The 144179-nt window shown below is 38.2% G+C and overlaps 10 protein-coding genes across 16 annotated transcripts in view; 5 read left to right on the forward strand and 5 right to left on the reverse strand.

The window, feature by feature from the left end:
• The window catches only part of dazap1 (DAZ associated protein 1), a 12819-nt gene extending 8690 nt beyond the window's left edge, over positions 1 to 4129 (forward strand). For 2 of the 4 annotated variants that reach the window (XM_060879205.1, XM_060879188.1), the window contains exons 10-13: positions 57 to 206; positions 694 to 861; positions 2067 to 2156; positions 3086 to 4129. In XM_060879205.1, coding sequence (XP_060735188.1) covers positions 57 to 206; positions 694 to 861; positions 2067 to 2156; positions 3086 to 3258 — 581 coding nt within the window. In that variant the 3' untranslated portion in view covers positions 3259 to 4129. The remainder of the gene's footprint in view (positions 1 to 56; positions 207 to 693; positions 862 to 2066; positions 2157 to 3085) is intronic. The other 2 variants (XM_060879196.1, XM_060879211.1) reach the window with 2 other exon arrangements.
• A 12141-nt stretch (positions 4130 to 16270) lies between these two features.
• Positions 16271 to 18541, forward strand: rps15 (ribosomal protein S15). The gene is made up of 4 exons (XM_060879248.1): positions 16271 to 16328; positions 16828 to 16913; positions 17787 to 18021; positions 18395 to 18541. The coding sequence occupies exons 1-4, from the start codon at positions 16326 to 16328 to the stop codon at positions 18506 to 18508; spliced, it is 438 nt and encodes a 145-aa protein (XP_060735231.1). The 5' UTR covers positions 16271 to 16325; the 3' UTR covers positions 18509 to 18541.
• Positions 18542 to 19390: 849 nt separating this feature from the next.
• On the reverse strand, positions 19391 to 21032 carry abhd8b (abhydrolase domain containing 8b). Its single transcript, XM_060880639.1, has 4 exons — positions 20314 to 21032; positions 20073 to 20243; positions 19749 to 19965; positions 19391 to 19648 (listed from the first exon to the last, which is right to left on the reverse strand). Exons 1-4 carry the CDS (start codon positions 21024 to 21026, stop codon positions 19391 to 19393), a joined length of 1359 nt encoding a protein of 452 aa, XP_060736622.1. The 5' UTR covers positions 21027 to 21032.
• Positions 21033 to 25719: 4687 nt separating this feature from the next.
• dda1 (DET1 and DDB1 associated 1) lies at positions 25720 to 30984 on the reverse strand. The gene is made up of 5 exons (XM_060879261.1): positions 30660 to 30984; positions 29130 to 29210; positions 28963 to 29014; positions 28826 to 28887; positions 25720 to 27097 (listed from the first exon to the last, which is right to left on the reverse strand). The coding sequence occupies exons 1-5, from the start codon at positions 30666 to 30668 to the stop codon at positions 26987 to 26989; spliced, it is 315 nt and encodes a 104-aa protein (XP_060735244.1). The 5' UTR covers positions 30669 to 30984; the 3' UTR covers positions 25720 to 26986.
• An 817-nt stretch (positions 30985 to 31801) lies between these two features.
• Positions 31802 to 61446, reverse strand: ano8b (anoctamin 8b). Its single transcript, XM_060879268.1, has 18 exons — positions 61201 to 61446; positions 58828 to 59175; positions 48184 to 48294; positions 47927 to 48059; positions 44478 to 44616; positions 44157 to 44253; positions 43807 to 43923; positions 43529 to 43656; positions 42818 to 42979; positions 42180 to 42332; positions 41828 to 41954; positions 40404 to 40459; positions 39266 to 39340; positions 37391 to 38116; positions 36464 to 36655; positions 36232 to 36363; positions 36014 to 36124; positions 31802 to 35928 (listed from the first exon to the last, which is right to left on the reverse strand). The coding sequence occupies exons 2-18, from the start codon at positions 58955 to 58957 to the stop codon at positions 35236 to 35238; spliced, it is 3282 nt and encodes a 1093-aa protein (XP_060735251.1). The 5' UTR covers positions 58958 to 59175; positions 61201 to 61446; the 3' UTR covers positions 31802 to 35235.
• Positions 60801 to 75467, forward strand: gtpbp3 (GTP binding protein 3, mitochondrial). 2 transcript variants are annotated; one of them, XM_060879273.1, is made up of 9 exons: positions 60801 to 61055; positions 61188 to 61480; positions 62331 to 62417; positions 64245 to 64447; positions 67230 to 67302; positions 68771 to 68914; positions 71053 to 71218; positions 74183 to 74491; positions 75212 to 75467. In XM_060879273.1, exons 1-9 carry the CDS (start codon positions 61006 to 61008, stop codon positions 75441 to 75443), a joined length of 1557 nt encoding a protein of 518 aa, XP_060735256.1. In that variant the 5' UTR covers positions 60801 to 61005; the 3' UTR covers positions 75444 to 75467. The 2 variants fall into 2 exon arrangements, with proteins under 2 accessions (XP_060735256.1, XP_060735264.1); XM_060879281.1 differs by having other exon boundaries at positions 71089 to 71218.
• Positions 75468 to 79658: 4191 nt separating this feature from the next.
• plvapb (plasmalemma vesicle associated protein b) lies at positions 79659 to 83221 on the reverse strand. The gene is made up of 5 exons (XM_060879293.1): positions 82730 to 83221; positions 82545 to 82617; positions 81797 to 82443; positions 81250 to 81333; positions 79659 to 80922 (listed from the first exon to the last, which is right to left on the reverse strand). The coding sequence occupies exons 1-5, from the start codon at positions 83114 to 83116 to the stop codon at positions 80914 to 80916; spliced, it is 1200 nt and encodes a 399-aa protein (XP_060735276.1). The 5' UTR covers positions 83117 to 83221; the 3' UTR covers positions 79659 to 80913.
• A 4400-nt stretch (positions 83222 to 87621) lies between these two features.
• On the reverse strand, positions 87622 to 93872 carry babam1 (BRISC and BRCA1 A complex member 1). Its single transcript, XM_060879304.1, has 9 exons — positions 93762 to 93872; positions 92522 to 92946; positions 91987 to 92045; positions 91781 to 91901; positions 90726 to 90804; positions 90594 to 90618; positions 90021 to 90150; positions 89844 to 89930; positions 87622 to 88539 (listed from the first exon to the last, which is right to left on the reverse strand). The coding sequence occupies exons 2-9, from the start codon at positions 92927 to 92929 to the stop codon at positions 88339 to 88341; spliced, it is 1110 nt and encodes a 369-aa protein (XP_060735287.1). The 5' UTR covers positions 92930 to 92946; positions 93762 to 93872; the 3' UTR covers positions 87622 to 88338.
• A 2045-nt stretch (positions 93873 to 95917) lies between these two features.
• ushbp1 (Usher syndrome 1C binding protein 1) lies at positions 95918 to 107322 on the forward strand. The gene is made up of 14 exons (XM_060879315.1): positions 95918 to 96238; positions 97758 to 97876; positions 97973 to 98124; positions 99546 to 99715; positions 99945 to 100154; positions 100356 to 100585; positions 100744 to 100884; positions 101056 to 101132; positions 101613 to 101700; positions 101835 to 102063; positions 103657 to 103815; positions 105234 to 105331; positions 105485 to 105607; positions 106923 to 107322. Exons 1-14 carry the CDS (start codon positions 96230 to 96232, stop codon positions 107086 to 107088), a joined length of 1971 nt encoding a protein of 656 aa, XP_060735298.1. The 5' UTR covers positions 95918 to 96229; the 3' UTR covers positions 107089 to 107322.
• Positions 107323 to 113337: 6015 nt separating this feature from the next.
• nr2f6b (nuclear receptor subfamily 2, group F, member 6b) lies at positions 113338 to 121354 on the forward strand. 3 transcript variants are annotated; one of them, XM_060879332.1, is made up of 5 exons: positions 113341 to 113807; positions 114074 to 114924; positions 116409 to 116503; positions 119479 to 120054; positions 120362 to 121354. In XM_060879332.1, the coding sequence occupies exons 2-5, from the start codon at positions 114656 to 114658 to the stop codon at positions 120634 to 120636; spliced, it is 1215 nt and encodes a 404-aa protein (XP_060735315.1). In that variant the 5' UTR covers positions 113341 to 113807; positions 114074 to 114655; the 3' UTR covers positions 120637 to 121354. The 3 variants fall into 3 exon arrangements, with proteins under 3 accessions (XP_060735323.1, XP_060735315.1, XP_060735307.1); XM_060879340.1 differs by having other exon boundaries at positions 113338 to 114924; positions 119482 to 120054; XM_060879324.1 differs by having other exon boundaries at positions 113341 to 114924.
• Positions 121355 to 144179: the final 22825 nt, after the last annotated feature.

Below are 144179 nucleotides of genomic sequence, written 5' to 3' on the forward strand. Positions count from 1 at the left end.
TGTCCAGTTAAATTAGAAAGATGATTAGTAATCTTTGCCTGTCCTTTATGCCTCAGCGGGATATGGTCCACCTTTGCCAGCAGGCCGAGGTGCTGCTCAACCCACCTCACCCTTTAATGCGTTCCTAGTTACGGCACCTCCACCAGGGGGATTTGGGGCACCTCAGGGATATCCACAGCAGGGCTATAGCACACCTCCTCAATTTGGTAAGTCATAAAACATCTCCATCTGTTTGGTTCTTGGGTAGGTATGCATTGAGAACGCTTCATGTCTCTGCTGGTTCTGGTCCACATTTCATTAATCTACAGTAAGTGCTTTAGCATAGTCATGGTACATTGAGTATGAAATAGGCAAGAGGCAGAAATATGGCAGTTCATTGTAGGAAACCATGCACAGACAAACACATTTACAACTAAGGTCCATTTGGATACAGGCATGTTTTTGGGGAGGTGACTAGCTGCTGCACTATTATCTTTTAATCTCTAAAAATTGTTCCATTAAAATTATTGCAAAGAAATGTCTTGTTGATGTTTTGTTATTCCTACATTGTAAGGCACGAGTAGAAAGACTTTATCCTTAATATTTCACACTTTCATATAATGTCTTGTTTTCTTCATTTACATCATCATGTACTTACTTTTGATTCTTTGCAACCCTTTTTAAAAATGTGTTCTCCCCCTCCAAAACTGACAGGGTATAGTTTTGGCACCCCACAAGGTGACCAGTTTGTACCCCAAGGAATGCCTCCTCCTCCTACTACACCCGGAGCTGGGCCTCTGGGCTTTGCCCCTGCTACCACCCCTACTCAGGATATGAGCAAAGCCCCACCAGCACAGCCTGACTTCTCTTATAGCCAGTACGGTGAGTAAAGGGCTCACCTCAGCCTGGCCAGCTGCTCTCCTGTTACTGCTGATTGGATCCATTTTCTTAACCACCGTAGTTCTAGCCCATTACAATGATCCTCACACAAGCAAGAGCTTGCTCTTTATACCACTTGGCTGAACTGGCATGATGGCATCACGCTCAAACAAGCCTGCATACCTGATGATCCTGTAGATGCCACCACAACTATTTATATTATATATATTTATTTTAGTTTGTTGTGTTAGTCTGTGTGAATTATGCTGATGTGGAAGGATAATCAGTTGTATGTATGTATGAATTAGATCATCCTGTGTTGCACTGTTGCTTTTTGGGTAATGTGAGATGCCTCCTTTACTGTAGGCGGAAGCAGGGGTCAATTACTGGCACTTTAATTGACTTGAAGTGTTTAAATGATTTTATCATTTTCTTACTGATATACACAGTAACAACAGAATGACTATCAAAGCTTATATCAAAAGCTATGTATCAGTGAGCACAGGTGATATTTTAAAGAAGCATTATAGAAACTGAATAGGTCACTCCTTTCTCACAAATTTGTAACATTATCTGCACAGCACTTGATGGTTAATTTGACATTGCAGTTTATTAGACTTTTGTAATTCTTTAGATATCTAGAGGTCAGAAAAGCTGTAATGTTGTCACATACACTCATCTGTACACAATTTAATTGTTTTTAAAAACGTACACAACTCAATGCTTTACAGAATTATTCCTGTTTCTCAGAGGTTGACAAGAACATAGCAGAGACTTCACATTGTAGGATATGTAGATGCTCTACATATCACACAATCAAATCAGTGCACTGTGTCTGAGTACCTGTGAAATCCCAGATGTTAAATGTGCACTGGCACTGACCTGTATCTCATTAGCTGGCTGAACCAGAGTTGGTCAGTGCAGCAGTGTTGCCCTCACCTGGCTCAGTGTGTCATGCTTATGCTTTGCTTCCATCCATCATTACCATTACAAGTGCCTGCCTTTAAGAGTTAACAGTTTAAAGGCAGCAAAGGACCAATTCACTCACCTCGATTTAATACTTTTAGATCTTCAAGTGTCAGAGCAGCGTAAATACATTTTTTGTAGAAAAGCAGTTCAATTTGTTTAAGCAGCTCTCCCCCAGAGCTAGTATCAAAGGTAGGCTCTCTCTGGGTTTAGTCAACCTGGTCTCCTCATCTCCCTGCTAGGCTTGGGTAACTATCCTCAGGACCCCTCTGCCTACGGACCAACGCGTCCTTCTCACAGTTATGGTCAGGATGAGCAGGGATATAGTTCAGGTAGGTGGGAGCTACTGCATTTTACAACCACCCAATAAAATAGCAGATAATCAGTATGCAGACTCATGAGATTTTAGTGATAGTTATTTTCTTTTTCTACATGCATTTTACATACGCAAGTTTGTGCACATACTGTATGGCTATGTTGTATGCATATTGTACATACAGTATACATACAGTTCTTTTCTCCATATGGTATAATAAATACAGCTACATGTCATTTCTACAAAAACACTGCACCTTATGTATTTATAAATTGTACTCAATTGGCTACGGATCATACCATGTCAAACTCTTTATTGCATGGCTGATGTTTTGACAGTAGCTGTTGTTTACTATACAAATACAATGTCCTTCAGCTTATTTCTCTTTCTTTGTCTTTGCGTTGCTTTGCTGGCAAAAGGATGATCTAATTATGAACTTGTAAATTTGTATGTTTTTGCATTGTGCGCTACTCTGTTTTCATGCAACATTTGTAGCTGAATTGACAAATGTATTTTAGACAACTGAATGTGTTGGAAGTTGAAAAGAAAATGCTAGCAATTCATAGTTGATTATTTATTTTCCTAATTTATAGCCACAAAACTGTTCCTGTCTGTCTAATCTGTTTTCATGAATGAATCATCATAAAATGTAATAGGAAATGTTGTGAAAAGATCTGCAAGCATTTCTTTTTAACTCTTGTCCCTGAATAGCTTTGCTCTATATATATTTTCATTACTTTCTCTTTCCTCTTCTGTTTTAGTAGTAGTTTAGTGTCTTGCTATAATACAGTCTGGATTTATTTAATTATTTATTATTTTATTTTTATTTTGTTAAAAAGGGCATTTCTTCTGAAGGCCACTCTGTTTAATCTTCACTGACGTCCTTGTTTTGATTTACTTCTATCATGCTATTGATTCATTATTGTATTGTATTTGTTGGAACAGGTTATGGGCAGGATCTGAGTGGCTTTGGACATAGCTTTGCCGACCCTAGCCAGCAGACTGCCTCATATGGTGCCCCTTCTGCACAGCCTGCATCAGCACCGCAGCCCACAGCGAGTACTTTTGGTCGTGGGCAAAACCACAACGTCCAGGGCTTCCATCCTTACCGGCGCTGACCATTCCCTTCTGACTTCCTCAATGCAATACAAACCGTCAGGGAATCGATGTTCTGATCACAAATGCCACTGGATTGTGAACTTGAACATTACAAATGTAACTGGAGGGTGTTTGGGTGTATGTGTGCTTGTGTGTGTGTAAATTATGAACAGGGACTATACTCCTTTATGAGGAGGCCACGTTTGTTGTGTATTTTCTAGTAGGGCAGCGCTATTTAGCAATAGATTTTCTTGATTGGTGAAACATCAGCACAGAACCATGCCAGTCAGCGGAGTGACAGGGTCTCCCATTTCCTCAGCTTTAATTCTATTAGGGCAAAAATATTTTATTTTCAATTTTGTGGATTTTTGTTTACTATCTGAGCCTTCGACCATTTTATTTAAAAATTATTTGAAATAGAACTTACTAATATGTATTATAAACCTGAACTGTGCAATTTTTTAAAAGAATTTTGTACTATTAAATGTGCGCTTTTCTTGTTTTTATTTAATGATGTAGTGGATTCCCTCAGGTGGCTGTTTTAGTGCACTTTGCACTTATGCAAAACAAAGAGAGAAAATTATTTGAAATAAAAGATTTAAAGATACATGTTTCAGAATGTACTTTTATGAAGATATAAAGCAGTAAATATAAATACAGATTCCTTTTGAATTACTGAAACAAGAAGGCCGATTCTGTTTCAAGGCCAGAAAAGCATCACAAAAGAAGGTAACAGTTTGGTCGCTAGCTTGATGCAGTTATTGGGAGCAAATGATATGCCAATATTAAATGTTATATAGCTTAAATATTGGGTGGTCTGTCAGCAAAGATGCCAGGTTTTGAGTTGTTCTAGATGTAAATTATCAGAAAATTAAAGCTGAAGTTCTGATCTGTTGTCTCAGTCATCTTTTGATTTCAATTCCAAATGTTCCAAAACCACAGAATTGGCCTTGCTGTTTCAATACTTTAGGAGGATGCTATACTTCAGAATATTATTATTTCTGCAGGACTTTATTCATGGAATTTGTTTGGTATAGTATTCAGGTAAAGTATTTTCAGTGAATGAAATGCAAAAATAGTCTCTCCATTTGTACATGGTGTTAAATGTGTCAAGTCGAGATTTCATCTTTTTATATATTAATATTGTTGTAATATCTAACAATTATCTTCTGTTAAATTCTAGACTTTACTAGCCACGAGTGAATCAGTCAGAAAATCTGGAGCCAGAATGTGTGGTAGATCTACAGAGCTCAGCTGCATGTATCAATAAATAGTGCATTTTAGAAAAAAATATTAGAATAGGCATTTAAACATAAATTTGAAAAGACAAAATATATAAAAATCTCAGAAGTGAGTACACCCCTCACATTTTTGTAAATATTTTATCTTTTCATGTGACAACAATGAATAAATGACACTGTGCTACAATGTAAAGTAGTGAGTGTACAGCTTGTACAACTGTGTAAATTTGCTGTCCCCTCAAAATAACTCAACACAAAGCCATTAATGTCTGAACCACTGGCCACAAACTTGAGTACACCCCAAGTGAAAATGTCCATATTGGGCCAAAAGTGTCAATATTTTGTGGGGCCACCATTATTTTCCAGCACTGCCTTAACCCTCTTGGGCTTGGAGTTCACCAGAGCATCACAGGTTGCCACTGGAATCCTCTTCCACTCATCACGGAGCTGGTGGATGTTAGAGACCTTGCACTCCTCCACCTTCTGTTTGAGGATGCCCCAGGGATGCTCAATAGGGTTTTAGGTCTGGAGACATGCTTAGCCAGTCCATCACTTTTACCCTCAGCTTCTGTTAGCAAGGTAGTGGTCATCTTGAAGGTGTGTTTGGGGTTATCATGTTGGAATTCTGCCATGGGGCCAGTCTCATAAGGGAGGGGATCATGCTCTGCTTCAATATGTCACTGTACATGTCGGCATACATGGTTCTCTCAATGAACTGTAGCTCCTCAGTGCTGGCATTACTCATGCAGCCTTAGACCATGACACTCCCACCACCATGCTTGACTGTAGGCAACACACACTTGTCTTTGTACCCCTCACCTGGTTGCCACTATACGCGCTTGTTAGGGGACACCTATTGTTATCGTTAGTTTTCTTATTATTATTATTAGGGCCTGAGCACCGAATGGTGCGAAGCCCTATTGTTTTTCCTCGGGAGTATTATTTTTAGGGCCTGAGCACCGAATGGTGCGAAGTGCGAATAAATTATTTATTTATTTATATATATATTTTTTTTTCCCCACACATTGGCCAATTGGGGTCCCTTAACATGCTCGAAAACTCTTGAAATTTCGCGCGACACTAGGATTGGACAAAGGTTGGAATACGGGCGTGGCAGGGGGGCTCTGTAGTGCCCACTGTAATGCAAAAACAAACAGATCGGGCAATTATGTACGCACATGTACGAGAGTTGGTACGCATATAGATCTCATCGACACGAACAACTTTCGCGCTCTAAACTATGAGCTCCGCCCAACAGGAAGTCGGCCATTTTGGATTGTTTTATAATTGCATGCGGTGAACTTTTAAATACTCCTCCTAGGGAATTCATGCGATTGACATCAAACGTTGTGAACATGATGCCGAGACATTGCACTTGCTAAATTGCGAAGGGATTTTTGATATCTCGAACGGTGCTGCCATGGCGAGGCGACTAAGTTATGGCGAATTCAGAGAAACAGGAAATGTCTAATATCTAAAGCAAAAAATGTCTTATTGGGATGACACGCGGTGTGTATGTTCGGCCAAGGATTCCGATCGCATCGATGTGCCTATTGTGAATCTCGGACATAGCGCCACCAACAAGTACCAGGAAGTGTGTCAGTCACAACAGTTGCATGTGGTGAACTTTTAAATACTCCTCCTAGGGAATTCATGCGATTGACACCAAAAGTGGTCAACATGATGCCGAGACATTGCACTTGCTAAATTGCGAAGGGATTTTTGATATATCGAACGGTGCTGCCATGGCGAGGTGACAAAGTTATGGCGAATTCAGAGAAACAGGAAATGTCTAATATCTAAAGCAAAAAATGTCTTATTGTGATGACACGTGGTGTGTATGTTCGGCCAAGGATTCCGATCGCATCGATGTGCCTATTGTGAATCTCGGACATAGCGCCACCAACAGGCACCAGGAAGTGTGTCAGTCACAAAGGTGGATTTTTTCACAGTTGCATGCAATGGACTTTTAAATACTCCTCCTAGAGGATTCATGCGATTGACACCAAAAGTGGTCAACATGATTCTTAGACGTTGTAGATGATAAATTGCGTAGGGATTTTTGATATCTTGAACGCTGTTCTCATGGCAACGCGTCAAACTTTACTTTCTTTTTCAGGCATATTTAAGGCTTTTGGCGTGCTTAGATTAACTTGAAATTTGACACATACATCACATTTGTCGGCTGTTAAGTGTGGACAAAAAGGTCAGACAAAGGTGTGTCTCTTAAGTGGCTCACTAGCGCCCCCATTTGTCTAAAATGTGGGGTTTCATTTACCTACAGTCCCCAAATGGGTCAGTAACAACATAAAATAGTCCACTGATATTTACCCACTTGATGCACTTGCCCACCGTGCATTGTTTTCTGGGAGGCACCGTATAGCGATAAAAAAACGTGCGAAGGCCCGCCATCGCTGGTTTATTTTTTTATTTTTTTTATTTTTTTTCCCCCACACATTGGCCAATTGGGGTCCCTTAACATGCTCGAAAACTCTTGAAATTTGGCACACACGTCAGAGTCGCAAGACACTAGGATTGGACAAAGGTTGGAATACGGGCGTGGCAGGGGGGCTCTGTAGCGCCCCCTGTAATGCAAAAACAAACATTGGTGCACAGATCAGGCAATTATGTACGCACATGTACGAGAGTTGGTACGCATATAGATCTCATCAACCCGAACAACTTTCGCGCTCTAAACTATGAGCTCTGCCCAACAGGAAGTCGGCCATTTTGGATTGTTTTATAAGTGCATGTGGTGAACTTTTAAATACTCCTCCTAGGGAATTCATGCGATTGACATCAAACGTTGTGAACATGATGCCGAGACATTGCACTTGCTAATTTGCGAAGGGATTTTTGATATCTCGAACGGTGCTGCCATGGCGAGGCGACAAAGTTATGGCGAATTCAGAGAAACAGGAAGTGTCTAATATCTAAAGCAAAAAATGTCTTATTGGGATGAAACGCAGAGTGTATGTTCGGCCAAGGATTCCGATCGCATCGATGTGCCTAATGTGAATCTCGGACATAGCGCCACCAACAGGCACCAGGAAGTGTGTCAGTCACAACAGTTGCATGTGGTGAACTTTTATATACTCCTCCTAGGGAATTTATGCGATTGACATCAAACGTGGTGAACATGATGCCGAGACATTGCACTTGCTAAATTGCGAAGGGATTTTTGATATCTTGAACGGTGCTGCCATGGCGAGGCGACAAAGTTATGGCGAATTCAGAGAAATAGAAAGTGTCTAATATCTAAAGCAAAAAATGTCTTATTGTGATGACACGCGGTGTGTATATTCGGCCAAGGATTCCGATCGCATCGATGTGCTTATTGTGAGTCCCGGGTATAGCGCCACCAACAGGCCCTAGGAAGTGTGTCAGTCACAAAGGTGGATTTTTTGTCAGCTGCATGCGGTAAACTTTTAAATACTCCTCCTAGGGGATTCATGCAATTGAGACCAGACTTTGCCACCATGATGCAGAGATATTGCAGATGCGAAATTGCGAACGGATTTTTGATATTATTATTATACTGTTGCCATGGCATCGTGTCAAAGTTTATTTCAGGCATATTTAAGGCTTTTGGCGTGCTTAGATTAACTTGAAATTTGACACATACATCACATTTGTCGGCTGTTCAGTGTGGACAAAAAGGTCAGACAAAGGTGTGTCTCTTAAGTGGCTCACTAGCGCCCCCATTTGTCTAAAATATGGGGTTTCATTTACCTACAGTCCCCAAATGGGTCAGTAACAACATAAAATAGTCCACTGATATTTACCCACTTGATGCACTTGCCCACCGTGCATTGTTTTCTGGAAGGCACCGTATAGCGATGAAAAAACGTGTGAAGGCCCGTCATCGCTGCTTGCAGCTATATTTATTATTATTATTATTATTATTATTATTATTATTATTATTATTATTCCGCCCTAGAAACAATCGTGCAGCCCAAACCATAAGGCCTAGAGAGCTCAAACTTGGTCAGATGGTAGTACTGTTCACAGTTACTCAGGGCCAAAATCTCAGCGGAATCGGACAATCAGCGCCCCAAAACGTGTTTGTCCCCAATAACCCCTAAACCCCTAAAACCCCTATGTCCAAATCTCAAGTGCTTTATATATTGGAATCCTTGGCTCATGACTTAAAAAACGTATATCTCCAATTTCATTTCCACCATTAAATTTTTTCGCTATAGCGCATTTTATCCGAAACCTACTTTTCCTAACTAGTCCTAGGTTTTTCGCCTGATCGAGACCAATCCAGTGCAGTATTCTCTGGAGTCTCAATGACAATAATTTTCGAAAAAAAAGTCGAAATTTTGATTCAGGGTCCTTAAGGGGCCCAAAAACGTTTGGACTGTGAGGAGCCAGTTTTACTAAAATGTCAATAACTCAAGAACTAAATGAGCTATCAACACCAAACTTGGGACACATGTGAAAGAGGTCAAACTGAGGTCACATTTCAAAAACCGTGGCGATTGGCCACTTCGTGGCTCTATAACGGAAAAATCACTAAAAACAGCCATTTTAAAAAAAAAAAAGCCCTCTAGTGCCCCCAACAGTCCAAAAACCCAATTTTGTGCTGACTTGTAAGGCAAAGATTCTGATTCTGGTTCTGACTCGGAAGTAGGCGGGGCTTGTCTTCAAGTGGGCGGGGCTTTAATTACCGGTTAAAAGCTAGCCAATGATGATTTTCATACAATCCGAGCACAAATATTGACTCGTATTACTCATATAATACTCGTACTCGGCAGAAGTGCTTTATCCGTACCGGATACTCGTTTCAGCCGAGTATCCGGCTCATCTCTAATGGATATGACTTTGTTTATTTTAGGGAAAACTGGACAGGTGAGTACTTCACATGACACATGTTGTGGCACCCTCTGTAGCATGACATATGTAGCATGACATGACATATATTGTCATGTCAATCCAAAGGCCTTAAACGCTTGAACCCGGGAAATGCTGCTTGCAGCTTTAATTATTATTATTATTATAAGAACAAGATTTAGAAAGATGCACACACTTTCTGACCAGTCTGATTTTGTGATTTTATAAAAAAAACTAGCCGGTCCAAAAAAATGCAGAGGGCTGTGATTACCCAGAAGTGTATTACTTTTGTTTAACCTCGTGGTCTGAAAGTGTAATCACTCTTGTACTATGGTGATTTGAAAACAATTAAATTTTTTAAAACTTATCAGAAATCATCATTCTTATCATGCATTTTACCTATATAAAGTTTTAATGTTGTGGAACACACGTGAGGAAAGCTAGCTCTTATTATTACTTATGCAGCTATATTAAAAGTCATTTTCTCAACAGCCACATTTTTTTCTCTTTCTCTTTTCTGTTTTCTATTTTCTGTTAATTTCTGTTTAATTATTATTATTCCGCCCTAGAAACGATCGTGCAGCCCAAACCGTAAGGCCTAGAGAGCTCAAACTTGGTCAGATGGTAGTACTGGTCACAGTTACTCAGGGCCAAAATCTCAGCGGAATCGGAAAATTTGGGGCATTCCGCTGGAGTCTCAATGACAATAATTTTCGAAAAAAAGTCTAAATTTTGATTCAGGGTCCTTAAGGGGCCCCAAAACGTTTGGACTGTGAGGAGCCAGTTTTACTAAAATGTCAATAACTCAAGAACTAAATGAGCTATCAACACCAAACTTCGGAGACATGTGAAAGAGGTCAAACTGAGGTCACATTTCAAAAACCATGGCGATTGGCCACTTCGTGGCGCTATAATGGAAAAATCACTAAAAACAGCCATTTTTTAAAAAAAAAAGCCCTCTAGCGCCCCCAACAGTCCAAAAACCCAATTGTGTGCTGACTTGTAAGGCAAAGATTCTGATTCTGGTTCTGACTCGGAGTGGGTGGGGACTAACCCGGAAGTAGGCGGGGCTTGTCTTGAAATGGGCGGGGCTTTAACCGGTAATAATTCATTTGTAATATTTATAACACTAGCTTACTACCTTTATGTTTTTATGAAATACAGCAAAAACGTGTCTCAGACACAGTGTCTGGTTACTGGTTAGAGACAGCTGAAGGTTTAAAAAAGAAAAAAATCTCCGACAGGCAGAGACGCAATGCGAGTCGCATTCTACCAACCAAGCACCACGTCTGAACGAACCCACGTTTACCAGAACTCTACTGGTTAGTAAGTGCGTATTATTAACGTTACAACCCGAAGTAAAAAGCTGAAGAAACCCTAAACGTTAACGGAAAAGACCCGCGAACCCGAGTGACTGAGGGAGAGACAGAGAGCTGTTCTGTGTGTGACTGTGAGTGAGCAGAGCGAGACACAGCAACACAATACATCTGTATGTGTGTAGGGGAGGGGCGCTGTGACTAGCCTATCACTGTAGGGGAGGGGCGCTGTGACTAGCCTATCATTGTAGGGGAGGGGCGCTGTGACTAGCCTATCACTGTAGAGGAGGGGCGCTGTGACTAGCCTATCACTGTAGGGGAGGGGCGCTGTGACTAGCCTATCACTGTAGGGGAGGGGCGCTGTGACTAGCCTATCACTGTGGGGGAGGGGCACTGTGACTAGCCTATCACAGAACGCTGACACAATCAGCTAGCCAATGATGATTTTCATACAATCCGAGCACAGATATTGACTCGTATTACTCGTATAATACTCGTACTCGGCAGAAGTGCCAAGTAGTGCCAAGATACTCGTTTCAGCCAAGTATCCGGCTTATCTCTAATGGATATGACTTTGTTTATTTTAGGGAACACTGGACGGGTGAGTACTTCACATCACATATGTTGTGGCACACTCTGTAGCATGACATATGTAGCATGACATGACATATATTGTCATGTCAATCCAAAGGCCTTAAACGCTTGAACCTGGGAAATGCTGCTTGCAGCTTTAATTATTATTATTATTATTATTATTCCGCCCTAGAAATGGCGTGCAGCCCAACCGCTTCAGCGCCCCAAAACGCGTTTGTCCCCATAACTCCTAAATCCCTAAAACCCCTATGTCCAAATCTCAAGTGCTTTATATCATTGGAATCCTTGGCTCATGACTTAAAAAACGTATATCTCCGATTTCATCTACGCCATTAAATTTTTTTGCTATAGCGCATTTTGTCCGAAACCTACTTTTGCTAACTAGTCCTAGGTTTTCCGCCTGATCGAGACCAATCCAGTGCAGTAATATTCTCTGGAGTCTCAATGTCAATAATTTTCGAAAAAAGTCGAAATTTTGATTCAGGGTCCTTAAGGGGCCCAAAAACGTTTGGACTGTGAGGAGCCAGTTTTACTAAAATGTCAATAACTCAAGAACTAAATGAGCTATCGACACCAAACCTGGGACACATGTGAAAGAGGTCAAACTGAGGTCACAGTTCAAAAACCGCGGCGATTGTTTGTTCTTGTTCTCTCTCTCTCTCTCTTTGCTCCACTATCTATCTTTTCAGATCCCTAGCATTGGACATCTCCTGTCAATCTTCATTATCCTGTGTGACATCACAGTCCGAACACAGTTCTAGAATCAGTGCTCTCAGTGTTCTAGAATTAGTGATCTCCTCCAAGCACATTCAGCTTCAATTAGAGGTCTCTATTGTTGTTCATTCGGTTTTAGTAACTTGTGTAGCTTACTCACACTCGCACACTCACATACTCACACACTCACTCACAAACACCCTCACTGACTCACACACTCACACACACTTACACACTCACTCACACACACTTACACACTCACTCACACACACTTACACACACACATACACACACTTACACACACACACACTTACACAAACACTTACACACACTCACACTTACACACTCACACTTACACACACACACACACTCGCACTTACACACACACTTACACAAACACTCACACCTACACACACTTACACACATTTTGAATTTTCACGTTAAGTTCAGTATTTTACCAAGACAATGCCATATCGCTACGAAACTTGGTATGGTTCATCAGCGACATGTTCTGAGCGCATTTGATTGGCTTGACCCCGGTATCGCTGCTTGCAGCTATATTTTATCTTGGTCTCTTCAGACCACTGGACATAGTTCCAGTAATCCATGTCCTTAGTCTGCTTGTTTTCAGCAAACTGTTTGCGGGCTTTCTTGTACATTACAAGTCACGTCAAGACGCTTTTCTGGTCATTTCAACCATATATATCTGTTGCAGCACACAGTGAAATGAGACAACGTTTCTCCAGGATCAAGGTGCTACATAAAACAAAGACAGCGCTAGGACTTAGTAAGTAGTCCTAGCCACATAAAGTGCAACTGTGCAACCTGGTGCAAACAGTGCAGGACAAGACAGACAAGACAGTGTAGGACAAAATACAGTGCAGACAAAAGGTTACAAGACAATACACAAAATACAAAAAAGACAATACACAAAAGACAGTAAACAAAAAACAGCGCCGACCGACCAGTGTCAATACTATATGCAAGTTCAGACAATATTGCGTGCAGTAATACTAGAATGAACACAGTTTCTTAGCAGCAGGTCCCTGAGATACTGTATAAGATAGCTAAAACAGCATAAGATAAGATATAAAAACAGCAAAACAACAACTGAAATATTGTACAGTATGTGCAAAATGACTGAAATGTTAGACAGTGTGTGCAAAGAGCAAAAAAGTAAAAAAAAGTGTGCAAAACAGCATGTAAACAGTTTGTAAACAGTTTGCAACATGTAAACAAGTTGATAGATGTATATTAGAATTGTGTGTATGTGGTGTAGGGTTAGGGTTAGGGTTAGGGTTAGCCCTAACCTAACCCTAACCCTAACCCTAACCCTGTGCAGTCCATACATATGATGTGCGTGTGTATGTTGTGCTCAGTAAAGTTCAGTTCAGTTTTTAAGGAGTCTGATGGCTTGTGGGAAAAAACTGTTACACAGTCTGGTTGTGAGGGCCCGAATGCTTCGGTACCTTTTTCCAGATGGCAGGAGGGTGAAGAGTGTGTGAGGGGTGTGTGGGGTCATCCACAATGCTGTTAGCTTTGCGGATGCAGCGTGTGGTGTAAGTGTCCATGATAGAGGGAAGAGAGACTCCAATGATCTTCTCTGCTGTCCTCACTATCTGCTACAGGGTCTTGCGATCAGCGATGGTGCAGTTCCCAAACCAGACAGTGATGCAGCTGCTCAGAATGCTCTCAATTGTCCCTCTGTAGAACATGGTCAGGATGGGGGGAGGGAGATGTGCCTTTCTCAGCCTTCGTAGGAAGTAGAGACGCTGCTGGGCTTTCTTGGTGACGGAACTGGTGTTGAGTGACAACCAAGGTGAGGGAACTGGTGGTGAGGTTCTCCGCTAGATGAACACCAAGACATTTGGTGCTCTTGACGATCTCTACCGATGATCCATCGATGTTCAGCGGAGAGTGGTCGCTCTGTGCTTTTCTGAAGTCAACAACCATCTCTTTAGTTTTATCAACATTCAGAGACAGGTTGTTGGTTCTACACCGGGTAGTTAGCTGTTGCACCTCCTCTCTGTATGCTGACTCGTCGTTCTTGCTGATGAGACCCACCACAGTCGTGTCATCGGTGAACTTGATGATATGGTTTGATCTGTGTGTTGCACAGTCGTGAGAGTGAACAGCAGTGGACTGAGCACGCAGCCTTGAGGAGCTCCAGTGTTCAGTGTGGTGGTTTAGGAGATGCAGTTCCCGATCCGGACTGACTGAGGTTTCCCAGTCAGAAAGTCCAGGATCCAGGTGCAGAGGGAGGTGTTTAGTCCCAGCAGGCTCAGCTTCCCAATCGGGTGCTGAGGGATGATTGTGTTGAATGCTGAACTAAAGTCTATGAACAGCATTCGTACGTATGTGTCTTTATTGTCCAGGTGGGTGGGTAACTGGGTCTTGATGTGCCTCATGACGAGCTTCTTGAAGCACTTTATAACTATGGGTGTGAGTGCGACGGGACGATAGTTATTGAGGCAGGACACTGTAGACTTCTTTGGGACGGGGACAATGGTAGTAGTCTTGAGGCACGTAGGAACAACGGCGCTGCTCAGTGAAATGTTGAAGATGTCCGTAAAGGCATCCGCTAGCTGTTTTGCACATTCTCTGAGCACCCTGCCAGGAAGGTCCAGCAGCCTTCCGTGGGTTAACTCTGCATAGAGATCCTCACTTCGGCCGTGGATAGACAGAGCACCTGGTTGTCAGGGGGAGGGATGGTCTTCCTTGCCGTTACGTTGTTCTGTACATCAAACCGAGCGTAGCGGCTTCCTTCTGAGACGACAGCCATGCAGAGCAATTTCATGCAGTGTGTGACGTATGGTCTGAGCACTGACAGGCTGACTCCCTACCCCTTCAACCTCTGCAGCAATGCTGGCAGTATTCATACGTCTATTTCCCAAACACAACCTCTGGATATGACACTGACCACGTGCACTCAACCTCCATGGCAAAACCTGTTCTGAGTGGAACCTGTCCTGTTAAACCACTGTATGGTCTTGGCCACCATGCTGCAGCTTAGTCTTGGGTCTTGGCAATCTTCTTATAGCCTACGCCATCTTTGTGTAGAGCAACAACTATTTTTTCAGATCCTCAGAGAGTTCTTTGCCATGAGGTGCCATATTGAACTTCCAGTGACCAGTATGAGAGAGTGAGAGCGATAACACCAAATTTTACACACCTGCTTCCCATTCACACTTGAGAACTTGTAACACTAACCAGTCACATGACACTGGGGAAAGAAAATGATTAATTGGGTCCAATTTGGACATTTTCACTTAGGGGTGTACTCACTTTTGTGGGCAACGGTTTAGACATTAATGGCTGTGTGTTTAGTTATTTTGAGGGGACAGTAAATTTACACTGTTATACAAGCTGTACACTCACTACTTTACATTGTAGCACAGTGTCATTTATTCATGAAAAGATATAATAAAATATTTACAAAAATGTGAGGGGTGTACTGACTTCTGTGAGATACTTTATACAGTATATATATAAACACAAACTCCTGCTTCAGTGTTTTAATCCAAGGTGTTAAGTCATCTAATTTTCGCTTATATTTTTCACACTGAGATTGAGAAGCTATGGTATCAGCACATTGCATACAATCATGCAGCAGCTTCTGGTAATGTTCACATCAACCATCAGAATTGGGGGAAAATGTAATCTCAGTGATTTTGATCATGCCTATTATTGTATGATGCAGTCATGTCAACCGGGACCAGAGCCTTATAGGAATGTCTCCAACATCGATTAGAACTCCTGCTATGAATAACTGTGGTTGTTAGGAGAATAACGAGAGATCCCAGGGAGGGTACAAGTGTTCCTAGTAAAGTATTTAGCTATAAAATCACAAATTTGAACTTTACAGATACAAGACCTGTAATAGTTTTGGATGTCTTTTGATGTTGAAGATTATTATTGTTATAGACATTATCTTTGTTGTTTGTTTATTAAATAAATAAAAAACTAGTGTCTTTCATGAATGATACAGCACCTCAAGAGGTACAAGAGGATAAAGAGCATATGTTAACTTTAGCTCAAAACGTATTAAAACATGAGCTAGCTGAAGAAACGTCCTACATTAGAACTTATTCAAATCTCAATTAGCTGATATTATCTTTCTTTATATACTGTTTTTAATCAAAAACTATGCACTCTTGTATAGCTCACTTAATAAAATATAAAATTTTCAACAATTTGTGTCAAACATAGACATGAAAAACTTGGTGCTTTTCCATTTCGACCTGTATACTACATGCCATTTGCATGTAGTTTTATCTCCGCACCGCCAGATGGAGACTTAATATCCTATCTCAGATACTATCCAAAAAAAATTTTTTTTAGTGCGAGCCAACGCTAAGTACTTCCTTTTCCGGTCTCTCTCTCAAGATGGTAGGTGTTGTTTTATTTCTGTTTTACTAAAATCTAATAGAATCCACAGAAAATCCGGGCTAATTTGCGGGGCATTTTGTGTTTTTAGATTACATTAACCTCGCTGCGGTGTTTGTTGACGTTATTTTTTTAGCGCCGAACATTTGTTGTTGTTTAATGTGGACATCTTTTGCTAGCGCTTTACAGCCGCTAGTCAGGAGCCCTTAGACTGAGCTCGTCGTTCCTTTAGTGATATTTATATCAATAAATAAACTATTATACCGTTAAGTTGCATCTGTTTCCACACTAAGCTATAAGTTAATGTTATGTTTGAAACGAGAGGTTTGCCGAAATTGACGTTAGTTTGCTTGTCGGGCCTGTGTGGTTTTTTTTTCCTAGCTAGCACCATCAAGCTAACACCGTGTAGCGGCTTCTGTAAATTAGTCTTGTTTAATCAATTGTTTTTAATTAATTAATTAATTAATTAATAAATACACGTGTGGATGTTGTGTGATTACAGGCGGACGCAGAGCAGAAAAAGAAGCGTACTTTCAGGAAGTTCACCTACAGAGGAGTGGACCTGGACCAGCTCCTGGACATGTCCTAGTGAGTAATCTAGGACTTCTGTCATGTTTACAATGCAATACAGGTGTCGCTTTTGCAATTTGTGTGCGCATTTTTAGATTTACAGCTTTACATTCTTGGTGAAAATGCAGGTGGCTCAAGTCGAGTTGCATCTGTTTCCACACTAAGCTATCAGTTAATGTTGTGTACTCGAGCAAGTACGTAGTATATTGTGTTTTAGTTGTATGTTCTAAAAGGATAGAAGCCTTTGGACACTATTAGGCCTCAGTACAAAGACATTTAAACAAAGCAGAAACATCCCCCTTTAGAACATTATTAAACTGACAGCTGAACAATTTTTCATCAGACCTTCTGTCTTTGGTTGTAATCCCAGCAGGATTTATTGTTATAAACTAGTGATTGAAGTTAACCAAACACGGAATATCTGCCGTAAACACTGATTTAAGGTCACTTTTTTTTTCCCACTTTTTTGGTTTGGAAATCAGCTGAACATTTACATTAAAAGATTTATGTGGACCCTCAGATGGGGTTTTTATTTTTTAGGGAATACTGGGTGTTGCTCTTCAATCCTTATAAATATATTGCCTGTGGTTTGTGTCAAGTCATTAAAAATAAAGTGGATTAACCCTAATTCTGTAATTGATTTTATTGTATCTTTAATGTGAGAGTATGATCTATGTATAGCTACCAAACTGACAGGTTTTCACCTAAGGTTCTGTTTTCATCTTTTTGCTAATTTTTTTTGTTATTTACATTTGAAAATACGTAAATGTCATTAATGGTCCAGTTTTCCACAGGCAACTGGGCATGCCACTTTTTTTTTTTTTTTTTAAATTGCCTGCCTCTTTGTCTGTTTGAATTTGCCAGTAATTGCTTGAATGTGTGTTATTTCAGTGAGCAGCTCATGCAGCTGTATGGTGCTCGCCAGAGGAGGAGGTTGAACCGTGGCCTGAGGAGGAAGCAGCAGTCTCTCCTTAAACGCTTGCGCAAGGCCAAGAAGGAGGCACCTCCTATGGAAAAGCCTGAGGTGGTGAAGACCCATCTGCGTGACATGGTCATTCTGCCTGAGATGGTGGGCTCCATGGTCGGCGTGTACAATGGCAAGACCTTCAACCAGGTTGAAATCAAGGTGAGGCAGTGGGAAGGATTGTGTATTCTGAGAAGTATAATGTGAATTGAGTCTACCTAAGAAGTCATGGGGATCTTAATAACTTTGGGTATTTAACATCACTGTGCCATGTTCAGTAGGGTGAGTGGATTTGTAATCCACTGCTGAAATGTGCCTCATTATATGGAAATAACTGGTTTATTTGTGCATCAAAGCTTCAACATTTTATCACTATTATTTGTGCCCTGTACACTTGTAGTTACATTTTAAGTTTGTTATTAGCCTTTTGGGCAGGTTATGGAAGTTTTTTTGGTAAAGGGACACTGTGTTGATCCCAGAGGAAGCGAGCTAGTATAAACAACTGATTTTATTGTCTTGATTTTTCTTCTTGCAGCCTGAGATGATTGGTCACTACCTTGGAGAATTCTCCATTACATACAAGCCTGTTAAGCACGGCCGCCCTGGTATTGGAGCCACCCACTCCTCCCGCTTCATTCCTCTGAAGTAAACCATAATTGATGTAAATAAAAGTGACATCCAACACATGCATACTGTCTTTTTTTTTTTTGTTTTTTGTCTTATAGGTTGACAAAAATAGGTTGATGGATTAATAACTTAAAATAGAAATAATTTCCAGCTGCAAATTTTATTCTTTACCTCACTATGCTGTGTTTTTAGTAAACAAACCTTTGCCCAAACTGTTTGGATATATACAAAATGTGTTCTTTTTATTTGAAAAATTCAGATAAAATTACACAATAGAAAATGGCATAATTTATAGCTCTTTAATGGAAAAAAAGGAAATGAAAACTGGAAAATTCCATAGCTTTATGTGGTTATTTGTTTATTAAGACTGGAAGACGTATTTAATATTTGAATAATTTTTGCCCAGGGTTTTCTAATATCAGAATCAGGTTTATTGGCCAAGTGTGTTGACACAATGAATTTGGTTCCAGCTGTTTGTGACTCAAAAGTACAGACATAACACTATACTATACAAGATGATGCGGATGTGACCAAAAACACAAAGTAAACAAAAAAGTACGGAAGTGAGTTGTGCTGGGGCAGCCATCCGCGGTGCCATCTTGAACATTCTTATATATATTGTTCCAAATGAAACAGGTTTTTGTTCACAATGCATAAAAAGACAGTGAGAGATCTGACTTCTTTATCCTGGTCATGGTTATAACCTAGGAATACACCTTGAATTGGATGCTTTTCCAACATTAAGCACCATCTGGACCTGCATTTTTTTCATTCACTTCTGGAATGAACTATGTATATAGTAGAAAATATGACATCCTTTCCTTTTGCTATTGACAAGTTGTGTGACTTTCCTACTCTGACAAATCTAATAGATTTGTCTAAATAGACACTTTCCATTGTGTACTTATGTGCACACAGTCTTTTGGTGAGTTACTGGCTTTGATTCTTGCTCTAGTATTACATTTGTCAGCTGTGCTGTTTCTCTGGAGGTGCTGATTTTGCTAGTATTTGGAGGAAATGCTGTTTCTTGTTTGGGTTTGGAGGCAGTAGCTGGCTGCCAAAGAAAAAATTCATGCAACAAAGTATTGACAGCATCAGGGCATTCCATCATCACCATGTGACTTCCTTCTTCGATGATTTTCAAAAAGCCCAGCAGCAGTATCTGTCAAGACATTGTGTGTAATTATACTGGTGTGTAATTATACTGTTAAGGACTGTTCATAATACCACATAAGATCACAGATTAACCGGCAAACGTTTACCTCTGCCATGTGCTGATCCTCTTGTATTGGCACAAACCTGTCATACATGCCATGTACCAGGAGGATTGGCACGGTGAGTTCAGCATGGTATACCTCGTCACCCTCTGGCCAGTACTGCCCGTTCATCATTGACCGCAGCACAAAAGACGATACATTGAAGGCATTTTTCTCTTTCAGCAGTTTCTTTTCCTTCTGGCCATGATGAGCAAAACCAGCCCTAGGGAAACACACCGTTAGTCCTGAGAATCCATATACATGACGTGCTAGTGGCTACTACAACAAACAAAATCTGCAGAGGAAAATGGATTATGAAAAAAAGCTCACATGAGGAAGCTCCATGATAGACAGGGTGACAACCAGTGGAGTACACATGATGGCAGATTAAAAACTGAACAGAGACTGGGTTCTAGGGCTGTAGGTCCACCACCATTAATCATCACCACTTTGTGTACTTGATCGGGATACTCATGGGCCAGAAAGGTGCAGAAAGACACACTAAATGGAAAAGGTAAATCAGTAGAAAAACTTTCAATGCCAATGTTAAAAATAAGACCCGAGCACTTACCCATATGAATGCCCAATGAGAATATTCCGTCGTCTTGCATATCTCATGAATATGATTCTTACATCATCAGCAAGGGCATAAAATGTGTAGGCAGCTGTGATTTGAGGTGCAGAGCTGGCTCCATGGCCGGCTAGATCTGGTGCAATCACCTCATAACCGAGCTGAGAGAAATAGTCCAGCTGGCTCTCCCAAATGTCCATAGAGCCTCCTACTCCATGAATGAAGAACAAGGCCACATCCGAGTGTGTCTCTTTGCACTGGGTGATCTTGCGTTCACAGTCAATTATCACAGTACGTTTGGGCTTGCACCATCTGCACTGTGGCTGCTCATGTGTTACTGCCATGCTGGACTCTACAGCCTGTCCTGAGGCTGTGTTGTTACTGTCCACAACATCCACCTCAACAGCACTCTCTCCATTTTGGCAGCGCACCAGTTCAGGGTGAGCTGCTTCATTCAAGTTATCAATGAATAACTGTCCGTTGTCATGCATAGTGATTTTCCTCTTACAGTTCAACGTACCCACCTCACCTGTGTCTGGTTCCTCTATCACAGCTCGCTGAGGGATAATATGACAGATACGTATCACTCTGCCAGGCTTTACCTCCACAAACTCAAAATGGTCTGCAGGCTCAGATGTCTTAATAGGGACCACAATGTTTGAAGACTTCCCAGAAAAACAACAAAGAATTCCATCTATGATACCGGTCAGCATAATGATCACCTGAAGCAAAACACACACTGTCAGATATCGGTTATCCATTTCTTATCTATTACCTTTTTCTGTTTTATTCTTTTTAGAGTGGAATCTAGGTACAGTGTTTAGAGTTTAGATTTTCATTATCGCTTTTCATCATTTGTGGTTGGTCCACTGGGGCCCATGTGTTTACTTCTTACTAAAAGTTAACCATCCTAACTCTGTATATTTTCCTTTTTGTTGAAATACTAATTACTTCTTTTAGTGACCAAGTGTTTAATTAAATAAATTAAATCTATTAATTTGCTCCCGTTTAGATATTGTGCAGTCGTGGGGCAGTTCTTGCACTCGAACGCGGATAAAAAAATAAAAGAAGTGCTATTGGAGGCCCAATAGTGCATTAACCACTCTGTCCCATGCTTGAAGGAGGAGGAGGAGCTGTGGTCTAGTTTAAAAACAAACAAAAAAAAAAACCCTAAACCCAAAAGATCTTGGTTTACAGCAAGGAAACAGAATATTTATATTTGGTTGTCTAGTTTTTTTTAGTTTAGATAGTGTGGTTTCAAGACTTTTGTGTGGATTTTAAACTGTAGTTATCCCGAATCTGGCAACCCTGGTTAATGATATTAACTCAAGTGTGCATGCCTATCCCTGGCAAAGGGAAACACACCTGCAATATCAAACATAGATAAACAGAGGGACATCAACTGCCTTTTATAGGGTTACTTTAAAAATTTACTTCAGCATAAGTCAAGTTAATTTTGTTACTATCATCCCGTGGTCACAAACTGCTGCTGCTCATAATAATTTTATAATTTAATTAACACATGAATTTCAACAACAGGAGAATCTGAGTTCTGTATTACTTAAACATGACACTGAAACAATAATTTATGATCCAGGGGATGTCCATTTTCCAGAGGAATCGGAATACACATTAAAATAACTTATAAACTGCTCACTTGGTTACTAGTACATAGTTGTTGTTTTGAATGACTTAAAGGCTTTCTATGATTTATAATCTCTTTTCCCTCATGATGAAAATAAAATATCTCTTTGGCTTAGTTTCATACCAAGTAAAGATTTAGCTTTAGTGCAAAACTTCATTCATGATGAAATGTTATAAATATATCTCAGTTACCCCAGTTGCTTTATATCTTGAGGCTTTTCAAGTGTAGAATAGATGATTAATGTTGGTTGATATATAATAGAACTCTAGTCATTAGAACCTCTAGTCATTAGCTCTGTGTAAGAATAGAAATGTTTTCATTACAAGACTACATAAAATAAACCAGCAATATACAAGCAGTATACAATATAGATGCTACTTGCGTTATTAAATAAACATTTAATGTGAGCATAAAAACAGTAAATGTCCTTGGATTTTAAAATCGAAACCTTTATGTTATTTGCTAGATTTAGGACCTAGGATTTAGGATTTATATATATATATATATATATATATATATATATATATATATATATATATATATATATATATATATATTTCAGTTAACATACACAAATTAAATAAAACATTCAGAAATCATACTTCAACTGAATATTTTTTTGTTTATCACATTACCTAACTTACCTAATAAATATCTAAAGCGAGGCATAAACAAGTTGTAAGAACTGTTCTTCATCCGGTTAAAGTGTTGTGGAAAAACATTGCTGATAATCTGCTGCAGGTTAATAATCCAACAGTGTAATCCCACCTGGAACTGTGTTCTGTGGCAACTTACAAAACTACAGCTGCTTTTCTTCCCTGTGTGAAACATGAATCATGTCTATGGCGATCTGTTTTTTGCCTTTAGATGAATTCTGTGTATTTCTATTTGGTTTATTGAGTGTAAATCTTCAGATTAAAAAGGGATTACACCTGCAGGCCATCTGCTGCCACAAGAAGTAGTTAAGGCGCTTCTTGCTTTTACTATTCTCCAGTAACAATAGCGCCCTCTGCTGGGTGATTAACACACTGATCAGATTTGCTGTTGAAACTTTATCTTTTAAAGCTTTAAAAGAGAACTGTCATCATTATTCAAGCCACGTTAGCTTATAATATATTCTGATAAAGTGTAATTTTATTTTTTGAAGTGAATTTTCATTTTTTGTTGTCTGTTTTTTTTTTGTTTTAGTTTAGATAGTGTGTCTATTATAAATAGAACCATTTCTATTACAAGGTACATTACAAAGATATATATATATAAAAAAGAGAAGAATGTGTCGCCTTTTTTAGTGTTACTAAATAATGTATAAATAGTATATACTATATATACTGAGAATTTATTAGGCCCATGCTTGCTTTCAAAATATAGATTCCATACAATAGTGGAAACATTCCTGAGATTCTGGTTCATGTTGATATGAGTGCATGAATTGTAGATTTTCAGATTCATTTTCATGCTGTGAATCTCCCATTCTACCACATCCCAAAGTGGGAACACCACTGAAGATCACTGAACTCATTGTCATGTTCATGTTCAACCAGATTGAGGCTTTTTCTTTGGCCACGTTCACACTGCAGGTAAAAGTGGCCCAAATCCGATTTTTTTGGGGTCAAGTGACCAGGTCAGACTTCTTCAGGAGTAGTGTGAACACTCAAATCTGGCCCAGATCTGATTTTTTTCAAATCAATGTGAATACGTCACATTATAGCATTACATGATATGTTTGCTTGCACCAGATGATACAATACTTCCTCCATAACCTCGCCAACTTTTTAGCGCAACGGCGTGCTGCGTGTGACGTCATTGTTATTGTTCGTTTGCGCATGCGGGTCAGTTCGAAAAACAGCAAACAGTTCACACTGGTATCTGATATAGGCCACATTTTAAAAGGTAATGTGAACAGCCAAACAAAAAAAATCAGATCTGAGCAAAATATCCGAATTGAGCATTAAGACTTGCAGTGTGAACGCGGCCATAGTGACAGGGTGCATTGAGACCTCCCATACCACCTACACCACAAGGCCATGAATTCATGATGCTGGTGCCAAATTCTAAGCTTAGCATCTGTGTCCTTCAACAGAAATCAAGATTCATCAGACTACTGCAGTCTCAGTGTCCGGTTCTTGTCTGACAGGACTGGAATCTGGTGTGATCTTCTGCTGTAGCTCATCTGTGTCAAATGTTCAGTGTGTTTGCATTCTAAGATGATTTCATGCTTTAATCAATTATAAAGGTTATTTTAGGTATATTCTATAATCATTCTGGCAGATGATCTACAACAGCACAAGCTAAGTCTTAACCATTTATCAGAGTCAGTTAGATGCTGTACTAAAATATTCTGGCATTTAGTGAGTTTATTGACTCAATTGCATTGTTTGTCTTCACAAGATCACATTTGCCAGCATCCATAAAACTACCAACGATTCATGACAGTCTTTAACAGAGGGTTTATCAGTTTTTTTTCTTCATTGTTTGCATTTCCTATAAACATGAATTTTTCTTCACAAAAATAAATCTTGTGGCCTGATTGGACCACTACACATAAATCCAGCTCCAGGGAGGGAATCTTTCACACAGTGAATTTGTTGCCACATAGGTGACTAACAGAAAAAAACAAAAAACTTTACAACCTCAAGAATAAACTAAACTGTGACACCCCACCCCTAAACTTCCTCAGTTTCCTACATGTGTGTCCATCTAACACACAACTTTATATAATGGCCTCAACTCTAATGATCATGACATCAACCCCTGATCAACAATCTGTTCAAATCTGCATGTAAGAATTCATGTATATCTTTTTCTTCTAGCTTCAGCTTTTCCCGTTAGGGGTCACCACAATTAATCTGTTTCCACCTACTCTAACTGTATCCTCAGCATTCTCTAATCTCACACCAATTAACTTTATGTCCTCATTAAACACATCCATATATCTCCTCTTTGGCCTTCCTTTTGACCTCTTACCTGGCAGCTCCATCTCCAACATCCTTCTACCAATATAACCATCTCCTTCCTCTGTACATGTCCAAACCATCTCAATCTAGCCTCTCTGACCTTGTCCCTGAAACAGCCAACCTGAGCTGTCCCACTGATGTGCTCATTCCTAATCCTGTCCATCCTCAACATCCTCATCCCTGCCTCATGTCTTTTCCTCACTGCTAGTCTCTAACCCATACAGCAGAGCTGCTCTCACTACTGTCTTGTACACATTTCCTTTGATAAGGATTCATGTATATAAGTTTCCTAATTGTCATGTACAGTGTTGAATTTTGAATATGGATTCTTCAAAATCAGATCTCAGGTGTTTAACATCAGAATGACTGGTTTGGTCTTCTCTCAGTTTCCAGCTCCTCTGTGGTGAAAATGCATGTTTTTTAGATGGTCTGAATAAGATTGTTAACCAAATGACAAAATGTATATAAAATGTATATACAAAAATTGGCCATGTTGTGTATTTATATAATAACAGAGATTACGCAAAAAATATTTACCAATACTGCTACCAAATCTGGTTAAAAAAAAAATCTAATTTTATTTCAGTTGATAACTATCTGATATTTTCTTTTACGACTAAGCTTAAAATTTTGTTGAACTGAAGCACTTCAGGTTATAAATACATGTATTAAACTCAATCCCAATAACAGAAGAAAAATATGTCCTAAAACCTTATAATGCTTTAGATTCGATGTTTTCTCTTGCCAAACCCAGGTACACTAGCAATACGAGAATTTATTACACATCGTCTAGCCAACACTATTGGCTTGTTCTGCATTGCAAACCTTTAATAATACAACAAACACACAATAGAACTTTGCAGTAAAGAGGGAAAAGGAACATTTAAAGAAAAACTACTGACACCTTAGCCTTTCCTGACATTCCATTTAGCCAGTGGTCTAAACACCATAAACGGGATATATTCTAATTAAAAACATGAGGGCCACATGCAGAAACCTCCTTTAACAGACGTTACCTCTTGCATTATTACAAACATATTTTTATCTGAATGCATTTTTTTTCCATTCATGTTTATTCAAGCAGGTAAAATGTAGTACTGTAGCTTTGATTAGTGCCTGAAGAACAAGCATAGAACCAAAGCATGGCACTGAACTACAAAGTATAATAAACCATCTTTACTGTTATCTAAATAGAACCATGATGTGCAGGAAAAAAATACCTGATCTGGTTATGCACATAGGGCTTCCTATCCTCATATTTTTAGTTGAACAATGACAAAAAACTCCAACTGCCTGAGAATCTACAAAGGGCCTAACTGGACTGACGGCATTAGATATTTGGCCTCACCACCGTTTACACATTGAGGTATTGACCTTAATTTGGTTGATTTCTTGGCAGGTAATATTATCGTTTCCAAGATATGATCTTGATATGATGTGAAAGATCAAAATCTTAACAGTGCGTTCATGCACAATTAGGCACACTCTAGGCAGATACCACATCACTTACACCAATACTCCTACATCTAAATTTGTCCAAAAAAAAGTTTTATTTTCACATGTCATGAAGTGACTTGCCTGTCAGTACAGGGGAAAAAAATCCACAGCTGAGCTACTGGGAATGATTCTTAAGCTGGACTTAAAATTTGCACAAACACACACACACATCCACGCACAACACTGTGTGATGCAGTCTAAGTTCGCCACACACTGCCAAATTCCTGCATGTTGAAGACTGATGTCTCTTAGTGCCAGCACTCAAGTCTCCCTACCCTACCTGAGCAAATGTCAGTGCACCAGGTCCACAGATTCTGGCAGTGGAAGCTAATAGCGACCCTAAGTGTTTATCACCAGGCTGTAAGGATGCACATTGGGACAGTTTGACAGGAAGCGCTGAATTAAAAACAAAACAAAACCAAAAACAAAACCACACCATAAAACGGTCTCACTTTTCTCTTTCATTTTTAAAGCCAGTCTCATGTGCAGGTGTCTACAAGAAATGTAGACCGTGTGTTATTCTGAAAAGTCTGTCATTTTTGTGCCTGTCCCTGTGCTGTTTTGGTAACAATCCAGTTTAGGAGTCTTCATTCATTTCCTGACTGTCGGTCCGTGCGATTTTGCGTGACGGTGCAGGACTGCCTCCTTCACCTTGCTCTTGCTCCCGTTCCCGCTTCTTGGCTGCGTTCTGCACACAAACACAATTTATCATATATATTATAGAGAAGGTTATTTATAATTCTCATGTAATTGGCATTGCATCATTTGAGGCCACTATACCAAAAATACTGAATCTATCGCACTAAAGGGTTATATATTCTATATAATTCTATATAGTTTGCCTTTCAAAAAAAGCTTCCAAATTTAACCTTGTGCCATCAGGCCAAAGAAAAATAAGAAAACCCTTATTTTCCTGCTAAATTTGCAGAATAACATTGTCACAACAGAGCTATTCAGATATAGAGACGATTCATTGCTTTATTAAAATCTAGTGCAAGAATGTGAAATAAAGAACATAAATGCTATTTTTTCATTAGTGTCAAGCAAAAAATGAGCCAAACTGAAAAACAAAACCTTCATTTCATTACACTTCTAGATCTCTTTTGGGAAAAGATCTTTAATGGATTGCTAAATGCATATCAGAAAAGAACCACAAGTGCATTTTACCAAACGCTACTTTCATCACAAATGCATTTTCATCCAGGAGAGGGAGTTCAAATGAACAGGAAAAGGACCTGACTGTGTCCTGGACCTCAGCCATTATTGTTCAGGGTACTTCACTATTCATATAAAGGGAATGCAAGTGTCTTATAGACTCAATTGTTCTTTGCATCTGTGCATTAAATGCAATCATGAAGCTCTTTAGAATTACTCGTTAAACATGAGAAATGTTCATATGACTAAAACATCAAACATCAGAATGGGGGAAAAAAATGATCTCAGTTATTTTGACAGTGATATAATTGTTGGTGCCAGACAGGTTTGAGTATTTCAATAATTGCTGATCTTCTGGGATTTTCACCCACACTAGAGTTTACTCAGAATAGTGCAATAAAGAAAAACATCCAGTGAGCAACAATTCTCTGACAGAAATGACAGAGATCACACACACACACACATATATATATATATAGAGTGTGTATATATAGAGTGATATATAGAGTGTGTATATATATATATAGAGAGAGTACACACTGTATATATATATGCTTTTCCTTTGTGGTTTTCTGCATGGCACTAATAAAATGTAATACCATCTGAGGAATGCATTTCACATTTTTGCAGCATGATGATTACGTTTATTCAGATGCGAACCTTTTTTTTATTACTTAGTTATAAATAGGCATATTTGTGGAGTCACACTGCTGGCTGCAAACAAAAAAATCCTGAAATGGGCTTTTACACATTTATCTTGCTGAATTTCATTACAATAGTGCTGTGCATTAATGCTTACAATTAATTTCTCAAATTGAACGAGGTGACAAATATCAGACGGCTAATTACTCTGAGGGGCGCAATAATGTGTTGCATAACATCATGCTAAAGTAAAAACATTTTGCTTGTTTCATAACAAAATAACAGTTACACCTACAACTACTGCTGATAGAGTGAATATTAAAAGCAGAGCTTGAGAACTGTGTGGGAAAGAGGACTGCTAACATATCATAATAAACAAGCAATTCTTATTCCGCTCCACATTATCTTCATTCAGCACAACATTCGAAGGGATGGCTGAGGAGCTCAACAGTTTCTTGTTCATACTCAGTGGTTGGTGAATATCTGACATTGTCACGGATCGAGAGCATCTGTTTGTTGTGTGATCGAGGATCGGCTTGTAATCATGGAGAATTATATACCAATGTTCATTGTTAAAGTAAATTTCAGTACGTAACCAAACACATTAAGATGCACATACCTTTTTGTCCCACTGTTGATGGAGGTAGCGCAAAAGAATGTTTGTTTTCTCTGTGACAATAACTGTGGAGAGAGGAGACAGTTATCAATGCTTGTTTTTCCTCCATATATGCCACAGCTGATCTTATGAACACTTACTCTGCTCTGATGGATATTCTCGTGTTGGCAGATATACTGATGGTCTTCTATTCTGTAACAGATAATAAACCTTTGTTCAATGCAACACACATCTACTGCTCACAGAGATGACTGAACCACACAGTGTTCACTGGCATTTCACATTTCAAAGCAGTTAAAATGATTACCGATGCTTTGCAAACAGAGTCTGCGTGAAATCTACTGAAGTTGGTCTTGTTGTAGACAGGGAGACCTTTCAGGAAATCCGCCTGGGAATAACAGAATTGTTAAAATAGAATTTCTTTTTTACAATTCAGAGATTCAATATGTAAGAACTGTAGAAAAATTATATATATTTTTCTTAGTCTCACTTGAGAGGAAGAAAGCACTGTATTAACGGGATTGTCTGATTTACACAACAGCCAACATCATTCAAGATATACAACACCCACCTCTGATTCTAAACAAATTTAAGAACAGATTTTAAAAAAAACGAGGGGAATTCTCACTGCCACCTTCACATACACCTGTCAACTTTAATGAGGATGATATTGTGGTTGAGGAGATGGCACATGTTTTAATAGTTATGCCATACATGTTTGAGCTGTGTCTGACCTTCAACAATGGAGACAGTGACAAGGTCATTACAACGAGACTTCGGAATAGTAGGATTATATCTAAATGGTTAGACACAGTTAAATATAACCAAGAGATTGTTGCAAAAGGTTATATACTGTGTGAAGATAGACTAGCAAAAAACAACCTGACAAATTGTGTTTGTTCCTAATAAGCTGCTTCAGTACAACAATACGTCCTAGAGGGAATTTAATTAGACAAACAAAAAACTAGTACAGGGAGAATCATCAAAACAATGGATGTTTTCCTGGATGTAAAGATAATTTCCAAAACTATTTTTGTCTTTTCTTTATCCCCAACTCCCATCAGTCTGATGTCTGTAAAAGCAACAGATTCAAAAAGCTCTGAAACACCAATTTTGATTTCATGGCCATTTTTCCGTCGGAGGATAATTACTGTGATTGTATCTATTACTATTTACAATAAATAAAAGAGAACTCAGATTTCCCTACTGTCCATTTACGAAATGGAAATGCAAAGATGAGCAAGACACCAAGTAACATCTAATGTAAACTGCAGTGTTTTTAAAATACAATCCCTCTGGTTCTGACTCCTCGTTTTTTCCAGTCAAGGCTGGTGACAAAAGCTGGTTTGCCTGTTTTAGGAGCAGCCTGGGCGTTTCCAATCCAAATATTGACCTGATCACAACTGATAACTATCGCTGATATGTGATATCTAGTGTCACCTTATAAAGAAACCTTGTTAAGAATTACAGAAATGTTAAGGAGCGCATTATCTTCTTGCTGACCAGCTAGATATAAACACCAGGGAGTGAAGCAGAATGAGTCGACTTGACAGAAAGGTAGCAGCTGACTTAGATACTAGGTTAATAGTTACACTGTTAATGTAAACAACCTGCGATTTAAGTGTCGATTACTGTCAGAATTATTTACCATATCCATATGAACTGTTCTAGGTCATGTTTTGTAGCTAATCAAAACATGGAACACCAAAATGGCTAACCCTAGTAGCATTAGCTAGTTAGCGATATTACGCAGCTCTACAATACAGTTCTAGATCAGGCAGCGAATACATGTCATGTTTAAACAATTACAACACTAAACAATAGGCTATTCACTTACTTTGTCCATCGTGATATTATAATTTAGATCCAAGAGTGCTGCCTTGGAAACCCACACTACTAGCCGTTATGCTAGCAAAGCAGGATTACACGGCTAGCTTAGGTAGCTAGCTCAAATAACCACAGGGCCAAACTAATTTTATGCCGATAAATGACCAACCGGCTAGCATTCAGACAGGCGAGTCTTTCTGCCCTGTCTATTAAACTCACAGTGAAGTAACAATACAAAATCCACGCTTTGAGAATACAGCAGTCTAACAAAGATTAAATGTACGTGTGACTAGCCGATGGACTGCGCCTCACGGAGGGTGTTGGGTTGCCAGGTTTACAAAATATACCCAGATGTGTCTGCTCTTTTTAGAGAAAAGTACCAAAATCGATAAAAGTCGCCAAATGACTTGTACACATGCATTAATTCATGATCATTAAACTGCACGTTTAAAAAAAATCTATTTATTATTAGTCTTATATTATCTACAAGCTTTGGAACCATGACGATGTGTATGAACTATTATAAAAACATATTATAACAAGTACATTTATATGAACCTAGTGGTCATGTTCCTGCCGGAACTACTTTCCGAGTTATGTAAGGATTGTATTTCACTGTATAACAGTGTGCTATATCACTTATAGTGCAGCAATGTGCAATTACAAGGTTTCATTTATTCATGAGAAACACATTTGAATAGTTTACAGTTACAGGATAAATGTTGTGAAACATCCAAGAAAGAAGTTTCTGATAAACAGTCATTCTCTCAAAAGTCTCTCAGCTATTATAACATTTTTATTTTTATTTATTTATTATTAGTCTTATTATGTGAATTATGTGGAACTTCTGCCATATAATTACCTTTGAATAAGTGGTTAATATAGACATAATTAGGCGCATTAGAACAAGCACATTTCTATAAAGCTTATTATTTATGTTATAGTTGGAACTACTGCTAGTGCCATGCCGTCTCATTATATATGTTTGTATCTCCTCTGCTATATGACATTTAAATGTACAAGACCATCATGTTAATGCTTTTGTAACTTCCTTTGGAAAAGATTTTTTAAGGTGTGACACCAGTATTGTGAATCATGTCTGTCACCAGTAATATCACTGTTAAAACAACTCAGAACCATACTGGCAAACTGTAAATTTAAAACTGTTTATTATTCCATTTCAGGTCTTACAAAAATATGACAAAAATAAATGAACAGAAATAAATAAAACCATTTTCTATGAACATTTTTTTTTTTGAAAATGAAAGAAACTTTACAGTGGTGTATTGGAAGTGCATGTTAATTTGTGAGGTTGCCTTCAGAGAAGGAATTCTACACACTTGAGTACTACTAGGCTCTTGTTTTTTTTTTCACTGTCTGTAACCGCACATATCTGCTTCTGAGTGGCAATTTCTTAAAAGTATAAATCAAAAATAAATAGCCCATTAATTATTCACAGTAGGGTTGAACATAAACCACGGTCACATATAAGGTTTTTTTTTTTTATAGATTAGTAAAAAATAAATGTCTGATCTTATTAAATAACTTTAACTGATGATTAACTGGTGATGACATTAACTGCTGGACAGATATGACAGAGACCTTGCAGCATCCATGTTTCTCTTCAGTTAAACTAAGACATAAAACTCATTGTCTTTGCTATAAATACACAGTAACACTCAAGATAATAGGGTATGAATTATTATTTCATATTTGTAGAACACAGACATCGTGCCTTAGTGTAAGCCACATCAGACAGGGTTTCATTTCTCTTTACACAGAGTAAATTCTTTCTGCACAATGGAGTAAGAGTCTTTTTCTGTCAAGGAAATATTGTTATTAATAAGTAATGAAACTGAAATGAAAATCTATTTATACCACAGTTATATCTACCTGGTCCAGAAATATTACATGTGTTGCTCTAATACTCCAGAGGTTTCTTTATTCTAAGATCCAAATTCGCACATTTTCCACATGATAAATTTGAGAATTACAATAAGCAATGCAAACACTTTTTATTTAAATAGTTTAAAATATGCAGTTGATTATGAAATGTCATTTTGTATAATTTTTAATGTGTCATTTTATTTCTTAAACACTTCTTCTAGCATTAAATACTGCCAAATTAATGTCAATATTAAATCTAAATAGCTATATATATACAAAGCTATTCTCTATTAACTGTCTTATATATGTAGTATAAGATAATAAAACTATAGTCTTATTATCTTATACTACATATATAAGATTGTTAATAGGGAATAGCATTGTCATTAATAGGTGACTAACATGTAACTTTTATTATACTAGAACACAGATGCAATATTTAGAAAAACTCCAACTGTAATTTTTTGAATTGTGCAGAATTTAGGGGGATGATTATTATTCATAACACAACAAATCTAAAAAAATGTACATTTTCTATTTAAGACCCAATGGAAGCACAGAGCTAATTCAAAAGGTTTGGATAGGGCTAATAGTTGGGTTGTATGAACATTAAACATAAAAGTTAACATCGCATTTCACCAGTTACAATGTCTTGTTAAAATCCTACTTTTGACGTTACTCGACATTCAGGACGTAAAACTTCAGTTCTGGATGAGTAAGGATTATTGTTCAGTCTGACATATTATTGCAACAGTTATTTGAGCCAACTCTGTCAACAAAATGAGGAAATAAGTGCATAGTTCCTGTTACCTATCACATTACTATAATACTATGTAATCAAATCACAAGTACTTCACTGATATTAAACAGAATTGCTTTAGTTCAAATCCACTGTTGGGCATTTCATGACAATTGTTTAATTATTAGCTTATCATTCCTCTCACATTGTCTGTTGTTCATCTTGTATTCTGGGTAATGCTAAGAAAAAATAGACAAAACAAAAACAAACAAACAAAAAAAAAATACTGTGCAAATTGCTTGCCTTTCCATTTTAGGATCATCTTCATTTCACTTATTTTAATTCATTTGCAGTTAAGCCAGTGAGCAGACTGCTAAAATCCAACTACAGGTTACATTTTAAAGCTAATTCAGTTAATGTGATTAATAAAAGGAATTTATACTGAATTAATGGATCAGTATTTCACCTTCTGTGCCCAGTCTCCATTTCCACTTCCTGTGTCCAGCAATGAAACAATGTAGAAATTATGTATTCTTCCATATTCCTTCAAATGGTCATCAGAGCTGCTAGGATATTTTTGCAAACTAAATGTATTTTCTGGTAAAATATTCCAAGCAGTTATGGCTTTACAAAGAAACTGTATCAATGCACAAAAGTGTTTCTGCTAGTTGCTTTGGCAAGTAATGAAGTCAGAATTATAAAAATAAACAAGATAGGAATGAATAGGCAAATAAACACGTTAGACCAAGTTAGATAAAGCACCGAGATGTTCAGAAACCAGATGGGTTAATAATGCTTCTGTAGTGCATTGCAATGAAAACAATAATTAAGCATTTGCATACATTATGAGGCAAGCTGGTGTTCTCCTATTCTTAGCAAAGTCTTTCCCTCCCACCAGCAGTAGGATTTAGTGCAAAATGTTCTCTGAGGCTGAAACTAGTATGAACTGTGGAAATGGAAATGCTACGCATTACTACACTTCCTCACAGAATCCCCTTTGCCTGGATTTTTATGATGGTCCAGCAGGCTTTTGAGTAGCAAATCAAGGGAATGTCTTCTCCACAATTCAAAACTCTCTCCACTAAACCAGTGTAAGAACTGAAAAAAGTGAATGTTGAGGTCAAATGCTACCCTCTAGGTTAATTATATAAAAGATGCACAGGAGGACACAATTTTTTTTTTAATTTAGTACCATGATAGTCTTATTCGCCAGCCTGTCCAAGCGGCTATCTGTACTTCAGCAATAAGAGGCTGTATTTTGAAAAAGCCACCACACTTCCATCCACACACTATACTCTCACGTTCACAATTTGTTCTTGCCACACTTGTCTCAAGTTTTCAGGCAGTCCTACAACCATTCATAATGACTCCAGACTCCTGTTCTTCACAAACCTGTGTATCTGTCATTCTAAACAGAGATATTGCATTTTCTTCAATTTGAATCTACATGTTCTAGTGATGCAGGAATTTCTATAACTTGCAGGTTTACAGCACCTCCTTATTCATGAAATACTGTTGCAATTGCTAATCTAAACCAGCTGCTTTAAGTACAAAAATTTTCAGGGATAGAAACACTCACAGTTCAAACTGAATGTTCAGATTATCAAGCTGTGGTGTTATTTTTTGAAGGTCTCAGTGTATGATATAAAACTGATGGTAAAATATTTTTAAATGAAGGGTGCTTAAAATGCTTACAATTCTTAGACCATGATAACTTGATAAACTGTACTATTCTTTTTGGGAATACCATTTTCAAAACATATTAGAAATGCTTCTCATGCATTCCTGTATGTATTGTAGACAAAAGGCATTGTGTGTGTACGTAGGGGGAGTCATCTTTGAAAAGCCTATGTTCCTCAGAAAAAAAGGCTCAGTCCTTCACTGTGCATAAGGACACTGAGAGGACCGTCTGTATCCATTTGTTAGACATTTTTCTACAGTAGGTGTTTTTTTATTGGATTTAGATTTTAGGAACTGAGGAATCTGAGTCTAATGAGTGTCCATTCTCCTGTTCCTCTTCCCCTGTTGTTGGGATTTCGTCTGACACATCATTGAGATCAGACTTTGTTAGCGGTTTCTCCATTGGCTGCACCCCCTCCCCTGGTTTTGTGACTTGAGCCCCATTTATACATGCCCCACCATCCGATTTGCCAAAATTAAACAGTTTCCCAGGATTAAAGGACTTGCTGGGGGACTGTGATCTCTCCTGTCCAAGTGCAGCCATGCCAGTAGCGGCTGAAGCTGAAGCGGCTGCCGCCGCTTCCTTTTTGTTTTCTGGAGACTTGAGGAACTTGAAGCTAAGGAAGCCCGGGAGCTTTGGTTCACTCCCTGTTGGTGACTGTGGTGAACGGGCTGTGCCAGATGAAAACTTGCTTTGCAGCGGGATGATCTGTTTGAGTTTCATTACGTTATTGTTGGCCAGCAGTGAGCTGGGTCTCTTCGGTTTGTCGCTTACAGTTCCTCCACCTCCTCCTCCCGATCTGGATTTGCCTCCTTGGCTCTTTTCATGATGGTGGTCGCTTCCAGATGCGTCAGGCCGCCCATCGTCCCGCTCACGCCGGGCCTGGTACTCAGCTTGCCGTTGTCGTTCTTCCTCTTCTCTTTTTCTCCTCTGCTGTTGCTGGAAGTGCTGCTGTGCTTGGCGCTCATGCTTCTGGCAGGGTTCAAAAACACATGCATTACACACCAGCAGGAGAAAGGAAAAATACTTTTGAAGCCTGCTAATTAATGAGATCTACCTTGAATGCCTCTCTGCGCTGAAACTCCAGTTTGGCCATTTCTTCTCTTACCCAACTGGGGGTGTCAGGAATTGCCACATGTATTACATATTTCAGTAGGACAGCAAAGTGCTGCAAAGTGAAGAAAATATTTAATTAAGCATAGCATAGACTATTGGAAAATACAAGAAATCACCATGGAACAGTTCAGCATGTGAATGTGTGGTGAGTGTGTGTACCTCTAAAATCACGATTGAGATAATGGCCATCTCAGGGCTCAGCCAAGGGAAAAGCCTCTGTAGCTGCCCACATTGACCAATCAAGTAACAGTTCACAATGATTGCTATCAAGCCCATTGCCTCCATCAGTGTCTGTGTGACAAAAGATACAATCATGCCATCATCTATCAACATTCTTTAAAAGAAAATTTATAGAGCTCATATATTTGGATGATGGTGATGTCATTCTAACCTGCCAGTGTCCAATGCTTTCCACTCTCATGCCAAATGGCCTTTGGAGGCTTGTGCAGAGCTTGAAGGCATCACTGCGGATCTCAATGATATTGTTAATGAGGGCACACATGGCTGCCAGTGGGAAGGCAGAGGAAAAGAGCACCACGTAGCCAAACTGAATAAACATTTCCTGGTAATCCTGAAATGTGTCCTGGAAGTACAAAGAGTTTATTTGATCATACTATTTTACTTGAATACACACCAAAGACATGGCTGCTAACTGAGATGTTATATGCAGATCAGTATTTTATATGTAAATGTGCACATGGCTTTGATACGGTATGTATATTAAAACAATTCTTCACAATATAGAGAAACACAGTATGTACAAACATAGTATGTAACACTAGCTGTTCTATTACACGTTATGTTCTAATTCTTAAGCCATAACTATTACACTGTCGCCTAATCACTTTTATTTGTTAAAGGGATTATTAGGACTGATTGCAATTTCTCATTTGATTCCAGAATCATGTTTTCATATAAATATATGTATTCTCAATTAGGTTCTCTCTATTGTATAAAATTCTACATTGTAATGTATATTAATTATGTTTCTAAGACTTATGAAGTATAAAGAAATATGAAGACTTGAAATTAAATATTTTAAATATTTCTAATATTTCTATTTCTATGGAATAATATTTCCTTTAGAATATTTGCCAGATTTAATACATTAGCACAGAATTGTACATTATCATAGTCTGTCATGGTTCATTGTTTACTATCCAGTAGCCTATGTTGTAAAATGTTGTGCTATGCATTTTTACTGTTTAGTTATGCATGGGTGTGCGTTATTACACTACTGGTATAATTAAATCTGTGACAAGCCAACACACAAAATAATTTGCTAATCCTTGTCTTTATGTGGGCATATGTGTATTACCACATATGTTTGCATGCAGCTCTCGATTTCAGCTTGGGTGAGTGTTGTGGTCTCTTGTTCCTCTGGGGGATCCATCCATGACTCTCTCCGGCTCTTACTGTCAGCCCTCTCTAGACTCCGGCCTCTCTTCCACAGCTTTGGTGGCACGCTGCTCTCAGACCCAGCTGACTCTGCGACTTGTTCCTTTGTCTCTGAGATGTCGTCATCATCATCGCACATCTCAAAGACCAAAGCTGGGTCCATGCCTTTCTCCACCATGGTGGGGCTCCCCTCCTCTAGGAAGCTGTCCTCTATGGGACTGACACAACCAATAGACTTGCGATCCACCTTCTCAATAAAGCTGACTTTGCGCAGTTTGAGGCCACAATCGATGGCATTCTCCTCTTCTGTCTCCTCTGCACTGTTTCTGGCTCCAGCTTCATCCTCAAGTTCCTCATCTGGGACACCACAGCCTCCGTTCAAGCACTTGCGCTCATGGCGCTCTTGCTGGCCTGGAATGCCTTGTTGGTTTCCCTGCAGGCCTTGCCCAGGGATGCTGGATTTGCTGGGGGACATGTGTGCCCTTCCAACTGCCAGACGTCCATACTTTATTAATGCTGATACTAGAAGGTCCCACACAGCACGCAAAGTCAGCTCTCCCAGGCGGTGGCGCTCGTACAAGTACGGCTGTAGCACTTCCTTCAAATTCTGCATGAACTGGCGGATTATCAGCAGTGTTGCCAGCATCTATAAGTCATGCATAAAATAGATTACATAATATTGCCACAGAAATAATTTCTCTTGCCTGTGAAGTGTTATTAATTGCTACATGAGTCCTGATGACTTGTACTTTATCTTATAGCAAAATAACAACATATATGCACCAGTAAGTGTTACTTCAAATTGACAATCAACATACAAATCTAAATCATTCTGGCTGAGGTATTTCTGACCAGGTGCATTCGAAAATGCACGAGTGAATTACAAGGTGAGAGAAAACAATACAATGAGTCATCATATTACATTTTACAGTCTGAGGTGTGGGTCAACCTGGCAAAGAATAAGAGATTATAATGCCTGTATTATTTTTCACATGGCTCATATGACTTTACATTACAGCAACAATTAATGGGGAGTGGAAACTAAGTGGTTAGAACACTGGCCTTTGGATTGGATGGTTGAGTGCTCAAATCCCACCACTGCCAAGCTGCTCCTTGAGCAAAGCCCTAACTGCTTGTTGTATAAAATAGGACATATATAAATTGCTCTGGTGTGTGACAAATGCTGTCAATGTAACAATTAAAAGGGTTGTCTGACTATTTTTTATTTAACCTCACAGACATACACACCTTAAAAGTACAAAGCATTATAATCCTTACTCCGCATAAATACCCAATTACTCAAGCGTTTGTGACAAATCAAATTTGAAGCACTGATGATTTCATATTCTCTCTGTTGCCAGCATAAGTGTGGAACATGATGATATCTCTACTCGTTCATCATGTCTACCATTGCTACTCAAGTTCAGACTTTTTTTTTGAGACAAGTAGAGGAAACATTATCCCACTACCGTACACTTCTATTAGGAGACATGTCATACTGTTCCTGAGTTACAGCACCAGAGTAAGAAGAACTCCAGAAAACAGTTTGGAGGAACTGAAAGACAGATGGCAACATAGCGAGTGAGACAGATGTACCGAGAAGGAAAGCTGTGGGAAGATGCATGATGGAGGATTTCCCAACAAGAGACGCATATCACCCTGAGCAATAGCAATCCAAATGCTGTAAGCAGTCATAAAATGCACATCTATCCATATGACTGGGGTAGCATCTTTACAGTAATCTTTTATATCTGCCTGGGAACTGAATTGCTTATACCTTAGACTGATACCTTACCTCCTTTAGACGCTCCATGTCTTTGAGGTAGAATCCAATGTAGAAAAGGCTGAGATATGAATTTACAAACTGAAACTGCAAGAAAGAGGTTAAAATATACTAAACATAGAGCATCTTAACAGATGGTATATATTTTTCTTCAGTATATATATTTCTTCATTATCATAATTTGTGAGGAATCTGGTGCCCTGGAGCAGCATTAAGGCCTGCAAACAGCAGCTGGTATTTTACCTCTTTATCTAATCATCAATAGGTGCTTAACTGCTGAGGTATCGTTGTCATCACAGCTGCATTATACACTCTTCATTTACATGACTAGGAATAGCTGTACACCTGCACATTTATGCAGTTATTTAATCAGCAATTCTTGACAGCAGAGCAATGCATAAATCCATGCAGATACAGTGACAAGAGCTTCAGTTAATGCTTACTTCAAACATCAAATAAAGAAAAAGTGTGGCTTCTGTGACTTCAGCTGTGGCATGTTTGCTGGTGCAAGGTAAGACTGATTAGTTTCAGAAACTGCTAATCTCCTGGGAGTTTCACCATACAGGACAATTGAAGACTGGATGTTTTTTTTTCCATAATCTTCAGCTGTTTGTTATCAGTAAGCTTGTTCCCATGGTAGCCTCAGATTCTTGTTCTTGTCTGACAGAAGTGGAACCTGATGTGGTCTACATAGTTTCAAGGTTTCATGTTTTTTTTTGCATGCTGAGATGCTTATCTTTTCTAGTCCAAAAGAGTGACTATATAAGTTAAACTGTCCTTCCTGGCAGGCTGCTTTCCTCTGACCCCAGCACAGTGTTCCCAACTAAAGAATTGTGGCTCACTCAGTGTTTTTTTTGCTTTTTTACATGATACTGTACAAACTTTGGAGACTGTTGTGTGTGAAATTCCCAGGAAATCAGCAGTTTCTGAAAAGCTTAAACCAGCCCATCTAACAATGATCTGAAACTCATTAACAGACTTTTGACCTGTATCTGCATGATTTTTGCATTTGTGTTGGCTGATTAAATAACTGTGTATATATACAGTATATTGAATTTTTGACATGACAGTAGCGACATAGTAGCTACTGAAACACATTTGAATATGGTATATCAGTTATCAGTTTAATTACTTAAAAGAGAGTACTTACAAGAACCATTTTGATGATGAGATTTTTCTCATAGGCACTCTGGAGTCTGTAGTTCTCTGTTGTAAATACAGACATTTGCATTTGTAAGAAAATAAAAGAATGACGGCGAAGATCTTAATGAAGAAGTTTATACCAGCATAGCAGTGATAAAATACATGAAGTACTTTCAGTTCATTGGAGTCAAGAAGAACACAGGACAAATCCTGCTCAAACATTTTATACCGCTTTTCCTCTTTAAAGTTTACATGGGCTTTTTGCTTTTTTTCTCTGTGTTTCCCAAACGGCTGGGTGATACTACCATCTGGCCGGATGTTTTTAAATGTTAATCATAGTCACGTACACCTTGGCTTGGTATTGTTATAGGTGTAAGTAAAATAGTCAAATGCTCAAAACGGTCGCTTTAAATGGTAATCACGGTCCTTGATGTCCTGCTGCCGCTCTTATGCTAACAATTAATCATTATTCATTTAGATTAATTGCCTTATGATACTTAAGCATTTTTGGGTATGAGCGCTTTCTGACATTTCTCTAAGAGTGGAATCTGGGTGCATACAATCTGTAATTTCTTACACATTCAACATTTACAACACATACAGTCATACAGCAAAGACCCCAGAGTGACATGAATTCTTAAAAGGATAATTTGTGTAACTACTGTAAAATTGTTTATGTAAATCAAACGCCGTGTTCACCACTGGGACAACGAGTGGTTATAAGGATCAGCTAAATGCAGGATTTTCCAAATCATGCTGAGTTCACGGTAGACTCTTGCATTAACTTGCATGTCTTAAACGAACAATCTATCGTGCTGATTACGGAGGGACATTGATTTTACATTTTCATAAACAAAATGAACTGTGACTGGTTGCTTTACATTCTGCTGTCAGTCTGAAGACTGTGGGAATAATTTTCCTATAATATGACAAATAGGTTTTTCCCTCTTTTTTGTTTTATTCCAGAGCAATTTGTAATTATAATTAAATTTTGATTAGAATTATTTTCATTAATTATAAAATAACAGCATATTTCTTATTCATTTACAGTTTAAGCCTTATCTTCTTCTCACTCATGTTATAATGGCTATAAACAGTTGTTTAAGCCTTGTAAACTTGCTGGAAACCTTAGCCTTATATCTGACATCTATATCTTTTACAAAGTATGGATATTGTAGACTCCTTATAAAATGTTCAATGAATGTCTTCTCACAGAAAAAAAAATCACCATATAAACAATTAAACAATTAAGTTTATTTTAATCTATTCACGTGATGCATCCACAAAACCTAAACTGAATGTGTTTTTTCCTATAGAAATGATGAGAAGATATTAGAATAAGTGCAACATGCAGTTCAATAGCACAATAGCAATAGCAGCATATCAGGAAAAAAATCACTGCAGAGAATAAAACATTATTCTAAGACTCACCCATGTCATTAAGCCAACAGGCTATCTTTCTGTACACCTCGTCACATGCAGTCACAGTGATGGCCAGTATGATTTCAGGGATAAACCTCACCACCCGTGGCAGCTCTTTAATCCCCATCACAAATTCCTGCCAACCGGAATTCAGACATCATCTTATTTGTCATGCTTTATTTGATGTCTTTACCTGATACACAGTTTTACTACACAGCATACCATTTAAATGATGCAATTACAATATACTATTTATGAAATATGCATTGCACATCTGCTAACACCAATCTCTTAGTGACAGACTTTATACAACCTTTATGAGCATGAGAATAATATAAGAAGTTAATATGATGGCACTAACCTGAAGCTCAAAGCAGATGAGCATGGCCAGGAAGACAAAGCAAAGGCAGCAAATACAGACAGGAAAGCTAACCAACCATCTGAACACCCTCCTTCTCCAAGGTGGGTAATAAAACTCCTCACAGCCCGTCACTGGACTGCACCGCTTCACACCCTGGGTGAGAAAATGACAGATACAGAAAGAGGACAGAAAGACGTATTAAGAAGGGCTTAAACGACAGCCGCTATATCCTGGAATAAAGTATTGCCTAATTTACATAGTTCAATGAAAAGGGTCACTGTTAGGGGTAAAGCAGTGGTTAGACATTACATTATGATAAGAAATTTGTAAATAATTAGAAATTTTATGTTACTATGAAACAAAAAGTAATTAGCAATTTAATAGTTAATAAAGACCATACCTTCCAAGTATAAAACAAAGGCTAAGAGGAATCCTAAAAATTAACATATAATTTATAAACAGAAACGTCTGAAAATATTCAAATAATTCAATACTGACACTTCAGATAGCACTGCAGAGTTAAAGACAAATACTGATTCTGAACACATTTGGTGAACAAAATCAAAATCATGACATTTTTATTTATTTATTTATTTTTAAATATAATCCCACCAATTGCCAGATTACTGATGAATTACCCTAAACTGTGGCCGTGGCTCTTCAAGTGATTCAGCTGGTGTGTCCAATGTGCCCCATTTGTAAGCCAGTTCTGCTCCTCTTCGTTTCCACCTCTCCAGAAACAATGTGGCCCACACCACATTAAAGAGGGCAAATACTACACAGCATATATCTCTGCTGGTCTGTGTAAGAAACAGAATTGCATTATCAATTAAACAAACATGCAAGAATGAAAAACGGAGAGAAGATTTACACTCATCTTCCACTTTTTTTTTTACACCTGCTCATTTATGGAAAAATCACACGGCAGCAGAATTCATAAAATAATTCTGATACAGGTCAAAAGCTTCAACTGCCAAGTTTTCATCAACAATGAACTTCTGCTTTCGGAACCTATTCAGCATGAAAAACCCAGGAGATCTGAGTTTTCAAAAATAGTCAAACCAGCCCATCTGAACCCAACAACCATGCCTCAGTCAAAGTCACCACAATCACATCATTTCCCCATTCAAATGTTTAATGTGAACACTAACTGAAGCTCTTGGCCTGTATCTGTGTGACTTTTCATTGTGCTGCTTGCACATGACTGGCTAATTAGAAAATTCTATGAATGTGCAGATGTACCCAATAAAGTAGATGATGAATGTATATAAGTACACACAGAAGCAGATGAGGTTTCAAATGGGCAATTAGTCAGATCATTATTTACCATTTTAAACCTGAATTGTTACCTGATCAGTTTCAGTCAGCATCCACAGTACAAATCCTATCACAGCAGGATACAGCATAGACGTTGTGTAAAAACCCAGCCAGGCAAAGTACATGGCAATCTTCACTCCAAAATAATCACATATATCATCTAACAGAGGCACAGATAGAAATAAAGACAGAGAATATTTATGGGAATAATAGAATATTTATGGGAATAATATAATTGGGTACTACACCATGATCAACAGCTTCGATGAGTGTGAATATCACTAGACATGTGTAGCAGAAAATGACAAACCTAAGGGCTGCTTTTCACACACAGCTTGCACCCATGATTTCATTAGCTGGCCCAGAATTCTCTGCTCATGGAGGGGGAAGACTTGTTGGATCACACCTCGTGCCTTTAGCTCTGGGACTGTAATAAACACAGTTTAGAATCACACACACACACATACACACACACACAAACACACACACCTCAGGAACAGCATGCAGCATTTTAGACTACAGTACAATTGTTCTATTTCTTTCTTGACTGATGAAGGATTTTATTGCAACAGAAATGATATGCATAGATAAAACTATAAATTGCATTGTGGCTCTATTACAGGCAACACAAACACATCAAAGCACAGAATGAACACTCACTTATGGGCTGCCCTTCAAGAAAGTGGATGTTGTGAAGAACCTCCCCTGGTTTGGCTCTGAGATTATCCAGCCAGTATTTGATTATGTTCTGACGTTCCTGTGATGGTCCAAAGAGAGAAATCGTTTATAGAGTATTCTGTAACGGTATACACTTTTAAGCTCATGGTTATGATAATGATAACATTATCCTGCTACAATAATCTGATATTCAAGAATGTCTTGTATTACTTACAGTATGTTAAAGATGATTCAATACCAGAATTCCATACAACAATAAAGAACAGAGAGAAAGCTGGAAGGATTTGTTTATTTTTAAATTACCTGTGATGTGAAAAAGCACAATTCACTCTCAATGTTCTCATAAATGTAGTCCTCCTCACAAGAGAAGCTGCGAGAGCCACCTCCGAATTCTGGTTTCACTGCTTTCCGCAGACCCATCTCCTCTGCTCCTCGCAAAAGACTAAAGTAAATACATGTATTAAGCAGTGCACAGAAAACACTGATACTCTATCCAATCCATAGCAGAGATACTGTTCTATTTGAGCAACCTGGATTCAACTAATATAATAAAGAAAGGTTTACACCCTGGAATTCATCTGATATAAGAAATAACATGATTCCACACACATTTCTCATTAATCTCAGAATATAGGTTTGAAGAGTACCAAATCTAAAATATCATGAGTTACCAATTGGAGCAGGAATCGATCCGTACTAGCTGAACACTAGGTAAAGGAAGAAGACCATGCTTTGTGATGAACATAAAGTGCCTCTGCTTTAGTGTACAGCTTTATTTGGTAAGGCACTGCAGCATAGCTGATGTTCTATGAAGAATTTATTCTGTACCACAGCATCATCAATCTGCTCAGCCATCATCTTGCCACCGGCATTGCACAGAAATAATGCGTGTGTGACTGCCACAACTTGTATTATAACTGCCTCAGTTCCCGTATGGGTTGCATGAAGATGGTGTAAATGGCTTGCAGAGTGTTTGGCTGCTTAACAGATTTGTATATATTCTGGATGAAAGAAACAATCCCTGCAACTGACGACAATCTCTCGTATTTTTTGCATCTGGGCTATGGGGTGGTATAACTAGGCGGAAACCCTGAAAAAAAAAAAACTTTCAAGTCTGCTTAAATGACCACAAACCATGTGCTAAAACTGTCTGATGAGACAAATAGATTTTTTTTCATAAATAAGCATAATTCTAAAAGACATGTTTCGTGCAAAAACAAGACAGCTTATCACACATGCAACACCACACCTACAGTGAAGCATGGCGGGTGAAGCACCATGTCAAGCAGCTGCTTTTCTTTAGCTGGGACAGGGCTCCGTTAAAGACAGAGGGAATCAAGGATCTCTCCAAATGTCATTTTAGTTTGTCAAAAAAACCTGTAGGCCTCTGTTAGATAGCTCAAGACGAATATAGAGTGCACCTTTCCTACACAATATCGAACTGCACATATCTAAGGCAACAAAGGAATGGCTTTAGAAGAAGAAGAAGATCAAGGTTTTGGAACGACTCAGTCAGAAGCCAGATCTGATCCTTTTGAAAACCTGTGAAATGATTTGAAGTGGGCTATGCAAAGGAGATACCCTTGCAAAATGATAGATCAGGAGCAATGAAGTGTTAAGTGCCAATTCAAGATGTGCTAAATTGGTAGACTCTTACCCACTCTCCCCTGACTTTTTCACTTGATGTTTGCTGGCTTATAGATCACATTAAAGGTGGAAAAAGACATGATTAGTCTTACTTACATTTTTCCATCACAAAAACCTGCAATTTTAACATGGATGTGTAGGCTTTTCATTTATACTGTAAATGCAAACAAGTGCCAAATTATAGTAAAATAATACAGTCTGCCCCTGTTGTACTTATAGTGGCATTGTTTTCAGACATGATTTGGCTCTCCTTAATCCTTTAAAAAGATCAGTCAATGCAAATCAATTCTAACTTATTCTGGTCAATCAGTTTAATCCTATAATGAAACACTTCTGTCCTAATAGAATGGTCACCCAGAGAGTTCTGGCCCTGTTCTTAGTTCCTGAAACATAAGGACACCATTCCAGGTTTAGAATATGTCCTTACAAGATCTTGAGAAACTTAATCATGTATATTTAATCAAATAAGTTCTCTCACATGACCCCCACTATTGAGGTTATTACATTTCGTCGCTGTCGGGGCGGAAACCTCGTATGTCCAAATTTGGTAAATTTCATATTTTTTCACATATTGATGCTATTGGTCAGTCCCCATGTGGGTCTGTTATTTTTACAAGTTATTAACCAATCTAAAGTCTTGAAAATAGCTTGAGCGCAAACGTCATAACTCCATTGGACACTTCAACTGTCCACCTCTTCCTCACTCCGTGGGAGAGCTTCGCGGCATATTTCTCCTCAAGAAGAGTCACAACGACTCAACACGTCTTCTGAGGTAAATGTCTTCAAAACACTGGGCTCAAATAAAAAAAAAATCTTGACTCCCGCTAGTTCTGGTGCTCGTCTGAGGACAGGAATTTAGCGCAAGACAATCCACTGCAACGCGGACTAAACCCTGTGCACTGCAGATAAGGTATGGCGTTTTTTTATTTCCTGAAAAATAACGGTTTTGGATATATGAGGATTCCGCCGGGGGGCACGGTGGCTTAGTGGTTAGCACGTTCGCCTCACACCTCCAGGGTTGGGGGTTCGATTCCCGCCTCCGCCTTGTGTGTGTGGAGTTTGCATGTTCTCCCTGTGCCTCGGGGGTTTCCTCCGGGTACTCCGGTTTCCTCCCCGGTCCAAAGACATGCATGGTAGGTTGATTGGCATCTCTGGAAAATTGTCCGTAGTGTGTGATTGCGTGAGTGAATGAGAGTGTGTGTGTGCCCTGCGATGGGTTGGCACTCCGTCCAGGCTCCCTGTGACCCGAGGTAGTTCGGATAAGCGGTAGAAAATGAGTGAGTGAGAGAGAGGATTCCGCCTGACAGCGACGATTTGCTTCCTTTTACAGAAAGAATCAAATTCAAGATCCTTGTGTTGAACACTGTACCACATTATCCATACCCATGCATGCCAACTCTCATCTTTACCTTCACGTAATTGTTATGTTCACATAATTGTTATTCTTCTCTAAATAATGTTCATAATACAAAATCCCTGTTAAAAATGTCAGATTTTGCTGATGTAAAAGGAAAAAAGAAAACAAACATAAATCATGCCACAACTTTTTCCACTCTTAATGTAAAATTATGACATAAAAAACTAAGTAAAAAGCAATCTGAAATCTTTTTAGGGAAAAATAAGAAAAATACACAGGCCCTAGCTGTCATAATGTACTACTTTTGTCAGTTTAACTGTTGACCTGATATAACACACAAGTCAACTGAGAGATTTTTGTTTACAAAAGGTTGGCCTGTCTTAAGTTAGAACATCATGAAAACTGACTTTGCAGCTCTGAGTGATTCTGATATGTGAGAGTAACATACATCAAAGTCACACAGAAGAAGAAAGACATAATGGTGTAAAGGAATTGTTACTTAAAATATAAAATTAAATTTAATTATAATTATGCTCCATATAAACACCAGCATGGTGCTCACAGAACTGATACAACTGGATAGTACAGTATGTAGATGTAGTGGTACAGTTCAAATAAGGAAATAATTAGTTTCTCGGTGATGCCCAAGTGTCAAGTCATAAAAAACAGAATACTGATATAACTCTGCCCTGCTGAATTCCTGTAGGGAAGATTGCCATTAAACAACACACACACAAGTAAACCTTACTTTTCATATGTTGCTGTAACGAAGAACGCATAGACTTGTGTGTGTTTGTGGTGACGTATCTGGATGATAAGTTCTGGGATGCCAAGGCGTACATGATTCAGAAGCCACAGTAATGTGTGGTCATCTGTGGTGTCTGTCGGTAGGAAGGAAACATATATATAACCCAGGATTACTATTTATTACAATACTCTTTATCATGCAGATTCACTAAATCTGTAGGGAGGGAAGGGAGAAAGTGGTAGTGAGAGAAGGAGGACCTGCAAAAGTCATGAGGACATCACAGTTCTCTGTGGGCACTGTCTTCATCCAGGATTTATGGGACATGATGTATCTTCCAGCCTGCAGCAGCCTCTTTCCAAACAGTTTATCTATGGGCCAGAGAGAAAGAGAGAGAGAGTGAGAGAGAGAGCGAGAGAGAGAGAGAATGTCAGTGACCTTGCTATGTTGCCATGGTCAGACACACACACTGTAAGGCTCATACTCTCTCTCCAGTTTCTCTTTGTCAAGTTTAAATGCCATTCATGTTTCCCCTGCAACATGAGAAGACTAGTCATGGCTTTACTTTTCTGGATTTGTATAAGACCGGATTTGTGAGAGACAGAAAATCTATTTGCACTTGGTATTTGGGACATTATTATTATATCATATATAGGCCATTTTAGCACTTATGTCACAGTGTTAACACTGAAATGTGGTAGGTAGATGAGTAAACTGTTACAGATTAGCACGTAGCAGAGAAGTGTGAAAAGCACCTTTTGCATTGAGTGACTCCAAGTTGAAAAAAAAAAGTTGAGCAGCGTGGGAGAAATCTGAATTGGAACAGATTTATTTCAGAAATACACTCACTGGTCACGTTATTAGGAATAGCTATACACCTAGCTAGTTCATGCAACTATCCCATCAAGATCAAAAATTTGCGAGTTTAAACATTGCAAGTTTAAATCTTCATGATGCCACAAGCCGTCTGGAGCAATACTGGCCATGGTCTCTGAAAGGGACTGATGGCATACATTCTCTTTCAGTCTGAGGGTGATGTAGAAAGTTAATTGGAAGTTACCTGGATCTGTACTATGCTTTTGACTTGGTGTTCACCAAAGACCTTTTACATAATTCTGCCAGCTGACTGCATTACATAATACTGTGTCAGTTAAAAACAAATGAAGAAGTCATTTAATGTTTAATGTTTTCAAAAGCACAGATACTTTGGAAAACTAGTGGTGTTTTTGTAAACTATACAGACCAGGAATTTTAAGCACATCAGAAGGAACTCAGAGGTTTTGCTTGTTCATGACTAAACATATTTCATATACAATGCATGCGTTAAGCATCTGGCAGAGAATAGTAAATGCAGATAAATTGCAAAAAAGGATCTGCTTTATTGCTTGGATTCCCAAAATTGCTGTGTAGCACAGCATCACAATATCAAACAATAGGTAAAACAGCAGGGAAAGAAAAGGGCTTTGTCCAAGCTTAGTGCACTGTGACTCTAATATAACTACCTGCAGGACTGCAGTGGCTTTATGCTCCCTTGCTTAGGCACAATCTCCTACAGATTCTCATCCTCCCGCTACAGAGACCATCACATTTCATAAACAGCCATCTGGTGCAAAATGATCTGTTTTTATTTAATTCCCAAAAGTAAGCCCAAAAGCTTGATTCATAATCATCACACAGGTTTCATAACACCATTCATAGCATTAGAGTAGAAATATCATCTTATAACCATTATGTAATGCAAAGGATATCAACATTTCCAACAAATTAGCAGAAAGATTGACTAATTTGCTAGGCAAGAACTTTGACATTTTCTTCTTGAGGCATTTGGAGACTGAGCTAATAAAGGAATCAGCTCTGGTGAGTTCTGTGGATGTGAATGTTTCTAATATTAAACCATTCTTTGTGAAAGGGAAACCCTTTATTGTAGGGTTTTAGACAGAGGCATTAGGGGTTTTAGCAGATGGACAAATCAAAAGACCATTTAGGGACAGACGTTTTCTGAAACCTTGGCATAACACAGAATATATCTGGCCACCTGTCTTAGGTAAGGACAAAATAACACTGCTGTTGCAGACAAGCCAAATAATATCATCTCCCCATTACTCTGCTATAGGTATCTTCTGTCAAATTAAACTGTCATCACTTAGTTCTCTTTAGGTTTGTTTCTTGGGAGATACTAGTATTAGATGTACATTACATTCTATTTATAAACCGAGGGTAACATTTGGTGCTGCAGGGGTGATGTATTATTATGCCTCTGACTATCTAATACAACTTACAGCCCTCGGTAATGTTTGCTAACCAGATGCTTTCCCCCCACCCAAAAAATTGCACATTGCTATTGTTTCTTCCCTAGAGCTATAACCCTGCTTTCACTGCGAGATACAGTATGTCTACCATTTCTGCCAGTGAATGCTGACTCATCACCACAACAGTTCATTAGTTTTCTCAGCAAATTTGACTATTTTCTTCACCCCCATTGTTTTGAATTGGTTGGATAAGAAAGACGGATTTACAATAGCAACCTCTTATTATTTGATACCGTTTGGATCTTTCCAATTACGATGTGTCCTGAAACATCTCCACTCACATACATAGATTAGCATAATTAAAATAACTATAACTAAACGTATATTTTGATACTAAATATTGTACATGTACAATGACTTCAAGGCGCACAGTACTAGCAAGGGAGCTTTCCAGCTAACATATACAGTATGAATATATGGCTGTTATGTCCTGACGTGACATACGGCTAAGTATGGTGACCCATACTCAGAATTCGTTCTCTGCATTTAACCCATCCAAAGTGCACACACACAGCACACACACACCGTGAACACACACCCGGAGGCTAGTTCTTTTACTTCTAGAGAAACAGGGTTCATAGGCATGTGCATAACAGGGCATCCTGTTGTCCTAATGTCCAAATGCCAAGGTACATCACCTACCCAAAAAAGACACGGAATTGTAAACTATAAACTTTTCCCTGCATGTTAAAAATCAGAAGTTAATGAGTTTAAGCCTGTTCAGGCTGTTAAGTCTCTTAGGATGGTGTCTGTAATCAAAAGTCTTGAGCGAGCGAGCAAGCGAGCATCCATTAGATTTCCTTCCTCTCTGTATTTCATGGTTGGGTCACCAGACAATATTATCACCTCACTGGGTGGTGGAAGTATTTCCAGGAAACAATGATGCTAAATGATATTATGGCATATGTGGCTGTAAAGTGAGTGGCTCATTTTTAACCTCATTACTCAATTAATCCGGCAGGATCTCATATGTTACTTCCATTTTCGACTAATGGATTCCCAGTAAAGATCCAGTGTAGGTGATGTAAACCACAGCAACTCATTTAAAAAAAAAAAAAACACTAAAACATCAATCATTCTGTGATTGCTAGAATTGTGGATTAAAAAGTTAAAGTGAATCCCTTCAGTCCACTACATACTGCTTAAAACCAATGTTTTCTTGATTTAAAAATTATTTCTCTTTTCCCCAGAGTATTTTTCAAAAAAAGAAAAAAAAAAGAAAACTACTTTAAAGTTTTCAGGACAGAGGACTTTGCGCTTTGCAGTTTCTTATTTTCAAGCTGCATATTGTCATATTTCCTTTGAGAGAGCAAAAAGAAGAGGCAGGTGCTATTATAACAAAAGTATTGACAAGAACTAACTCATAGCAGTTCTACAGATTGTATGTAATGTAACTATAAACAGACAAGCAATAATAATGTATTGTTTTCTAATAAATATTTTTTGCCATTGGTAAATTGCTGTGGTAAAAAAGGAAAAAAACTCTTTTGGTCTATTATAGAAGTCCTATAAAACAATCAGTTTGTATAATAAATCTGTATGATGTGAACCTGATTTTGCTATCATGGCATGCCCGCATAGTGTATTATTGCTATTTTGATATAGTATAAGTGACTTAGGAAATAAGTAGCATTCATTCAAGTAAAACATGAGACTTTTTAGTTGACATTAGTTTAGTTGACATTAGTTTAGTTTACATTATATGAAGATAGACATTTATGCAAACGCCCATAAACAGCACCCTTCGATATTTACAACTATATGGACACACAGTTATAAACCTCAACAGTCAAGGGCCAGAAGACAACTTCAGAGGCAGTATGCAAATCCAGTATTCTGCATAGCTTCAGTGTCACGAGTGGGTGGATGCTACTGTGCATATGATACTACAACACTGGAACAATATGAAAAAAGAAGAAATAATGAGATGAAAAACTGTTATAAAACTGTTGTAAAAATATTCATCCTCATTATGAGACACCCCGGATCAAAATACTGGCGTCATATATAGATACAGTGGCAAGACTAGACTTCTCTCTCAGCAGTTCTCATTTTTGCCAGATAGTGGAGATTCTGAATCTAAGCACCAGAAGTAATGCAGCCAGTTACTTTTCCAGCAACATAGACTACCATAAATGCATTCTCAATCAAAGCATTACCAGAATCTCCACAGTTTCCATTCTAGACCAGCACAAGTATCTGGTTATCTTTATTTATTTAGTTTGTTCATTAAGAAAACTCTCCATGTTGCTATAGAAAACCTCTTCAGCCTGGAAATTCGATTATTTGCCTACTAATACTAACTTTCACAAGTTATTAGTAAACAAAGACAAATAATGCTGCATCTGTCACAAAGTAAAAGTGCTGAAATATTAACAGAGCCTTTTACTATCTAGCAAAGTTGACCACAAGCACATCAATTTGGTTTCAACATACAAACATGCTGTAACTAGCTGGAAAAAAAAAACAGAAGTGTTCTCGGGTTTTTAGCACATTTGCAGTTTTCAACACTATGTATGTTTAACGGCCACTTTATTAGCCACAACAGCCTTGATGGTCCATGTTTAAGGGATATAGTTAGAAACTGTTTAAATGCCATTTATTTAAACGGCAGGTCATTTTCCTCTAGCTTTTTATCAGTGTGAATTTTGTTTTCAAAGAAGAATTTAAAGAATACTCTCAACACAGAAGTGACACTCAGGTGGTACCAAAATGGTACCATGGTACCAACCTGACACTCATTAACATCTCGGTGTCACCAATGAGAATTTAATACTGCTTAATTCATTTTTGGTCAGCTGTGGTGGTCCCTGATTTATTGATAGAAAAGAGCAGGCAAACTGCATGTAGCAACAGATGGACTACATTAAGTAATTACAGTATACCTACAAATCACATTTCCGGTGAGTGTTCCTGTCAAAATGGCCAGTGAGTATTTTAAAATCCAATGTGTACAGGAATAGTACATAATAAAAAAAAATTATAAAAACCTTTTCATGTTTCACTATGCAGCTGCTAAATTTCTTTAGAGTTTTCTTACCCCCCACTCCGACATGTCATAAGCAGCTGCCACAAGAAATCAACAAGAAGAAAATCGGCCTCGCACCGCTCGAGTGTTCGGGATAGCTGAGTCCCTCTCTGTCTGCCTATTCAATGTGATTTGTCAGTGTTACTATACTGAACTGAATCTATTTGCAGCAATGTATGAGTTGTACCTTGAAGAGATATGGTGCTTCGCCACTGAAGATTTCAAGACAAGACTTAGGATAATTCTAATGCTACTAATAAAAACAATAATAACAGCAACAACTACAATACGTTTTATAAAAACTGAAGGCTACTGCATCAGGGAGACACAATACAAAGAAGTAAATAACACATGACATACTGGAAATTGCAACCTACAGCATATGCTGTGAGATAGATTGATGATATCTAGAAATGCTATGATTTTTACCTCTGTTTGGATAGCCTTCGTACTGAGATAATGAATTCCAATGATGTAATTATTGGATAATGAATTCCGTCTTTTTGCTGTTGCACTATGCATTTCTGTTGAATTCAAGTATTTGTTTAATTCAATTTCAACAGAAACAAATTTAACCAAATAAATAAATAAATAAATAAATAAATAAACAAACCTAGATTTCAAATCTAGAGCAGTCATGACTTCAGGCACTACATGGTCAACTCATTTAAACCCATGTGCCACTTATGGAGGGCCTTCTGCCAGTGTATTTGTTTTCTACCTGCTTTTGCCTACTGTATTTGAGCCACACAGTCACTTTAAAGGTGTTTTGGAACAAAGCCAAGTGTTTAGACTGTCTAAACATAAACCACTTTATGTTTAACTTTACCAGTTAAAATCTTAAAACAAATGCAACTAACCCATGTTAAGAGTTGCTCTTTTATGTTTGGTTAAAAAAGAACCGACATGACAGGTGAGCATGATGAGCTAACGCTCCAAGAACAGCTTGCAGTAAAAGGATGCATTATGTTGCCAGCAGCCGGAGTGGCTCGGTCGTTTGGTCAGCTGGAGTTGGATATTTCTTAAAAAGCAGAAAGGTAAGAGTTTATTCAACACTCACCAAATTACCTTTTTAGAGAGACTTCATCTTTTAAAGTAAAGGATAAAAACCTGCCCACCCTCTACCAGTTCCTCTGATTTCTGTATGCCAATTATACTGAGGCCAAAACATCTAAACACACAGCAAGTAGAAATGTCCCACAAAAAATTAGGCTACAGTGGTTAGTAAAAAATAAAAGAATCCTTTGGTAAGCACATCATTATTCAAATATATGGAAGAGCAAAGCAACATACTCCAAACAGACTCCAAATATATCATGTAACAACTATGTTTAGTCATTGTTGCCTTAACTGGTTTGCAATATACTGTGTAGACAAGCTAAATTGATCCCCATCGGTAACATTGCTAACCCATTTCTGAAACATATACAAGGTACTATACACACTACACAACCACAAATTATTCTTGTTACCATCATTAAACATAAATATGACTTTCTCTGAATTGCATGTTCCTCAGTACCTAGGAGTATACAGAATACAGCTTTGTGATTTTGCATTTAAATTATAATATTAAAATATTAAAATCTATGAACGTTTTAATATGAATGCCATGGGAAAATATAAAAAAAGATGAGGAATTATCAGAAACAGAATATACTCAAGAAGTGAGAGTAGGTTTTATTTGATCAATGACCATTTGGTCAGTGACATTCTAACACTTCAGTTCTTTGCTTTTCATTAACAAGAAGAAAAATGTTTGAACCATATTATTATGTAAGACAGGAACTTTTCTTATATTTATGTGAATAAGATGTTATTTACCTACTAATAAATACTTGTCTCCAGTTTTACAATAAAATTGCAATTTAAATTTCAAATTACATTTAGAAGTCAAAAAACTGTATGTGATTTGATATTATTATGAGTCAAAACTTCATGGCTTAGAAATATATGCCCTAAATACCAAAATTGCCAGCTTAAACCGCACAATTCAACGGTCTCCCCAAATTGGTCACAAACCAGCTCTCTTCTAAAGCAAGGTTTACACATACAACAATTTGATTGCTGTAAGACTTCAGTTGCTTAACTATGAAATTGCCAGTTGTCTTGCTAAAATGAAACATTCTGGATGGGCATTTGGGGTATGTCTATAAAATAAATCTGTGTATATACTGTACAGTATATGCATCATATCATGATGTGCATGCTGTTGTCTTCATTCCCATTACTAGTCACTGAACAAACTTTTCTTAACTTTGTTGCTTTGCTGAGCACGTTGAACACACTCATATCATCTGAAGTTGGCAGCTCAAGTTGAAAATAAATGATCGCTCCGGTTGCTTTTTCACTGGCAGTAACTAATTGTATGAACATAACATTACATCTTGCAGGGTGAAGGCAAATACACGCTTTATCTGAGACCCATAAAACCTCATGCTGCATCATATGTCACTGCAACCCATTCAGAGTAAAGTGCTCTCTGCCCACTACCCACATGAATGAGTTCGCAGAGGCTTATGATTGGCCATTGTCACTACCATTGACAGAGAAGAGAGACTATATCATCCTTCTCACCTAGAGACCATGGCCACATATGTTCCATGTTGATTCCCAACATGTATTATACTGCAACAAATGGACTTCCTTCTAAAACTGAGTGGTTAAATACGAATTGTTATATGCCCGTATTCCTGAAGGTGCTTTAAAGAATGACATTTTCGTTTGTAATAGTTACCAGAAAAAGGGATAGATGTGTATTTGAAATCTGCTTTTGTTTTGGAAAATGGCAAGTAAGGCAGATAATTTAATCATTCCATACCATTTTGGAGAGGGCAGAAAGCTTATTGGTTCCTGTACCTTTAACATTTTAACATTGTGGCAGTGTCCTCTCACTTAGTGCTATCTAAATGGTGTCAAATACTAAAAGCTGGTGTAATTGTTCTTCATATATGACCTTGAGCATAGTACCAAGAGAGATGAGGATAGAAAGTGTGTTTTAGCACACTTTCTCTAAATTCTTGACATATATCTAGCTAGATAACTATAATATAGGAAGAGAAATGATTAACAGAAAAGTGCATATATTTATAAGAGCTTATAAAAATGTCATCTTTGCATCTATGATTTTTATTCTGCTCCTGAAGGTCTAGACATTTAGCTCGTTCTTTAATTTCTAGGAACATATCTCAGCATACGGGTTGTAAAAGAGCCATTTGGCAGAAGATAAATTCTGCCTTTTTCAAGACCAAAAAAGCTTTGTAACTCTTTGCCAACTCAGCCATGGTTATATTTAAATCAAGAGAATACTGAAAATAAATATTGTACAGAAAGTAAATAATGTAAAGTTTTGTTACTATGACTGCATTTAAAGTGTTTACACAAGTTTTCCAGGCACAAGCTCCTTGACTAAACTGTTGTAGAGTTTCTACTGAAATCCTTTTCAGTACTATGTTTTTGAAAACTGGGCTATATAAATAGCAGGTGATGAATAGGAATGACAGAAGGTAAACTGGAAAGGGACACACTGTCTCATAAACAAAGCAAATATGTAAAACAGACAGAATAATCTAGTTGGATCCAAGCTAATTTGATAATAACACAACACAACACATCTATCACAACATGCTGAATTATTGAGTTATACAGAAATCCTAAATGGAAAGTGGAAGAACAGGAAATATGATGTAATGATTTCACAATGCTGAGACAAAGAAAAATGAGATTCAATGAGTGAAGGCACATTTATTTTCTGCACCTACAAACTGGAACAATAGATTTACATCAGCACAGACAGGCAAGATGAGAAAAAGAAAAGTATTAAAAAAGAAGTTTATAAAGAAAAGTAATATGGCATATACAATGGTATATTCAATGCTTTCTCTAAGATGGAAAGTTGCTTTTCTAAATACCATTTTAGTTATTATTGGTAATGGTCATTTTAAAAAACTGTCCACTGCTCTTTACTAACTTCATGGACGCATGACTCTAAAGCAATCCTGCATATATTCAATGTTAGGTTTTTGTACCAGGTCCTAATTCAACACAGACCCATGGACCAAATTCCTGGTTGTATGTTATGTTACATGTTATTAATTAATTAATTCTTCTTATTAAAAGTTGTGTGCAAAACTTTTCATTATTACTTAAATAAAACATAAAGGCTCTTCACATAAAGGCCGTAAATAAAACACAGCATAAAATTTAAACGTGGCTTTTTTTTTTTTTTTTTTGCCAAATAAGCCATAGAAGATCTTAAATCCAGATAACATTGTGCATATATTTATGACGAGAGTTTACAGAAAAAACAAAGGTGTGATTAAGTACCTAACTCAAGCTATTTCAGTGAATTTATAGAAATGAATTGTTTGGTGAATGAATAAAAAAAGTAATAAAATAAACATTTTTACATCATCAGCAAATTTGGCTTGTAGATCAGAAGGATGAAATGATCTCAGAGAGCTAACTGATATTTCTTTCTAAATGTTTTAAGGTATGGGTGTGTATGAAAACGTTTTAAATACCAGATCTGTATTGCTGTAATGCCTGGGAAGCTATTGCGTAATTTGACAGTCTAGGTAATATCACTTATTGTCATACGCCACACCACTGTTGTATCAATAGCCGAACTTAACTCTAACTGTAGCAGTGATGGTCATACCATAAGGAGAATCCAGTGATTACATCAAACGCAGCCAGAGTTGCTTACGGACCCTTTAATGTGGTGGTCTGTCAGTTCTGTCCATGGTGTAAACAGAAAAGGATAAAAACCAACACGAGGTCACACTGCTGACTGCATAATACTGTGCTGCATACAAGATATAAAGCATAAAAAGCCGAATATACACAATTTCTGTCTTAAAGCTGACTGCATCGCACTGCGCCGCATTGGAAGAAGTGCAGCATGCGGCCCGAACAGGGGATAAACAAAACCGCTGAAGTAACGCGTTTGTTTCAAAGACACAAATGTTGCTGTAGTTTGTTCAGCATACTCTAATGATAGGACGGTCAGACCTTTCATAAACACGAATGGTGATGAAGGCTGAAAAACAGGCTCGAGCGTGACATCACCAGGTAGCTTTTGCTTCAGACACATCAAGCAAACTAGAGTAGCTTCATGCACGAGCCAACATCCTGCATGTGGCTGAATCGTTTCAGGATAGTAAATACACAAACCTGGGGAACCGAGACAGCACAAAGGCTAAGAGAAAACCAGTGAAATCGCTCAGCACATAATGTTGGCTGTATCTCGTGGGCCGCTGGACGGAGCGCTGCCTCTTTTCATCCCTGTCATAACGCTGAATTTAGCGTAATGTTGACATACAATACAGCGTATGACCTTCCAGGCCCGAGCCGCCTGCAGTCTTTCAGTCTCGCGCGGATCTCTTGCACTTCAAACACAGAAGACGGAAGCAAAGCGCATTGTTCCGGGCGGCTCATTACGTCCCCCCGTCACAACACATCCACCTGTCCCGGGCGCTCGCCTTTCGACTCCATTTGCGCTGTCGCTTCAAGTTTGCTCGTCTCCTACGTGCAAAACAAACATACACACAAACAAAAAAACTCACCCAGAACACCAGATGATGTTGGCTGGCACGAGGCGCTTTGCTCCGTCTTTTCGGCTTCTGTGTGCGCGCGGTGGCGGTAGCGCGAGCCGTCGGGATCGGCACCGTTACTGGCGGAGGCAGCGTCGGGCATGCTGCTTAAGCGGAGACTGACTGTTAGGGCTTTTATTCCAGAGGAAAGGGGAGGGGATGCAGCAGTTTTCTAGTCTGTAGAAGCATGCAGTGAGTGCTGGTTCGGACCGGTTAACGGGGGTTAAATTAATAAGAGCATGAAGGGACGGTTGTGGGTCATCCTGCTTTGTTGGGGTTTAGGAGTGCAGATCCACCGCTTTCTGATGAGCACAGGCTTTACTATGGAGGAGGGACAAAGGAGAGAAGTGACACATCGTCTCTCTCTCTCTCTCTCTCTCTCTCTCTCTCGCACACGCACACACACACACACGTTTGTCTTCCTATCCTTTTGAGGACCTTCCATTCACAAAATGATTACTGCAGCTAATCGGTTTTATGTCTACACTTAAATCAAACTCAACTCACCAACCAAATGGACAAACAGATACACGCACAAATAAAAAACAGCAGCAGCAACAACAATAACAACAATTTCAAAAGCAATTTTTTTGTATAAGCATAAATAATAATAATAATTGTATAATGTCTACATAATGCCAAAGCATCCGTGTGGCGAACATTTGGTCCCCACTAAGATGTAGGAGCGCGCGCGTGCGCACACACACACACACACACACACACATATACATACACATACACACACACAGAGCAAATGAGCTAAAACCAAGTTTCCCTTTACTTACTCCCTCACAGGAGCAAAACATTTATGCAGTTCGATTTTTATTTGATATAGACTACATATGCGAAGCCGATCCTTTCATCACTCCCTGTGGTCACTAAACAATGAATTTATTCGTATTTTTCTCGCCCGCATTTATGTCGTTTAATGAAACGCATCACTGGCATCATTGCAGAGCTAAATATTAAAACTTGCGTGACTCATTCCACAGCAGGTGCGTTCAGTAAAACGGTGGCGCTAATGAGAGGCGGACTGTGACATGATAAAGAGCTGTATATGTCATATTATATCATAAAGTAGTAGAGTTTCATGATCAGTCACAGAAGCACTATGGCACGTGCAGTGATATTAACCTGCTGTATAAAAGCACTATGGCACGTGCAGTGATATTAACCTGCCGTATAAAAGCACTATGGCGCGTGCAGTGTGATGCTACTGGGGCTTTATTTGGCAGTCATTCAGTGGACTGGGATATCTAAAATGCTCACTACAGAGAGGACCATACATATTTCTGTTCCTATACCTAGTAGATACAAACCCTCCCCTTACTGATGAGAGGAAGTCAAGCCATGTAATTTCTGCTTACTCACTATCCTCATGCCACACCACCTCTGCAGAGAGGTGCACCATGCTGAATGAGCTCTGGGATGTTGCTATACTCAGTTTATTGCTCATGCGCTTTTGGTAGAGTCTTATCATTTACTGCTGGCAGTTTATTATATTTTATTTTTGGCAATAAGTTCTCATAATATTCACCTGAGTAAACCCATGAGATGATAAACATTATTATGATAAACGTTATTGTTTAAATATATAAGCAATTACAATATATTATTAATAAAAAAAAGAACCTTAATCACAAATGCCATTAGATATTAGTCACTACTGAATTGTTAAAACAAACAGAGACCAGATGCCCAAGTCAATTGAACTCAGCAATATTAAGAAGAGACATTGCATGCAGGGGCGTAAATGCTTGTCCTTTTTTTTTTTTTTAAAGAACCGGATCTGTCCATGTTTACATTTGCAGTGTCAATACGGAAGCTTTATGATGAGGCACAGAGGCAGGGTTAAATTTAATTGACAGCATCAACAACGAATTACAGTCGTTTATTAGATTACGTAATGTCGACGCGCACCAATGATCTTCACGGAAAACAAAACAACAGCAACCTCATTGGATTTTAAACGGGAAGCTTGGCTTTCACGTGTACGTGTTGGAGGATTTTTTTTTGTAGTTTCTACTCCATGTATGCAGTCTAAAAAGTGACACGATGTTAAATGTAACTGCAAATGGTGTAACTGGAATAATATTTTCATATCTCAATATAAATCAATGAGTATCCTTAGTGAGAAAGCAGAAATCTACCATGACGCTTGCCGGCTGCTGGAGGATTGTCCTCTTTAAAAATGTCATAAGGTTTGTGAGATCCGTTTGTGCGGATTTATAGAATGTATCTGATAAAATCCAACCATTATGACATTTAAAATCCCCGGATGCCGACAGCGTTCATAACCCTTATGCAGAATGTTCATGTGTAATGTTCCCCAGGCCAAGAGCGTACCTCAGGTGTCCTGTCGTCTTTGGTCAGCTTTGCAGTGTTAGATTTCTGTGCAGCAGTCCTGTCCCTTTTGGCTCTGAGGACACGATCTTCGCGTTGTCTTCTGGAAGAGGTCGGTGTGGAGTAGCCGTGGTGCGTGTGAGCGGACCAGATGCATCCGGAGCTCTGCGCGCTCTGACCGGCCTGAAGCGCACGCTGACCCCCCGCACTGCGCACCTCCGCAGCATTACACACCCCAAATCTAACGAGCTGCTGGACCGCGGCCTTATCCTGTGGTTCCCAGGTGCGTGATCATGGATCGCGATTTGTGCGGATAAGATTTCATCATTTGGGGGACCTACACAGCATTTTTTTCTGTATGGCTGCAAATATGTTGTACCATTATAAAATCTGACAGCTTGAAATCAGTAATGGAGGATGTGTGTGCAAAAATATCCTCAATATCAAGTTAGCTCTCAGTGAGGATGTCTTGATCCTGATTAGGGTCACTGTTAATCTATACCAGTACCAGGCATACACACACATACATACCCACACACACACCCACATTCACACCTATGGTATTTCTGAGTGAGACACCATTTCTCCTACTGTCATATTTTTATGAAGTATTAGTTGTTTTGTGTAAAATCCCACACAGATAAGGATTGAATCAGGATTCCTGGAGCTGTGATGTGGCAGTGCTCACAAGTTAAGGCTAGTTGCCCAAAACATTTAGTAACCAGAAGGACCAGATATGGCTGCAGAGGCATTTTACGCTGCACTGCTGGCTTCCAGTAATACTTTTCGCTTCATATTATAATCACATTAAATGTCCTGGCTTCATAATTTTGGAGTAAGGGTATGCAGACTTAATTGTATGAATGAATGTATAAGAACCAGTCTTAATTGATTTCTAACTCTTGACTTAACATTCATAATAAAAATCATAATCTTAATCATGCAATTAAAATATGCTCTACACCGCATTTAATACACTGAAGAATGTTTGCGGTTGGTTGATGTGGTTTAATATTTGTATTTTATTGGGCAAAAATGATTTGCTGCATTATGTGAATGTTAGAAAAACCTTCACTTATCTGTGCCAATGTACCAATTCTCTAAGCACTGTGTACGTTTTGTGTTTCCATCAGGCCCTCACAGTTTCACTGGAGAGGACAGTGCTGAATTTCACGTACATGGAGGACCTGCTGTCATTAGTGGTGTTTTACAAGCCCTGGGTATGAATTGTAATGCTATGTGATTACTGAATAGGTAGCATAACTCATGTGTTTTATTTTTATTTATTTATTTATTTTTTTGTGGACTGGGTGCTGTGTACATTTCTAACCACAAGATGGCAATAACAAGTTATCCCAGTATTCTTTTGTATATATGAATCCAGATACTGCAAGTCTCAAATACACTTTGATCTTTAAACTTATTATTATTATTATTATTATTATTATTATATACAGAGGGTAAAATAAGTATTGAACACTTCACCATTTTTCTCAGTAATTTTATTTCTAAAGGTTTATTGACATGAAATTTTCACCAGATGTTTGTAACAACCCATTCAATCCACACATGCAAAGAAATCAAACCATAGATGTCCGTAAATTATGTTTAATAATGTTAAATTACACAGGGAAAAAGTATTGAACACATGAAGAAAGGGAGGTGCAAAAAGGCATGGAAAGCCAAGACAATCAGTAATTAGAAAGAAAAACTTAACGGGCCCCTTGTCAATGCAAATTAATATCAGCTGGTTCTGTCCAAACTGATGGCCTATAAAAAGGTCTCGTTACCAAGGTATCACACAAGAAACATCTCATGATGGGTAAAAGCAAAGAACTCCCTCAAGACCTTTGCACCTTATTGTTGCAAAACATTCTGATGGTATTGGTTACGGAAGGTTTTCAAAACTTCTGAATGTTCCAGTGAGCACTTTTGGGGCCATAATCCGTAAGTGGAAAGAACATCATTTCACCATAAACAGGCCACGACCAGGTGCTGCTCGCAAGATTTCTGACAGAGGAGTGAAAAGAATTATCATAAGTGTTGTCCAAGAGCCAAGGATCACTTGTGGACAGCTTCAGAAAGACCTGGAATCAGCAGGTACAGTTGTTTCAAAGAAAACAATAAGTAATGCACTCAACCGCCATGGCCTGTACGCACGCTCACCACGCAAGAATCCACTGCTGAAGAAAAGACATGCTGAAGCTCGTTTAAAGTTTGCTGCACAACATTTGGACAAGCCTGTGAAATACTGGGAGAACATAGTCTGGTCAGATGAGACCAAAATTGAACTCTTTGGATGCCATAATACACACCATGTTTGGAGGAGAAATGGCACTGCACATCACCCTAAAAACACCATACCAACAGTAAAGTTTGGAGGTGGGAACATCATGGTGTGGGGCTGTTTTTCAGCATACAATACTGGCAAACTTCATATAATTGAAGGAAGGATGAATGGGAAAATGTACAGAGACATTCTTCATAAAAATCTGCTGCCATCTACAAGCAAGACAATGATCCCAAACACACAGCCAAGGAAACTCTAAATTGGTTTTAGAGAAAGAAAATAAAGCTGCAAGAATGGCCCAGCCAATCACTTGACTTGAATCCAATTGAAAATCTATGGAAAGAACTAAAGATCAGAGTTCATAGAAGAGGCCCATGGAACCTTCAAAATTTGGAGACTGTTTGTGTGGAAGAATGGGCCAAAATCACACCTCAGCAATGCATGCAACTCGTTTCTCCATACAGGAGGCGTCTTGAAGCTGTCATTACCAACAACGGCTTTTGTACAAAGTATTAAATATGTTTCAGTAAGCGTGTTCAATACTTTTCCCTGTCATTTAACATTTTTAAACATAACTTAATTTACGGACATCTGTGGTTTGATTTCTTTGCATGTGTGGATTGAATGGGTTGTTACCAACATCTGGTGAAAATTTCATGTCAATAGCACCTTTAGAAATAAATTTACTGAGAAAAATGGTGACGTGTTCAATACGTATTTTACCCGCTGTATTTTTTTTTTTACAATTGCACTTTAGGTAGTCTGCCTGGACTGCGACCTGCCGAGGCGGGTGAGTTTACTCGGCGTGCGTTCCATGCTGGAAAGTTGGATTTGACAGAAGTGGAGGGGCTTGGGGATTTGATCCACGCAGAGACAGAAGCTCAGAGGAGACAAGCTCTTCGGCAGATGTCAGGGCACCTCGGTCGCCTTTACAATGAATGGAGTCAGCAGCTCAAGCATGTATGTAATGTTTATAAAGTCAGTACAGCACAGTCAGGTAAAATACTAGGTCTGTATCCTTGTTTAAACATACAAACAGTAATAATTCTATGTTAAGGATATTTCCGTTAGTATGTCTGTGGTTAAGAATAATATTTTTCTACACTTTGATTCTTGGAATTCTTTTTGAACCATCAGTTTTGTACATTGCAAAACAAACTGTATTTTTCTAAAATCAGAAAGCATGGGGATTAAAAATTTTCACTTTTGTATCACCTCAGTGTCCGTAAAGTCTCAGTCTCCCAGTCGTAATACTGCGAAAAGTACTGGTACACTTTTTACAGCAACCTTAAACAGCCCTCTTTGCTTTGTTAGCGCCTCTCATACATCAGATTGCACAGGAAATGTCTGCACTAATCACTTAAAATATAAAAATTATAACAGCAAAGGTTTGACAGGAGGACCAGATGGTATACACCCTTCAGGTTCTAATTTAATCACATTCACCAAATTATGGTGTTTCTCTTGGAAACAGAAACACCAATTGAAACTATTTCATGGTTTCTATGGATGAAAACTGCATATGAAATTTTTTCATGTCGTCATGAGCAACAAGATGCTTTTAGTGCAGTGATTTATATTAAGTTAAGTATTTTATTAAGTACAGCAGAATGCCAGAAACTACCTTACCTACGAGAACGGCAGGAAAAATAATATTAAATCCAATTTAAGATTTACTAATTTGATTTATTATTAATAATGAACATTTTGTCCTCCTTGCAATGTACAGTACTTTATTAAGAGCAAACTTTGGTTGCTAAGCAACATAACTGGCAAGGACAGAACAGTGGCCCTAGTGTTTAAAACCTTATGCATTTACGCAGTATTCAGTTACTGTAATGTGTTCACGAGTGTGCATATAGTGAGGACTTTACAACAGCTTTCGATGCAGAGCAGCCAATCAGATTTTTGAAACAGAAGTATATGTTCCGAGGGTCTCAATACACAGAGGAAGTAGACAGGTTTTCTTTTCTTTTTTTTAAACTTGTTTTCTTTAGGTCTTTGATAAAATAATTTTGTCTTTGATAAAATAATAATTCATAATTGAGCCAATAGCTTACTAAACCAATAGGTGGCAACGTTTTACTAAAACTCTAAGGGGCGTCCTAAAAACGTATCACTTGCATTAAGAATGCAAGTGTGTTCATGTTTGTAGGTGCACACATTAACATGTTTTTGTGTGTATATAAGCTGAAGAGACGTGATATGCCATTTGTAGAATTCCAGGGTATTTTCCAAAAAGTGTGTGCATATGCATGGGGTGTATGTATGATGTGTGTGTATGTCCCTGCTTGTCTGTGTACTGCCTGTTTGTGTTTGTGTTTGGATCTTATCCATAACTGTTCAGTAGGTGAGGCGCATAGCTCAGGAGGCAGGAAATCCTGTCATGGCTATAAGCCAGACTCTCTTGCGTTCCTGAGTGACTTGAGTGGCAGCGTGGCTCACTGGTCTCATACTGAAGAATACTTACACAGACTTCAAAACACGTTTTGAGTGGTCCAGCGGAAAGCCGGCAGGAGCTTTACTGATTGATACTTGATTAGTGACTTTGCAGATTAGAAATGGCCTGGGGAATAATACCACATATGCTGTTCTTTAAGTCTTTCAGATGTGGCTCAAATTTGAACGCTATTTGACTGCTGAATATTTTTACTATTTTTAAATGAAATCAGAATATTTTACTAAATCAGGTTGTATTTTTGATATTGGTTTTATTTAAACTGTTAATCATGAGACCAATATTATTATATGATCCTTGAGGAGTAGCTTTACCAATCAAAAATCACCTAAAGGGCTTTTATTTCAGCAGCAGTTTGCAGCTTAAGTACATTATTGTACACTTTTGAACAGTTTGGTTCCTCTTTTCACTCCCCAGATCAGGCAGTAATGTAGGAGTGAGGAGGTCAGGGGTGTTGGAGTTGGAGTATTCCAGTTTATTTCAAAGGCGTTCAGTGGGGTTGAGTTTAGGGCTCTGTGCAGAACATTTGAGTTCTTCACACACCAACCTTCACAAACAATGTTTTCTTGGGGCTTGCTTTATGCATTGGACCAGGTTTGAACCTCTTCGTTCCAGTGAAGGAAAATTTTAACACAACAGCATCTGATTTTAACTTTGTGGTAACAGTGTGGAGAAGAACCAAATGGCCATGTACTGTAATATATTTCTTAACACCTTAGTTATCTCATTTAAATATTGTTTTGCTGTTATTCAGATTGAGAACTTTTACAAAACCAAACATAATCATCAGTGTTGATTTTTCAGTTATTTTGGTTTTAGTGTGTTAAAAATAAAATGGTATTCCAGAAGTAGGTGTGAGGCTGCCATGATAAGTACTGTAGCAGCAGTAACAGTGCTGTTGCTGGCAACGGTTGTGTTTTGGGGTTGTGTAATGTTTTTTTTCTGTTTCCCGACCTTTCCTGGGAGGTCTGCAAAAACATCCCACCATTAGCTTGTGTTGATTAAAGCCAGTTTGTCAGTTTTCTCTGCTCTCACAAGGGCCAAGGCCTAGAAAAAAAGAAGCTGTTGTGTAAATGACATCACAAGTGAAGTACAAGTGAAATTTAGACAAGAAAAGTAAAATCTTTTAATTTCGATTCATTTCCAGTCTTAAAGTATTTCAGGAATGGGTGGAATGTTGAAATTTGAGTTTTCAGAGAACTGGCAAAATTTGTAAATAAGGAAATCTCATGCATCTTTTTATATTGAACGATAATCAAACGTGTTTTTTGTTTTTAATTCCAGTGTTTAGCGCACATGGAAGCTTTCATTGACTTCAGTGAGGGTGAGCTCATAGAGGATGGAGTCTTAAATCAAGGTGCGTCTCCATATCATTGTGCAAAAAACACTTTAAGGCATATTTTCCCAGTACAAATTGGAAAACTTCCTGTTTGCATCACAGAGTCTGGTTCACAACCACTGTATGGAAATATTATTGGAGTCCAAGTGCTGAAATGTCAGTTTCCTTTTGGAGACAAATGAATGTCTCAAAGCAGCTTTGTAATACAGAATAACTTGTGCTCAGTATACCTGTTATCATTTCCCCTGCATTTGTATTCCCCTGAATTTGTATTGTTTTTGTGTTGTGATGTGTTTCTCAAGAGAATTTTGGGATTTTGTACTGCGTCAAGGAACAAAGCTGTCACAGACCATCTCCTTCCTCTGAGTGACATCAGCTTGGCTGGCAGTGGCTAGAAGCTATAATGTCAACGGAAACTGGCTTTGAATTGAAGTTTAAGAGTTTTTTCTTCACATCGCATTATAAATAAGAATTGGCAGGATAGTCTATTTGTTAATGTACTCTATTATTATTTAATTTGCATTACCATCTAAAATGTTTTAGCACTAAGAATGATAATTGGCTAAAATTTTAATTCACATTCAATACAAAAAAATTAAAACAATAATATTAATAATATAAACCACCCCAAAAAAAATCATATTTTGAAGCTTTTTTAAAAAAAATATTTTATTAATATTCCCGTTGCGGCCGAAGGTTTGTAGACACCTGACCATCACACCCATATGTGGTTCTTGGAAGCATTCAGTTGTATAGGATATGTTACAGTGTCCCTTTACTCACTCTAAGAGGCTTAATCCTGGTCTGGCATGACAACGCTCCCATGCACTGTAAAAGAACTGACCTTAGCGCCACTCTGAACACCTTTAGGATGAACTGAAGTTAAAATTTTGTTTCTGGATTTTTATAAATCTGCTTTGTGAAAAGATTCCTGTTTTTTGTTGCTGTCTTGTGCATTATAAGATGCTTTTCCTCTCACCACAGTTGTAAAGAGTGATTATTTGAGTTAATCTATAGTACCAGCAAACATGGCACGAATATTCGTTCGAAATGAACATTACCTGAACCTCTTGACTTGCATAATTTTTATAAATTGTGCTGCTGCTACACGAATGCCTGATTTAGATAACTGCATGAATATGCACGGGTGCTCCTAATAAAGTGGGCAGTGAGTGCAGGTATGCCAGTTGTGTTTGAATGAGTTAGAATGACAACGGAATTTGCCAGTTTGTATTGCTGAACACAAGTGCAGTGTATCAGAGTAGTGAGCATAACTAAAATGCCATGTCACCTAGTCATGTCTGAACATTTCAGAATAGAATGCAATCAGAAAAATTAGCGCACACACAATCTAATCTGTTTGATTTTTCTAATATTAAATTGGAAAATTTGAACTTGGACTCCATGTTGTATCCCTAGTAATAATTCTCATTAAAACTGTGATGTTTAATCTTCTCATGCACTGCATTTATGTGTATCCATGTAGTGGACATGGCAGTCTCCAAGCTCCAAGCGGAAATAAAGGAGCATCTTTGTGATGAACGGCGGGGTGAGCGACTGCGCAGTGGTGTACATGTGGTCATAGCAGGATCCACCAATGCTGGCAAGAGCAGCCTTTTCAATCTACTGTGTAAGAAACATCCCATGGCATTGTTGTCCTACCTCTCTATCTATCTATTTCACTGTTTCTCCATATATCTTGTTCTGGAAATTATAGATGTGTATGAAAGTATCAGTTGTGCATCTTTTAAGCAAAGCTTAGTTTGCAACTGTACGAAACAAGGAACAAGGAATCTTTCTTTCTTTCTTTCTTTCTTTCTTTCTTTCTTTCTTTCTTTCTTTCTTTCTTTCTTTCTTTAATAACAGAATTACTATTAAACATTTATTATTTATTTATAATTCTATCTATCTATCTCTGTCTGTCTGTCTGTCTGTCTGTCCTAAAACTGCACATTAACTTTCAAACATCACTTTACCCATCTATTTGCAATTCAACTGAATTCATAAGCATTCAAAATGTATGCATATGAATCTCCAATATGAAGCTCCATCTATCCAGCTACCAGACGTTTGCTAACATCGGCTGGCTGTGTTAATAAATGTGGCCTGTTGTCTTTCCTAATGCTAGGTTAGACTAGCATTTCCTGTAGCTACCTTGACTAGCTAGAGAACGTCAGATTCTAGTGTGATCTGTATATCTAAGTAATTAAAAGTTGGTTATTTATGAGATATTTTACTTTTTGATTGTTAATTAGAAAACCGAAATAACAGTAGTCATGCATATGTTTATGGTAAACAGTCTACTTTGTTTATAATGGAACTGGTCTTCTCACAGTTTTATAATAATTAATAAAGGTTTTTTTCCTCATGAAATCATGACATCAGCATTATTTAAAACATTTAGTACCATTTTTGTTGTTCTTCCTACTTCATTGGATCAAAGTCATTAATATGACTTTGAACCTTGTTAAAATATCTTTGTTTCTATCAGCTAACAGCAAAACCTGACAGTTATCCCTTATGTTTGATAACACAGTTTTTATTTCTTTTATTAAACACCATTGTAGCTAGCAATTCTCCACCCCACAGGAATGTCGAAAATGTGCCAATTAGTCATTGGCAGAGCTATCACAAGGTACAGTGTGGAGTATATTGAGTCACAGTCTGTACTTGAGTCGAATGTCCTGTTGTGACGTGTTGGAGAAATGTTCAGCATCATCTGTTTGCAAACGTGTTTCCTTATACATCAGGCAAACGATTCTCAGACTAGAGGTGAAATCCTGTAATTGTTTTATTAAGTAGGGTTAAGTTCCCTTTTCAGGATTTATTAGGATAAATTGGTGTCTAAAATATCACTAGTCATAACAATGTTAGGCAGTAATTTCTCAGGGCACGTCTCCTTCCTCTGCCTCTGTAACATTGTAAATGAGCAGGAGGAGATGATCATGGAGTGCATCAGAGTTCAGGAAACTGCAAAGGCAGCTCAGAAAGAGCTTATCCATGCAAAATGTAAAGGATGCTGCACTCTGCATTTCTAGCCCTGTGCTCATATTTTATTATAGATGTATACGGATGCTCTGAATTATTTAATATATTCTAATATTGTCAGGTTTTTACCTTTTGTTAAATTTGCTGTCTGTAAAAAAATATGGGGTTACTGGAAGTAAAATGACTAATAAATTAAAAAAATAAATGAGACTGCTCAAGTTTTTTTTAGCAGTACTCGAAAACGTTGAAGGAAATTAATAAATGATAAGAATACAGAGATGTGAAGCTTATCTATTCGCTCTAGATAACGCTGGAAGTGTTTTCCATCTTTGGCACACAGGGCAGTAATGACGGTAGCGAGGGTTCAGAACATGGTGTGTGGATATCGCTGGGTTTCCTGCCCTGAGTGACCTCCCTTCATTAGTTCTCATTTTTTATTCCTGTTATTGTTTCCAGCTCAGACATGTAGAGCTTGTTCTTTTTTGTTTTTGTCATTTAGACTGGGACAAAGTGTTTAAAAAATAGGACCTAACTGTTATTCTGTGTTCTGTTCAAAATAAGGGGAGTTGTGCTTCTTTTCCTTTTTGAACTCTGTATAGTAGAATGTATATAGTAATATTTTTTTATTATAAAGTTTACAGAAACAAACAAACCTAAAAATATTGAAGATATATATGTACGTATATACATCTAAAATCACACACACATGCATATACTGTGTACTATAAGAACAATTGTGTGCGCGTGCGCGTGCATGTATGTGTTTTTTTTTTTGCACAGGCCAACGTCCTGCAGCTATTGTGTCTCCTATACCAGGGACCACCAGAGACGTTGTGGAGACGCCTCTGGACATCGGAGGATTTCCGGTCCTGTTGAGTGACACTGCAGGTTTGAGAGAGACTGATGACAACGTGGAGCGAGAGGGTGTCCAGCGTGCCCTTAAAAGGTAAAAACACAATGTGGGAAAATGGTGAATAATACAATACTGATTCTAATTTGAACCTAGTGCTATTTTATAAATGTAAACATTTTTCAAATGCAGAGTGGAAGATAACAAACTCTCTGCCTTTTCCTTAGTGTTTGTGGAAACAATGACTTAAGTTTCATCTTGGTTATATTTCCTGTGCTCTGCCTTGGTAGATCGGATGAATGTGCTCTAGGCTATGCAGTGATCTACTATTGGCTATGCAGTAATGATGTAATAGAGATCCAACTTTAATGATTATCAGATGAGATCACAGATACAATTTATTTGTATAGCGCTTTTAACAATTGACATTGTAACAGAATAAATGAAACAGAATAAATATAATTTTTAAGTTTAAAATTAGGTCACTATTTGTCTCTAACATGTATCCTTAATGATCAAGCCTGAGGTGACGGGTAAATATATTCATACACAGACACAGACAGCTGGCTCCACTGTTTATATTTTGTAGCATTGATGAAGAGGAATTGCACAAAATGTTTCATACAGTGGGGATTAGTGTGAGACACAGTAATTAGAGGTTAGAGATCATAGCTTTATTTGTCCGTAATGTAAGAAAATCACATTTATGCAGTATGTGTATCTGCAGTACGATGCAGAAATTTTTTGACTAGCTACTAAAATCAGATCCCACACAGTTAGTGATATTAATCTAGTACTAGTGTCACTAAGGCCACGTTCACACTGCAGGTAAAATGGCCCAAATCCGATTTTTTTGGGGTCAAGTGACCAGGTCAGACTTCTTCAGGAGTAGTGTGAACACTCAAATCTGGCCCAGATCTGATTTTTTCAAATCAGATCTGGGCCACTTCCATATGTGGTCCTGAATCAGACCCAAATCTGATCTTTTCCAATGTGGCCGCAGTGTGAACAGCCAAGGCGGATTTGATGCGACTTTTACGTCAGTCTACATCGACATTCGTCACAATTATGTGCCGGCGAAAACTTTTATTTTTTTTTTTTCTTTTTGCGCCGCCGAAACCTTTTTTTTTGCGCCGGTGAAAACGTGACACAAACGTTACTGGTAACATGTGTGTTAAGAGTGTTATATAAAGTGGTTACGTGAACCAGCTCATAATGCTTGCATTGAATACGTCACATTATAGAATTACATGATATGTTTGCTTGCACCAGATGATACAATACTTCCTCCATAATCTCGCCAACTTTTTAGCGCAACGGCGTGCTGCGTGTGACGTCATTGTTATTGTTCGTTTGCGCATGCGGGTCAGTTCGAAACAGCAAACAGTTCACACTGGTATCTGATATAGGCCACATTTTAAAAGGCAATGTGAACAGCCAAACAAAAAAAATCAGGTCTGAGCAAAATATCCGAATTGAGCATTAAGACTTGCAGTGTGAACGCGGCCTAACACTAGTTAATGTGACATTCTGAAGTACACAAACTGAGGCGTATAAAAACATATTTGAAAATTGAATTCAAACTACAAACCTGAAGGAAAATGAAAAAAGTATAAATGATTACATAAATTATTAATTAAATGATAATCGCCAAGATTTATTTTCTAACCATAGTGAAAATGAATTGTCCTTTTTTTAAAATTTTGTATAGGGTATAATATCTAAAAAGTCTTCTGGAATGAGCAATGTGCCGCTACAATCTGAAATTGTATATCAAGTTGAATTTGTAGTTATAATTGAATTACATTCAACAAATGTAAATCCATCCAAATGTGCAAAGATGCAAATTTCGTTTTATTATAGTCAAGTGTAGATATCTCAGATTCAGTTTTGGAAACATAATCCATTTTCAATTCACTGAAAAAACTGAAAATTAATGATTTTTTTTGCCTCTTTCATCGACATGCACATTCTCATTTTGGTTAATGCATTTCTGCAATACCTAAAATGCCATTCAGTTACACAGTGATGAAGGCAGCAGTGGGAATTAACCCTCATTTCTCTACCTGAAAAATGTTGCAGCATCTCTTTAGTCTTTTAGTCAGTTCTTACACCTTCTCATCTATACACGCTGCTCAAATCAATCAACTTCCAGTGTTCCAACTTATACGATAATCCCATTCTGCAATGAAGCCGTGGTGATCATCATCTGGAAGGTAAATTTTTAACTAGCTGAGCTGGTTGCCGTCCACGTTCCCAATTCACAGTGCAACTGTGTCGTATAACTATGTTGCATATTAGAATATTGAGTCCAATTTTTATCTTTTCTTCTTCTTCACTGGATTTCTCATTAATATGATTTTGATCATTGCTGAAACATCTTTGTTTATAGGTTCTAACAGCAAAACCTGACCGTTATCTATTATGTTTGATATTATTGATTTATTTTTCTTTTAATAAACACTGGTCTACACAGCTTTGCTAGCAAATTCCCCCTCACGAAAATAATGGAAATGTACCATCCTCCGAAAAATTATTAGCAGAACCTCAAAACACATCACAGATGTTTTATTATAAACACATTTAATGTTGTTCCAGGGTGGAGTTTTCCCTTAAGCTCTGCTTGGACAGTGTACACAAGATGTGCTTACGGTCCGGAAGAATAACGTTTCACTTAGTCATTTGTACTTCCGACCTTGAGCCTAAGTATTTTGTTGTGCAGTGTCCATTTCAGCGAGGAGCAGCATGGCATACAGTGCACTGATTAACTATTTGTTGTTACAATTTTAAACTTGAATGAATGTTTAAAGCAGTATAAATACACATAAGAATTATGGAATGTAATATGAAAAAAAGATCAGTAAATTAAATTGGTCCATGCATCTGTATAAGCTTTGTGTTATAAGATGTTTAATTATAACAGTAGACGACTGTGTAATGATCCGGATCTACAATCTTTAATATCTTTAAACTGGTGACGGATTGGTGATAAAGTTGTCACACTGGTCAGGTCAGAGCAAAAGCCTTTCAGAAAGAAAAAAGTTTTTATGTTGTCTATAGGGTGGAAATGGCAGATCTGACACTGGTGGTTGTCGACTCAACCCAGCTTCCTCAGGAGCCTCAGATGGTGCCAGGTTTCCTGAATGACTACCTCAACAATGTGCTGCCAAAAAAGCTGGAGAAGGATCACGTGCCTCAGTGTCTCCTGATTCTCAACAAAAGTGACCTACTGCCTAAAGAAAACATTAGCATCATCCAGAGGGCCCTTAGTGACCTATTCATTGAGGCTTCAGTCTGTATTCTGTCATGCAGTACCAGAGAAGGACTGTCTGATTTCTTGAAACTCCTGCAGGAGAAAGTTAAGACAATGTAAGTGGAACAATGTGAGGTTATTTCCCTGTGTTTTTATGCAAATTTGGATTTGCACATAAGCTAACCGAAATGGAAATATCAAGTTAACCTTGGTTATGGTGGAACCGTCAATATATTCATAATCACATCATGTAGTGAAGGGTTATGAAAACTTATTCAAATATATAATTATGTAGCACACTTTCCTTACTGTTTTGGCTCTGCTGTTTGCATTTTGGAAATTCACTTAATGTTGCACTTTATTGTGCTCCTGAGATTACAAATGTAAATTATTCTGCCTTTATTAGAATTTGTAATCGAAGTTGTAGTTGAGTTAAATTTGAATTGAAATTGAATTCTGTGGCTTGAATTCTTGTGCAAAGTGAAATTAAATTGACAGTTTTAAGGTAATCAGGTGTAGAACATTCTAATTAGTTTTTGGCAGCAGAATCCAATTCAGATTCATGTTTTGAAACTCTAAACACATTTAATCTTCACCATTTTTGTATGGATGTAATGATTCATGTAAGAATGTAGAGATTTTGAAAGATAAATCTGAATTTGAAGAGCAGAATTTAAAATCGACTGTGCGGCAAAAAGCTGAAGTTTTCTCTACCGGAATATTGAAAAATGCTTAAAACTACATTCCATCTATGGTACCAAATTTCAGTTTAAACTACAGTAACTACAAACCTTAACTTACAGATAATACTCTACCGTTTCTCCTTCGCTTCCAAGGTGTGCAGATCCGCTGGTCGGCAGCCCAAGTCTAACTCAAACTCGCCATCGGACTAACCTGCAAAAGAGCATTGAGGCCTTGAGTCAGTATTATAAGTACAGAGACATGGACCTGGCGCTGGCAGCAGAGGGACTGCGCTTGGGTCTTAGCTGCTTGGGTAGAATCACTGGCAAGGTCGACACTGAAGAGATCCTGGATGTGATTTTTAGAGATTTTTGCATTGGGAAATAAACTTCAGTCCTTATGTTTAATGAATGTTTAAACCACTTCAATGAAACCACTTTAAACACAGCAAATGCTGTTATGTGATTCGACATCTTTAAAGCAGGTGTTATGTGGAAATTGTGTGTAATTTTTTGTAGATTCTTTAAAGAAGATGATTCTAGCCTTTTTTGTAAGATTTCACTGGTAAAAGAAAGCAAATGAAATCATTTTAAAATAATCAGTTAGTTTGGTGAGATCAAAGAGAACTTTTGTATTTTGTATTAACTAGAGAATGTAAAATTCTTATACGCTGCTCAAGCGGTCAGTAATGTCAAGAAATGCTGTTGCTAAGCAACTGAGAAATGCTGATGCTAAACTAATGATTTAGGTACCTAGCACATGTTTCATACAATATCAATATGAAATGTCACTGTACATTAGATAAAAACATATCAACACCTCAAATGAGCTGGAAAAATTACTAAAAAAAAGACTGTATATGACTTTACTGTAATTGCTCTTGGCATTAAATCCAACTTTGATGGGTGTTTTGATGCCATATTCACTGTCTCAACTCATGAATTAGAAGTTATTAAAAATGGGAATGTCATCAGTGCAGTCCATAATAATACGTTGATAAATATTTGACATATGTTGATCAGCCATAATATTAAAACCACTGACAGGTGAACTGAATAACATTATTTTGTTACAGTGGCACCTGTCAAATTGTGAAATATATTAGGGCTCAATTGAACATCCAGTTCTTGGAGTTGAAGTGTTGGAAACAATAGGCATGTGTAAGGATCTGAGTGACTTTGACGAATTTTAATGGCTAGACGACTGAGTCAGAGCATCTCCATAATGGCAGTCGTGTGGTGGTGTTGGTATGCAGCGAAGGCAAGCCGGCAGAGGTAGTGTGATGCTCTGGATCCTGCCGTGCCTTGAGTCCTGGCATTCATGTGGCTGTTACTTTGACATGTACCACCTACCTAAACCTTTTTGCAGACCAAGTACACACCATGGCAACGGTATTCCCTAATAGCATGATAATGTTCTCTGCCACACTGCAAAAAATGGTTCAGGAATAGTTTAAGAAACATGACACAGAGTTTAAGGTGTTCACTTGGTGTCCTAATTCCTAAATGATCATGCATCTGTGGGATGCACTGGACAAACAAATTTGATCCGTGGAGGAGGATTTATCTTACAATTTACAAGGATCTCCTGTTAACCTCTTGGTATCAGAAACCACAGCACACCCTCATAGACATTGTAGAGTCCAAGCCTCGAGGGGTCAGAGGCTGATGGGTGTATGTAGGGTCAAACCCAATATATGCAAAATTGGCTTCATATTTAGCATATAGTTAGACCCAAGACTTTATGTAAACTTTATGTAGTTTATGTAAATTATGGCAATGGGGAATTTAAAAGTGCATAATATTCATGTCTGATTTACAGTGAACATAATACAGTGGATTATATACAAATGCTAAAGTGTTACTCAATAGCTGTTGTTTTTTCACCTTAGGTTAGAAAATGTTTATTTTTTGGCATTTTAGGGGTTAAATTAAAATGCTAGATGTGCCTTTTTGATCCAAGCAAATGTTGTGGATGATCTTTTAACTGTAGAGGAAGCAAACAGCCTAATGGAGGCTCCCACAGGTCTTTGTTCTCCTGTCAATCCGACCTTCATTTGAATATTTATGCTTCTTTGTTGAACTCTTCACCCCTCTGATGCCATTGCCTTGTGCACGTTAGAAAGGCGCTAAAGGCAGCACGTTGTACCCTCACCTTTTCCTACTATTCATCCCAATGACGTCATGCTGTGTTCAGCCCTCTGCAGGACTTTACAGAGGTTATAAGGTCTTGCAAATCACACCACACTGTTTCTGCAAGCAAAGTATGTACTGTACTTCAATTCATAAAACAGATGTTCCTTAGAATAGCAGCGAGACCCAAGTGTTAGCATAAAGAATGAGATGTCCTTTGACATTCCCTTCCTTAAGAATGTTTAAGGTAATATAAATATAGTTACAAACAACAAACATATATAGAAAAGTTGAGGGTAACAGTTGTGTATATGAGTAATAGTTTCCTATAGGGTATAGGGCATTTTGGGTGGTGTCCGTCTTTAGCTGAGTAAAAATGCAAAAAGTAATATAGACAAATTCTTTTTAATCTCAAAACTTTGACTTATTCATGACTCATAATTCATGATATTTAGGTACAGTGACCCAAACAAGTGTTCACCCCTAGTGACTATTTCACTTGCCCTTGTACTTTCTTGTTCTTTTATATACAGTATATATATATATATATATATATATATATATATATATATATATATATATATATATATATATATATATATATATATATGTGTTAGTGTGTGTGTGTGTGTGTGTGTGTGTGTGTGTGTGTGTGTGTCTGTGTATAACCCCCCTGGCAATACATGGTTGTCAGACTGTGTATTTATAATCACACCCTCCAGTGTCACCAAAATGAGGATGAGGTTCCCTTTTGAGTCTGGTTCCTATCAAGGTTTCTTTCATCTAAGGGAGTTTTTCCTTGTGACAGTCACCTCAGTCACCTCAGGCTTGTTCATTGGGGATAAATACAAACATATTTAAATATAAATTTAAATATATTATTTAAATATATATTTAATGTTTAAATATAAATCTAATATTAATCTTGAATTTTTTATTATTCTTTGTATAATATTAAATGTTTTGTATTTTTGTTGGGACACTGTACAAATTGTGAATAAAAAGGAATGCAATAATTTACAAATCTCATAAACTTATATTTTATTCACAATAGAATATAGATAACATATCAAATGTTGAAAGTGAGACATTTTGAAATTTCATGCCAAATATTGGCTCACTTTGGATTTCATGAGAGCTACACATTCCAAAAAGGTTGGGACAGGTAGCAATAATATGCCGGAAAAGTTAAATGTACATATAAGGAACAGCTGGAGGACCAATTTGCAAATTATTAGGTCAATTGGCAACATGATTGGAGCCTCTCAGCGTGGCATTGTGTCTCTCAGAAGTCAAGATGGGCAGAGGATCACCAATTCCCCCAATGCTACGGCGAAAAATAGTGGAGCAATATCAGAAAGGAGTTTCTCAGAGAAAAATTGCAAAAAATTTGAAGTTATCATCATCAACAGTGCATAATATCATATATCCAGAGAATCTGGAACAATCTCTGTGCGTAAGGGTCAATGCCGTAAAACCATACTGGATGCCTGTGATCTTAAGGCCCTTAGACGGCACTGCATCACATACAGGAATGCTACTCTAATGGAAATCACAGCATGGGCTCAGGAATATTTCCAGAAAATATTGTCGGTGAACACAATCCACCGTGCCATTCGCTGTTGCCGGCTAAAACTCTATAGGTCAAAAAAGAAGCCATATCTAAACACGATCCAGAAGCGCAGCCATTTTCTCTGGGCCAAGGCTCATTTAAAATGGACTATGGCAAAGTAGAAAACCTTTCTGTGATCAGATGAATCAAAATTTGAAGTTCTTTTTGGAAAACTGGGACACCATGTCATCCGGACTAAAGAGGACAAGGACAACCCAAGTTGTTATCAGCGCTCAGTTCAGAAGCCTGCGACTCTGATGGTATGGGGTTGCATGACTGCGTGTGGCATGGGCAGCTTACACATCTGTAAAGGCATCATCAATGCTGAAAAGTATATCCAAGTTCTAGAACAACATATGCTCCCATTCAGATGTCGTCTCTTTCAGGGAAGACCTTGCATTTTCCAACATGACAATGCCAGACCACATACTGCATCAATTACAACATCATGGCTGCGTAGAAGAAGGATCCGGGTACTGAAATAGCCATCCTGCAGTCCATATCTTTAACCCATAGAAAACATTTGGCGCATCATAAAGAGGAAGATGCGACAAAGAAGACCTAAGACAGTTGAGCAACTAGAAGCCTGTATTAGACAAGAATGGGACAACATTCCTATTCCTAAACTTGAGCAACTTGTCTCCTCAGTCTCAGACATTTGCAGACTGTTATAAAAAGAAGAGGAGATGCCACACAGTGGTAAACATGGCCTTGTCCCAACTTTTTTAAAATGTGTTGATGCCATGGAATTTAAAATCAACTTATTTTTCCCTTAAAATAATACATTTTCTCAGTTTAAACATTTGACATGTCATCTATGTTGTATTCTGAATAAAATATTGAAATTTGAAACTTCCACATTATTGCATTCTGTTTTTATTCACATTTTGTACAGTGTCCCAACTTTTTGAGATTGGGAAATGGAAGAAAATGAGATCATCAAAATGTGCAAAGCTCATAGAGGCTTAGAGAGAGAAACTCCAAACTGTAAACGCTCTAAAAGGACAATGAACTAAATATATGTAAGTGGGTTGTGAATATCATTTAGCAGTAAAGCTAGTGCTTACAGTTTTTAAATCATTCAAGTTTAAAAAAAAAGCTGTTCTAAAATGTTTACACTGAAACACAGCATAAAGGGAAATAATCACTTTCTGTATTCTCATATAATTGCCTTATAGAATTTTGGACGTGTATGATTGTATTTTCTGGTGAGACATGAGACACGGTTGCAACCATGCACTGTATTGTGATTTCTGGTTGTAAAATAAAAATTGTTTTAGATCAAATAAAAATCCTCTTTTTTCAGTCGTGCAATGAACTGAAGTGATTATATGGAAAGTAAAACAAGAACAGAGACAATTCTATAATATTTTATCTACTTACTGCTCATTGACAAACCAAAATTAAACAAAGTGATTATTTAAAATGATTCTGTCATAAAATAATTGTGATAATTTTATCAACTGTATTTAATAGTATTTACAAAGCACATTGTTTAGAAAATAAACAAGAAGGACTGAAGATGAACATACAGTGTATACTGTATACATATATATATATATATGCTTTAAACAAATAAACAAAACACACATTAAATATTTTAATATCAAGAAATTATGTACAGTTCATCATGTATTATTGGCTCTTGTTCAGATTGTTTTTACCCCTTAGCCTTTGCAGGACATGTAAGGCTATAAAGTATTCTTGCATTGTTAACAATATTATAACTTAACTGAGAAAAAAATTGCTATTAATTAACATTCATTTATAAAGTTCACAGTGAAGTTTATTCGGCCTGATTTACAAAGTAGCCATGGCTATTTTCACACTTCCCTGACAGACTTTTTTTTTTACATTATTATTAATTTGATTTTTTTCCCACACAAAATAGTTACCATCATGTTTAGCATACAGTTGTTTGCTGACAATGTTCATGTACATCCTAGTATATACAACTAATTAATACTGGCACGGTATTATTAATGCCTATGCTTTAAATACTTTTACACTTCACCTTAAACTCATGAAAGTTAGAACCTCAAAAGCACAAATTTTGAGCTGTTCCTCTAAGGCTGGACTGGAGACAAACCGTGTGCCTCTCGCTCCTCACTCTTTAACTGGCCTGTGTGAGAGATAAAAAGAACAAATTACACATACATTTTGATTATTCTGTACTCTTTAAACCCTTAAATCTCAGTTTACTGCCTTATACTGTACATATACAGTATGGAATATGTGTAAGGCATAGATTTAGTTATTGCATGGGTTAAAGCCAGATGTTTTCATTATCAACAAGTTCATTATGAGTGAGAGAGATGACTGTGTGTTTACAAGGAAATCACAATCACGTAGAGGAGATTTTGTAAATAAATTTTTCATTTCTTTTATGAGGAGACTTTTGGGACTTCTTGTAGATAACACCAAGAAGAAAACTGGTAGCCATGTGTACCTTTGGTTGACTGCTCCCTGTTTTGTATGGACCTGCATATCCAGGTAACATCATATCCATTCCGTTCGGTTTTGGCATTGGGGGCTGTGGAACAAATGTAAATTTTTCTGTTTTTGATCAACGTCATGCTATCTCACTGAAAAAATGACATGCTTGAGAAGGTTTAGTTTAATAAATCCAACTGATTTCAAAAGTCTAATAAAGTTATGATAGTTGGATCTATGGAGTAGTTTTCACTCTGTTTCTTAAGTGTATTACAGCTAAACGCTAAACTTACAAAATATGCTATCAAACTGATATTTTAGATCAGGTTTGTCCAATCTTATCTAGAAAGGGCAAGACTGGGTGCACATATTCATTCCAACCATGTAGAAGCCACATCTCATAGTATTTTCAAAGCCAAAGTCAACTGATTAATTGTGTGGATTCATGTGTAGCTCCTGCTTGATTGAAAGGCTTGGATTGGAAACCTTCACCCACACCAGCCCTTTGCGGTTAAGATTGGAAACCCCTGTTATAGATTCTTTAGTACTTAAAGTTTTCTTACCCTTGGGACACATGAAGATTGCAGCATTTGCTTTTCCTGCAATAGTTGTTTCTGGGTTTGCAGTAGTGGCTCCACCAGTCTGTCCTGCACTTGCTGAGCCTCCTGAAGAAGCTTTGTGCACTGCTCAGCTTCTTGAGCACGATCCTGGATGCACTTCTTATTTTCAGAAGTTAGCCTATTGTTTTCAACTTCAATTCGGCTGCTCTGCGCTTGAAGGGTTGAAACTTTATCGCCAACTGAGTTCAAGTAGTTCTGGAACTTGTCTTCTACTTGCCGGGAAAGGTTTGTGCAATTTGCGTGGATCTTCTGCATTTGTTCCTGTTGCTTTGAACAAGTAAGGTGGAAGGTAAAGGTGTCAGGGAAGAGGTTGTCAATCTTGGTTAGGAAAGCAGTCGTGACATCCTGGATGCCCTGCAGCGACTTCACAAAGTCCTCCTTGCACTTCTTTTTGTAAAGCTCAAGCTCAGAAGTCAGATCTTCTTTCTCATTTTTCAGTTTCAGCATGGCCATGTCATGCTTACTTTTATCTTTTAGTGCACTGTCCAAGTCGAACTTGAGGTTTTGAACCGTTTGACTGAAGTTAGTTTGGAGGATTGTATACAGAGACCTCTGCTGTTCCAAGAGAGTCTGTAAGGTTCTCATGTGCTCTGGAGAATGTATGGTTAGAATTTTAGATACAGTGCTAACTCAAGGTTAGACCACAATATATTCTTAATGCAGTAATTGGTGATCAGCAGTCATAACTTACCACTTGTACCACCGCTCTGTGAACATGGGACTACACTCCGAACTAGAGGTGTCTTAGATGCTTGACAACTAGCCTTTGGTTTAAAAAAAAAAGGACAGACACAAAATTTAATGGCCATTTTATCCTACTGCTTCTGCAGTGGTAATAAAAAGACTTTATATAAACCAAAATGAATGCAGACTTACTATCATTTGGAAAAGCTTTGTGTTGTTTGCTTTGGCAGCATCCAACTCTGCTGTAAGTTTCACCACTTTTTTAACCTCTGCATCCTTCTCCGTCGTCTTGGTCTTAAGCTGGGCAGTGAGGTCGGCTTTATCCTTCCTTAGCTTGGCGTTGTCTGACGAGAGCTTGTTGGTACTCTGCTGCAGCTCATCCACTCTCTTCTCATCAGCGCTCTTCTCTGGCTGACCGTACACTAAGAAGAGCACCAGGCTCACGATGATCAAAGACTGTATCAGTGAAGAGAAGAAGAAGATGATGCGGAGATAATACCCACAGCCTTTTCCCTTCGATCTGCGAATGTCCTGAGCCTTCAGTGCCACTTTGGGCCGGGTGTAACTGTTATTGTACATCACTGCAAAAACAGTTTCTCAACCAAGAAGTCTCTAAAATTATGAACAGCAAGCTTCTTAACAATTACATTAGTTCCATGTAAACACTACTACCAGGTTTTGATTCTCTCCTGTGCTTATATATATGTACTTGTGTCCACATCCTGTAGGGCAGCTCTTTCCTGACCCTCCTCCAAGTGGTTATCTGTGCTGTTGAGATACACAGTTATTCCTAACAAGCAAGCCTGAGGCAACTGTTTCCCATAGGAAGAAACCTTGAGAGAAACCATATCTGAAAAGGAACCTCGTCCTCATTTTGTGACACTTGAGGGTGTGATTATAAATTATTATAAACACAGGAGAGTGTAATTATGCATAATATACAGTCATATACAGTCAGTTGGTGCTGAATAACCAGCAACTCATAAATTAGCTCAAAAACTGAGATCATTAAATATTCAACATCCATGCCAAAGCCTTCAAATGCTCCATGATGGAGATATAGTATATGTACAGTACCTTGTATAGTATGTATCATGTACAATGATATTTTGTATAATAATTAACCGGTTGTTGTCCTCAAAGACCAAATGTAGTTGGCATCTTCTCTTTGAATGTCTGAAATCTTCATGAAGCTGAATCCAACTGGAGCTGATACTTCTTATTATTCTTATGCATTCTTATTTATTTATTTGCAACTTCCTGTTCTTTATAGTGCCACTGTATTATATTGCACCATATTATGATGCGTTTATGATGTAATATGATTTATAGCACAGTGTGGTTGAATTCTCAATGCTGATTGGTCGGAATTTAACTTTCGATAACAGCATGATTGAGACAGCAGTTCCAACTGTAAGACAGTTAATAATACTGCACTTGCTCTGTTATTACATTCTATTATCGTTTCTATAGTAACCAGTAACACAGGAACTTGGCTGGACAGGAAGGAGTCTCCAGTGACAGTATTTTGTAACAACTTTACATTTATGCCATAAAGGGGTCTTTAGTTTCTGCTTAACACAAAGAGCTGAATTTTCAAGAGACAAAAATCAGAGATATGAGGAAATGGACTGATTATATCTGTTCTAATGTGCCTTTCAAAACTTACATCAAGATTCAAGTGTTACATAAATGAAAATTTAAGAATTCTTTCTATCTATCTATCTATCTATCTATCTATCTATCTATCTATCTATCTATCTATCTATCTATCTATCTATCTATCTATCTATCTATCTATCTAGCTAGCTAGCTAGCTAGCTAGCTACACCAACATTTAATAATAAGCTGTTCATCATTAAGCATTAAAGAAATCATTGTTTACTCCACTATGTATATAACATGTGTGTGTGTTTGTGTGTAGGTGGGCACTGTTTTAACGTATTCTTCCGATTTATTTCCATCTCCTGGCCTTTTCCTCCTGAAGCGTAAACTTTGACCAGTCAAGGCATTATATCGCACAGGAAAAGCATCTAGCAAGTAAATGACAGCACCCAAGCGTCTATCTCTTCCTTGATCTAAAGCCACACATAAACACCAGCGTTCAAAATAAGCCATCGAAAATTTTGCTTCCTGTCCTGCTGCTGCAACTGCTGGTGGGACAAGAAGGACAACAATAGTGACCTGTCAGCTTTTTTTGATTGAAGGAATAACAAATATTCCCAGCCATGCTAGAGTTAGTAGTGGACGTGTTTGATCCTCAGCGTTCTTATTTGCAGCAATGACGTTCAGAGCCTAATCTCCTGTCCAGGACGGGTGTGAAAGGGGAAAATAACGAAAGCCAGGGGTTTTCCTGCAGTCTATTGTCTCAACTCCAATGTGTCCTCAGAGGAAAGCATAATTTATGGAGAACCTTTTTAAAAAGGGCAGAGAGTAATAAAGGGTCCTGACAGATAACAGATCAATTTTAAGACATAAACAGGAAGATTGCCCCAGGAAACCTTTATAAGTTGTTAATTTCTTTTTTGGTTTTCTATTTTGGCTTCTAAGGTGCATCTGCGTGATAACTGTAATTTTTTTCTTTTCAAATTCAAAAATTGTTATAAACATCAAGTTTCCTTATATACCATTTAAATGTTATTTTTATATATATTTAATGAAATAAAGGTAAATACTTTCAAACCCATACTAAACAAATACTAAAAGGTATAATAGAGTGCAAGCATGTTTGAGGTATAACAAAAATAAAACACACCCAGCCCGAGTGTATAGTTACATGAAACACAATGCATACGGACACAACAATGACTAATGATAAAAAAAAAATAAAAATAAACTAATGATAATAAACACAAAATATAGACATCTTGATAGACAAAACCTTAGTGAGAAAGAGAACAAATGTAATAAACAGAAACTAAACAATGCAAACGTGTATGTCAGGAGCATTTTTCATGACTGATAGGTTTATAGGTTTCCAGAATATTTCACCTTATTGAATCATGCAGAGAATTATAGCTCAAAATTTTGTGTGAAGGAAGCCAGTGTCGTGCTATCAAGAGGTGAGGAAAAACTCCCTGAGATATGAGGAAGAAATCTTGAAAAGGAATCAGACTCAAAAGGGAAAACAACCTCATCTGGGTGACAAGCCAGCAAACCAAAACACTCTCTGCTGTATTAAGTCGAGCTTGAAATCATTTAACAAAAGCATTATGGGATCCAAAGGATAATTATGCATAATAATTATAATAATAATAGAATAATTATCGTCTTTTGTTTCAAATTCAAACGACACTTTATTTTCATATTGTTTTACCAGAATTTCATACATTTTCATTTCTATTAATAGAAAATTTCACAAAACTGACATTCACAAAAAATTATTTTCATTAATGAAATAACAAGGTACAGTAATAGGTACAACAGCTGGGTTAAATAGCTTTGTTGACTTGTTAACATTGTTTCACTGTTACAATACAAACACACCATTGTGTACTAAGCGTTGGTGGGGAGAGGTCAAATTAGATTGCACACAATCATAGTAGGGCAAATGCGCAGATCCATTTCTGGGAATGTATGCAAAAGCCGGGAGTTGAATTTGGGCCGGTGTACAGCGTTTCTGAGAAATGAGGAGGTTACAGATGTTTGAGGCTCCTAATTTTTGGCTTTAAAGAAAGGAAATTATAGCGCGGGATTAAGGCAACCGTTAAAACTCTTCCGACAATTATTTTGTGAACTGTGCACATGTCAGGTTTAAATGGCAGGATACAACTTCAAAGCTGAATTGACGTTTAGATGCAAGTCATCTTAGAAAGTTCAAACGATTTGTTTGAAACAAACGCAGCAAACAACATGAGAGAGTTAAATTACTGACAGAAATCAACTCCTTGTGTGGGTTTGTGTGTTGGGTGGGTCAGCGTTTATTTTATTGATTCTTTGATTGAAGTGCAATAAGTTTTGAAGGCTTATTGTATAAATAGTTTATAGATCATAAGAACTGATCGAAGAAACTGAAGATTGAAGTAAGAACCATGCAACAGTTATAGAGCTTCAATTAACGTTCACCCGCTTGTGGAAAAACACAATCTTAGTGTCTTTGACGGTGGCATGGTTGTAGCTGATTTCCTGGGATTTTCACAAAGAACAATCTTTAAAGCTGAATTGTGTGATAAAACAAACAAACAAAGAAGTCTGAACAGAATAACCAGACTAGTCTGAGCTGGCGGGATGTTGAAAGTAACTCAAATAAACACTCTTTGCAACCATGGTGAGCAGGAAAGCATTTCAAAATGTATAGCTTGGCAAATCTTAATGGGGATGAGCTACAACAGCAGAAGACCACATCAGGATCAACTCCTGTCTCCTAAGAACAGAAATCTGAGACTACATTTACTACGGACTCACCCAGACTGGAAAAGTGAAGCCTGGAACAGCTTTGTGTGGGCTTTTTCTATTCTTCGTGCGTGCTTCGATGACGGCATTTTTGTTTGTGTGACACTGGTAAAGATGCAAGCACATATTGTCATTTTAAGTTAACAATCTTTCAGATTGTTTGTTCCTAATATCCTACTACCCCTCTCATGTATACTGTACATATCCAGGTCAGTGTCATTATCATGTATAAACAAAAGTAATGCTGAACAGTGTGTCAGATAGAAAGTAATCCAGATTAATGTCTCTTCATATCTTCAACCCAAAGCAAAGAATTCAGCTCATCTGAGAGAAATACATCACTATACAGTATGTGACGACTGTTGAAAAAAGATCTGACTAAAAGCGATGATGTGTATTATCATAAATCTGTATATTTATAATCACACCCTCCAGTGTCACCCAGATGAGGATGATTTTCCCCTTTGAGTCCGGTTCCTCTCAAGGTTTCTTCCTTTACCATTCAATTGAGTTTTTCCTCGCCACAGTCACCTGAGTCACACTCATTGGGGATAAAAACAAACATTTAAATATATCTAATATTAATCGTGATTTTTTTATTCTATTAATCTTTATATTATTCTTTATAATAACCTTTTGTTCTTTGTGTATGTTCTGTAAAGCTGCTTTGAAACAATGTTAATTGTAAAAAATCACTATACAAATAAATTTTAATTGAATTGAAATACACTAACCAAGCTCATTTCAATGCACAACTTTCTTTCTTTCTTTACTTTCTATTATTTATTTAACCACATCCTTACTCGACAGAACGTCTTTACACATTTGAGTAATCACAATGTTTCATTTCAATGAATTTTCGAACATAATATTTAAAAATAAGGCCAGGTCTTGTACTTCAAATTCATCACCAGTCACAAATCTAGCCTAAAGGCTTGTGTGTTTGTTATTTAAAATGAAACAGACAATATTAAGACAAAAAATTATATATGTATAGTGGCTACATTAGAAGGCAAAGAGAGTAGAGGCCAAAAAAAAAAAAAGATGAGTAGAACCAGGGAAAAAAAGGCAATCGCCCTGCCCTTAAACATCTCAAAGCTAATAAAAATCCATAGCAGTCCTTATGTAAAGACATTTCACTTTCTTGTTATTTCCCCCAGTATATAGAAAGCATCCATCCTCAGGAGACAGTCTTAGAAGAGGACACTTTGTCAACTAGTCCTTCATTAATCCTGTTCATGGAGATCTACTTGCACCTTCTTACAGTACACATGACGTTCAAACCCAAATCCAACAAGGCTGATCTGGCGCATCATGAACACTGATTATACAGATACAGCAGTGTTACATCAGAGTTAGAACAGAGCTCTACGGTGTGATTTCCAGGAGCAGGGTTAGTGATCGATGCTCTACACCGTGGCTTCGATCTCTGGTGGCTCGTCGCCCTCTAGCAGGCTGTAGGAGGCATGACTCTGGAAGGGTCTCTGCAACGGGTGACACAGAAGCTTAGCCATGCAGTTATGCAGCTCGATGGCTGGGCCACACAGCGACACTTCAAAACGGTAGCACGTCCCCTTCGAGTCCAACTTGGAGAAAGATTCATACGTGTCCTGCAGAGATGAGAGGTGGGTGGAAAATCGTAAGGGAAGCTACTGTCACAGGATGCTTTGCAAAGATAATCGGTCAAACATAAACAAGCAGCTCAAGACAAAGGGCACTAAAGCACACAGGAAAAAATGCAGCTATATTCGAATGTGAAAGTATACATACCAGTTGCGTTGACATTTTTATTATTAGAAGCTACAAAAATAGTCCTATCAATCGCAAATCGCTATCAGTGCTGTATAAAAGTAAAAAAAAATATAAAGTATATATAAAAGACTATTTCAATAACACAATCACAGCAAAAAGTGTTTCAGACCTCTTATACCAAATCAATATTCATGTGGGAAGCATAAATGCTATGGACTGGCCATGAGATGAGTACCTTTCTGTTAGCACACTTATAATATGTAATAGGAGCTTGAAACAGCTGCTTGGTTCCTCTTAAAAAAAAAAAATACATTCATAAAATGCAGCGTGTCATCGAGAAACTGCAAAGCCCTTCATCTTTCCTGTGGTGGAAAACTTCATGTTACAGCTTTACTGCAATGGTACTCCTTCTAAACAAAATACTCCTCATGGAAAACTTCATATCACCAATTACACGGTTTTAAAAAATACACAAATCTGTATGTTTAAATTATATTTGAATGATTTGGCCTGTCCCTGTAGCTGGTGCTACTGTCCACTGTGCTGTCAGAGGAATTCAGCAGCATTGTGGTATAACTCTACTATAATAACTTGTATAACTTGTGTTGTAGTCTTATGGCTAAAACTGAGTCTCAGGAGGAGCTTCATCCCTCAGGCCATTAGACCCCTCAATACAGACCATCATGTCCACAATACAGATCCCTTAGGGCTCCTTAAACCCTCTGCACTCCACTGACACATCCACACGCTGCACTCAATGTTACTGTTACACACTTAACACAACTGCACATGTTCTACATCACTTTTTGCACCTTCCGAACTGATATTCTGTATCTTCTTCTTAGTATTATTCTATGCACAATCTAATTAGAAGCAGGCTAGTTTTTATTTCACTGCAAGACATCTTTCCTTTTCTTTTCTCATTTCGTGTTAATTTTCCCTGATGTGTTCGATTGTGTTGTCACAGGATACACTCGTTTCATTTGAAATGCGACATTACAGAATTTAGTGTTTGCAGGTAAAATTGTAAAATAAACATCATATTATCTTATTTTCCATAATAAGTGCTAGCTGGTGCACACTTTTACAATTAACTCTAACAAGATTTGGTTTATTTTTAATTTCAGCCTTTATAACAGAAGGATGTTGAAAATAAAATTACCCTCCAGCTGCTGTCATCCATCTGCTCGTCAGCACCATTATGAAGGTAAATGACATCGAAGAAGAAGTACGGAGAGCGTAGCATTTTCTGTAAGGCAACATTTCAAGATTTCATTTGAGAAACAAATGAACTGAGCAAACTGACATGCGTTCTTCAAACAGAAATGCGTTCACTTACACTGACAGCATCAGACGGGTTAAACTGCAGCTGACCTGCCTGCCGACTGTAAATGAGGAGAGTACGAACCACGAACGGTGGTGGGATCGTCTGAACGTTTTCCATCAGCGGAAGTTCAATCTTTTGGAGACTATACGGAAAAAAGATATTTTATAGCATGGAATTACACTATTAATGCAATATGAGTGCACATGAATAAATAAATGAATGAATGCTGATCTGTCATTACTTAAACCATGCAACATAACAGTAGTAGATTTGTAATTTGAGCCAATCTGCATATAACTTCTGTAACCAGCCAAATTTCTTGTTTCACTTTCTGCATTCTTTGCATATATTCTTGGAATAACCAACTGTCTCCTTGGAAATAATGAACAACCATTCAGTTCAGACTCTTACTGTGTGTAAGAGTAAGAGCAACTATGTTGCTTCTATGACATAAAACGCATAAATACAGGAAAATACAGAAAACAGAAAAAAAAAAAAATAGAGCTGAGAAAAAAAAAAAATGTACGCACACCTAAAGCTAAAGACAGTCTCAGCTTTTCACATAGATTGCATCATCACACTTACATTACGTTGAGAAGATCCTCCAGGTCTACATTAAAGTGTTAAGAAATAATCATTTTACAGTAATCCTGTTTTACTATCTGGTAATGTGGCACCTAATCAGTAATCGATTATTAAGGATGTCAAAAAGGATACTGAACGATTCGCAGACATTAGTTTCGAGATCATACAAACAGCTACACAGCTCCCGTGGGTCAGAGGTGAAGCCTGATAACTAGGGAAGGGAAAGAAGACAAGAACAAATGCTTTTTAATTCCTTGATTAATATTTACAACTGGCACTTTGTGGTATTTGATCAACTCTTTTTCTTTTTAATACAATACATTAAACAAATATTCTAACATGTATACGTGTACATTTATACCACAGAACAGATGAATTCTCAGTGCTGATTGGTCAAGAAAAGTTGATTCATTTGCTTGAACATCGTAGCTCATAGTTCCTCCAGAATTTCACAGAAATAGGAGCAAAATCAAGCAAACTACATCAGGCAATTTTTTCAAAAGGAACGCAGATTTGGGCTGAGATGAGTCATGTGACATCACCATGTGTAGTCAGCCAAAGCCTCTTCGATTCAAGTGTATCAACCATGAATACAGCTATTAAATGTAGTAAGTACATATATGTCTTCACTGGAGGGAGTTTTAAAAGAAGAGTCCTGTGTTTGGAATTTAACCATTTCAAGTAGTTTTCCATAATAAGTCAGAAATCTCTGCATTAGACATTTTGGGGAAGGAAAATAAATAAATAAATAAATAAAAAGAATTAAGTATTTTTGGTCACAATAACAAAACAAGAACAAACAACCATCTAAAATCCTGGAGACACTGAGAAATAGTTCATTTATAATTCAAATGCTTGAGCATCTCCTTTAGGATCAAACCTTTAGGACTGGCAAACTGCTGTATCATAAGATGAATAAAATACATGTGAGTGCCAAGAACTTGCCAAGAATCAGTCCAGTTTAATCTAGAGAATGCACCTGATAGATTACTGACCACTACGTGCTTTATACTCATAAGCTGTAAATAACTTTTAAGGATGTCATGCTGTTTTTCAAATCTCCCTCCAGAAATCCCAGTGTATCACAGTGTTTGTAAACCAACATTTGGATATCCAATCAGATAAAGGGTTGTGAAGCTCGTGGGTCAGATGAAGATCTTATTAACGGTTAATCGTTTACTACTCACCCACAAGGCATCATCATTGACCACCACCAAGGCAAACTCGTGTCTCTTGTCTATTTTGTGCTTTGTTCTCACAAACATCTCAATCATCTTCTGGGAGATATTGAGGGCGTTCGTCTTGGATCTGAAGAAGAGAACTCATTTCAAACGTACAGCTTTCTATGATATTGTACATGTAGTTCAATTTAACGTTGAGTGAAGAATATTACCCATTGAAGGACTCCAGCTTTTGCAGGCACATCTCTTCTGACAAATCCAAACAGATGATCTATTTCGTAAACATAATACATGCCATCACCACAATGACTTAACATTCATTCATTCATTCATTTTGTACCGCTTATCCGAACTACCTCGGGTCACGGGGAGCCTGTGCCTATCTCAGGCGTCATCGGGCATCAAGGCAGGATACACCCTGGACGGAGTGCCAACCCATCGCAGGGCACACACACACACTCTCATTCACTCACGCAATCACACACTAGGGACAATTTTCCAGAGATGCCAATCAACCTACCATGCATGTCTTTGGACCGGGGAGGAAACCGGAGTACCCGGACGAAACCCCCGAGTCACGGGGAGAACATGTAAACTACACACACACAAGGCGGAGGCGGGAATCGAACCCCCAACCCTGGAGGTGTGAGGCGAACGTGCTAACCACTAAGCCACCGTGCCCCCCAATGACTTAACAATGAAGTACAATTTAGATAGTTGTTTATCAATAAGAATTTAGAGACTCACCACTTTCTCAGGGCAGTTGACTCTTGGTGCTCGTAACTGGAGTTCTGCTGCTGGAGGGATCTGTGATGCCAGTGAGGTCTGGATTGGTTTGGGTCTTTCTTTGGCAGCGGCCAGTGAAGCAGGCACTGAATTGGACATGCTGCTTGTTGTGGTTGTAGCTGCAGCAGCGATGGGGTTGGGAATAGCAGTCGTGATGGTGGATGTTGAAGCTGGAGGACTATCAGTGCTGGCTGCTTCTCCTTCTCCCTCCACTCGGCTTCCCACAGTAGGCTGTGAGGGTGGAGGACTGTTTAGACCACCGTTACTGCTCCGTCTGTCCTCCGCTCCCTCCGGATTGGAGCGTGTCCTCGGACGTAGTTCTGTCATTCGCTCTTCTCCATCAGCTGGGCCAGGATCTGCGCTCTCCATCACACCTGCTTATGATTCTGTGTAAAAAAATATTATGACATGTTACACTGCATTCAGAAGAATGTTTAATTCAAATGACAACCTTATTTTGACATTCATATTCTAGATTATATATACATATATGTATACAATATATATATATATATATTTATATATATATATATATATATATATATATATATATATATATATATATATATATATATATATATATATATATATATACACACACACACACACACTGTATATGTATATATAGAGAGACAGACAGAAAGAGACAGTGAGAGTTAGACAGAGAAGAAGAAGAAAAGAGAGAGAGAGAGAGAGAGAGAGTTGCATCTCACTGGGATTCACTGATAAAATAACGCAACCCTTACATTAACTTTTGCAGCATTTGTTTCTGATTTTGCCAGAAAAATTTAAATCATTAAACAAGTCTTTGGTCATTTGCTACAGACGCTGCAATTTATGGGGATGTTTCTCGTAAATGTTATTAAGCAAAATTCACTTACACTGATCTGATCACGGATGGTGGACTTTGGGACACTTACATTAATGCTGAACAACATCCTTATCCGTGATCACGTCAGTGTTACTCACCTTCTCCACAACATACATTACTGTATCTGCCATTACACAAAGCTTCAGGACAAAAACTCAACCCGAGAAACGTCTTTTCAAGCAAAGAATAAAGCCACACAATCCTACAAATGATAAACAACTCAGACTCGAATTCAAACAGCACCGAGATGTCCTTCATTACACAAGCAACAATCCGTCAGCACCGATGCAAAAATGTCTAACGTTTATGTGTTACTAAAAGTTTACTTACAGAATCGTAATCTGAAGGAGTTTATACGGCTTACTAAAATCTGTCAAAATGTAGCGACAGGTACGTGAAAGAAATATCAACACTTCCTCATTTGGTTCTACTTCGTCGACAGAGGCTGAAGGAGAGACGAGCGTTTAGAGCATCACCGCCACCGAGTGGTCAAGTCAAGTCAAGTCAAGTCAAGTCAAGTCAAGTCAAGTCAAGTCAAGTCAAGTCAAGTCAAGTCAAGTCAAGTCAAGAAGCTTTTATAGTCATTTCAACCATACTGTATATAGCTGCTGCAGTACACAGTGAAATGAGACGTTTCTCCAGGACCATGGTGCTACATAAAACAAAGACAGAGCTAAGGACTTAGTAAGTTATTCCTAGCTACAAAAAAGTGCATCTGTGCAACCTGGTGCAAACAGTGCAGGACAAGACAAAAAGACATAAAGACAGTGCAGGACAAATGACTGCAAACAAACAATACAAGACATCACACAAAAGACAGTGCTCAAAAGCAGCATGGATCAGTGTATATACTGTATGTTTAATCACCATTGCGTGTTCAGAAATACTGGAAAGAACACATTAGTATTATATTAACAGCAGTTACATGAGGTATTGTAAATTATTGTGCGAAACAGCAATTGACTGGAATGTGGGACAGCATGTGCTAAGAGCAAAAGCAGTGTGCAAAACAGCATGTAAACAGTTTAATATGATGGTGCTGTAGACATGGATGTAAATTGGAAGAGTGTGTATTTGTTGTGGGTCATTGCAGTCCATACGGTTGATTGTGTGTATGTGTGTGTGTGTGTGTGTGTGTGTGTGTGTGTGTGTGTGTATTGTGTTGAGTACAGTTCAGTTCAGTTAATAAGGAGTCTGATTGCTTGTGGAAAGAAACTGTTACAAGTCTGGTTGTGAGGGCCCGATTGCTTCGATACCTTTTCCAGATGGCAGGAGGGTGAAGAGTGTGTGTCACGGGTGTGTGGGGTCATCCACAATGCTGTTAGCTTTGCGGATGCAGCGTGTGGTGTAAGTGTCCATGATAGAGGGTTAGAAAGACTCCAATGATCTTCTCAGCTGTCCTCACTATCCGCTACAGGGTCTTGCGATCAGAGATGGTGCAGTTCCCAAACCAGACAGTGATGCAGCTGCTCAGAATGCTCTCCATGGTCTCTCTGTAGAAAGTATTTGTCTTTCTCAGCCTTTGTAAGAAGTAGAGATGCTGCTGGACTTTCTTGGTGATGGAGCTGGTGTTGAGTGACCAGGTGAAGTTCTCCGCTAGATGAACACCAAGAAATTTGGTGCTCTTGACAATCTCTACAGATGATCCATCGATGATCAGTGGAGAGTGGTCGCTCTGTGCTCTTCTGAAGTCAACAACCATCTCTTTAGTGTAAACTATCTCTGTAAAGTAAAGATTTTGCTTTACATCAAATAATCAAGTCTTCTAAAATTTTGAACCAGCATTATAATTACAGACAAGAAAAAAGATAACAAAAATAAAATTTGGCGAGAGAAGAATTTGACTAGACTTTGAGGAATCATGGAGACAACAGTCTGTTGTTCACTTATTATTTTTGCAGTGTCACTGAGTGGGAGTGTACAACTGTAGCGACTGTACGACTTTTCTTGTACACAGAGGCTTAAAGCACTTTTTATGCACATGATAGTAAACCTGAAATTCCTTTAGTGTTTTAAATTCTCATTCTAACTTAGTGAGTCTTTTTCCACATATTAAATCAAAAAGAGTTTGGTTAATCACTTTACTTTACTTTTTACTATACTGACAAGTTGACGAGCCAAAGCTTCATATGCAAACAATGAAATTCCTTCCAAAACCCATTTATCAAGTAGGTGATGGATGTACCTTTTACGTAAGCAGCCGCCATTCATTTTAACCGTTAAACATACCACAGGTTTACTAGGCTGAGCCTGAAAATGGAAGAAATATGGAAATTAAGGAAGAGGAAGCTTACTTTGGTAAAATGCCAGAATAACTCAAATTTTTTTGCATACCTTTACTGAGTAAAGTACTGTATGTGTAATGATATTACACCTTTTCTCATACTGTCTCATACTTTCCCACAACATACACTTTTGCTCTGGTTTTCAACATAGGCAAACGAGTCTAAACGAAAACAGGAAAAGATCACGCAAGGGCATGGGTGGGGGCTGTAATCATGGCTTCCATTAGTTACCAGATGTCTTTATCACAATGTAGAGGAGAAAATGTAGCTCTTTGAATAGAGTCAGAGCAACCATTAGCTAGCAAAGAGGTGGGGATGGAAAAAAATAAACAACTCTTCCTGATCCGACAGTGCTGCATGCCACGAGACTGGCACTGTGTGGATCTACTCAAGCCTATAATCACACCCCAAGCAGCAGGACACCAATCCTATCCAGAAGCCTGCCGCTCTGCTGTGTACTTTTTGTGTTCTTAAGCAAAGGGACAGAGGAAAAAGTGTAGCAAGGGAACCAGAATGACAGAGGTGAGTACCTTTCCTTATACCTTGACTTGTGGCTGTGTAACATGACTCCTTTTATTGCCTGGTTGCATGTTTTCAGTAGACTAAGGCCTCTGTGTAGGGAAAGCAATTCATGGACTAGACAAAATTCATATAATGAATATTAACATTAGGATGTTTGCTGTTTTGTAAATAAACTGTATGAGTAATCCATTTGTGTTTAACTTTACAACTAACGGAGAAAAAAGGTAATTACTTTTTTCAGCAGAAACCTCATATATCTGACCCATGTTTACACACTAATAAAGACAAGAAGAACTAAGAATTAAGTATTTTTTCAAGAATTTGAGTTTGGCAAGTACAGAAGCCGGAAGTGTGCTTTCAGGATGTGTGTTTCCTCTGTTTCCTTTGTTTAAAACAGAAGGCTGTACACTAACAGTAACATTTTCATCCACAAATATTTTTTTTTCGCACACAGAAAAACAACAAAGACATTTAGTGTGTTTCGTTTCGTTGATGTTCCTGAAATCTGAAAGGTCAAATAACCTAACCTGAAAATCTTAGCAGTTTTAAACTTTGCATCTCCTTTACAAGTATTTTCCATCTTCACTTCTTAAGCTTAACCTTTAGTCCTTCATATCATCGGTAAATGCTCAGGTTGAAAAACACAGAAAAACACTGGCATCCTTTTTAATGGATACTCCTTAAATAAATTTTCCTTCAATTTTACCTTTTGGGCTGAATTGTTTACTTGTTGTCTTGTTTGCAGATACATATCAGTTTACATTTTGTAGATAAACAATAAAATAAACGTAACCGTTTCACCTGGAAATAATACTGGGGCAATATATACTCTGATCAGCCATAACACTGAAACCACCCCCTGAATATTGTTTCACAAGCCATGGACTCCACTAGACCTCTAAATATGTGCTGTGGTATCTAACACCAACAAGTTAGCAGCAGATCCTTTAAGTCCTGCAAGTTCTGAGTTTCGTTGGTTCTGATACTAATGTGCCTATTGTATGAACTAACAGAGGTGTACAGGTGTCACCATGGACATGCTGTCTCATCTGCAGCTACACAGCTCCAGACACAGCAATCTCTGCTGCACTATGTTCCGACATACTTTCTATCATAGCCAGGATGAACTGTGTGATCAGACCAAGCTGGCTAGCCTTCATACTGTACCTCATGCACATCAGTGAGCTTTGGATGCCCATGATCCTGTTAACTGGTTGTCCTTCCTTGGACCAGAAACACACCACACAAGATGCTGTTCTGGAGATGCTCTGTACCAGTCATCTAGACATCACATTTTGTACCGTCACAGTCACTTGGATCTTTACACTTGCCCAATTTTCCTGTTTCCATCATCTCAACTTTGAGAACTCACTGTTCACTTACTGTTTAATTTCATCCCAATTTTTGACATGTGTCAATAAACTGTTACCAAGTTCTTTAAACAAAATCTAACATACTGTGTTCTTTTTTAATTTAAAGGAAGTGATGTATTAATTTCACTAAGAAATGTGTCTTGTAGAAGACAGACAGTCTGGCGTGTGCTGAGTCAGAGCTGGCGCAGTGCGAGGCCGAGGTTGGGACTTTACTCCAAATCATATCTGAGCTTAATGTGAAGATGAGTGCTCTGAAAATACCACGGTAAATGCACATTCCCACCTGTGTTTGTAAGAAAATGTTTGCATTGTGTACACACCTAAAACTTTATTTCAAATTTTTTAATATATATTTTTTCAGGGATCCAAGAGACTATGAGACACAGACTCAAGCCTGTAAGCCAGTTTCAGAGCTGAAGCCCAGTCCCCTGGTACCACAGAACAGCCCAGTGGCTCATAGAGGAACAGCATCTGTGAAGTCATTCACCAAACAATACTCAGAGAAATATGAAGGCAGGTTTTATTTCCACAACACCCCACCAACACTAAATTGGGTGCTTCCTTCCCAACAATAAAAAGGGTGCTACTTTAAATCAGTCAGTGTATTTCACATGCGCCCATACTCTAGATTTGTCTCTTGAGGGAGAGTTTAAATTTTTCTTTCAAGGTTACTACATTCAGTGAATACACCTCTGTTGAATTCTCCAATTCTCCATCAGACAATAACAGTTGGTAATTGTTCCAGCTGTAATTCATATAACAGATTTATAATGATTCAAGGAAGTCAAGGTTTTCTATAGGAGATGTGTATTTTACAATTTTATTTAGAGGAGTCCTTTAGTGTTATTTCATTTTAGACATAAAGCCTTTTCTTTAATTGATATCTTCATGGGATCATGGGCTTTGCACGTCCTTGTTGACATGACAGGTTGACGTCTTTACCTCATGAACTTCAAGAGACCAGTGAGGAAATGGCTATTTATAGCCGCCATAACAAGCAATAACAGGAACTTGTTTCATGGATGTCCTGCAGCACAATGTGTTGCTCTGTAATTTAAAAAAATGCTGGCTTGCTGTGTCCTGATATTTTCCCTGCAGAACAGCACACTAGAAATATCTAAAGTTTATTGTGTATTACATCTAGGTGAAAGCCATACATCATTCTTTCTGTTCACACCGAGAGACCCTGAATATTATTTGTATTTTTGTCACCATTCTGGATTATCCTTAATCTATCCCCAAGGTTTCTGTGAGAGAGAAAAGTAGGGAAAAAACTCATCTCCATTTATAATTTATCTACAAAAGTTATATAATAAGATATTAAAAGACATTTCGGACAGTGAGAGAAAATTGGAGATGATTTATAATCACTCTCCGGTGTAACCAGATGAGAATGGGCTACCTTTTATCTCTAGTTCTCAGGGAGTTTTTCCTCACCACCGTTACCACTGGCTTGTTCGTTTAAATTATAAATATATAATCATTTATATTTGAAAAGTTAGCATGTTAGATAGCAAGCTGCTTTGTGACAATGTGCTTTGTTGCTACACAAATAAAATGCAATTGAAACGTGGAATGAAAATGAAAGAGGCAGAAACAGCAGAAAAAATAGTTTTTATCCTTTAAAAAAAATTTACACATAAAAAACCAACAGTTGAGGTTTGGAGGCTGATAGGTTAATTAGAGAATGTTTAGAAAGGAAAATGCACACACTATTCCTCATTTTTTAATAGTTTTTTTTTTAATGACAAACAGACATTTCTGAAACACGTTTCTAGCAAGTAAATAATTCATTTTGCCCTAACGTGTATATACATTTGTTGCAGTGAAACTGTAGGCATATAAATATGTACAGCATGAGGTGAAGATCACAGTAATCTTTAATGAACATTATCTATATTCCATAATCTTCATATTGCATTTATCATGTTTAGCCACAGGGTGCAGTGCAGAGCTATGGACAAAGCTCCAGGAGGTTTTGTCCACTCTGGAGTCATCTGCAGTCAGAGGGAGAAAGCTGGTCACTCCCCATGTTCACGATGATAAAAAAGCTCAGGAGGAGCACATTTCTGCCGCACGTAATACATGGGTTCATGCCACACAAGTAAGGTTCTACCTTTCTTGATTCTCACACCAAGCTCTAGTTTAAGAAATGGTTCACTCTAAAAATTTACTAATGTTACTTATGCTTTGAATCCCTGCCACATTAGTGCAGGTTACTTGTATAATGTTACTAATTACAAATCACATTCTATTTGGTCCCTAATTGCTTTTTGTGCTTAAGAACAGGATATCCTTTTTAATTAAACGCTTTAATTTAACTGCTGTTTCAGGTATTAGTAGAAATGGAGAGGGAGCTTGGAATCTCGTACCCATCTGCTTTACCTACTAAAGAGCGTCAAAAGTATCAAAAAGAGGTTCTGTCACTGAGTAAACTCAACCGGAAACTGAGCAGCAGCCTGCAGAAATATCAAGAAGAACAGAAGAAAATGGAAGAATCCATTTTGGAGATAGAGGAAGAGAAGAAAAGACTTCGAGAGAAGGTTATGCACTATGTTATAATCAATCAATCCAAATATTCATTTGCTTTGTTCCCCCTCATAACCCAAATATAGTAAACTAGCTTGTACTTGTTTTCTGTGCAACATTTAATTGATTAGTTTTGAGCTGGAACAACAAAACATATCTTGTTGAGCAATATTACAAATGTCTAACAGCCTTTTAAATGCTCCTCTTGGCAATAGTTGGACGAGCTGAAAAACAAATGGCTGATTACAGCTAGTTGTTCCCCTCCCAGAAGTCCATCCTTGTCCTTTAGTAGGACCCCAAGCCCTCATTGGGCATCTCCTCCATTCCCAGCGTCTCCTCTTATCTCGCGTAGAATGCCCATCTCACCCCTTGGCTCTCCGTCCAGGCCACCAAGACCCAGTTCTGGCAACTCAGTTCTGGAAACTGAGACGGAGCATCTCCAGAGGTGAGGCGTGTATTTGGCATATTTCCACACAAACTGTTCCAAACTGTTTTTTTTATACAATTTCAGAACTGATATGGGAACAGGACTCCCTCCTGGTTGATTCTGTTGCATAGAAATCTATCATTATTAATATATATACTATATGGCTTGGTGTGAAGGTCCTTGGAGAGACTGAAATCAAGAAACGAGCGTCTAACAGCAGCTCTAGAGAGACGAAAAAGCGAGTCAGAACAGATCAGCATGGCTCTAAGCCGCCACGAGGCTGACTACTCGGCACTGCACATGGCCCTCACATACTGGTCAGTGTGACCTCTGCTTCGACACTGCATGCTGCAGCAAACACTGATTTTACAAATGGTGTGTTGATGTAAGAAAATTCTCAATAAAGCTTCTTGGCATAACTTTATGTGACTAACAAATGTTTATTAGTATTTGTATGCGAGAGTAACAAACAGATTTTTGATTGACAGTGAAGAATGTGAAGAGGCTTACAGTGAGCTGATGTGCTTGCATGAAGCCAGGAAAGGACAGAATGCTGCGTTAGCAGGTATCTTACACACATTATGTGTCGTGTCTCTCTCACACACATTTATATACTGTGTGTGTGTATATATATATATATATATACATATATATATATATATATATATATATATATATAAGGTAGCAAGAACCCTAGCTAAAAAACCCTAGCTAAAAAATCACTGGATGTGGAAACTTCTGAAAACATCTTAAATTTTCAGTGACGTATTTGGAAGTTACAGTGCTATTCATGAAATGTTCAATAAAAGAAAGTGCTGATGTAATAAAGTTTTGTTGCTGAATGGGATTTTTTGGGTCATCATTTCACATGATATTACACAAACCTACAGATGCAGAACAGACACATTTTTAAGTAATAATAATAATAATAATAATAATAATAATAATAATAATTTCCTTACATTGCTGAATAGTGCTCCACAGAACATTAGAAACACTTCTTACTTTTCTTTCTTTCTATATTCCTTCCGATTTCTTTTTACAGAGCAAGAACAAACTGCCCCAGAACAAACTGCCAATTTGAATACTGCTAATGAGGAGTCATCCTGTACAACAGTGAGCACCCAGAACAGGTCAAAGCCTTTCATTCTTCATTATTCACTATATATATGCAGTACAGTTTATTATGCAGCCAATGGTCAATTTAGAGTCAAAATGTCTGACTCTTTCACCTCTACTAAAACCAAATGTTTTTCTTTGTTCTTAGTTTGTCCTCAGAGGAATTTGAAGAAAAGACTAGAGTCATTCAGCAGAGGATTGGCCGTCTGAAGCAGGACAGGGCAGCAGTGTGTATTCCTCAGGAGACCAGGAGAGGAGAAGGGAAGCTCAGCCCTGATACAGGCACACTGGCTGGAGCAAGAAGGCTAAGCTATCTGTCCTCAAACAACCCCAAAGAAGAGAAAACAGCCCTACTGCATGAACTAGTCAATGCCAGGGTGAGCTAACATTTACATTTACATTTACATTTACAGCATTTGGCAGACGCCCTTATCCAGAGCGACGTACATAAGTGCTTAAATCTCTGACATTGAATCATTAATGCTGGCTCACTAGGTTACATACTTAAGATACCATGAGTTTAAACATTTCTTCAGACATCATAATGTGTACTGTAAATGAAATATGGCTTAGATCCCAACAATAAGTGGAGTGCATGTTGTAAGACTGCATTTATATTTATGGCATTTGGCATATACCCTTATATAGAGAGACATACATTTTTTATCCCATTTAATACAGCTGAGCAATTGAGGGTTAAGGGCCTTTCTCAGGGGCCCAGCAGTAGCAGCTTGGTGTACTTGTGGTTTGAACTCACAACCTTTCGATCTGTAGTCCAACGCCTTAGCCACTGAGCATCCCCCATCCACTCATTTCTACCGCTTATCCGAACTACCTCGGGTCACGGGGAGCCTGTGCCTATCTCAGGCGTCATCGGGCATCAAGGCAGGATACACCCTGGACGGAGTGCCAACCCATCACAGGGCACACACACACTCTCATTCACTCACACAATCACACACTACGGACAATTTTCCAGAGATGCCAATCAACCTACCATGCATGTCTTTGGACCGGGGGAGGAAACCGGAGTACCCGGAGGAAACCCCCGAGGCACGGGGAGAACATGCAAACTCCACACACACAAGGTGGAGGCGGGAATCGAACCCCGACCCTGGAGGTGTGAGGCGAACGTGCTAACCACTAAGCCACCGTGCCCCCCCATCCCCCATCCAGATTGGTGGAAAATATTTTTATTCTCACACCTTCTCTTATGTTAATTACATTTTATTAAGCAAACCCATTCAAAGCACTCATGTGGCAGGGATTCTGAGCATAAGATCATGCAGATAGAGGTCAAGTGCTTCAGGTAATGTTAATGTAAGATGTGATCTTGTCTTTTATTTAGTTTGAGAATGAGCGTAAGCTCTATTGTGAACCCATTCCCAATGTGTAACACTACACACAGAAAGACAGATCAAGCTAGCTGGTTAATTCTAGATAACTAGCTAAAACACAAGCCCTTTTTGACAGAAAAAGGGGTTTCATGGTTGTGATCTCTCGGCTAAATCTTAAACAGAGTTTGCTTTCTGCATCGGTCTTGTGTAACTCTGATGATGCTTTGAACAATTTTGAGGTAATGAGCTAATGGGGTAAGATTAGCTAGCAAGCTAGTTAAAAGACTGTATGGAGAACAAACCACACACCTGGTCACTTTAAGTGTGTGTATTTTGTTTTGGAATATGATTTATATTTTCTAGAGTTTTCGCTACACTGGCTGCACTGATTTATGTGATTGTTTGTTCTAAGCATGGACATATTCATGATGTAAGACATGTGTCTGGAAACCTCGTCCAAATCAGACAAGCAACTAAAAATTAAATTACCAGACAATTACAATTACAATTTCTTTTTTTTGAGTACCAACAACTCACACAATAGCAATAAATACCTGAACTTAACAGCCATATATTGTATTTTAATATAAAAGTCACAAATCATAGTGTTGTTTTTTTATGCCTTATTTGTAGGAGGAGATGTCTGAGTTGCGGGAACTCATCAGGCTGAAGGAAAAGGAGCGGTGCTCTTTAGAGCTTTCTTTTGTGGCCCATAGGTGTCATGGTTCAGCTGGGGCTGCCTTGGCACAGAGCCTGCGAGAGGAGCTGGAGGAAAGGAGTGCAGATCAACAGGTGCTTTTTTTTCCTGTCATGTGGCCTAGTTAGCATTAGGGCATGACCTGATAATGCTCAAAACCTTCTCAAATACTCACTTTTGTATGCTTTTAAGTCTGTGATGTTGTGATAGATGCAGAATCAATTCACACACCCCGGTGTAAATGTTAACCTAACTGGAATGATGACATTATAAGTGAGAGTCATGCACAGTGATTAAATGCCAGGTTCTTTTCCACCATACGGTAGAAGTAAAGAATCCCCTTTCAGAAGGGTCACAAAATTTGTGCAAACAAAGCCAAGAATGCTCCAGTACTTTTGTGAAGCCAAATGGTTTTTGGCATCTGTACACTTTGATGGATTGACTTGAAAAGATAGGAACCAGGTGTGGAAACACTTCTACTGCTCACTTGAAGTTTTTGTACCATTCTCTCATTGGCTGATTAGTTAATTGCATGAATGAGCAAGAAATGTACATTGGAGTTTGGATTAGAGATTTCAAAGCTGTTCTGATTTGGAAGACTTGTAAATTTTTTCAGAGTTCCAAAAATAGCATGTTTATTTTTCAGAAGTAGTTTGGAGAAAACTGTTTCAAAATGCTTTCTTAAAATAAAATTTCTTTCCTAAATATGCCCATAAATAAGGTTTTGAAGTTGCAGTAGTTATATAGTATAGAAGAAAGATTCTGCAACGATTCTAGTATTGTAAGAAAGATTCTGCAACACAATGCAGAAGTAGAAGGGTGATCTCGGGTCAAGTTGTGAAACTGAATTTAACTCTTTTTACCAAAAGCCAAAAAACGGAATCTGTAGCTGTTTTGATTGTGTCCATTTTAGTACTGAATTTCTTTTCATCTCACACTCAATAGGGGTGGATAATGTAGACACTTTCATAAGTATTACTGTTTTACCTAGTCTGCTGAGGGCAAATGTTTCTGAGAACAATTCCAAAGAAACTAAAATGTCTTCAAACATATGTTTCAAACTAAATGATGATATCAAACCCATTTCTGCTCTCTGAGATGTCCCAAGTTTTTGTTTGCCACTAAAATTCAGTATATGGTTATCAACAGAGGGAAAAACACTGAAAGCCAACAGAGTCCTGACTCATTTTATATCAGACTTGCTGCAATAAAATAATTCATTTGTTTGTACTGATTAAAAATATCTGATAAGTCAATTTCCATTCTGCCGGTGGAACAGAACACCAGTGTACTGGTTAAAAGGGTTTCTATTTGCTTCATGATAATATCAGGCTTGAAGAATGTGTTGGACTTCTGCTAGGCCCTCATCAGCATAATACAAAGTCCTGCACTATTTTACCAAGAAGTTTGTTTTATAGTCATAATCATAGAAAAAATATTGAGAACAAAAAGGCATTTTCAAATGGATGTGCTGGACACTGCAATTTAACATGAAGACTTCCGTTTCCTTCAGAGGATAGAGGAGTATCGGGCCAAGCTGGAGTGTGGAGAGTTAAATCCTGGGCCAAGGAGTCATGCCATCATGACAGAACTTCAGGCAGTGATTCAAAGGTGCAAAGCTTTTTGTGACCCTGAATTAACAGTGAAATCAGTGAATAAATTTTTTTACTGAAATACAGCATACAGTAGTATAGCTATCGATGTAATATTGCTATAAACATGAAGAGTAAATGTGAGTGAAAGTTTATCTGTTATCTTCTGCAGGGAGCAGACCCTGAAGAGAAGAGTGACATCTTTACGAGAGTTGTTGGACACAGAGATGTTAGAATGCACCACACAAAGGAGAGTTAACAAGGAGGAAGTCACCCGCCTCTTGTTCTTTCACAAGTACGGCACCATTATTTATTTCACTTTTTATTTTGTTTCAACTGTTTTTTTTTCTGGTGAACTCAAATGGTCTGGCAGTCAGTGAAGAATCAGGGCTACTTTTTTAGGACTAAGCTTATGATTAGAGGACAGAGCATCAGGGGTAATGCTTAATGCTTCACAGAAATAGATGTAATCTGATTAAAGTTTCAGTTTTCGAGAAAGCTGTATGTTATTCGCTGCAGCAGATGTTGTTAAGCTACAGAATATATGAAAGAGATGAAAATGTAGTACGGTGCTCTAAATATATTTTTATATTTGAACCGAACAAATGAGAATCATTAAATAGCAATAATACGTAGCTTCTATGTTGCAGATGATTTACATACTGTAATGTAAGCTGGTACTTAGAGGTATAATAAGATTAAAAGGCAGGTTTGATGTAACCTGTTTTAACTTTTTTAATCATATGCCAGTGAATAATATGCAGCGTAGTTGACTTTTTTGTTTGTTTTTCATATACTGATGTAACACGTTTTTATATCAAGCTGACATGAAACAGATTTTTCAGAATATACAGTAATTACACACACACACAGATAAAGCATTGTATTGAAACTCCAAGTGATAAATGTTATGAGTCATGAACTGAAAAGTCTGGACTGCACAATGACAGAAGATTATGATTCTGAAAGGATTCTGAAAAGAGTTTCTGAAAGGAATAATTTTTGTAATGTGTGTGTCATATGATGTTAAAGGCATTTAAAGGAATTTCAAGGTTCTCTGCGCTGCATTCAGGAAAACAAAGAAATCTGTTAACTTAAAAATCTAATGAAATAAAAAAAAAAACTGAGCTTCTGAAGGACTTCAGTGTTCATTGGTTGTGTGTTAAACTATTTTACAAGCATTTTATTTTAAGGCAAAAGTAGTAGTCTTTCAAAAGGAGGATTTATATAAATAGAATTTATTTATTATTTCTTATTTGTTTCTCATTTTTCCAATAAAACTATAGCAGGCCACCACCTGGGCTATAAAACTATACCTTAGACTAAGCCAAAACTAACTAAGCGAAGACTAGCTAAGCTATTTATCACTATCTAGTCTGGGAATTGTTTATTTTTGTCATTTAGTTACGAACAAAGCCACATTTTAGCTGGTCCCTGACAATGCATCAATTGATGATGCAGTATTAGTTTGATATTATTCATGTGTAGTGGATAATGTTAGCATTTATAATAAAAGGAACCATTTTGATTTTCCATCAAAACTATTGCTTTAAACCCTATAAAGGCTGATTGCAAACAAATGAATTTATCTGAGGCTTTCTTTTTCACAGTAAAGCCATGAGTGCATGCAGGAACGCTCGCAAAAAACACCACGAGCAGCTGTGGAGGATCGAGCGACAAATGACAGCTATGCAGGAACGTCACGAGTCTCAACTGACTGAACTTAAGACCACGCTGGAGGCACTGAAGTGGAAGAAAGAGGAGACAGTGCTCTAAAAAAACATTTTATGAACTGGAATGTAACTGCAATAAAAAAAATAATTGGGCTTAATATTGTATGTAACTTAAGTTCCAGGAGGCACCTTAGATCAGTGGAGTTTATTACATTGTTTAGGTCGCAGTGAAAAGTTTCATTTAGGCATCTCAATGAAAGGAACATTGCCAAATTATTTGCAAAGCAATGCCTTAAGTGTCCTTTAAACCTTTCAGTATAAACCACACTAGAGATAATGAGTGGCCTTTTATTATTTTATTTATTTATTTTTTTTTTACAAAACATGCTGTTATTATTCAAATCATATAAGCTTGCTCATTTAAAGGTGCCTTTGTGGAACACTGTGATGAACAGATCACGAGAAAATGGGAGCAGTGTTTACCAAAGGTCATGTATTTTTCTGCATGCAAAAAAACACGCTCCCTGCAACGATCTGGCCCTTCACTCCGGTCAAACAAAAGATAAAAGACAAAAGAGGCTAAACCTAGAGGATCTCGGCTCTGCCATTTGTCTCCTCTTTTTACTAAGTCCACCTTTCTCAAGACCGCACGCTCCCAACCCCCAGCCTCGGGGCAGTCGGCCACAGCTGCGAATGCCAGTCAGAAGGTTGAGGCAAAGGTTGAGTGTCACACCCCCTGGGGTCAAAGGGCGGCCTGTACCGTTGTTGAAGCCTGTGAATGTAGGGGTTATGAGGCCATGCTTAACTGAGACTCTAGCCTGAACTAGAGATAAAGAAGATCAGAGGGATGGATGAGCGAGTCTGCTGCATGTGCTGCACTGATCAGCGTAATGATAATGAATCCTGAGTTCAGGATTATTCTCAATCTTATACGAGGATTTATGGGGCTATAGATTATATAGTATCAATACAATAGCACTTTTATATGATCTTTTAATGTAATAAAAAAACATAATAATAGATACAAACTGTAAGCAGCTGAGTGGATTTTTCCATTTTGGTGTTCAGATTTTTGTAGACTTTATGAAAAGACCTTTTCAGTTTCCTTTAATGCTACACTTTTTGTCTTAAGGTTTCCTAAAAACCTGGCAATCCTTTCATGAGAATCGTGATATATTTTTTATCATATTGTCCTATAGTGATATGCCAAAATAGGAAAAATTTATATCAGATGTGATCTCACAATCTGATCTATCTGATCTAAAGAGCAACCATGCAAACATGAGTTGAGTTTTCTTAACTCAAGTGCCAATGTATCAGGTCCCCCCCAAACTAACATATGTTTTGTGCTTCACGCTACAGACTATTTTGCTAAGGAATGAGCCTGCCATAAATAGCAAACAAGTGAGTGAAATGAAAACCAGTGGTGGGAAAACAAGGTGCCATAAAGCTCCAGCATCTGTTGACTGTGATGACGATGGTGACGCTCTGATGCCTGGGAAAAATACTCTGTGTCGGAGAACAGTGACAGAGCCTGTCAATCACAGGCTGCAGAATGGATTAATATGGCTCCACCCTTCTTCTAAAGCGTACTTTCATTCTATCTCACTCACTCACACACACTCAAACACACAGAGGGCACTGACCCACAGGGTGAAGGTCAACTAATTTACTCCAAACATCCGCTTCTCATTTGAATACTTTGTCCCCATGAGTGGTATAAAGAGATCATGGGCTGGCCCTTCTTTTTTTTCTCACAGGCATCAATAGAGCTTTTTCTCTGCTCGTTTTCTCTTATCTCTCCTCTCCCTCCCTTTATTTTCTTCTACACTCACACTCTACATTCACCTCTGCACTGTTCACCATGTCATTGAGGATGAAAATGCTGCTACTCTAGAAAAAAAGAAGTTTGACCTCAATCAAGCGACCAAACATGCATTGTCATCTTGAATACACACACACACACACACACACACACACACACACACAGACACACACACATGCAGGCACCTAGTTTTTAAACCTACTTGCCAATGCAACAGTCTAAAACACAACATGAGAAACCCAATCCTTGTTTGTGTCCCCAATTAACCCAAGTCTTAATGCAGGTAACCTCACACAAGCTTTGCTACGTCACTGAGGGAGATTAGCAGACTGAAGGCTTTAAAAGTAAAGGACAAGAGAGGGTCAGGTTTCTGTATTGGAAACAGATTTCTAATCCATTTATCCAATGAGATGTCTTCATTGAACCTATTAGAGGGCAATTCAAAAACTTAGTTGACCCGTGAAAAGGTCTCGCAAAATGTCACAGCTTCTGGTCTGCATCCTGCACATGATGTTCTGCCCCTGAAATTATTTTATTGCTTTAAAGAAAACAAAACCTTGTCATTGTAAGTTATATGTCCACACTTATCAGTTGATAATCAAACTTATCTTAACTTATCCAAGCTGACTGAAAGAAAATTATATTTGGAATTGTTGACGCTACAACAATTATATATCTGTATGCTTTATGCACATGGAAAGCAGCGTAATGTGTAAAATATTCATATTCTGAATTAAAAATAGATATCATTGACCAGCTAATTTAGATAACCACCACTTGAGCGTGGCTTTCCCTCCAGTTCCCAAACAAGTTAAAAGGTGATATAGATTGCCTTGCCCTCTTGTGTTTTGGTGTCTCACTAGCAGATGTTTGGCTTCACTCTGTTGTTTATTTTCTGCTCCTCGTCTATTCTTTTAAGGTCAGAGGCCTCCCAGGCTCAAGAGAATGGCTTTTCATGTGTTTGAAAAGAGCAGGGTGGATGATGCATAGGCGGTTGTGGTGCAGGTTGCTTGCAGCAAATTGCTTTTAGCCCTCTTGAAATGGTTAAAATTTAAACACGCTGAGTGCATTCTTCCACACCTGAAGCAGGAGTGATGTTACTGGTATTGCGCTCTGTTAACTTTTATTGTGTGCAGCTTCCTCTCCAGGGAAAAAAGCTGATTGTGGAGAGGATCAACACTTTTTTTTTTTGAATTTCAGATTCATAAAATGTTATATTTCTCATATTATAGAAAATATCTTGTTATGATTCAGAGGAATATGTTATGAATGAAGTATAAATCATATAAATAATACACAATGATATTAGAGTTGTTGTTCCATACAACATGCTGAGCACACTAAGAGGTTTTAGGCAGAGGTGGGAGTGTGTCACACATGTGCAAATCACAAGTAAGTCTCAAGTCTTAACCTTCAAGTCTCAAGCAAGTCCGAGTCATTTTTTGTGAGAGTCAAGTCAAGTCAAGTCAAGTCACTGCTTTATGTCAAGCAAGTCAAGTCGTAGCTTGAGTCAAGCAAGTCACTGGCAAGTCATACATATGTTTGATGATTTAACTAAATGTATATATTAAACAAAGTTAAATCTACAGTATTTATGGACTGTGAGAGTTTTATTTGCAACAAAAATGATTATATGCATTTATTTTTAAAAGGTGTCCACATACAGGTGAGTTGTAAATACAATAAAAATCTAAAAATGAATAAAAATCAAAACTACAAAGAATAAGATGTAAATGTAACTGAAATAAGGCCAACATAAAAGCATGAAAAGTTTCAATATGCCTCAAACATGGCAGAAGACCATGGAAAAGTAGATATAAAAAAAGTACAATGGTTTCTTTGCAACCAAATGGCATTTTTTGAACAGGCATTCCCTTTTAATGGCATTTCAGGCATTTCCTTTTTAACAACAGAATAACAACAACAAACAATCACGTCAACCAAAAAACGTAAATTATTGAATCCCACAAACCTTGAAGTGAAGTAACTATTTGGGGGGGGGGGGGGAGAGATATGATTGGAGTGAGTGTAATTTATTAATTAAAGGGATAGTTCACCTAAAAATGAAAATACTGTTATCTTTTTCTCATCCTCATTATGTTACAAACCTGTATAAATTTCTTTGTTTTGATGAACACACATGTAGATATTTTGAGGACTGTTTGTAACCAAACCATTCACGAGCTTCATTCACTTCCATAGTGGGAAAAAAGAATACTATGGAAGTGAATGGGGCTCATGAATGGTTTAGTTATAAACATTCCTTAAAATATCTTCCTCCGTGTTCATCAGAACAAAGAAATTTATACAGGTTTGTATGAGGGTGAGAAAATTATGAAATAATTTTTTTATTTTTGGGTGAACTATCCCTTTAAATTGAATGTCTGTGTGTGTGCGTGTGCGTGTGCATGCTAGACAAGAATATGACTGAAGTTTTTTTATATTTATATTTAAGTTTTTTATATATAATGTGCATCCCCATAAACGATCCATACGCTTTTCACCCAAAGCCTAACACTGAAGACCAATTATAAGTGCTATTGCAAAAAAGCTGACATTTCCACAAGAATAGTGACCAACCATTTACACTACATTGCGCTTGCAAAAAAAATAATATGATAGAACTTTGTCATTCAATTGTGAGCGATGTGGTCGCATACTGCTGTTCTTCTCTTCTCATCTTGCACAAAATCCCGGTACCTGAACTTAATTATTTTTGGTGTGGCGCCTTCCATGTTTCGTCACCACTGTTAAGGTTTATTAGTTAGTGCGCGCGCCCTCTGCTTGCCTGCTGTCACGTGGTTAGATTACGCTCTTGCGTGCGTTTAAAAACAGATTTAAAAACAAATAGACAAAAATGATAAAACAAAAAACAAGTTATTTCGAGTCATTTAACTCAAGTCCGAGTCAAGTCTCAAGTCATGAATGTCAAGTCAAAGTCAAGTCGAGTCTTTTTTTAATATTTGTCAAGCAAGTCTCAAGTCTCAAACTTGCGACTTAAGTCCGACTCGAGTCAAGTCATATGACTCGAGTCCCCCATCTCTGGTTTTAGGTGTATTGTACCAAGACATATATCGGGGTGCGTGTGTGTGCACGCGTGTGTGAGTGTGTTAAGTCCTTTACCAGTAATGTTCTACTCACTGTGCAAGAATGCGCAAATCCAAACTTACCAGACTCCAGCAGAGCACAGCTGCATTCCTGCTCTGCAGTTCAAAGACTAGAAGCCCAAGAACACACGAACACACACACACACACACACACACACACACACACACACACACACACACACACACACACACACACAGAGAAACCAAAAACAAAGAAAATGGAAAAGCCTGAAACTATAGAAGGAACAAAGCTAGGTACCATCCATCTATCTATCTATCTATCTATCTATCTATCTATCTATCTATCTATCTATCTATCTATCTATCAAATAAATATATACATTTTGCTATGGGAAAAAACTTACATTTATCCGGTGTAATATGTATTTCAATTAAATTAAAGCTTTAAGCTAGGAAAATATAAACAAATAAACAAATAAATAAATAAACGAACGAACGAACGAATGAATGAACAGATTGATTTTTTTTGTGTTGTGTTTTGTTCACAATGTTGAACAAAAAATAGAATTGGCTTAATTTGAATTTCTGGGATCAGCTCAGTATCAGAACTAGATCCAGCACTCTGAGCTTTTTTCTTCCCCTCCTCCACACATACTTAAGTCAAAGAGCTGTAATTCAGATTAACACTACAGACTGAAGGTCCACTGATAACCTTCCTACACACAAAACACACCACACACTATGAGGCTTACCACACAATGAGGCTTAGCTGTTCAGCAGTTTTAGCTCTTGTATGATGTAATCTGTCATGCCTTTCAGCATACCTGTGAATGCAGCAGTTAGACGTGATTAGAAAAGAGCTATTCCACACAATTCGCTTAAGAGAAATGAAAGAATGACATTGATAAGAAAACAATGATAAAATGGAAAGTTTTGCACTTCATAAGGTTTTGAGACTTTCAGAATGAGTGTTTGACAATAGTGGAATCAGAAAGAGGAATATGATTGTTTTTTTGTGACACCTTTGGGTTTAACTAGCCATTATATGTGTGTGTGTGAGAGAGAGAGAGAGAGAGAGAGAGAGAGAGAGAGAGAGAGAGAGAGCATGCAGTATATAGATACAGTAGATACAGAGTACTTATTATCCATGGTTCTGCTGAGCTTTGGTTGAGCAAGGGTGTGTGTGCGTTTGAGAAGGAGAGAGACACACACACATACACAGAGAGGGGGAGGCAGGTTCGGGGGTCAGCAGCCAGCAGCAGCAGCACATTCCTCTCTGGCTGTGTTGGAGCCCTCGGCAGCCCACTCGCTGCTCTTTGACTCCTCTGGCCATATAAGGCAGGCGTCACCATGGCAACCATGGGGCTTGAATAGCAGTGTCAAATCCCTGAGCACACACACACACACACACACACACACTCCTGCACTCAGAGAGAGAGAGAGAGAGAGAGAGAGAGAGAGAGAGAGAGAGAGAGAGCGAGAAGGGTGGGGGGAAGTGAGAAAGAAAGAGAAGAAGGGAGGGAGAAACAGAGCAGGGTCTGTTGACCACAGAGGCTGGTTGATCTTTCCTCTGTCCTTCATCCATGGCCAAACGGTGCTGACTTCCTCCATTCGCTCTTACCAAAGGGACAGAAAGACGGAAGGAGAAAGAAGAAAGCGGAAACGGTTTCACAGTAGCTTCCGGGAACGCAGGGGCAAGCTGCAGCCCTGGAGCTATTACTGCTGGATGGGCAAGTGCTGACAAAACAAGGCGAGGGAGGGACACTTGAGAGACACGGACGCCTGCAGATCTAAGATTCCTCCTTTTTTTAACAGAGACCTTGCCTTCTTGATCGACGGTTGAATCCCATGTTCTTCTTCGAAACTGACGTAAGAGAGTACGTGGAAGCGAGAAGATCCGAGCCTGGGTTTCCCAACAGGAAAGAAAGGGTGTGTGTGCATGTGTGTTTGTATGTGTGTGAGAGAGAGAGATAGAGGGGACTTCCTTGAACTTTGATCCTTCATAGGGAGGGCTGAAAGAGAACTCTGTTTATGATTAGCAGGCTTTGTCTCTTTCCTTTCTTGGTATTGCTTTGAATGTGAACGGGTAGTATTTCTGGACATGTGTGCTTTATTTTGTGAGATTTTACTGAAGCCACTGATGAGCAAAAACTAATTTTTGGGGTTTTGTTCTGTGTTTTTTTTTTTTTAAATAGCGGGAAGAGAGTTTGCTAGATCTGCAAACACACAACAAGAACTGGTTTGACTTGTTAGTGACCTGTGGGCAGGGCAACTGTCTCATGCACAAGCAGCACGAGGTTGTTAATGCTCCCTGGCTGAGATGAGACATTTCAGTTCTTCTTAAGCGGCGCTTTACTTTTGCCCCAGTTTTGGCGTGGGGCTGTACATGTTTATGTGTAAATTATAGTTTCCTGTAAAAGGTGCAGGCTGTACATTACTCACTCTTTACTGAACTCTGAAACGCTTCTTAAAGCAAACGTTCTTGGAGAGCCCTGGAGGATTACTTTTAAGTTACACCGAGTGACTTTTAAGATCACCAGGACTACAGAAAACAGAAGCTGATCAACTGTCTCTGCTTTTTGAAAAGAGCCCTCAGATCAGGCTGTGCCAACATTTGGAGAGCAAGCGTCACTGTTTACTTTTTACCTACCACACTCAGGAAGCTTGAGGTAAATGTCTGCAGTGTGAACTCTCACACACAGTCAGAGGCAAGTCTGAATACTCACTGTTGGAAGAGGATTTTGTGAAAAAAAAAAGCCCTGGTGGTGCACACAGCGATGGCCATGGTGGGTGGGGGATGGGGCAACCCTAATGGGAGCACCAATGGCCTAGGGGAGAAGGGCTACCTGCGGGGGGAGGAGGACGAGAGCTCTCCCCAGGCAGGGAACAGCGATGCTGAAGGCGGAGAGGATGACAAGGCCTGCGTGGTGGACTGTGTGGTGTGTGGCGACAAGTCCAGTGGGAAGCACTACGGCGTCTTCACCTGCGAGGGCTGCAAGAGCTTCTTCAAGAGGAGCATCCGTCGCAACCTCAGCTACACATGCAGGTAAGAGATTGTTGGAAGACTTGCTGTGATTCAGTGCAAAGCTAAAATGAAATATAATCTTGGGTGTGCTAGCTGCCAGCACATGGACAGTAATAAGCCTTGTTCATGATGGATGTGAATTACGTCACCGATTACAGCCTCAGCGATTGGTGATTAAATGTCACACAAGGGCCATCTAAAGACAGATCAGCCTTAATGTTAGTGGGCTTGCGGTGAGTCAAATTGTACTTTACAAACATTGAGCCAGATTATTCATTACATCTGTGCACTTTGCACATTTCTGTAAATCAAACAAAAGTAATGCAAACTTCACTGACCTTTCAATGAACTCTGGATAACCTGATGTTGGGGTGTGTATTGATGCCTTTCATATGGAAATACACGACTAAACTTATTGCAGGTAAGTTTTTAAATGGTCTTAACTGTTAAGAAAAAAAAACAATAATAAAGATCAACACTAGTAAGTATAGTTTACTAGTATATTTAAGTATAGTTAAACTGCTGTAAAGTACAACCTGAAGGAGCCAACAATCTTTTACAATGCAATATTATTAGCACTTGAGTTGCTGTAGGGACATTTACCCAGAATTCTTTGTTTACTAAAGTGTTTTTACATTCTACTAATTTGTCTGTGTCCAGTGTTTCACAGACCATATGTGGACCATATTTCCCATGTTTAATTCCCATGCAATTTGTTTAAATGCTTATATTAATACAAAGCAAAAATAACTGAAACCATATTATTGCAAATTATCTTCAAAATACATTTGATGTCCTTTCTGTGCATCTGCAATTGATATCGATCATTATCTAGCTTAATTTCCAATAACTACAAAGACACACATCGCCCTCTCTCTCTCTCTCTCTCTCTCTCTCTCTCTCTCTCTCTCTCTCTCTCTCCCTCACACACACACTCTGTGTATGTGTATGTGTGTGTGTTGAACCAAAAGAATGAAGCCTGCTGGCTGTTACAGAAATGTGCAAATTGAACTGCGTTCTTTCAATTGTGTCTAGGTTGTGTGGGCTGATGATTTACCAAGGCCATTTTTTTTTTTGATAAGGCTTCAAGCATGGTGCACAAACCAAGGCCAGCCATCTCTGGCATCAATTTACTGGGGCACTCTGTTTAAAGAATGAGAGCCAATGTTAAATATTCATTCTTCAACTGCCTTTCTCACAGTTTCTTTGACTGCATTTATTTTTTTGGCAGTCATAGCAACTTTACAGATATTGGCACGGATGTTCCAACTATAGAATCTGTTGTTAACATTCAGCAGCTTTTGCTGGCAGATTTCCTATTTAAACAGCACTCATGCCTTACAGATTTTTCATTGTTGCCAAACAATATCAGATATGAAACTACATAAAGCTTGAATCAACCTGAAGTTTAATGAGAACCGCCATAATAAAATTTTACATATCTTGTAATGGAAAGTCTTGCAGGAAACAATCGCACTAAATTGTGCCTTTGTTGTGTTTTTCAGATCAAATCGAGAATGTCAGATTGATCAACATCATCGTAACCAGTGTCAATACTGCCGTCTGAAGAAATGCTTTCGTGTGGGCATGAGAAAAGAAGGTAAGTGTTCCAGCTTTCACTGAGCTTACACATGATGACAGATGTTTAACTGTCTTTTTTTTTATTCAAACATATATTGACTGTTTGTCTCATATCCCATATGAACATATTTTTCCCTCAAATTCAAAAGAATCCAAAAAGAGTTAGACATGAGAGACAAAGGTGCAGGCTTTTATGCTATATAAACTATAAGAGCAATTCGGATGTATTCATAGTAAGACAGCCTTAAAAAATGCAAAGGTTAATTGTATTGCATATATAATTCAGATATATCCAGTTCCATTGTATGTTTGCAGTAATCATTTAAAAATGATTAATAGAGCAATCAAAGCTATTTAATTACTAGTATAATTAATATCTAATTGTGAGTTCAATCTGGCATTCGACCAAAAGTCCAAAGCCTGCAGTGCTGATGTCCCTATGTGACCTTGGCAGGCAGAGAGCCAGAGGCAGTTTTGCTCTACAAGCTGTGCTGCTCAACAGCAAGCTGCCAACTATAAATCCACACGACACAAGAATAATGCCTTGGTGAAAGCCTGCAAGAATAACAAAATTGCCACCTTTTTGTCTGGAGGTTACAGTATTCCTTTTACCGAGCTATTGAAAACAATAAGGCTGTTGATAACATTCTATGACAAGACAAGGCCTGCGTTCCAGTTACTGTTTTACATACAAATTTCCCCTTGCCCTTTACCCACAGACAAGTATGTGCTGTTGATTTTAAGAGCCTTTTGTGTAGCTCAGGTATGTACATAGGGATTGTATTTCTCAGTCACGATGCAGCAACATGAAACCCCTTAGTGCTGGTAAGTGTGGCTTTATGGGCAAGGATAGTGCGCCGTGGTACACCCATGGACTCTGATAGATGCATCCCAGAAGCTAATGGTGTCTTGTGCGAATCTATAGTGCTGTGTGCCAACCAGCTCTCAGGAGAACGCTGATTGGTTTAGGCATACATCCGGCGATATATAGAGGGAATAAATGTATGATGAGAAAATAATATTTTGAATACAAATGTACATGAAATGTAATGTAAACATAAAATAAATAGAAATAATAAAGTTTACACAAACAAAAAAAATCCCTCACATTTTGTAGTTTCTGTCTTTTTGTAGGCTGGAGTTGTGTTCCCTCAACCACTCCTTAAAAATCCATACATACAACAAAACCTGATGAATAACGCTTTACGAAATATGAGTTAAGCCCTGTGAATGCTGTTCACAACAAAACACCACAATATCAGATAACAACAAACACTGGCGATCCCTGCACTTGAGAAGTCACTTGTACTTGCTTGTAGTATGTTCTTCAGGCATGTGGTGACTGATACTCGGTGTATGTACTGCCCTATGGATTAGCAGCTTAGCAAAGCAAGAGAATTATTCTGGCTATATACACTCAGTAGCTTCAAAAATGATCTCTGCAACTTCCTTTCAAGGTTTATTTGAATTATTTATGCCTCTGTCCTCAAGCAGAAGAGGCATCATGTTTTTCGCGTGGTGTCCATCTGTGAGTTTGTCCAAGATTTCTTAAGATCGAGTGCTTCAGTATTTCTAATATGTGTATTAAATTATAACTTTAACTAGCAAATTAAATAATTCGATTTTGGAATTCATTCAAAACAGGATAAGGTCACAGCATAGTCAAATGTGTCTGAAATAGTTTTTCTTCAATAACTTCCGTGCTGTTATAGATTAAAAGGGTGTATGGGGCATACAAATTAGTAACAAGATGCACTAGATATGTTGGCACTGAAGGCATTATGTGGCTGGTGTCAAGTTCTGCTTACTCTATAGACAATGTCTTTTAGACATGTAAAATGTCAAATATAAGACAGGATAATGAAACCATGGTTCCTAACTAGAAAGGTAGGAAATAAAGTGGACTGGTTGGTTCAAGGTTTGCCATTTTACAATGTCATAGTTGCTTTGCATGGAATTAAGAAAATCACCAATTTACATAGAGATGTTATGCATTGAAAATTTACCTAGAATTAAGAAAATATCTAGAGTCACCTACCGTCACCTAAACCTCATTCGTTTCTATCTAAGAGATTGCTCATCTTTGCTTTTTTACTTTTCCATTTTATCTTATATACAGTATATATTCAAGTTTGGGTCATGCGACACTGCCCCCTAGTGTTCATGATCTCATTACTGTAGATTCAAGTATGAAGGCAGACGTCTGTACCACCCTCTATGTACAAAGGCCTCATATGCTTGCTTATATGCAGTAATGAATCATTCAGAAGGAACCACGGAATACACAGATTTTGAAATTAATGAATGAAGCTTCATGCTTCATTCCAAAATGCTTCATATTTGTAATGTTTAGTGTCTTAAATTCACAGGATCCTTGAGAAGGTTTAGGCTCTCTTTTTTCACTACTGTAATTACATAAATTTTAATTAGTTTAGCTAAAATTTATGAAAATTTAATAGTAATTATTGAATGAAAAACCGAGTGATGGATAACAGAATAATACACTAACTTTAATTAATTAGGAGTTAATTAGTTTTTTTAGGAGGTAAGCATTCTGTCTGTACATAATTTGTTGCAAGATTTAATTCTGCTACCTAGTAAGCTGATATGATTCAGATTTAAAAGAAAAATAAACAAACATATTTCTGAGGTAAATAATTTCCGTCGTATTATTCTTGCTGCAAATCCTCATGTGATGTGTGATAGGACTGAAATGAACTTCAGAGTTATAACGAGAAAGAAAAACAAGATTGTTTAAACTGTATTAGAATGCAGGAAAGGTTTTTTTAATCCATTCTATCGCCTTCATTTGTTAAGATTATTTAGATTATCTGAATATACCACCAGATTATCTGCCTTTCTCAGCAAATCTATTATATTATTGATACTATAGGAACAGTAGAAGAATAATTCTTGCATATTATTAAGCATATTATGCATACTGTTTACTTCCTTTTCTACATGATGACATGAAAATCTTTTTTTATTCTGTAGCAGTCCAGCGTGGACGCATTCCACCAACACACTCAGGGATCAGTCCAACCTCAATGGTGTCGGGTGGTGGAGGTGGCCCAGGAGGACCAGGCATGGCAGGCGAGTTTTTCAACGGTCAGCCAGCACCTGAGCTTATCTCGCAGCTTCTGCGAGCTGAACCTTACCCCAGCAGCCGTTACGGAGCTCAGTGTGGTCAACAGCTGTCTGGAGGTCACGGCTCAGTCATGGGCATCGACAGTATTTGTGAGTTGGCTGCCAGACTCCTGTTCAGCACCATCGAGTGGGCCCGGAACATTCCCTTCTTCCCTGACTTACCTGTCTCGGAGCAGGTGGCCCTGCTGCGCCTCAGCTGGAGTGAACTGTTCATCCTGAATGCAGCACAATCAGCCCTGCCACTACACATGGCCCCCCTGCTGGCTGCCGCAGGCTTTCATGCATCACCCATGTCTGCTGAGCGTGTGGTCTCCTTCATGGACCAGGTCAGAGTCTTCCAGGACCAAGTGGATAAGTTAACGCGACTACAGGTTGACTCTGCTGAATATAGTTGCCTCAAAGCCATAGCTCTCTTCTCGCCAGGTAAGTGATGCAGTTTCATGTCTAAGTTAACCATACAACATCTTGAGAAAAAAAATTAATCTCACCAACAATGACACCTTGTTCTTTAATTACTTTCAAAATGGCCACTTATTTATTTTGAAGAACTTTGTGAAATGCACAATCTACATATTTTTCTGAAGCTTAACTCACCTTGATTTTGCAGTGAATTTATAAAGCAACCTCTTAACATGAACATGTCATTAATGAAGGTTGAATGTTCTTTATCCAAGACACATTATTCTTCTGAGGAAAGTTGGCACTGTTGCTTACTTTGTGTCTCTAATAGATGCAAGTGGACTGACAGACCCAGCCCATGTGGAGAGTCTGCAGGAGAAGGCTCAGGTGGCTCTGACTGAATATGAACGCATGCAGTATCCCACTCAACCACAGCGCTTCGGTCGCCTCCTTCTCCGCCTGCCCTCACTGAGAGCTGTCCCTGCAAACCTCATATCTCAGCTCTTCTTCATGAGACTGGTGGGCAAGACGCCCATCGAGACACTCATTCGAGACATGCAGCTCTCTGGCAGCTCCATCAGCTGGCCTTATGTGCCTGGACAGTAGCTGGGTCATGAAAACCCTGGGAGCATACAACAGTCAGCCACTCAAACATTTGACTTTCATGTTCTGTGTGGGCTTATAGGATTGTGATGTGTAATTTCCTTTTAGTTGCCACCAGAATATTCATGTTGTGTTATCAAGATTCATGTAATCTTATTTCTCTTTAGTGTACATGGAGAAGGATGGCCAATATGCTGTCACATGTCCTTGGGCAGATGAATAGCGTCACTTGATTTTGGGATACCTCAGGTTTTTTACGGAAATAGCAGAACTTATAGAGGTGACTCTATTGTGCATAAGCACAGTGACAGATAATTGACAAGAAACTATGAATAGTTTAGGAAAATACAATACTCATGCAATTGTTTTCAGAATTGAATATCTTAACGCTGTGATTACATGACTGATCCAGGTCCAGCTTTAACCAGAAATGTTCCTGCCGTACCTAAGAATAATTACTGCTTCAATTATAACAATTGATTATGTAGTTTAGACAAATTAACCTACTCATGAAGGTATTGCCATGGACTGCAGTGCTATGTACGTGAGAAATCAGTGGTGAATATGTATTGTAAAATGTGACAGTCACATTGTTTAAAAAAGCTCTGTGTACTCTTACTTAATTGGGTCCAATTTTTTTTTTTCATATCTTCGGCGATGAAAAATATTTTTGCATACGAATAATTAAAAACCATTCATCCAAACACATTTTGTGCTGAAATTTTGACAAGACTGGATTTTTTCTTTGATCTCAGTATTTCAGAAAAATTTCAGGTTTTTATTTTAAGATACTTACCAGTTACTTAATTTGACATTCATTCATCTTCTACCGCTTATCCGAACTACCTCGGGTCACGGGGAGCCTGTGCCTATCTCAGGCGTCTTCGGGCATCAAGGCAGGATACACCCTGGATGGAGTGCCAACCCATCGCAGGGCGCACACACACGCACGCACATGCATGCACACACTAGGGCCAATTTTCCAGAGGTGCCAATGACCTACCATGCATGTCTTTGGACCAGGGGAGGAAACCGGAGTACCCGGAGGAAACGGGGAGAGCATGCAAACTCCACACACACACAAGGCGGAGGCAGGAATTGAACCCCGACCCTGGGGTGTGAGGCGAACGTGCTAACCACTAAGCCACCGTGCCCCCCCACTTAATTTGACATGCAGACACTTAAGATACTAAATTTCTTAGGCCATTGAACTGAGGTATATATTATTCATAAGAATTTTATATTTATCATCAAAATGTAAAATATAATTAGATTAGATTGGCTAATTGCTGACTGTTTTTTCCTAATTTGTAGTATTTAAAAGTTTCAACTGTTAGCTTTCACTTAAGCCGGCAAAATTAACAGTGAAGGTGTCACGATCATATGTAATTTTAATTTCAGTGAAGTGACAAAATGGTGGAACAAACAGTTCTTCACGGGCAATACAATTATTTACTATATATACTATATATGTTATTATATTATTATATAACTCTGAGGAACCTCATTATTAAACCTCATTACTTTTATTGCCTGGTATTTACTACACAACATGTTTAGCATGCTGGGTCACTAACCAGCTACCATATATATCTTTATATGACTAAATAGATCATAAAATCCTGCTTCAGTGCAATTATTGCTAAAAGCAAAGATGCTGTTCTTGACAAACCACTTTTGTCCCATTTTGCTGAAAGTGATCTTTATGTAATATAGGTTATTCTGCATTTGTCTTACCTATAGAAGCAGGAAATTGGAGCTCATAATTAATGCAATTTCTATCGCTAAACCCTAGCTCCAAGGTTTGCCCTAGAGTCAATATTAACCCTAGGGTTGATTGTTAGAGTTAGGGCTAAGAATCAATAACTCTAACTGGCTCTAAACATAATTCTGCTTTATTTACTGCTAAGCTGTATGTTGCCATGTTGTTTTGAGGTCATTTGCTGAATTCAGACTTAAAGAGACTGAATTTTACAGTTAGGAGTCAAGGGGTGTTTTCTTTGTAGCATTATCTACACACCCTAAAGTGTATTGAGGGATTTAAAGCTCTTCTAAAAATGCCATATAGTGTTATAGCTGGCACTCAAATTTCATTTGGTTATTAAATTGACTTGGCTACTGAATCCAGACATCATAAATCACTAGAATATTAGACTAATTATTGCACCTATGATGGAGCACTGGTCTCTCAGTTATGTGTATTTTTAATTCCCTGAAATAGATACTTAACCAACCCAATACTGGGTTTTGATAAGAAGACTTCCTGAAGAGGGTTACAGTTGACACATCCAAAGCACCATGTTTTTTTGCCTCACCCTACAAGAAAACTACTGGACATAGCACTTGTACTAAATCTGAAGCTAGTTTCTATTAGGGAAACTATTCTCATAGATTTCAATTGAATAAAATTTATTTGTATAACACTATTAACAATTGACATTGACTCAAAGCAGCTTTACAGAAGGATAGAAACAGAATAAAAATGGTAAATTTTAAAATTAAATTATCCCTGAAATGATATGAGGAAGAAACCTTGAGAGGAACGAGGCTCAGATGGAAACCCATGCTCATTTGGGTAACCCTGGACTGTGAATAATGAAAATGTAAATAATGTCCTTTCTACAACAGTTTATACAGTAGTCAAGTGGAACTGGACAACAATGGCCTCCTAAGGATTTTAAAAACAGCAGTTGATTATGATTAAAACAGCACTTGCACTCCAAACATTTTTATGCTACTGTGGAAACATTTTTGTCTGATAATTTATGCATCACAGCTATTATTGCACAGCTCGGACGCAGGTAAAAGATCCTGATGAACAAAAACAGCAGGCAGTTTAATTTTTAATTGTTTAATTTTACTCATTTAAATAGCTTTCAGAGTTAAAGTTTAGTTATGGGGTTTGACACCACCTTCTACTCCTAATATCTGAACAGATATGGTAGATGTTTTGGCTCTTCTTCTCTTAAGTTTAAAAGTAACATCTTTGCAAAACTGTCTTTGCTTACAATCACAGAGCACTTTATTAGTCAGACCTGTATACCTGTCTAATAAAGCATAAAATCATTCAGATATTGGCCAGCAACTTCAGCATACAGCATGTGAATGTGACTGTGGCATGAATGTTGGTGCCAGATGTGCTGGTTTGAGTATCTCTAATTATGTCTCACTATACCAAATGTGGTGAGCAGAAAAGCATTTCAGAATGAAACATGTCAAACCTTGAGGCAGATGAGCTACAGCAGAAGACCAGATGAGCTACAGCAGTAGACCATGCTGGGTTCTGTTTCTGTGTGCCAAGAACTGAGGAGTTATTGAAGAAAGCTGAGGTGCACTGGGCTTTCCAACATCCCATCTGGTAAAAACCATGCCATTGTTAAACCTACAGTAATTGCACTTTTCTTTATTCTTATATTTAATGTGAGCTCTAGACTTCAAAGCATGAATATTTGCATTGTGCTGCTGCCACATGTCTGATTAGATAACTGCATGAATGTGCAGAGGTACATGCGTTCTAATTAAAGTAGACAGTGGATGTATATTGTGGAAAAAACATTGTACATTGTCATACCTAGGAGTTGAACGACAAACAACAATTAATAATTTGTACCATTTAAAACAATAATTTGTATGAGATTAGTACTAAGGTGAAAGCCATCTGCCTTTTTTGTGCAAGTGGACTCTATTGTGTGGGTGATGAGCAGGATGTGGACTCGGTGTGCGTGTATACCTGTGTATGTGGATGGATACAGACAGATGTGTTACAGCTTGTGTAATTGTTTGATAACTGTCTTATTCTCCCAGTGAAAAAATAAACCTTCAGACAAGATTTTGCCGAAGGGAGATCAGCCTAAGTTAGAACTGGGCTACTGTGATTAGATTAGTTTAGAGCACTTTATTGTCATTTTTAGCTGTATACAAGTATTCTAGCCAAATTCATCTATTTTGTTATACAGGTGTGTATTGAAACACTGATTTTGTTCCATCATTATAGAAAGGGACCCCAGTGAATCACCTGACAACAAGAAGTGCAATATTAGGAAAATCAAAATGGACAGCAAAGAAACAGACAATAAATATAAAGTGAGAATGTTGAAACAGTAGACTCAGGACAATGAGGACAATTCAACAATAAATACGACACAGTATTCAGCAAAACAAATGCAACAGTGTAAAACATCCAGTAATCACAGGATGCAGCACAGCAGCACAGTGACTGGAATGTTGCTTCTTGAGTAAAGCCTCATAATTACATCTAACAGCATAAAATACCTTGATGGTTAGCACTAATACAACTATTAAGTTCTCTTTGTATGACAGGTAATGTTGGTGCATCGGTATTATATTAACATTCCTGATAATGTTTCTTTGAATGTGATATAGAGTAGTAAGTAATCTGCACACATTTCTGTAGCTGCTTTTGAGCCAGTGACCTGGATAAGCTACAATACAAAATGGGATAATCATCAAAGCTCCAAAGAAATTTTAGTGTAGGTGCCAGAATTATGAGTTAGAGAGACACACTTAAGACAGAGCACACAGGTAAGGTGATACACCTTCAGACATCACAACCATGACTGGTACAACTCTAAATAGTCTGATAATCCATATTGCTAAACAATAGGACAGACCATAAGAGATTAACTAAAAGCGAAATGTGGAGAAAGAAATGTGAACCATACACCAGGAGTTTAATAAGTTTAATAGGAGTTTATATCAAGTGATTCCACTTACCTGAAATTGCTGGTGCAATGTTGGTTCTGCAGTCAGATGAGAAAGCCCCCATTCTTTAGAGGAGATGGGTCATACAAGAATCTGGTCTGTGAGTGGGAGGAGTTAATGTTTACCTCAGGAAACAGTGCATAGACATGAAAGTACATTAATTCAAAATTGATGTGTAAGCTAATGGGCAATGCCAAAGACACAGTGAGAATAACCCTGAGAAGCAGCCCATTAATGAAGCCTCAAGAATCTCACTCACACTCTCTCTCACTCATTTTCTACCGCTTATCCGAACTACCTCGGGTCACGGGGAGCCTGTGCCTGTCTCAGGCGTCATCGGGCATCAAGGCAGGATACACCCTGGATGGAGTGCCAACCCATCGCAGGGCACACACACTCTCTTTCACTCATGCAATCACACACTATGGACAATTTTCCAGAGATGCCAATTGTTATGACCTCCAGTCTTTTGTTTTATTTCTGTGCTGCCCTCTGGTGTTTCTTGTACCTGTCATGTGTTTCAGGAAGGCGGTTCCAGAATTAATAGGAGAAAGGCTCCAATTGGTTATAATCTCCACCTGTTCCACATAAAAGGACTGCCTGGATCCCTGATTGGACGCTGCTTTTGCTGCTTTGCTTTTTGCTCTTTGCTCTTGCCTCTTTGCCTTTCGTGCAATTGTGGTTGCTGTGTTTGTATTGCATTGTGTATATGTATGTTATATTCTCTGTATGTTTGACCCATTCCAGTAATTTGTGATTGTCTCGTCTTAGAGAGAAAGTTTGTGTTCCTAGTGAGAAAGTTTGTGTTCCTAGTGTGTTGAGCCTGTGAGTTTTGTTTTGTCTTTGTTTATGTTTATTATTTCAACCAATTGATTTGTTTGTGCTTGACCCATACCTGATATACGATTATGATTTTTGACTTGTTAGCCAGCCGATCTAATTATACACCTTTTGTCCAAAACATGGTGGCAAGGTATGTAGGGGGAGCGACACCAGTTATTTTGGAAACCTTTATTATATTGTTTTTGTATGAGGGAGTTAGGTAAGAAGAAATGTATTTTATTTTCGTTCATTTTTCAGTTTAGTAAGAGAGGTGTTTGTTAAAGATTGTTCTGTTTATTATTTTGGCCTTGTTCTCCCCTGAAGCCTAAAATCCTTGTCAACCCTTGAATAAATGATTGTGAATTATAACATCTCTGTATAAAGACATTCATTTACCTATTCTGTTGCGACTGACCCCTAGATGGTCGTAACAGAAATTGGGGGCTCGCCTTATAAAGCAAGATTGATAGCTCGTTTTGTGGGGACAGGCTTTGTGTATTCATTTGTCATAGGATTTGTGAGTTTATTTTGTGTAGTTTTGTTTTGGTTGGTGGTTTTCACTTTGAGGGTGAGGGAATTCGGAATGTCTTCGAAATTCGAGTTGGACGTATTTGCAATTCAACCTTCTGTTGAACAATTGGATAATTGCCATAAGGATGATTTTATTTTCGATTGCTGACCTGTATCAGATTAAAGTTTCCAGGGGTGCAGTGAAACGTGAACTCAAGCAGGTGATTTTTAATCATTTGGTTGAAAATGGGGTTTTGTCGGAGAGGAGTGAAGCGGGTGTTACAGATGAGGTGCATATTCCCATGGGTGAGGGGGCTGAGTCTCCCAGACCCTTGGGGATGGCCGGCATGGATCCCGTTGATTTCCCTTCTCCAACTGATCCTCGGTTGGCGATCAGATTAAAGGCGATCAACTCTTTAACAAAAGCTGATTCTTTTCCACTTCCCCGCATGGAAGATTGTGCCGATCGAGTAGGGAATGCAAAGTTTGTGACCAAATTAGATCTGCTAAAGGGATATTGGCAGGTACCCCTGACTGACCGTGCATCAGAAATATCTGCTTTTGCCATTCCTGATGTATTTATGCAATATCGTGTTATGGCTTTTTGGACTTCATAATGCTGGAGCGACCTTTCAGAGATTAATGTCCATTGTACTATCTAACGTGTCCAGTTGCGAAGCTTATTTAGATGACGTGGTATGTTACAATGATTCATGGGAGGATCATTTTAAAACTTTGGACGAGGTTTTCAAACGTTTGAGAGATGCAAATTTGACATTGAATTTAGCAAAATGTGAGTTTGGTTGTGCATTAGTCACGTATTTGGGGAAAAGAGGTGGGAAGCGGTGAAGTCCGTCCACTTAATTCAAAAATACAAGCCATTCTTGATTTTCCTGTTCCAACCACCAAGAAGGAACTTTGACGTTTCCTTGGCATGATTGGTTACTATAGATGTTTTTGTAGAAATTTCTCAGTGGTAGCCAGTCCCGTTACTAGAATTTTGAGTAAAGCAGTTTCATTTAAGTGGTCTTCAGAATGTCAATCTGCCTATGAAGCTTTGAAAACTTTACTTTGTAGTGCCCCTGTACTTGCAGCTCCTTCTTTTGAAAAACCGTTCCTACTTGAAGTTGATGCTAGTGGTTCTGGTGTAGGTGCTGTTCTACATCAGACTGCTGCAGATGGTTTGAATCACCCAGTTAGTTTCTTTTCAAAAAAATTTCACAAACACCAAGTTAACTACAGTACAATAGAGAAAGAGGCTCTCACTTTAATTCTCGCATTACAACATTTTGAGATGTCAGTTCCAGCACGCAATCCGTTACTGTATATACCGACCACAATCCTCTTGTGTTTTTGCAGCGGATGTCAAATGCGAATCATCGCCTTATGCGTTGGGTCTCTAATCTGTCAGTTACAATCTAGTGATCTGTCATAAGAAAGGTATTGACAATGTAATTGCTGACACCCTATCCTGCATTCATCAGTAAAACAAGGATGTTTTATTTTAAGTGTGGGGGTGTTATGACATCCAGTCTTTTGTTTTATTTCTGTGCTGCCCTCTGGTGTTTCTTGTACCTGTCATGTGTTTCAGGAAGGCGGTTCCAGAATTAATAGGAGAAAGGCTCCAATTGGTTATAATCTCCACCTGTTCCACATAAAAGGACTGCCTGGATCCCTGATTGGACGCTGCTTTTGCTTTTGCTCTTTGCTCTTGCCTCTTTGCTCTTTGCCTTTCGTGCAATTGTGGTTGCTGTGCTTGTATTGCATTGTGTATATGTATGTTATATTCTATGTATGTTTGACCCATTCCAGTAATTTGTGATTGTCTCGTCTTAGAGAAAGTTTGTGTTCCTAGTGTGTTGAGCCTGTGAGTTTTGTTTTGTCTTGGTTTATGTTTATTATTTCAACCAATTGATTTGTTTGTGCTTGACCCATACCTGATATACGACTATGATTTTTGACTTGTTAGCCAGCCGATCTAATTATACACCTTTGTTCAAAACATGGTGGCAAGGTATGTAGGGGGAGCAACGCCAGTTATTTTGGAAACCTTTTATTATATTGTTTTTGTATGAGGGAGTTGGGTAAGAAGAAATGTATTTTATTTTCTTTCATTTTTCGGTTTAGTAAGAGAGGTGTTTGTTAAAGATTGTTCTGTTTATTATTTTGGCCTTGTCCTCCCCTGAAGCCTAAAATCCTTGTCAACCCTTGAATAAATGATTGTGAATTATAACATCTCTATATAAAGACATTCATTTACCCATTCTGACCCCTAGACAGTCGTAACACCAATCAACCTACCATGCATGTCTTTGGACCGGGGAGGAAACCGGAGTACCCGGAGGAAACCCCTGAGGCACAGGGAGAATGTGCAAACTCCACACACACAAGGCGGAGGCGGGAATCGATCCCCCAACCCTGGAGGTGTGAGGCGAATGTGCTAACCACTAAGCCACCATGCCCCCCTCAAGAATCCCTAAAAGCAATTTATGACATGCTATGGCAACATTTTGTCAGGGTAACTTATTCATGAATGCCTATGGCCTTTATAGCACAGTTCCAGTGTTTGGTGAGACCCTTGTGGAGTATTGGGTTTGATTGATTATGGCTGGTGACATAATGGAAAAGGGTTTGAAGAGACTAGGATGGCATATATAGGAATCCGTGCAAAGAGGCATTGATGAAGTTTGTTTAATACTGCCCATATCCCGTCCTTTCTGTGATTCTCAAGTTTAAAGCAGCAGATAAATGGACCTGAAGTGAAATTCAAGAGCACATTGATCACTACAAAATTGAAATAAAGGAACAGGAGCTGGACAAATTAAAATGCCCCAAACCAGTTGCAGTTCATATTCAGGGTCCTATTGCCGATGAACGTGTGTCACACGTCACATAGTTGAGTCACCTACACAGGCTTAACCAATGTGACAACCAGACCCCTTTGTAATGATCACTGCATGAAGATGTTAACTGATTTTTTGATAGTGCATTGTCACACAACCACCAGATGGGAAAACCCTCAACAGCGATGATATTGAACAGCACTATACAAAATGTGCAGCATCATGGGTCGGTGCTAAAGGTGCAAATACACAGAGAGAGGGTCCATGAAAGTTTCATGAACTGTTTTACTGTACACCCCTTTAACCATGAGCACGTAACATTATCACACCATTGTGGGGTGACAGATGGATTCTCCCTGTCTTGCTGTGGATGATTTTACAGTCCAAGGTGCCAATAAACTTGAAAAACCCAACAGGAGAGACAGTATGATAATGCTAAGCCAACTGATCTTGTCTCCCTGTCTAGCTGTAGAGGATTTTACAGTCCAAAGTGCCAATCAACTTTAAAAAACCAACAGGAAAGACAGTATGAAATTGCTAAGCCAACAGATTTTAAACAGAGAATATTAGCCAAATGGGGAAGAAGAATTTGGTTAACCGGCTTGAAATGTACCATGATATCTTCTCTAAACATGGATTAGACTGTGGTGAGGCAGAAGGTTTTGCACACTGCATACAGCTCACTGATGAGAGACCATTTCACCTCCCATACCACCAGTCCATTACCAATAACTATGGCAGGTCAGTCAGATTGCCTGGACAAAATAAGTGGAAAAACTTACTTCAGCACAATGGATCTGACCACAGGGCTTTATAATATTTCAATGGCAGAGAAAGACAAGAAATAAACAGCATTCACAACCGTGATGAGGCTTTATGAGTACGACATTTTTAACAACCCACCCTCATTCCTGAGAATGATGCCCAGCATATTTGGAGATCTGAATTTGCTTGATCTGAGCCTTGATGATTTGATTCAACTAAAGAGGATGCCCTAGATATGTTAGAAACCGTGTTCCAGCGGCTGCAGCTTTTAATAACCTCAAACTCAGTCCAAAGTAGTGCCACCTGATGCGATCCTCAGTCAAATTTCTGGGCCACATTATAGATGGTAATGGAGTAGCTACAGCCCAAGCTAAAACTGAGGTAATCTCTAAAATATCAAAGGCTGACCTGATGGAAAATGATGATTGTTCACCATAAGTAAAGAGAATTCGAACATTCCTTGGGTGGGTATTTTATTACCAACACTTACCACACTCCTATTCCATAGATAAGCCACTGTTTGCTTTCATTGCTTAAAAAAAGAGACAGGGGAAGGCCAAAATGAATTCCAATTCTGGTTTATACAGGTAACTCAGAAACTCTGATTGAGTGATGATGTTGGACTATGGTGTTGCAATGTCTCAGTTTCACCCGCTCCAACATTAATGTGATTGTGTAGCTGTTAAGGCTATTGTTGATGCTCAAAACCAGTGGGATGTGGTCACAGAGACAAGGGCTGTGGAGTCTGTCCAAGATCTGTTGCTGCCAGGGCAAGATTCACTCAAAATGCTCACGTTATAAAAACTCCAGTGCAGCCAAGTACTCTAACCATTTCAAAAATCATGACATTTGTGATCAGAAAGAGGCAGCCTTCCAGGTGTGAGAGAGCAGGATTTAATGAAAGAGCTATGAGGTGACTCTCTGGATTCTTGAGGATAGGACAAGTGCCTGGACTTTAGATGGCCGAGCAGATATTGAAATCCATGTGATGCTGGGCCACTTGGATGTACCGGATGTGGACTATAAGGAGCAGGTTGAAGGTAACCCGAAACAGTGGTTTCAAAAGAAGACAGCTCTGGCAGTGCTTCAGAAAGTTTACATGTGGAATGTAATTCAGATTTTGTTCTGAATTACTGTAATACTGTAATTCTGTTTTATGGTTAGAAATGGAGAAGGGAAGGTGTTGTTATTTATTTACTTTGCACTGTATGGAAGACGCCTTTTGCTGCAGCAAAATAAAATTCTTTCTTTGCTTTTACTACCACCTCTGAGTCTGAGTGTATTTTATACATCTAGATCAAAACTGCCACAACAACATATACAAGTGTTTTTCACTCAAGCACCTTTTAATACACAAGTACATTTGTGCATAATATACACAGGCAAGAACACACATACACACTAAATGCTAAAATGTGTGAAAGAGTTCCTCACAACCTCATCCCAAATCCAATTAAAATCATCATAATCACCTCTTCTGCTGTTGATATGGTTTTGTTTGTTTCTTTTATTAATGTCAGGGGCAATTTCAAGTATTTCAGTGCAACCACTGAATAAACTACAACTTGTTTGTATGTGTTGACAACCACACATTCAGTTTTATAGGTTCTGCCTAGCAACAAGACAACTAATGTTTTATGCCCTCTATCCAGTATGTGAAGTTATGTAGCTATAAAGTTATTTTGTGTGATTTTTAAAAGTGAAAGATATCTATTTAAATCCCTGTGGTACGTTTCTATAATGAAAGACAACACAGAAATAATTACAATATTTCCCGGTCAAACTTTTCAGAGTAGCTAGCAAGTAATGATATTTCATTGGTGGTTTTGTGATTTTATGATAACTGAGATATCAAATGATTCTGTATTTGATTCGTAATACGGAAACATGTTAGTTAATACACTTAATCATAGTGTAATCGTGTATTTCATGGCACCAAATTCTGAGGTCAGTTAATTTCTTTAATAACCTTGCCAACATCGCCATTAATTAACGATAATTTTAGGTATTTACCTGTGAGGTAATCCAGGTTTACCTGTGAGGTATACCACATGAAGTCGACTAATCGTTTTTCTGTGCGAGATACAACATGGAGGCTACTGCTTAATGTTACACCATGTGGATTGTTTTTTCCCGGGGAAATTTTGCATTAATTAACAATATTTTCATGATAATATTCTCAAAGTATGATTGAGAAATCGACTGGCTTCAAATTTTGACTTGTACAGCGCATTTGTAAAGTATTAATTATAGGCTAATGTGTGTTATAAGAACGTTGCTACTTTAGCTGAGACGAATTAGGCTAGTGATGTTTCACTGTGGTTAAGCCACTGCTAATATATATGAAATGGTAATATAATTGTGTCAGTATGAACATTTTAATCCATTATAAAATAAAAAAATACAGAATTTTAAATATTAGTTGATAAAACTCACTCAGATTACTTCATAATGACCTACTCTATACTCACAATAAAGATTAACCAATTTCACTACAGTTCCTATTCAAACTCACCATATCTTGCAATATAATTGTGCCAGGAGGAACTATTTTAATACATTATAAAATGTTTCTTTCAAAATTTTAGTTAATAAAACCATTTCACATCACTTCACAATGACCTACTCTATGTTCACAAAAAAATTCATTCAAATTCAATATATCTGTCCATTTATTTCAACCAGAAGCGGAATTTGATCCATTATAAAATGAACATTTTGAGATGTTAGTCAAACCAATGCCCTCCTCTATGCTCATAAAAAACATCAAACAATTTTACTGTGGGATTTTGTAGTAATGGCTCTTCAAATTCACTGTCTATGATTCAATATAATTTACATTTTGATTTATTTCTAAATTTGATTGATTTTTGAATGGACAGTTTAAATTGTTATTTGATCAAGACAGATTATTTCATAATGGCCTATTCTGTGGTCACCATAATGATCAAGCAATTTCACAGTGGAAATGGATTCAAATGTACCTCTAAGCGCAATTATATTGCCAGATATGGTGACTTTGAGGAGGAACTGTTTAAAAATTCCACAGTAAAATTGCTAGACCTTTATCTTGCTGTTATGAGAGCCATGAGGGCTCCCTCTGCTGGCCTGCAGAGGATTTGCTGCACGTTATCATCAGGACTCTAATTCCCACTATCCATTGCACCACCAACTCAGTACACCTGTTTCCTGTTTGTAATCACCTGGTCTATTTAAGCTCACTCAGAACTCTCTTACGACCCGAAGTATTGTTAGCCTGTCTGCATACCGAGCGTATTTCTCTGTTCTGTTTATTGCCTCGTTTTCGACCCTGCCTGTTTTTCGTGTTTGTGATTGTTTGCTACCTGCCCTGACCTATGCCTGGATTATTGACTACTGCTTTTGGATTTCCTTTGTTTTTGACCCTTGCCTGTTTTTGGATTTTACAAATAAACCTGCATTTGGATCTAACCGGTTTCACGCTTATGACAGAATACTTTGCCCGACAAGATCCAGCGGTTTATTTCATCCACCCTGGTTTCATCACTGCATCAGCCATAAACCAACAACCAAATCCAGCATTCCCAGTAAGTCCCGTTTTCGACCACTCATCTAGGATTCAGCAGTGATATTTCCCCGTTTCGATTGGTGTGTTCCTGTACCCCGACATGTACCGATACAGCGGCATACAAATCCAAGTGTTGCCCCCCTCCTCTGAGGAAGAATGGTGGGACAGGTTGGATGACTTGATGTCCCTCCGCCAAAAAGGACGAGCGAGTTGTTTTGCCCAATTATTCTGGACATGTGCGGCTGGTTTGAACCTCAGCGACGAAGAATTAAAGTTGTACTTAAATGACTGTCTGGATGAACCTTTGTCTCAAGCAGAGACACAAAGCTTACAAATTTTGGACTTTTGGGGGTTTGTGAGTAATTTAGAAAGCCGAAGCCGATGGAACTTATGGGAAACCCTGGATGGAAAAACCATTGACAGCATGGCCGTCACTAGGCCGGTCTCTGCTCCTAAAACAGCAGCTGTCACGCCTGCCCCTACTCCCAAAATGGCCGCCAACATGCCTGTCTCAGATCATAAAATAGCCGCTCCTATGCCTGAACCCTTGTCTAGGAGGGCTATCAGAAGAAAACGCTTCGCAAGCAAGACTGCCGTCTTACCTGCACCTGTTTTCAAGAGGGCTACTACTGTATCTGCACCAGCGGTTGAAAGAGCCACTGTCCTGACAACACCTGTCCCTCAGAGGGCCGTTACCATCCCCGTACCTGTTGTCAAGATTCTGCTGCCATTCCTGCATCCCAACCATTTCCCAAAATGGCTGCCTCACCTATCTCTCCTGCTCCTGCAAAGCCACAACTACTAGTGTCTAGTCTACTGGATCCCCAGATAACGTCTGCACGAGTGACTAAGAGTCGAAATCTAGTTTTGTCAAGTTCAGTGATCCCCAGGGCCACCGATGTATGTTCTCTCAGTCCCATGCCTCCTGTACTTGCACCGCGGCATGCTTGCTGCCCTTCTGTTTCACTGGGCAGTTCCCAAATCCGCGACTCTGACTCATCTTCCACCAGACCCCCCGACCCGTATGAATCACCCGACCCTGCTGAGGCACCCGACCCTGCTGAGGCACCCGACCCTGCTGAGGCACCCGACCCTGCTGAGGCACCTGACCCTGCTGAGGCAATAAACAGAACAGAGAAATACGATCGGTATGCAGACAGGCTAACAATGCTTCACGTCATAAGAGAGTTCTGAGTGAGCTTAAATAGACCAGGTGATTACAAACAGGAAACAGGTGTACTGAGTTGGTGGTGCAATGGATAGTGGGAATTAGAGTCCTGATGATAACGTGCAGCAAATCCTCTGCAGGCCAGCAGAGGGAGCCCTCATGGCTCTCATAACACTTCCTCATAGAGTAGATTATGCTGAAGTGACATAAGATGATTTTACCAACTAACATATTGAAATTTTAATTTTATAATGAATTAAAAATAATGCCTCCAGGTGCCAGATGTGGTGATTTTGAAGAGGAATTATTAAGAAATTCCACAGTAAATCTGATCTTTATTGTGAGATAATATATATTGAGAGGTCATGCTGAAATTATATAAATGAGTTTCATGAGCTAACATTTTAAAATTTTCATTTTATGATGGATTAAATGATTAAAATGTGTCCACATACGTGATAAGATAGGAGTTATTAAAAGATTCCACGGTAGAATTGGCTGATATTTCTTGTGAGCACAGAGTAAGTCATTATGAAATGATATGAGATGGTTTTATTAACTAATTTGAAACCTTTTAAATTTATTATGGATTAAATGTGCCCTGTGGCCCATTAAAAATGGATTAAATTTTGCCTACGGGCACAAATATATTGCCAAATATTGTAAATTTGAATAGCAATTATTAAAAAAATTCCACAGTAAAATTGGTTGAACTTAATTTTTTCTATACATTAGGTCATACACAAATGATCTGAAATGGTTTATCAACTAACAATTAGGATTTGTTGCAAACTTTTTCCAGAGAAGACCAGGAGACTTGGATATCCTTGTGCAGTAGTCTTTATTGTAGATACACGATGAAACGAGTCTGCAAGTCTGCAAGTGTACTGGCACGGGCGCTGCAGTCATCAAGTCTGACTTAATGTTGTAATACATTGTAAATATACACATTTTAGGGGCGGTCCCATCAGATAGAGACAAAACACTCAGGTGACAAAGCATGAAAGGATGTAACAGCTAGGATGTAAGCACCTAGCACCTTTTTGCACTCTTCAGTAGACCACACTTTGTCTGGATGAATGCCATATTTCTTTGCCAAATTTTGTTTGACTGAATCTGTCACTATAGCATTCATTTGCTCTGCCAACATTGATTTGAACTCTCCACTAGTCCACAAAGGGGTAGCTAATCCACCTTTTTCAGTAATGGGGATCAGTGTTGCATTCTTTTTAAACATTTTGATTGCTATGGGATCTACTGTTAGTTTCTCTAAAGTAGGGAATATCCCATAACTGTTTCTAATTTCTAGAGGATAACACACAATTCTTCCCTGATGTACAGGGGATAAACCAAAACTCTTCCCCGATAAACAGAGGGTGACTCAAATTTCTTCCCTGATGAACAGAGGATACACCAAAATTCTTCCCTGATCAACAGAGGATAACTCAAATTTCTTCCCTGGTAAACAGAGGATAAACCATTCTTCCCTGATCAACAGAGGATAAACCACAAAATCTTCCCTGGTAAACAGAGGATAAACCAAAATTCTTCCCTGATCAACAGAGGATATTCTTCCCTGCCTGAACAGAGGATAACCCAATATTCATCCCTGCCTAAACAGAGGATAGCATAAAATTCGTCCCTGCCTAAACAGAGGATAAACCAAACTTGTAGTTAACCCAACCCTGCAGCTGTTTGTTAACTCTTCCCTGACAAAGCAGAGGATAACCACATGTATACTGGTCTGTAGGTTCTTTGGATAGAGTGACACTCACCAAATCAAAGTTGAGTTGGAAAAAATCTGAAGATTCTGGAGTTTTGAAGACGTTTTGAAGACGTTTAGTGAGATGAGAAGCTCTATCCGGGTCACAGCACCATCTGTTGTAAACTTTTTCCAGAGAAGACCAGGAGACTTGGATATCCTTGTGCAGTAGTCTTTATTGTAGATACACGATGAAATGAGTCTGCAAGTCAGAGTGTACTGGCACAGGCGCTGCAGTCTTCAAGTCTGACTTAATGTTGTAATACATTGGAAATATACACATTTTAGGGGCAGTCCCATCAGATAGAGACAAAACACTCAGGTGACAATCAAAGCATGAAAGGATGTAACAGCCCCCACACCAGATCCTGGAATTTCACCCTTAATCCCATTAACATAACAGTCTTTCTCAGACCTTGAATCAAATGGCCACCTTAAACAATGGGACAAATGGCACAAAGAGACAGATGATATCCTGAGTTACCTTGCCCCTTTCCTTTCATATTAATGAGATACAGGAACCACAAGTCTAATGTAAAGTTTGAATTTAACTAGCATTGTAACTTGATTTGGCTTCTACATGATCCACAAAATATGCTAGAACTAAAAGGGAATAAAACAATGAGTTAAAATTATTTTCCCACAGATTGCATATTTTATAATGGATTTTAAAAATCCATTTTAATTTTTCTAAATATATATACGTGCGGCTAATTTAACCATGCTTTTAGAAAGAGCGGCTTGCTTAGTCCAAGTAATGATGGACAAAATGCAGAACCTCTCACAGGCAATGTGTCTTCTCTTTGGTCTGATTTATGCATTACACCTAAATTACCCCAAATCACTCGACAACACATTTGATTTCATCCAGCTTATCTAATTAACTTTCATTAACTAATGTTAATGGGACAGAATGCTCTCAAGCCTAGAGTGCAGTCTCTGGCTTTTTTAAGAAATGTGACTGTGAGACTTTAACACCACCATTTGTTTTGGGCATTTTTCCCCTCGATTAACATTATCCATTTATGAAGTTAATTTGAGATGTTGTTACACCTCTGTAGTGTGGTTGTGACCCATTAATTTTCCATTACACTATAGTCTGTACTGTACTAATCTAACATGTTGGCCAAAGACACTGATCTTGTTCAGTATGTTTTATTTTCATTACATTAAGAATTGTGAGATGTAAAATATGTAATTATTAACTGCACAGAGTTGTACAGTTGATTTAGTGCACTGTTTAATGTTAGACATTATTACTGTTGTTAAACCACCTTTACAGTGTGTTTGTGACCCAGTAATATTTCCATTAAAGTATAGTTTGTACTGTAATATTGTGAAACTTTGGTGAAAGACACTATATATGTTTAGTATATTTGAGTACAGTTTGCTAAATGTTGAGTATAGTATGCTATGTTTGCACAAGGCATAAACACTCAAATGTTACAGTGTGGCTGTGACCCATTTTCATTATGGTATAATGTTTACTGTATTTTGATTAATATTGTGACATTTTGTCAATAAACACTCAAAGATTAAATATGCTTTTCTTTGTTTTATTTCAGTTCGGTGTGCACAGACTTTGCAGTCAAAAATTAGAACTTCAGTAAACAGTTTCAGATGAATTTCTATTAAATAGTTAACTTAGATATACAGGTCTCAATAAATTAGAATGGTGTGGATTTATTTCAATAATTCAACTCAAGCTTAACTTCAATCAACTTGGGCTATGAGCTTCTCCACCCTTCATGACACGCCTGTGTGTGGTGGCTCTTGATGCCTTGACCCCAGCCTCAGTCCTTTCCTTGTGAAGTTCACCCAAATTCTTCAATCGATTTTGCTTGACAAGCCTCTCAATGCTGCGGTTCTCTCGGTTGGTTGTGCATCTTTTTCTTCCACACTTTTTCCTTCCACTCAACTTTCTGTTAACATGCTTGGATACAGCACTCTGTGAACAGCCAGCTTCTTTGGCAACGAATGTACAGTATGTGGCTTACCCTCCTTGTGAAGGGCATCAATGATTGTCTTCTGGACAACTGTCAGATCAGCAGTTTTCCCAATGATTGGTTATCCTTGTGAACCAAATTGAGAGACCATTTTGATGGCTCAGGAAACCTTTGCAGGTGATTTGAGTTGATTAGCTGATTGGCATGTCACCATATACAAAATCATCACAATTAAAAGAACCAAAGATTTAAACTACTTCAGTCTGTGTGTACTGAATTTATATAATACATGAGTTTCACTATTTGAATTGAATTACTGAAATAAATGAACTTTTATATGACATTCTAATTTATTGACATGCACCTGTATAAGTAGACTTTAAATTAATGGCAAGTTAAGTGAACATAATCGTTTAAGTACATTGAATAAGCAGCAAGTTTGGTGAACTGAACAATTCATTTATTCTACATAATCGGTAAGTTAAATAAACTTAAATATGCAAGTTTTAGGAGATTCTATTACTCAGTTTACATTTACAGCATTTAGCATATGCCCTTATCCAGAGCAACTTACATTTTTATACAACTGAGGGTTAAGGGCCTTGCTCAGGGGCCCAGCAGTGGGAACCTGGTGGACGTAGGAATCAAACTCACAACCTTCCGGTTGGTAGCCCAACACCTTAAACACTAGGCTACAACATCCCTAGTTGAATTGAGGGAACAAGTTTACTCAATCAATTTAGTTCAATCAACTTATTAGGGTTTTCTGTGTGTCACAGCTGCCTTGAAGTCCCTGAAGCGCCACGGATGTGCTTCTGAGCTTTTGGTGACTTTGAAAATCCCCTGAGTACAACGGAGCCTGGCCCAATGGTCTGGATACTTGCACCATTTCGATACTGTGACTGCAAAAGGATTTCAGTTGATAGCACACCTTCTTCCCTCCTGTGTGGTAGATGAAATAATTTTATGCTTTCCTTCTTTGAAGATCTGGCTCTGACACCCTGGCTTGGAACTGGTCTCTGTGATCGGGGGTCTGAAATCCAGAGGAAACACTGAAATTCATGCCTGTGACTTTTTACATTACAACATTTAAATAATAGCATTTTCTCCTCTTGTTGGCAACCCTAAACATTATTTAATTAGCTGCAATCAAATTGTGATCCTTGAAAATATATTCTAAAATTGCTTCCAGTGTCCAGGAAATTTCCATTTCCCTTTGTCCATGTCCTGCAGACATTAGGGTTACATTATACAGTAAGCAATAGTTTGGTATAAAATATCTTACATTGCATGTGATATTGGCAGAGCTAATTTTAATCAACCCATAGTCAGTGCTTTGACTGTCTTTATAAATGATATTTAAATTAAAAAATATATTATTATTACCTATTTGAGGAATTTCAACTTTCTCTGTTGTTCTTGGTAAAGCTGGACTTCTTGAAGCTTGACTGTCTGGTCTTCTTCTGTGCTGTGATGATAATGGAGGAAAGCGGACTTCCTTCGTTGATCTTTGTGGTTTTCCCACACTTTCTTTAGAGGAATCCTTTGCCGCACTCTGAGGTGGCTGTCTGCTTGGCAGCAAATGGCATGGTTTCATGGGTGAAACCCTGTCTGGAGATGTTGAAGTTCTGCTTGTACGTCGAGACAGTCGCCATTCTTTCTTATGCACATGCACTACAAGGTCCATGGGAGACCCCAATGTTGAAGTACCTGCACACAGAGAAGACAATATCGCTTACAAAACTTACTCAAATACTGGGTGTTTGGAACATCTGTGTTTGCCCACTTGAATACAATATTGCTTAACAGCTTTCACTTACTTGGATAAGCTGGTGATGATGATGATGATGATGATGATGATGATGATGATGATGATGGTGATGCTGCTGCTGCTGCTGACGACAGTCTCTCTGAAGACAAAGATGCTCTGGTTTGCTTTGTAATATCCTCAGAAGACACTTTGTGAGGTAGTACTTCAGACTGGAATTTTTCACTGCCATCTGGGCTTCTTGCTGCTAGTTCTCTCTTAACTGGTGAAAGATGACAAAGTTGTATAGGTTCATATAACCTTTATGTTCAAACTACTAATAAAATAACAACGAATCATAGAATTAATGGTTTATTTACAGAGGTCCTAGATTTGTCTGTCTGTCACACAAGAGGATTTAAATAGTGTGTTAAATATATATGTAAAGTGTGTTGGGTTCAGATCTGGCAGGAAATTTGCCCGTGAGAGATTCAATCCCTTAGTATGACATTTTAGTACTCAAACCAATTACTTCCTCTAAAACCCAAATCTTTTCATGCACCATGATTCTAAAAATATTTTATCCAAAAACCCTGAGCTTTTTTCCTGAGCTTTTTTCCTGAGTTTTTTTTCCTTGCCTAGTTTCTTGACCTGTCAGCCTCTAAGTTTATATTTTGTGTACAGAGCTCTGCCTGTGACCTTAACTTAAGGGTAATCCAAATTACCCTTTGGATATTATTGTTCAGTGCTTGAGTTGTGTATGACTTGGAATTGCTTTTTGACTAAGGTCTGACACCCTATTTTTGATTCACTTTCCTATAAGAGATTGTCCCCTTCTATAGACCCTGATAATTGTATTTGTGTTTTTCTGCCTGGGCATATGTTCCGCTGAAATCATAGAAAGGATATAAACATAACCATGCTGGAGATTTTTGCTACTGGTATGTAAGTTAAGTACAAGTAGAAGATTACAATTTAACCCTTAAGATGATCATTCACTAGCAGAGTAATTATACTAATGTTAGTGTTGATGGTATGTTTTGAAATTTGACATCAAAAAGTATTTAAAACTGCTGATTGATTAAAAAAAGCGTAAGCTTCTTAATTAATTAAAAAAAATACACTTTAGACCACACATAGTTCAGGTGTACATATAGTTCTAAATAGTAGGAGCACAATTGATGCATAACACACCTAATATGGATTGATCTACATTAATACATGTGTAGCACCTTACATTAGCAGTAATGAAACATTTAGGATTTTTCAAACTCAAAGAAAGTCATTAGAGATTATTTCGCCAGTCTTTCTTTGGAATTTACCTTTGTCCAGTGAAATGTCCTGATGTAGCTTGACATCTGGAACAAGCTCAGTTGTTGTGAGACTCACTTCACTAATGTGAGTACTGTCTGCACCATCTGATGTTTTTTTATCACTCAAGAGAGCACCTTCTGAAAAACAACAATTGAGCATTAGTACTGCATAGTGCATTTAACAAATCTGCATTTTACTGCATTTAACAAATCACTTGTTTTTTTATTAGTAATTGATAGCATTTTGTCTAAATTTCGATGTCAGATAAAATATCTTTTCATAGCTTAAATAAAAAGTCAATAAACATTACAGAGATTGTTTTTATGTATTTTCTTGCATTTACTAGTCCTTTTAACCAATCTTTGTATTTTCTAGCACTGATAATATTCTCCATCAACACGAATATACAGTAAGTTTTCATGTTGTGGACATTGCTATACTGTAAATTTTGCTGAATAAACTAAAGAAGATTCAATAAAGCTTCCTTTTGGTGAAATATAACTTTGTCCAATAGAGCTTCTTTCAGGAGCTTAGCAAGTTCAGGTGGTGTCTGACTGAGTTCGGTGAAGTAACTACTCTTAATAATACTTTGTGAGTCTGCTTCACACAGTATAGCATATTCTGCAAAGCACATTCAATATAAGTACTGTTTGTTACTGCATTGAAAAGGTTGCTTTATCGTGTCATAAAAGCAGTGTTGTAATGTAACGGAGTACAAATACTTCGTTACTGTGCTTAAGTAGAAATTTCACGTATCTGTACTTTACTTCGCTATTTTAAATTTATGTCAACTTTCACTTTTACTCTACTACATTTCCTAGATAAAATGTATCCTTTTACTCCGCTATATTTCCACTAAGCATCTTTGTTACTCGTTACTACAAAATAAAATCAGAAGAAATGTGTGCGACTGCAATAAGGGAGGTTTGGCGAATCACTGCTCCTAGATTGCATTACGCAGCTCCGCACGCACTATTTCAGCATAATGTTGCTAAAGGAGGCGGACGCACAACTGAACCCGCCATGGAAGCACCTACTGGAGGACCTCCCGTTATCATAGACCAGGGGTGTCCAACCAGTCAGAGATCAAGAGCCACATTTGTACCGTATTAGAGCCGCATTATACACTTGGGCACATATGAACGTCACCTTTTTTCCCCCTGCCATTTTGAGAGCAAACTTGACACAAATTGTTTACTCAAATGATCTTGCTCCTACTGGGAAACTTTGAGGTATTTTCTTCCCACTCACATGCGCATTTGACCGTATTGAACTCAAGCGAAGCGAACACGCAAAATAAAAAGACACAAATAAAAACTTCGATATGAACGTAAGAGCCTCATGAAACCGGGCAAAGAGCCAAGGGTTGGCCGCCCCTGTCGTAGACGACCACCCCGACAATAGTGGTGAACAGGGTGAACAGGTTGAAGATAACGTTATACACCCGTGGCCGTATTTGCAAGAAATGTTTCTGTACATTGGAATGAAAGATTCTTCCTACCGGATGAAGTGCCTCTTATGCCTACCGAAAATCACTGAAATTTTACTTTTTACTTTTACTTCAAATACTTAAGTACATTAAATATCAGAAAATTACTTTTGATACTTAAGTACAGTATATATCAGATACTTTAAGACTTTTACTTGAGTAATATTCTAAAAGGTAACTTTCACTTCTACCAAAGTCTTTTTTCTAGTACGATACTTGTACTTTTACTCAAGTATTGCTTTCTAATACTTTATACAACACTGCATAAAAGAGAACTTGGTAGTGAATCATCAAGCTTTCATTCTTCGTAAATACCTTCATCCAGTGAAGCTTCCTGTAGGACCTCAGTAAGATCAGGTGGTGTGAGATCGATTTCACTGAAGTGAGTACTGTCTTCACCATTTGATTTTTTATCACTCAATAGAGCATAATCTGTTAAACAACAATCAAGTATTAGTACTACATGTAACTGTTTTTCAATATTTTGCTGATGTCATGCTGATGTAATGTCATGAAGGTCACTACTATAAATGTAAGTCACAATAGAGAAGTTCATCCTAGTTGAACTTCTAGTGGTAATGTTACCTCTCTTGCTATGCGCTCTGATACATATTACCGTGCTGAAACTCAATTGGAAACTTTTTCTAACTGCTGTTGGTTCATATATTACCTCTTATTGTGCTACACGCTCTGATATGTATTACAGTGATACTCTGGCAAGGACTATGTCCGCACGCCGAGTGCCGTCTTAAATAGAGGCGTGCACAGGTGTTGCGAGTTGCGCTAATTGCAGCCACATGACTGAGTGCCTATAAAAAGGCATGCTGGTGGTGGCGAGTTTGCCTGAAAGGCACCTGCAAAGTTACAGTACCCCTGCCCCTTGGAATGGCCCCTGATGGTCCCAGGCTCCT

Source organism: Tachysurus vachellii, chromosome 1 (genome assembly GCF_030014155.1).
Source record: "Tachysurus vachellii isolate PV-2020 chromosome 1, HZAU_Pvac_v1, whole genome shotgun sequence".
Classification (NCBI taxonomy): Eukaryota; Metazoa; Chordata; class Actinopteri; order Siluriformes; family Bagridae; genus Tachysurus; species Tachysurus vachellii.

Excerpts from the sequence above, each read along its gene's own strand:
- rps15 (XM_060879248.1), top strand. Across the intron at positions 16,914-17,786 it reads CAGCTCCTGGACATGTCCTA|TGAGCAGCTCATGCAGCTGT; the intron begins GTGAGTAATCTA and ends GTGTTATTTCAG. Across the intron at positions 18,022-18,394 it reads TCAACCAGGTTGAAATCAAG|CCTGAGATGATTGGTCACTA; the intron begins GTGAGGCAGTGG and ends TTCTTCTTGCAG.
- abhd8b (XM_060880639.1), bottom strand. The coding sequence starts at position 21,026 with ATGCTGACCGGTATCATAGATGGAATTCTTTGTTGTTTTTCTGGGAAG. Across the intron at positions 20,244-20,313 it reads CTCATTGGGCATTCATATGG|TGTGTCTTTCTGCACCTTTC; the intron begins GTAAGTGCTCGG and ends TTTTCCATTTAG. Across the intron at positions 19,966-20,072 it reads CTATCATGGAGCTTCCTCAT|GGCTGGTTTTGCTCATCATG; the intron begins GTGAGCTTTTTT and ends GTGTTTCCCTAG.
- dda1 (XM_060879261.1), bottom strand. Across the intron at positions 29,015-29,129 it reads ACTCTGTTTGCAAAGCATCG|AATAGAAGACCATCAGTATA; the intron begins GTAATCATTTTA and ends TATCTGTTACAG. Across the intron at positions 27,098-28,825 it reads ATCAACAGTGGGACAAAAAG|AACGCAGCCAAGAAGCGGGA; the intron begins GTATGTGCATCT and ends GTTTGTGTGCAG.
- ano8b (XM_060879268.1), bottom strand. The coding sequence starts at position 58,957 with ATGCCCGACGCTGCCTCCGCCAGTAACGGTGCCGATCCCGACGGCTCG. Across the intron at positions 42,980-43,528 it reads TGCTGACTGAAACTGATCAG|ACCAGCAGAGATATATGCTG; the intron begins GTAACAATTCAG and ends TTTCTTACACAG. Across the intron at positions 40,460-41,827 it reads CTGTTGGCTTAATGACATGG|AGAACTACAGACTCCAGAGT; the intron begins GTGAGTCTTAGA and ends TATTTACAACAG.
- gtpbp3 (XM_060879273.1), top strand. The coding sequence starts at position 61,006 with ATGACGCTTGCCGGCTGCTGGAGGATTGTCCTCTTTAAAAATGTCATA. Across the intron at positions 61,056-61,187 it reads CTCTTTAAAAATGTCATAAG|GCCAAGAGCGTACCTCAGGT; the intron begins GTTTGTGAGATC and ends AATGTTCCCCAG. Across the intron at positions 64,448-67,229 it reads GGAGTCAGCAGCTCAAGCAT|TGTTTAGCGCACATGGAAGC; the intron begins GTATGTAATGTT and ends TTTTAATTCCAG.
- plvapb (XM_060879293.1), bottom strand. The coding sequence starts at position 83,116 with ATGTACAATAACAGTTACACCCGGCCCAAAGTGGCACTGAAGGCTCAG. Across the intron at positions 82,618-82,729 it reads CAAAGCTTTTCCAAATGATA|GCTAGTTGTCAAGCATCTAA; the intron begins GTAAGTCTGCAT and ends TTTAAACCAAAG. Across the intron at positions 82,444-82,544 it reads ACAGAGCGGTGGTACAAGTG|AGCACATGAGAACCTTACAG; the intron begins GTAAGTTATGAC and ends TACATTCTCCAG.
- babam1 (XM_060879304.1), bottom strand. The coding sequence starts at position 92,929 with ATGGAGAGCGCAGATCCTGGCCCAGCTGATGGAGAAGAGCGAATGACA. Across the intron at positions 90,151-90,593 it reads GAGGATCTTCTCAACGTAAT|TCTCCAAAAGATTGAACTTC; the intron begins GTAAGTGTGATG and ends TTTTCCGTATAG. Across the intron at positions 88,540-89,843 it reads TGGATGACAGCAGCTGGAGG|GACACGTATGAATCTTTCTC; the intron begins GTAATTTTATTT and ends TCATCTCTGCAG.
- ushbp1 (XM_060879315.1), top strand. Across the intron at positions 103,816-105,233 it reads AAAGGAGTGCAGATCAACAG|AGGATAGAGGAGTATCGGGC; the intron begins GTGCTTTTTTTT and ends CGTTTCCTTCAG. Across the intron at positions 105,332-105,484 it reads CTTCAGGCAGTGATTCAAAG|GGAGCAGACCCTGAAGAGAA; the intron begins GTGCAAAGCTTT and ends TATCTTCTGCAG.
- nr2f6b (XM_060879324.1), top strand. The coding sequence starts at position 114,656 with ATGGCCATGGTGGGTGGGGGATGGGGCAACCCTAATGGGAGCACCAAT. Across the intron at positions 116,504-119,478 it reads TGTGGGCATGAGAAAAGAAG|CAGTCCAGCGTGGACGCATT; the intron begins GTAAGTGTTCCA and ends TTTATTCTGTAG. Across the intron at positions 120,055-120,361 it reads CATAGCTCTCTTCTCGCCAG|ATGCAAGTGGACTGACAGAC; the intron begins GTAAGTGATGCA and ends TGTCTCTAATAG.